This window comes from Mytilus edulis, chromosome 11, assembly GCF_963676685.1.
Source record: "Mytilus edulis chromosome 11, xbMytEdul2.2, whole genome shotgun sequence".
NCBI lineage: Eukaryota > Metazoa > Mollusca > Bivalvia > Mytilida > Mytilidae > Mytilus > Mytilus edulis.
In genome coordinates, this window is record NC_092354.1 from 64,242,002 (window position 1) to 64,386,180 (window position 144,179).

The 144,179-nt window shown below is 32.2% G+C and overlaps 3 protein-coding genes and 1 long non-coding RNA gene across 10 annotated transcripts; 3 read left to right on the forward strand and 1 right to left on the reverse strand.

Annotated features, from left to right (window-relative positions):
* Positions 1 to 14,848: 14,848 nt before the first annotated feature.
* On the forward strand, positions 14,849 to 25,758 carry LOC139496053 (uncharacterized). Its single transcript, XM_071284481.1, has 6 exons — positions 14,849 to 16,167; positions 16,917 to 17,115; positions 17,657 to 17,714; positions 21,794 to 21,853; positions 23,052 to 23,184; positions 25,401 to 25,758. The coding sequence occupies exons 1-6, from the start codon at positions 15,446 to 15,448 to the stop codon at positions 25,636 to 25,638; spliced, it is 1,410 nt and encodes a 469-aa protein (XP_071140582.1). The 5' UTR covers positions 14,849 to 15,445; the 3' UTR covers positions 25,639 to 25,758.
* Positions 25,759 to 29,064: 3,306 nt separating this feature from the next.
* On the forward strand, positions 29,065 to 36,874 carry LOC139494942 (uncharacterized). The gene is made up of 3 exons (XR_011657215.1): positions 29,065 to 29,224; positions 33,080 to 33,205; positions 36,653 to 36,874. It is a non-coding gene; the product is annotated as an uncharacterized lncRNA (long non-coding RNA).
* An 8,539-nt stretch (positions 36,875 to 45,413) lies between these two features.
* Positions 45,414 to 59,906, forward strand: LOC139496054 (uncharacterized). Of its 7 annotated transcripts, none has more exons than XM_071284485.1 (16): positions 45,414 to 45,537; positions 46,813 to 46,827; positions 48,549 to 48,608; positions 49,760 to 49,840; positions 50,337 to 50,384; positions 50,935 to 51,069; positions 51,372 to 51,405; positions 54,077 to 54,663; positions 55,081 to 55,422; positions 56,179 to 56,193; positions 56,534 to 56,584; positions 56,904 to 56,924; positions 58,179 to 58,232; positions 58,790 to 58,864; positions 58,901 to 59,116; positions 59,742 to 59,906. In XM_071284485.1, exons 1-16 carry the CDS (start codon positions 45,489 to 45,491, stop codon positions 59,750 to 59,752), a joined length of 1,794 nt encoding a protein of 597 aa, XP_071140586.1. In that variant the 5' UTR covers positions 45,414 to 45,488; the 3' UTR covers positions 59,753 to 59,906. The 7 variants fall into 7 exon arrangements, with proteins under 7 accessions (XP_071140586.1, XP_071140583.1, XP_071140584.1 ...); XM_071284488.1 differs by lacking the exons at positions 54,077 to 54,663; positions 55,081 to 55,422 and adding exons at positions 52,702 to 52,728; positions 53,275 to 53,328; positions 55,561 to 55,590 and having other exon boundaries at positions 45,418 to 45,537; positions 51,372 to 51,407; positions 58,790 to 59,116; XM_071284482.1 differs by having other exon boundaries at positions 45,415 to 45,537; positions 58,790 to 59,116.
* A 2,568-nt stretch (positions 59,907 to 62,474) lies between these two features.
* Positions 62,475 to 85,853, reverse strand: LOC139496056 (roundabout homolog 2-like). The gene is made up of 15 exons (XM_071284489.1): positions 85,763 to 85,853; positions 83,993 to 84,069; positions 82,246 to 82,314; positions 79,636 to 79,732; positions 78,039 to 78,211; positions 77,342 to 77,486; positions 76,442 to 76,560; positions 75,427 to 75,568; positions 73,011 to 73,180; positions 71,500 to 71,647; positions 70,153 to 70,295; positions 69,004 to 69,130; positions 68,137 to 68,255; positions 64,242 to 64,410; positions 62,475 to 62,560 (listed from the first exon to the last, which is right to left on the reverse strand). Exons 3-15 carry the CDS (start codon positions 82,312 to 82,314, stop codon positions 62,535 to 62,537), a joined length of 1,647 nt encoding a protein of 548 aa, XP_071140590.1. The 5' UTR covers positions 83,993 to 84,069; positions 85,763 to 85,853; the 3' UTR covers positions 62,475 to 62,534.
* Positions 85,854 to 144,179: the final 58,326 nt, after the last annotated feature.

The window sequence follows — 144,179 nt, forward strand, 5'->3', positions numbered from 1 at the left end:
TTTTTAGAGATTCAACCTGAAAAAATGATACATTTTTACATTTTTACTATCTTAAAGAAGAAGAGGGGGATTTCAGAAGGATTAGAAGTGTGCTTCAGCTAAACCCCCAACACCCTCCCCCCCCCCCCCCCCCCCCACCTAAAAAAACAAAACAAAAAAACAAAAAAAAACAAAAAAAACAAACACACATATACGGTGCATAGTAAGGAATGATTCATAATTAATACAATTATTTTATACATTATTTTGTGTTGATAATTTTTCCGGTATAGCATAATTATTTTACCGGATTATCATATCACTATCTTATAATATGTATCTATTCGTCTATCTCGGAGATCCTGAATTCCAATTGCAGAATAGTAGTACAACAAAGGAGTTATTAATGATATGCTAATAGCTATATATTAAATGGATTCCATATTACTGGACTTCTAATGTCAACGATTACCAATTGACTATCATTATTTTTTAAGTCCCCACCGACTTTTAAATATGTGTTCAATTAGTCTGTCCGTTTATCCGCCCGTCCATCACACTTCAGTTTCAGTTTATAGATGCTTTGACCAAATGATTATTTTTTTGGTTTGTAAATATAAAAAAGAAGATGTGGTATGATTGGCAATGAGACAACTGTCAAGAAGAGACCAAAATGACACAGACATTAACAACTATAGGTCACCGTACGGACTTCAACAATGAGCAAAGCCCATACTGCATAGTCAGATATAAAAGGCCCGGATATGACAATGTAAACAAATTCAAACGAGAAAACTAACGGCCTAATGAACGAAAAATAAATATGTAACACATAAACAAACGAAAACTACTGAATTACAGGCTCCTGACTTCGGACAGGCACATACATTAATAATGTGGCGGGGTTAAACATGTTAGCGGGATCCCAACCCTTCCCTTACCTGGGACAGGGGTATAACAGTACAACATAAGAACGAAGCTCATTATTATGTTACAGGTCAAGTTTGTGAAATATGCTGGTGGGATAACATCTCAGACTTGTGTGTGCTCCAATAAATTAAGAATTTGCTTACAACTGTTAAGGGCCATATTTATCTTGCCTTACCATAAGTCGGGTGCCCGGCTATTGCAATCATATGAAGTTCTAATGCAACAACGTTTGTAACGTTCATTTTGATTGGATAACGTCACTTATTTACATGGCATCAATTGACAATTGATGCTATGGGACGTACGTGCAAGCGCAGACGGCATATGACAGATTTTAAATACATGTTTTAACGTTGTTTTCTGTCAGTTTCATTAGAATGGAGATAACAATATTGTATTTTAAGCTCCGACGGCAGTAAACTTAATTTGCGACCATCAAATCCCCAATAAATGCCGTCGGAGCTTAAAATACAATACAATTATCTCCTAATTTATCATCTGTTAACTTTCAAAAATTGTTTATCAGATGATTAACTCGAATTTAAGTCCGACAATTATCTTTTCAAGGTTCAACTTGTATGAAACATTTGAAAAAAATTAACATATCCCTCTTTTTTCCCAACCCTCCAACCCCAATGTTACATTATATATTACATTTGTTGACCAGTCTGAAAAAAAACAGACAAGACTGCGAGTGAAGCTAAGAATAAGGTCATATTCCAATTTAAAAATAATCACCCTCAATTTATGTATTTTTTAACATAAATTCCATTTATGCAATTTTTAAATGGATGTTTCCATGGTAACAATTGAAGGCAACAACACTTGACGATAGTAATTTAAAGTTTTATGTATTTTCTTATCGGTTATGAAACAATTCAGGACATTAAAGCTCTTAAACTGCAATATTCTTCAAATAATAACTCCGTTTCCGAGGAAAAAATCGGTTGCTATGGTGATAAAAGTAAAAAAGGTCCCAAGCATTTTCTATTCAATTTGGTAAAGTAGTATCCAAACTTCATAACTACACTGCTAACTATGCTGTACACATTTGCAGTTTTCTGAAAAACACCAGAGAAAATTTGATAATTTCGCAAAAATCCCAAATTCAGAAAAGTTGAAAATATGCATTTTTTCACAAAATTTTTCAAAAAATTTACAAATTTGGTTTACATGCAATCTCAGCTAAAATGAAACTTAAACCAAGTTGTATCAACGTAACATATGAAAATTGATGAAATATACTTGATTCTATTCAATATCGGGATCTGAATTGTAGTGATTTAGATGATTTTTGAAAAAAAAATATCACGCTAAACAACCAAAAAATAGATTGTCCGTTACCATGGCAACCACTCATAATTCCCACTCTTATTTTTTTTTAACAGTATGTTGTTACTGCTTCTTCTAGGCCATTTATAAATAAAATCTGAAACCCTCATATATCACACTCTGCCTGGTTCTTACAAAGAGCTGTACTTAACATGCGACTCTCGTTATACATTATCATGTGGGAAATTAAACAAAAATGTATTTCTGTTTGGAGAATAAAAACCAACTGTTAACCAATGCGTTTCAGAAGGAGAAGAAGATTAAACACAAAACCTTAATGATTATATTCTATAAATGTATAATGACCATATGTAACATTAGCGTATATAATTTGTTTTAATTTGACTCTTAGTTGCATTACTATATATATTTATCATAATATATTTAACAGCCAGTTGGTTCTGAACATTGATAAAGAAGACATCTACATATGCTATTATACATGTACGGTCATTTGCTCATTAAATCTGCCAAAGTTGAGCAATATTTGACAGAATTTTAGAATTTTGAACAGACGGTTTGTCAAACAGACTGCACAAATGAGGAATCATAATTGTTTACTTACCTTTTTAGCTACAAACATATTTTTAATGGGAATTCGACGAGACAAAATGAAGTTGTACATGTCTTTATTATACAAACGTAATTAAGGCTTTTCCGTTTTGGCATGTTGATGTTGATTTGCGTTTATCGGTCTGAAAATGCATAAAATATTTGCCACTGGATATTAATCAACGATTAAACATTCAATACGTCTACAACTTTGAATACGTATTGAATGTTTAATCGTTGTTTAATATCCAGTTTACAACTTTGAAAATTGTTTAAAATCAAAGATACACGGACATTTTTCTATTCGCTTCAAATTTTGAGCTGATTTTTTATATGTGAGACTACCATCCTTTTTGTGTCCACATTTGTGTTTGAAATTGCAAATTTTCCAACTTTTTTGAGACGAGGCCATTCGTGTCGCTTTGACACATCTAGTTATTTAATAAAATATTTCCAAATCACAAAGGGATATTGTAACAATTAAAAAGAGCAAAATGAAAGAATGAATTTAAGGATGTTTACTTGATCCTTGCATGTTCGTAATGAAATTGATAAAGAAACATGCCAGTCTATTCTAAGAAGGAGAAGCATTGTTTATCCGTCCTTGTTTCTAGGTTCCTAGAAATACCAATATCTGAATAGAACGTTATTCATTTCGTTCTGACTTGAAAATATGAAATGCAAGTTATCTTTTTTTTTCTCTTAAATTCGTGTGTTCTAATACACCAGGATCCATGTACTAAATATGGAATTACGTTACTTTTTCCCGAACAAAATAAAATGTATTGTATATATAATATTTGTTCCAAAAGGAACAGATATTATAGGATCATTTCTAACATATTATCCAGGGGAACTTCTGTTAGGACGAACAAATATTAAAACAAGTGTGAGTACATGTACCACCTATGGACCTACCATATTGTTGCAAGGTTTCTTACAGATCTACACGATGCATCGATTTTGATGTCCTTTTTTCAGACCGAATGTGGCTGCGTATTTATACATCCAGCATAACAAACAAACAAACAAACAAACAAACAAAAGGCCCCACTTGGCAAAGGGTTTACTTGGGTATACCTTAGATATATCCATGGGGCGAGGAGAATTTGGAGTTTCAAGAACAGTGTCTCGTCGTAAAGGAAATATCCAGACTGCAATATACTCTTCGAAACTAAAAAAATTCCATTAACAAACAAATACTAGTAAAGAAAAACTTACTTTAATCAAACATGTTGGTTTCAATCTCCACCGAACTTGTATTTGAAAAATGAAACTTTATAAAAAAAAAAAAGTCCAAACAACCATAGTAAAATTGAACAATCGATTATATGTGATTCTTTATTGAAAGCTTTATTATGGTTGTTAAACTCAAATAAAACGGATGGCCTTTGACGTCCGAATGGACTTATCCCAGGTTAGGGGAGGGTTGGGATCCCGCTAACATGTTTAACCCCGCCACATTATGTATGTATGTGCCTGTCCGAAGTCAGGAGCGTGTAAATCGTTGGCTGTCCTTTGTTGCTGTGTTACATATTGGTTTTAAGTTAATGTTTTTGTACACAAAATTAGGACTTTAGTTTTCTCGTATGCATTGTTTTACATTTGTCATGTTGTGGCCATTTATTATAGCTGACTAAGCGGTACGGGCTTTTCTCATTGTTGAAGACCGAACGGCGACCTATGGTTGTTACTCTCTGTGTCATTTGTTCTCCTGTGAAGAGTTGTCTCATTGGCAATCACACCTGACCACATCTTCCTTTTTATACTTGAAGTGCATATTACAGCTCTTTACTGGATTTAGGGGGCCGCGATGGCCGAGTGGTTTAAGTAGTTTTTTCTGTAATCACTAGCCAGTCAACTCTGAGGTACCGGTATTGGTTTAGAACCCCGTTGTTTGTTTTGAAAAGGGGAGCTAAAAAGTAACAGTATTAGTATAATGCCATTAGTTGAAGAAGAACACCTGTTTAATTTGTATATATTTGCTACAATATGTAAGAAAGAGGGACATTAAGACAGAACACAGTCACTCTCTTTTAAACAATACTCTTTAGTTTGTTTGAACGCGTTCGCTTTATATCAGTATAAAAACGTTAAAAATTGAAATAAGAATGCAAAGTCATATGTTAAAGAATTAAAATGGTTTAGAAGAGTAATGCGCCATATTATGTGGTGAAGTATCACAGTGCTCGTCGCGTTACACTAGAGTTATCGTTCTTACTCCAAACAAACTTAACTATCTAAATCCCACACACACATAATTAGTCCATATTATTCAATATCTAATAAATCAATCTTTAGCGGCCGATGCGATATAATGATTTTCCTAGTAAAAAAGAAAATTGAAATTTATTAAAGATTAAGTATAAAAAACTGTTGCAAAAGAAACTCAATGCTAACATTGATATATATTACAATTATTAAAACAAAAGATTACTTGATTGTTGGTTGTTAAACGTCCAGTGGCATATATTTAATTCATGTTCTGAGAATAAATTAACAACATATACAATAGGTAGGTCCGTAAATAGAGACCGTCTGGGATGATGGTCGGTTAAATGTAAACTGCCGCTAGAAAATAAATGCATATTGGATAGGGACAGCCACCTAAGAACCCATAACAGAGTTGTTTATCATGCAGACAGACCATAGATCTCTATCTACGCGAGCTTAATTGTCCCTATTTGTAGGAATTATTTAAAGTTGTTATAACTTGTATCCAATTCTATTATATAGTTAGACAATAAAATATGTTTTTTAAAAACTAAACTAAACGTCCCTCGTCTCATCGAAAGTGGCTGCGTACTTGTACATCCCGCACAGCCAAACGGACGCGGCAAGGGTTTTACTGACATAACCATATTTTTATTACTCAGCCACCCTTATAGTACTAAAACAATAGATATGAGCCACAATATTAAGGTAAGAACATTTCCGTTGACCCCTTCAAGTTCTCGTCAGGGCCGATACAAGGAATTTTGAAGAGGGGCGTAATTGCCAAAAAATAGTTACATTTATAGATGGGGCGTAGCGTAAAAAAAGGAGAATGTTCATTTATAATTTTCATAAATTGTTTTCTAACCAGTTAAAATCTAAATCCAATCATTTTCATTTAGAATATTTTAACATTTTGATACATCCCTCTTTATTTTTGACATCATTTTATATAAATTCATTTTTTTACATACGTTAGTTTTCTCGTTTGATTGTTTTACATTGTCATTTCGGGGCCTTTTATAGCTAACTATGCGGTATGGGCTTTGCTCAATGGTGAAGGTCGTTAGGTGACCTATATATTTTTTTTAATTGCTGTGTCACTTTGGTCTCTTGTGGAGATTTGTCTCATTGGCAATCATACCACATCTTCTTTTTTATATTCAGATAGTGTCGCTATAAATATGTATACAATTGTATAAACGACTATATCTTGTTTAAAAAAACGTATGTTACTATCTACTGGCAACACATTACAAACTAGTATACAACCGCTAAAACTTGTAAACTTTAATGTAGAAAGGATCGACCATTCAATCTAAAGGGTGTTAGTATATTTTGCCTAAAAATATATATCCTGATTCCGAATTTTCAAAAAGTTGTAGAAAGAAGGAAATTGAATTCTTCGATTTCGATTTTATTGTCATTTAATTTAATGTAAAAGGTCTTGAAAAAAATTAAGTTATTGCTTTCATGGTACAAATAATTTACAGCTAAGAAACAAAACATACTAAATTAAATTTAAATATGTGCTCCTATAGTAAATTGATAGGTAACGCTTTTTTCGAAGGTAATTCAAAATCCTTTTGACAAAGTATAAAAGGTTGACGGTTTAATTCTACATGGCCTTGTCCATAACAAATCGACCTTTTCATTACCTTTGTTCGAACCGTTGGTATTAGGTTCTCGCTCGAGCTGATTATTCATTAATACACAGATGGACGGCGACCATGGAGGGTTTATGTCGGATTTAATTTGAAAAGTAAGTTTTTTTCATTTTTCTTTCAAATAACCACATGCATTTTCCAGGATACTTCTTTAAATCATTTATATTCATAACTTGGAAACAAGCTGGGTGACCGAATTTAAGATTTCAGTTGAGACGGCACTACATAGATAAATCTGGCAAAGCAGGAAAAAATTCTATATTTTTTGCTTAAATTCTCATATTTCAATGTACCTTAATATAAAATACGGAGTTGTGGTATGATTCCAAAATGAAGTGGATTTTGTCGTTTTGTTGTTTAAATCACATTTGTTTTTTTGTCATTGTTTTGTACATAAATTAGGCTGTTAGTTTCCTGGTTATTTGTTTTACACTTGTCATTTCGCAGCCTTTAGTTGTAAACTCCTACATTTGTATGACATTTGGTCTCTGATGGAGAGTTTTCTCATTGGCAACCATATCCCAATCTAACGGTTTCGGAAAAGATTAAACCCATACCATTTAGTCAAATAGAAAAAGGTACTGGCATATATATGTAACTCAAAAGAAAACACCTGCTTATGCTGTAATTGAGTAACGATTTGTTCTTTTTGTGGAAAAACTAGTGTTCTACTTTTTGATTTAATTCGATGACGGCTTACGGATGGTCGCTTCTTTATTTCAATTAAGAAATTTTTAAAATATGGTTAGAATTTGATAGTATATAAATAACAGAATTAAATAGGCAGACAAAAAATGAAAGGCCTGTTTCTTTCATTGAGAAGTTTGGCGGGAATCGATTCTCCCTAGATTTTCCATGCATAAAATAGGTCTTTTTTTATATAAAAAATAATATGAAAACATAAGGATTTTAAGTAATTTTCAAAAATGGCTTTTTAAACTATTTTGAATAAGATTGAGAATATAAATCGGTTAGCGGGCAAACCTGTTTGATGGCCAGGATGAATAAAACCAGGAGATTTATATATATGACAAACCGATAAAAACAAGAGCAGCAAATACTTTTTATTCATACGAGTATTTTTTTCCCCCATTCAAGTTAGCACAATAGCCTTATTCAGTAAAATTGGGGGTAATTTATTTGGTAACTTTGTCATTTAAATAGGGGTTCTAAATACATATTGATACAGACAAAATACACGAAACAAGAAGAGATAATTAGTAATAAAATTGAGAATGGAAATGGGGAATGTACCAAAGAGACAACAATCCGACCATAGAAAAAAAACAACAGCAGAAGGTCACCAACAGGTCTTCAATGTAGCGAAAAATTCCCGCACCCGGAGACGTCCTTCAGCTGGCCCCTAAACAAATATATATTAGTTCAGTTATAATGAACGCCATAAACATATGCATTCTTAAAAGAGTTTGACAAAAGAGGATAGTTGAAAAGGAATTTAACAATATTACACTAACCCTTAAAACTCGTATGGCTACATACATGAATGCATAGCCGTAGCCAGGGGGTCAGGGGTTCGGACGAACCCCCCCCCCCCCCCCTTGAAAACAAATAAGCACTGTTAAAGTCAATGTTCTGTTCGAATTGTGACTGTTAAAGTCGAGTTTGTGAGTCCAACGAACCCCCCCCCCCCCCCCCCCTTTGGAAATTCCTGGCTACGGGCCTGGAATGTGTATAACTGTAACTTTATATTGGCTGTTCCTATCGTATTCATATAATAACAAGTTTTCCTATCAAATTCAATCTGACCATCAATTCATTTCAATGTTTTATTAAAGTCTCATCTAACAAGTACAATCAATGATTATTTATTGTAAAACAATAAAACAATCATCTTCCTTTGATTTTAAATGGACGTTTTTCGACAATTTTAAATACACCTAACACTTAAGTTTATGGGTGGCATATATAAAATTCAAAAATAAGAAAGCAATAAATGAGGTTGTTAAACTTGATATATGCCTTTTTGTGCTCCTTTGTTAAATATTTGTTTGTTTTTATTGTGATAACTATAGTTGTGTTACTTGTTCATCCTGTCATTATTGTGTATGATATTCTCGTATTGTTGTCTTTCATTTTTGCTAATGTGCTTTCTCTATATGCTTTTTGGTTTTACTTAAATACATATAGCGTGGCTCTGTACTTATACATCCCTTTATTGTGCTATTGTTGCTTGTCTTTCATTTTTGCTGTGTGCTTTGTCTACAATGTATATGCCTTTTTATGTTTCTTTGTTACATAATAATATGACCTGGCTCTGAACTTATACATCCGGTCATTGTGTTATTGTACTATGGTAAATGTGTGTATTCTTGTCTTTAATTTTTGCTAATATGCTTGGTCTATGTGCCGTTTTGTTCTTCTTTGGGTTTTTTTAATGATTTAGATTATAACACAATGTTGACTGCTGTATTTTTGACAATTTTACCTATTATGTCTATTTGTTTGATTCACGCAACGTTATCAATATAATGGAAGTTGATGCGACTGTCATACAAGTGAGAGGTTTAGCTAGCTATAAAACCAGGTTCAATTTCTACATAAGAAAATGCTTTACCAAGTTAGGAATAAGACAGTTGTTATCCATACTTTTGATGTGTTTGAGCTTTTGATTTTGCCATTTGATTAGGGACTTTCCATTTTGAATTTTCCTCGGAGTGCAGTATTTTTGGTGATTTCACTTTTTAACACTTAACAATACTGCATTTTTTGATAGTTTGATCTTTGACTTTCACTTTTTATGAAAATTAAAATGTTTCTGATGTTTATTGAATGATACTTGATCAAATATTTTTAAACCAAAAAAAGTATTTTGCATCATATCCAGAAAGAATGATGAGAAGAAAAAAACTCAGCTCTATTCTAACGGCGCTTTTCTCACATTGTCTTTGAATCACTTGATATATAACTTATCAACCTAGTATTTTACGCAAGTAACTCGACGGGTGTTATACGTGGAGCAGTATCTGTCAAGTACACTTCCGGTGAAACCTTAGCTCATTCCCCAATTTTTGACTGGGTTCCTGTTGCTCAGTCTTGGTTTTCTGTGTTGTGTTTTGTTGACTGACAAATAATATAAAAGGGTCATCACACAAATGTGATAATCAGGGACAAGATCAAGTTCGAAGTTAAACCTCGCGATCTAAAATTGCGCTACGAATCGCCAATTATAAATCCTGCGAAAAATAGACATATTTTGGTTTAACCCCCATTTTCCCGTAATACATTATCCTTATTTCTTCTTATTTTATATATATATAATCGTATGATTGAAAACATGTAAAAAAAGAAATTTAGTATTATTTGATTTTAACAAATTATTCATTTATACATCATATCTTTAGTTTCACCAAAATGTCACAAAATGGCGGTTCGTTACGTCAAGTTACGATATGGAATGATTGATGAAAGAAAGAATTGCACTGAATCATTATTAGAGAGACTTGGCTTGACGTTGAACTTTGAAATTGAAACGACACATGTTACTGACGACGCGATAATGTCAATGAGCATGTAACTCTATACTATACTGTTTGTATTGAAAAGAAAAATTGTCCTTCTCTGTTTGTTTACTAAATTACCAGATTGTCATTTAAATTGTGGTCAGTCTACAATAGGTACTGCTGCGTGGTACTTACCCACTTAAATATAAACATAGTAATTATATAGTTTAGACGATTAACGTCTTTGTATGGAAACACATCATTTATGTTTAGTTGACTCCTGCCATGTGAACGAACCCTCATTAAAAATAACGGAATTTCTCTCATTAAACAAAAGGATACTTTTCACATTATATACACTTATAATTTGGCTTGATAGGTGTACTGCAATGTAAGTTTTTTTCATTATAGTAAGGCATATACTGCACTGTATACTTTTGTAAATTCACTACATCAATAAGTCTGGTATTGCATTTTTTTTCTATAATATTGTATGCTCTCGTTCTGACAAAGGCGTTTTTGTCCTTTATCGGGCGCACATCGACCTTTTTGCTGCAGGTGATATCAGCTTTTACATTGAGTACCCTCAACCTTTTCATATATTTTAACAAAAAACATAGCATGCGTACGAAATTTTATGGAAAATAACTTCAAAGATTAGGACAAATATCTGATACATTGGTGTAAAAAAGGGGGTCACAAAAATTGAAACCTGATTAGTTTCTGATACCCTGAGAGAGAGAGAGAGAAAGTGCATAATGTGTAAATATATATACAATACAGTGGTTTTTAAATAATATACATTTTATCCAGGAGGACCAACATGTTTATTTACACACTTTATGAACTTGCATAATCATTTTAGCTCTGACTTTTTGTAAATTTTGCTAATCACTTTTCTAGACTTTAGTCATACGGTTAACACGAGCAAAAAAGTATTTTTCAAGGTGTAATTTCCTACTGTCGTTAAAAAATGGACATTCTAGCGGACATTGAAATTCGTCTCCGATGCTAATAATACAAAATAATTATGTTCCAGACCATACGAGTATTTGGACCGTACGCGTACGGTCCGGACCGTATACGTATACTCGTACGGTCGGACCATACGCGTACGGTCGGACCGTATGAGTATACGCGTACGGTCCAGCTGACTATACATGTTTTGGGATCATATGGGTTAAATCAAACAAACATTTATCAAAATCTTTATTTTTCGTTATACAAATTGTTATAGTTACAGTTAGATGGATACAGTGAATAAGCGAACAATTAAAATTAAATATTTGTTTATCCGATAATTCTATTTTGTTACTCACGGTGACACTGGTTTCCACAAAGAACGTCATATTTTTTTTTACATTAATATGTTTTGTTCATGCATGTTCCTTTGCATATGCATTTTTTCAGTAAAGTTCCTAAATATTCTAAAACTATTGTTCTCCCACTCTATGTTTACTTCTGATAACTTTAATTTCAATGAGCATACTGGGCTGCTATTAATGAATTACTGATATGCTAAATACAGGAGGTTAACAGATTAAATAAGCGTGATATTTTTAAATAGTTATAATATGAAAAGTTTTGATTTCAATTACTATTGAACTTTTTATATTAATTTCAGATATTAGTTATGTTGATCTGCCATATATATTTGTATCTAATAAACTTGACCAACTTCTTAATATTAGTCAGACTGTACGCGTACGGTCCGACCGTATGCGTATTTGGAAAAAGTACGCATACGGTCCAGACCGTACGCGTACGGTCCAAATACTCATACGGTCTGGAACAATTATATATATATATATATATATAGATATATATGAGTGCCTATAAATAGCAGCACATGACATATAAATCTATGGGAGTGTGGATTAATCAATACAGAGATTAATTCAATTACACAAATAAAGTTATAGATTTCCTAACAATGTAATTTTAACACACTGGATAAAAAGGACGATGCTTTGTTTTAAATGGCGAGAAGGAGAAGAGAAAACTTTTGGATCCACCAACTCCACACTTTAGAACCTGATGGTCTTAACGAAAAAGACGACAAAAAATACAGGAAAGATAAAGAATAATTTAAAACAAAGCATCGTCCTTTTTATCCCGTAATATTGGTCAATGGACGTTGCTTACTTCAACTACCAATTATGTACTATTTTCAAGGCAGCTAAATCCAAGTGCAACATATACATTGAGCTGCAAAATTTTCTTATTTTCAAGGCAGCTAAATTCAAATGCAACATAGACATTGAGCTGCAAAATTTTCTTATTTTAAAGGCAGCTAAATTCAAATGCAACATAGACATTGAGCTGCAAAATTTTCTTATTTTCAAGGCAGCTAAGTGCAACATATACGTTGAGCTGCAAAAGTTTCTTATCATCTACATCCGATTTCACCTGGATAGATGCACGCTTGATAAAGCTAGTTGGTCTAGCGAAATATTGCGTTTATTTTCATCATTTTGTAAATATTTTAAACATTCTTATATTTACATACTAAATAGTGTGTTAAAATTACAATGTTAGGCAATCTATATATATATATATATATATATTAAAATATTTTTGGAACCGTTCAGTTTTCTTCTGTTCACGATTGTTTTTCTTTTAGAAATTTGTTTTATTGCTTTGATAAAAATTTGGAAGAAAAAAATGCTTTATAATAATAATCATGGGGACATGAGATGAATTGGCATAATTAATATCTTATTTTTTACTTCCAAAGAAAGAGTACGGTACATGTAACTCAATAATTAATTTTAATCCACTAAATATTTTTTTTCGAAAACATTGTAATAGGAGCTATTTTTAACTTTACCACAAGCGCTATTTTCCTGTATTTTTTTTTTCAAATATAATATTGTGGCTTTTAATCTAACACAAAAAGAAGTCCAATGACCTGTATCCCTGATTAAGTTTTTTTTATAAAAGCACGATATAATTGAACTTTTCAAGTGATAGAGTATTTATTATCATATCTATTTGTGTTCTTTACATCTTTAAATATTTTCCTAATGAAATTTTACACTTTTTCATTATGTTCTCCGGCAAAAAACTCAAATATCACACAATACACTATTTGTATTCATTCAATGAAAACAAACAGAACGAACTTTTGATAAGAGTAAATACGTGAATTTCAAGGTTTTTTCCGATTAAATTGAAACACAATCTAAAAATGATTTTAAAAGTGTTTGAATTTAATTCAAATTGTATTTACTTTTCATTAAACCATTTTCCTTTTAAAAAACATGATCGATTAGTGTAGTGTCATTTTGCATTTATTTTTTTTCTCAATAGCCACCCATATTTTCTGAACCTCTAAAAATATAAGTTCATTTAAGGTGTATGATCCAAACTTTGTTGATGCAATTAGCCAAAGAAAGAGCATTGTTAGTTTGAAATAATTCACACATTTGATCATATATATATAGAATTATATTAAATATGGAATTTGCTCATAGTTATTATAGATAGTTTATGGTGTTCGTCCGTATGGTGATCTATATAGTTGCTTACACCAACATTCATTCGTTCTTTGCTCTCCGGTGGTAAGTTGTCTCCTTAGAAGTCATAACACACCGCTTTATATTTTGATTTTTAACACCCTAAACCCTTATTTTGTATCTAAATCTTTTATACTTGGGGGTTGATCGAACATTGATGTAATATGGCTAGTTCTCATTGCTAATCTTTCATGTTGACTTATTTTCATATTTTAACAAATGGTTAAGGGAAGATATAAAATCATAGACAATGCTTTGATAAGTGGAAGAGTATTTTTATAATTTTATAATAATTTATGGAAACTGCTGGTGCATAAATGATTGTTCCGAATAGATATGTCGTGAAAATAACACGAGACACATTTTTTTTTTACAAATTCAAATCAAATCAAAGCATATGATCTCGGACCGTTCTCAGACCAATAGATTTATGTGTAGGTCCTGGATGTAATTTTTTTTTAAATATATAAACCTGCCGAAAACCAGTTTAAACGTACATGTACGCAGAAGTTGAAAATAAGAATAGTCATGGCCGTACTTTAACCTATAATGGTTTACTTTTTAAATTGTTATTTGTATGGAGAGTTGTCTCATTGGCACTCACACCACATCTTCCTATATCTATGATAATTATTGTTTATTTAGTTAGTACAATGTATGTGTAGTTTATAGTTACCAACGCATGAAGTATCTTACAAACGTTATGGTATTGTACGTCATCTCGTACAAATTATACACTCGTCTGACGTCGAATTACCATATGCAAAGATTGTTGCTCCTCTGTTTCAGAATAATGACCGTTTAAAAAAAACTATTATTAAATGATAGCACTAAAAAGCAGAAAAAATGAAGGTTCTGTGTGCCTGTTGTCTAGATATATAATTCATTGACAATTTGGCTGGAAATGATTCTCTTTTTAGATTTTTCGTAATTTTACATTTGCATAATTTTTCTTTCAAATACAATTAGTTAGAAAATAACAAGGAGTTTATGATATATATCGAATATAGCCATTAACCTTTATGTAATAAAATTTTGAAAAGAAAGTAGGGCTCAGTGGGCAAAATTTTATTGACACCTCAACGATAAAACCAGAGGATTCCGAATATCTGACAAACATTAAACGACAAGGGGAGAGAACATCCTCAAACTAACATCATAATGTTACATTTTTGCACAACCATTTATCAATTATTGTATAGCAGAATATTGATAATTTAAAGTGAAATATCCTCTTACATGTAGCTTTAACAGAATATTAAAAGAACAGTTTATTTTGGGTGGTATGATTATTTAAATGGCTTTATAATTTTGCAAATAATGTTGGGAGTCGAGCTTACTATAGCAATTGTATTATTTTGTAGTTTAAATTTATGAACTTCATATGTGTTATATCATTTCAGCTAAGAACTTTTGTCTAATCAATTCTATGGACAAAAAGCTGGATATATTATGCTTAACAATTCTACGGAAAATGAGCTGGGAATATTTTGCTTAACAATTCTACGGACAGAAAGCTTGGAATATTTTGCTTAAGAATTCTAAATACTAAAAGCTGGAAATAATTTCTTTATTAATTATACGGACTAAAAGCTGGAAATATTTTGTTTCAGAATTCTACTGATGAAAAGTGCGAGTTTTTTTCTTTTAAAATTATACAAACAAAAGAAAAGGAATATAGCTAGTTTGCTTAACAATTCTTCAGACAAAAGACTAAGAATATTTTACTTAAAAAATCTTCGGACAAAAGGCAAGGAATATTTTGCTTCAAGATTCTACGGAAAACAGTCACATGATGCAAACGGATAAAATGAATCTATTAATAGATGGTCAACAAGACCAAAGAGAAAATACGTTATTGTGCTCGTTTTGCTTTCGTATTTTTGATAACTTTAATGATTTGGAAGATCATCTCATATCACACGACCCGTTAAATCTATCAAATGGTCAACGTGAGGATTACGTAGGCTTCAACTGTGTTAGCGAAAATATAAACTTTGATTCACCGAATTCTATAAATACATGTGCGTCTAAATTAATTAAAACAAAACAAAACTATTTTAGCAAACAACAGCAACTATCGCCAGCGATACATTCATTACAACAGTTAAAAAACGTCATGTTTAAACGTAAACGTGATAATGATAATGACGAAGAGGCGGAGGATGTCAAAGACAATTACAAAGAGGAAGATTATGACGACACTGACGAGGAGACAGAGGTTGATTACGACTGTGATGAAAAAGACGGAGACGCAGACGACGAGTCAGGGGTCGATTCCGACGAGGAGGACGAGGACGACGACAGTGATGATGAAATGGATGATGATGATGACGACGAGGAGGAAGGAGACAGCCACGAGTCTCAGGATGAAGATAAAGAAGAGGAGATGGCGGCCATGAACAACGTGAAGGATTGCGACGACTGCGATCGGAACGAACAGAGGAAAGGAGTGAAACGAAAACCGTATAAAGTCAAAGAAGAAGAGGATAAAATCATAGATAAAAAGATCAGGTAAGTTTAAATTTACTATCGACAAACTATCATACAAATGAGGGTTTTTTTGCTGAAAGAAGTAAAAAAGAGCGAGGTGTTAAATTATGTAGTGACAACTTACCCCTTAGAATCATGACACATTTTTATGTATACCTGCTATGTGTGCTGTACTGTTGCCCCACTGTCCCAGGTGAAGGGAGGGTATGCGCCTTCAAACTGTTATAGTTTGTTGTTTATCTAAAAAGGAGATGTGGTATGATTACCAATTAGACAACTCTCCACCAGAAACCAAAATGACACAGAAATTATTAACTATAGGTCACCGTACGGCCTTCGCCAATGAGCAACGCCCATACCGCATAGTCAGCTATAAAAGACCCCAAAATGACAATGTAAAACAATTCAAACGAGAAAACAAACGACCTTATTTATGTAAAAATGAACGAAAAACAAATATGTAACACATTAACAAACGACAACCACTGAATTACAGGGTCATGAATCATATTTTTTCGTGATTATTTTGTACATAAATCAGGCCGTTAGTTTTCTCGTATGAGTTGTTTTACATTGGTCATTCCGTGGCCTTTCATAGCTTTTATTGCCCATTGTTGAAGGCCGTACGATGACGTATACATTTAACTTCTACGACATTTGTGCATTGGTGTCTCATTGGCAATCATATCATATCTTTTTATTTGTTTAGTCTGGACATTAACCTAACAGGAAAAAGCGATGTTCCAAAATGAATTGATTAATTTTTTCAGAAACATTGATCAAATGGCATACACTGAGACTGTTAAATACAAATTACTTATGCAGAGTGATACTATACGAAGATTAGAAACTATGGTAAAAACTATGAAGAAATCGCCTAGAACACATGAGAATTGCAAGTATTCACTTAGAAAACCCGAGAATAAGATGGAATCACCTAGAACACATAAGAATAACAACCGCCTCTTTGTGAGTAACACTATTGCAAATAATGATATATTAACACCAATTGTACATTGTAGTCGTTTTATGAGATACATACATTTTTGTGTACATGTACGATAACATTTTGACCTCGGAATTTGACTGCAAACATATTGACCTCGGACTTTGTTCGCAGTCAATATACTCCTTTCGGGTTGAAATTATCCTCGCATGGACTTATACAAAGGCTATGAGTGTAAATATATTGGTCTCTGTATCTAAATTGGGGTATGAATGCTGTTATATTCCCTGAATTTAATAACACAATCTGATCAATACTAATCGGGTTTTGCCCCTTTTTGTTCGTCAATTATTATGTCACACTTGATAAGATATGGTGCATTCATTCCCAAAATGCACCTTAATAAACAGCAACCAAAGGAATGTGATGTTGTTGATATTCTTTAGCTATGTCCTTAGAATGGACCAATAGCAGCTTGAATATGTTCGCCCTTCATAATATATAAGAGTTTACTACATTGTAAAGGGTCATTTGGTAAACCAAAAAATGTTATATATTTTTTAGGCACTAGATGGTGGAATGACAATCCATAAAAGTACTCAGACAGAAAGCATTAATGAAGGTAGAAACAAATGTTGAAATACTGAATATATACTTGGTAAAATATCAAAACATATGAATTAAACATCGCATTTTTTTTTAGTATTTGTAAAACAATAATATATGGTACGGTTTTGTTACTCAATAAACATTTTTATAAATATATGCCCTTCAAATTATGGTGAAATTTGATGAGTTTTTATTGTCTGCAAAATTGAGAATGTGTCAAAGAGACAACTAAGAAACACTCTGGCGCAAAAATGCAGCGGGGATTAACATGTTTTATAAGATCTCAAACCTCCCATTTACAATGTACCTCTAGCAAATGTAGAAAAACAGATATATACATGATAGCAATACGCACAGTAAAACTCAGTTTAAGGATGTTCGCTACTCTCTTAAAACATAACAAGCTTATTTATAAGATTGGTATAAATTGAATGTATATAAATAAAGAAACTAAAAAAGCAGAAAAATGAAGGGTCCGTTTGCTTGTTTTCGAGATATAAGCCATTTAAAATTTGAAGGGAAATAATTCTCTCTAGACTTTTCATAAACTTAACATGGGCACCTACATGTAATCAAATTATGAAAAGAAAAATAGAGTTAAGTAGGAAAATTTCGAAGAAGAGAATTAAAATCAGAATTAAGAAACTGAATGGGTCCATCAATGCCCATGCTACGTCAATCTTTAAAGACCCAAATGTTGCAAAACACCTATCCGACCTCCATGACAAATATGTTGTCCCCGCAGATAAAGACCCAAATAACATCGTTTTTGTGTGTAAAAGTCACTACATCAACTGCTTGATAAACGAATTAGGTATTGACAATTCACTTGGAAACTCAACATATACCCTCACGACACTTACCAAAGAGGAAATCCTGGATAATCATAGGTCTGTTCTATGTTCCTTTGGAATTTCAACAAAAGATGAAGAACTGGATCTTCCATCACTGTATTGGATACCTAAACTACATAAGTGTCCTTACAAACAACGGTATATTGCTGGGTCTTCCAAGTGCTCCACGAAACCTCTTTCTAAATTATTAACATCTATTTTATCAGCAATCAAAGACGGGCTTCAAAGTTATTGTGAAACTGCCTATTCTAGAGGTGGCGTGAATCAGATGTGGATACTTAAAAATTCAAAAGATCTTTTAGAGTACATAAAATCTAACTCTCTTTCATCTTGTAACAGTATTAAAACATTTGACTTTTCTACTCTGTACACAAGTATTCCACATTCCAAACTAAAAGACAAATTGAAAGAGTTGGTATTACTTTGCTTCATAAAAAAGAATGGCCAACGTAGATACAAGTATCTTGTCTTAGGGAGGGATAAATCCTACTTTGTAAAGAATCACTCTGATTCAAACAAAAAATTCTCTGAAACTGATATTATCAAGATGCTTGATTTCTTGATTGACAACATATATGTTACGTTCGGAGGACGTGTTTTTCAACAGACTGTCGGCATTCCAATGGGAACAAACTGTGCCCCTCTACTCGCCGACTTGTTTCTTTATTATTATGAGGCTGACTTCATGCAGGAACTTCTTAGGAAGAAAGATAAGAAGTTAGCAATATCCTTTAACTCTACTTTCCGCTATATAGATGATGTTCTTTCACTAAACAATTCAAAATTTGGTGACTATGTGGAACGCATCTATCCAATCGAACTAGAGATAAAGGATACTACAGATACAGTTAAGTCGGCTTCATATCTTGACTTACATCTAGAAATTGACAATGAGGGTCGGTTGAAAACAAAACTTTACGACAAAAGAGATGATTTCAGCTTTCCAATTGTGAACTTTCCATTTCTAAGTAGCAACATTCCAGCAGCACCTGCATACGGGGTATATATCTCCCAATTGATACGATATTCCCGTGCTTGCATTTCCTATCATGATTTTCTTGATAGAGGTTTGCTGCTCACAAGGAAGCTATTAAACCAAGAGTTCCAAATAGTGAAGTTGAAATCGTCCCTTCGTAAATTTTACGGACGCCATCACGAGTTGGTTGACCGTTATGGAATAACCGTTTCACAAATGATATCGGATATGTTCCTTACGTCGTAACTACAATCCCCTTCCCTTTCATGAATAAGACCTACCGAATTAGACTATTTACCGGATTTGTAATCACATAAGCAATACGACGGGTGCCACATGTGGAGCAGGATCTGCTTACCCTTCCGGAGCACCTGAGATCACCCCTAGTTTTTGGTGGGGTTCGTGTTGTTTATTCTTTAGTTTTCTATGTTGTGTCGTGTGTACTATTGTTTTTCTGTTTGTCTTTTTCATTTTTAGCCATTGCGTTGTCAGTTTGTTTTAGATTTATGAGTTTGACTGTCCCTTTGGTATCTTTCGTCCCTCTTTTACAAGGGGTACAATCAAAATCACGTGATGGATATACACACACCGGAAGTAACAGTCGAGCAGACCGCTTGAAAGGTAAGTAGTCGTATTTACTTGTTTATATCAATAAAATTTAATAAATAAGGTAGTGCACCGAATGTAGGATACTATCTAGTTTTGAAATACACAATTATCCTTGCTGGAAAGCGTGCAGTTAATGCGAACACTTCGACACAGTTCCAAAATTTCACCGTCGAAGTGTTTGCAATAACTGCACGCTTTCTAGCAAAAACAATTGTGTATTTTAAAACTACATACTATCCGACATTCGGTGTGCCAACTTATTAATCAAAATTTAATTGATATAAACAAGAAAATGCAACTACTAACCTTTCAAGCGGCGAGTTCTACTGTAACTTCCGGTGTGTGTATATCCATCACGTGATTTTGATTGTACCCCTTGTTTTATGTATCCAAATATCTGAAAAGGCATTAAAAATTTTAAGCAGACGATGTTGAGGTTTTAAATCTTACGTTCTTATATCTTTCTACTTTTGAAATTTTGGGAAAAAATCTAAAGATTTTTGAGAGAAAAAAATATCAATAAAAAGTTTCGCTTTTTTTTTTTTTAAATCAATGGTTTTGATAAAAAAAAAAATAACTATGTAAACATTAGAATAATCGGGAAATTATTTAGCATGGTACAGTGTAACCCTCAGGTGTAACCAATTTCATTATATATGGGAAAACATTGCCTTTAGCTTGTATTATGTCTTTTGTTAAGTATATTTACGTTGATCCACTACAGTTTAGTACGGTAAATTTTTTCAACAGTAAAAAAAAGTATGATTATTAAATTACATTTATCGTACTAAATTACGACCTAGTTTCTTTCATTGAAGTGTAATCATTTATCAGTGGAGAAACGTGCAGGTGAAATAAGTACAAATTTTGACAATTAAATACTTTAAAATAGACAAGATTGTACAGCGATTTATATTGCCGCACAAAAACTTTAAGATTTTATTCTAATCTTCACACCATCTTAACGTGTTAATATCTGCATTTGAACAGTTAGAGGTAATGACACTTTTCTGGTTTTATCATAACTGATCGCTCTTTAAAGAACACGAGAAAAGACTTAATATTTAGTTTTTTAATTCTATGTAGATCAGATGAAATCTTGTCACATCGTCGGGGCTTACGTAATCAGATAAAAAGTCAAAGTCAAAAATTTTATTGATATAAAATCCCAAATCTGGATTGTCATCAACACACAAACAAAGAACAGATATTAATCATTACAATCAATTATTTAAGGAATCACTGTAATGTTTTTTCTGTCTATGAAGAAATAATATAAAAATTTGGTGCACACTGAATAACGCGCGTAGTGGGTTATTTTTAACAGTGTGCACCACATTTTTATGTTATTTCGAATAGACAGAAAAAATATTACAGGCATTTCTTATAATTTAATTCTAAATTCCATTTTAAACCGTAGAAAACCTTGAAAAAAACGTTGATGACGTCACGGTCACATGACTAAATTATGTCTATGGGCTAATAACAAAATAACGTCAGCCAATCAGAAGACGCGTAACATCAAAAATTAAATTATTATAATATATCAATACAGAACATAACAAAAATATCGAGAGATATTTAAAGATAATCGAGTTGAGATGACCAACGATAATCTGTTTATCGCTTACATCTAAGTTTTTTTTTATCTAGATCAAGGATGCTGTCAGTGTAGAACGTGTACCTGCAAATGTCACACAAATTTAAGGAATGGTATGTATTCTAAGATATGTATTGTTTATGTTAACCCCCCCCCCCCCCCCCCCCCACCCCACCCCCCCTTTTACACCCATTTTTCTCTACTCTTTATTTTGTGTTTATTTATAAAAAAAATCGTAGAATTGGGTCATTATTCACTATTGTGTAATAAAAACATCTTCCAGACTAGCTATATAAATTTCTATGAATGTATGTGACTGTTACATTAAACATGTTAAAGGAGCACTAGCTAGTACGAGATATGAAAAAAACTAATGTTTGGTTTTTTTTGGCTCAATTAGTAATGAAATACAAATAGTGAAATAATAATTTCTTTTCAACAGCCAATAAGGTCTAATTTTGTCAAAATAAGCAAAACAACATTGATAATGAATTATTCACTTGCAAGTGAATAATTCGACCTCATTGAATCCGTATTCATGTGAACTTAAATTTAACCCCTTAGCTTGAGATGGATAACACGTGAATTGTATGTGTAAAGTTATTTAAAGGAAGAGAATGTCAATGTCAAAGGTAAATCATTTGATTGACTGATTCGATCCACAAATAAAACCATTCTAATACTGGTAAAAACGATGATAAACATTTATTTTTTATCTGTAATATGAAATTAAATAGACTTAGAATAATTCAACAGCACGTGTTTGCTTAATCTATTTAAATCTATATTTATGTTTACATCGCTTATATGGTCATCGGATGACTACATAGGTCAACTCAATAGATAATTAGCGTCTAGACTCAAATACACACGAAACGAAGCTACGTACAATGTATGTTCATGCCTGTGTCTTGTTCATTGTTTTATTTAAACTTTTAATAGTTTGGATAAATGTTTTACATTGTTATAAATTAAATATGAGAATTTGATTAGAATCGGTGAACATGAATTTGACAGCTAGTGCCCCTTTAAGGTACATGTATATGAATGAGGAAAGATTTGTTTTCAATTGCGGAGAATTTTAAACGAGTTGCATAGTTTCATAAACAGTTTCAATATGCATTGAATAAACTAGTAATTAGAAATCGGTTTGTGTGAGCGTCTTCTAGTACCAGATAAAAAAAAATACTTTTTGTCGTCAAAAGAATCAAACTAGAAGTCAACTATGATTTATATTAGTATATAATACCTAAAAGTTATGTCGATCGTTTACAATCTTAATTGAGTATGTTAACCCTTAACTTATTTTAGATATACAGAATGCCTTGAAATATAGCAAACTAATGTTCCAGACAAATATATTTCCAAAAGAGAAGGACAAGAAAAAACTTTTAACAAAAACACTGAAAATCAAAACAGTAAATAAATGGTTTATAAACTATAGGTAAGTATGTTAATATAATCTTAAATATTGAATCATGAAGACTCATATTCATAAATATCGGTCACTAAGCTTGGCTGAGGGGATCAAGTCACATTTATGAAAAATTTCAAAATGCTTATGAAAATTAATTTTCTGAAGGCTTGTTAAGTCTTGCTCATTGTCATTTTCACATACTAGTACAATATATAGAAGCCCTCGTAGTTTTGTTTGTCTATATGTAATTTGGACCTCTTGTCCTTTTTCTCTAACAACTTAACCTTGGTTGACACATCTGTGTCATCCCTGCTATCGTTCACTAAAATATCTTTATTCTAAGTTTGCTGGATTATGACTCGATCGTTTATACTATCAGAGGTCCTTCTTTCTCTCTACATCTACCCCTACATCTACAGTGTACCCCTACCCCCGAGCCCACGTGTTACGGTAGATTTTGGTGGCATGGCTGCTTCCGAAAAATCTACGTATTAATCAGAAATGTAAAGAATATACCAGTATTGATATGGCACACGGATGTTGACGTTATTGCTGAGAACGTAGTAAGATCACGGTATGAAAGTAGTATAATCGTGGTAAGAACTTGCTATAATCGCAGTAGAAGCGCGGCAAGATCGTGTTGCAATCGGATAACTCATGGTATGGTCGTAACGAGAACACGATGAATGTAGTAAGATCATGATAATCATAGAAAAAGCGTGGTTAGAACGTGGTATAATGAGGACATAGTATCATTGTGAACACAACGGAAAAAAAAAATCATGTCGTATATACGGGTACCGCGACCTCACAACGATCTGAATTAATTTAAGATCGCGGTGATCGTGGTGCGATCGCAGTCTAGTGGGACTGGACTTAAGTTATGTGGCATATCCTATTATATGTTGTGGATATTTCACGCACCTTCTTATCTAAAACAAAAAACCATCACATAATAGAAACTACCTTCTTCTAATATAAAAGCACCATCACATTACAAACAAGCCCTTACTTATAATAAGAAACGCACCTTCACATAATAAAAAAAAGGAACATCTTGTGATAAAAAAAGACGTGACTTTCTTATAATACAACCGCACTATCACATAATGAAAAGCACCTTCTTTTTATTATAAAAAAAAATCACCCTCACATAATGAAAATCAGAAATATCCACAGCATATAAAAGAGGATGCCACATAAGACGGCTATGGCGTTCCATTTAATTACATATAACGATTTGTTATTACGGGTGAAGGGCAATGTGTCGACTTAAGAAATAAATTTCAAAAATTTCTTAATGAAGTGTTACACAAGAAGTCACTGAAAAGTAACATAGTTTATTTAAGTTGTCTTGTGAATACGGTGTATTTCAGTCATGATACGATATTTGAGATCTAGAGCTTCTTAAAATCACCGTTGACATATCGGAATGGCCCAAGACATCGGTATCACTGTTCACAGCTGTAAAAAGGCTAGCTTTCACTCGCAAACAAAAGGTGTAAATGAAAAGGATCATGCACAACCAAGACTTGCAAATGCAAAAAAGCTATGATACCGTGTGGAAGTAAATGTCACCCTCAGCCTATATGCAAGAATGTAATTAGCGATGTAAACTAACTATGGCATCAATATTTAATTTTTACGTAGTATTTGAATTATAAAATAATACATTGTCGTGTAATCATTATTGTTTTTTTTAGATAAAGTTTTTGTATTATTGAAGTTTTTATAATGTAACTCCAAAAATATTCCTATATGGTCCAAATACTCATATGGTCTGGCCCGTTAATAACCAAACGAGTATTATACTCATTTGGTCCGACCATACGCAAACGGTCGGACCATACGCGTATGGTCGGACCATATGAGTATACGCATATGGTCATGACCATACGCGTATGGTCCAAATACTCATATGGTCCGGAACATATACACCTAACATACATTGTACATGTGTAGTGTATACGTCATTTTCACAAGCTTTAAACATAAAACAAACCAAACTTTATTCATATGTCATTGTTTAGAAACATGACTAAGTCTTATTCAATATGATGTGCACTAGATTGTTTTAAACAATAAGCACATTGTCATGATTATATATATGTATGTATGGGTTTAACTCATTGTTGAAGGTGGTACAGTAACCTATACGTTCTGTTTCCTTTGATCACCTGTGGGAAGTTATCTTATTGATAATCTTACCGCATCATCTGATTTTTTATGTTTTGTATTTTCAGATATCACTTTTTCCTCCATATAAAGAAGAATGCAGTTGATACCATCTCACCAAAATCAACAACACCAGAAATAAACAGATTGACAAACAAACATTATACTAAATGTTTTCAATGTGTTTCCAAAAAGCCTAAACACCATTCGAAACAACAAGTGAAACGGGCTTTCATGGCATGGAGATTTGCCTTGCAAAACAATCTTAATCCTGAAAAATACATGAGGCAGGCTTTAAAATCGTAACGAAAAATATAGTGCATAATCATTCAAACCAAGGAACGGGAATTAAGCCGCAGATCGTCAAGCACTGCAGTGACGACATAGAAACTACAGATGACGTTCCATACAAATGATCTTTTCCTTTTCCTTTGATTTTATTCATATCTATTCGTTAGTTTTTGGACCCTTTTACCACCAATTGAATGTGTTAAATGTGATCATGCAGAAATCAAAACGTGATTAGATAGACGGCACACTTCATTTTAATGCATGGTTTGGACAAGATGTTCGGAACACATTAATCATTAGACCTTTCAGTGTTGTTGACTCGTATGATGTATGTACTCTGTAATTTGCTATCATGGGTCAAAGATCTGTATGTACCAGTTCAAACATAGAATCATGTAATTTGACTGTTATGGTAGAGCTTGGTCGTACTCCATTGCGAATTAATGTTATTTGTCCAGTTCTGAAAATTGTACAAAGAATTAAAGGTTTAAGTAATAAGATATTATTTCATAAATTTTGTTTTAAAAAAAGATGAAATATGCTGATAATCGAAACCACAATTCATAATTTAAAACACGTCGTATTTCCCAAATAAAAGGTTTGTTTTTCCGTGGCTTTATGAAGGAGACCTTGTCGTATACGTTTCCCACTAAACGGTTGTTAAAGGTCATACGATGGCTTACAGTTGCTTGAGATAGTTGTCTCAATGGAAAGCCTTTCACATCAAGGAGGATAACTCAATAATTTTGTTCAAATATTGACCTAATTTGTTCCACTGCATAATGCATTGTAAAATAAAAGCAATATTTATCCTCATTGCTCAAACCGTATGATATCATAAAATTCTATAGGGTCAATATCATTACGATATTGAATTCGCAAAAGAGTCAATAATATTAGGATACATGCATTGAATTGTCCGGGTACTGGCGTATAAAGATTGATTCATGACTGCTTTAGGTTCAGTGGCAAGTATTACACGCTTAATTATGACGATAATATGTTAATATAATATCAATATATTACATGTAGTATCTTGTTTTGTACAAGACCGACTCGATAGGTCGGATGTTAACATGCTGACTCACATATGAAACTGCCTTACATAAAATCATATATTGACTCTGGTCGATCAAATCTGATCTAACTATTGAATGATGCCTGCAGTGCATGTGACCAGCACATACCAATGTTAAAGTCTTTGAGGCCAGCCGCTTATTTGAAATATAACATTCGCACCTGAGGATGGTACAAGAGACCGCAGTGACGGTTACATGCACTAATGATCCCTTTAGTATTTTTCAGTTATTATTTAGCGATTTTGATGTACGTAGAATGGCAAATTATAAACGTCGCGTTAAACATTTGATATTGATGAAAAAGAAAAGGTCTTCTTTTAGTTAAAAAAAATCTTGTTCAATAAATAACCACAGATTGTAATTTTAATCAGCACTTGTAACAAACATGATACGAGGGGCTGAAACTACTGGGCCAAATTCAAGAATGGTCAGTAAAGTAAGATCTACAAACACATCACCATCACCATAACAAAAAATTGTCATGAATCCATCTGTGTCCTTTGTTTAATATGCAAATAGACCAAGGTGACCGACACTGACTCTTTAGAGCCTTTAGTTTATATATATGATAACAGTCTGATAATTTGTACTGAATTATTCATCGAATGAACATGTTGAAGGAAACCGTTCTTAACGGAGACAAGTAATACAAAACATACTCCCGCTAACATGTCTAACCCCGCCACATTATTTATGTATGTGCCTGTCCCAAGTCAGGAGCCTGTAATTCAGTGGTTGTCGTTTGTTTATGTGTTACATATTTGTTTTTCGTTCATTTCTTTACATAAATAAGGCCGTTAGTTTTCTCGTTTGAATTGTTTTACATTGTCTTATCCGGGCCTATTATAGCTGACTATGCGGTATGGGCTTTGCTCATTGTTGAAGGCCGTATGGTGACCTATAGTTGTTAATGTCTGTGTTATTTTGGTCTTCTGTGGATAGTTGTATCATTGGCAATCATACCACATCTTCCTTTTAGCTCACCTGACTCGTAGGGTCAAGTGAGCTTTTTTCATCACTTAGCGTCCGTCATCGTCGCTACTTTTCACAAAAATCTTCTCCTCTGAAACTACTGGGCCAAATTCAAGAATGGTCAGTAAAAAAAGATTTTCAAACACATCACCATCACCATAACAAAAATTTGTCATGAATCCATCTGTGTCCTTTGTTTAATATGCAAATAGACCAATGTAACCGACACTGACTCTTTAGAGCCTTTAGTTTATATATATGGTAACAGTCTGATAATTTGTACTGAACTATTCATCGAATGAACATGTTGAAGGAGACCGTTCTTAACGGAGACAAGTAATACAAAACATGCTTCTTTTTTTGTTGGATTATCTTGCAATGCATTTTGAAATTAACGACATTTCTGTTGACTATTCGTGAGGGCTATGACAATTTTCCAAGCTCCAAACGAACTATTGTTTCCCGTGGGCAACGGAGATGTGTTATGTCTTGCACAAGAACAACATTTTACACGAAGTAATATAGGTAAAACAACACACAAGAATAAGATATCAACTTTCGTTATTTAGTTTCAATAATATAGTAATACTAGACTCGTCTTTTTAAAAGTAGCAACTCTCAAAGATAAGAACGTCTGCAATGTTCCATCTGCCGTATGTCAATTTTAACTTTTGCACACCAAATAAAAATTAAGAATATGCGTTTATTTTTTCTTCTATTGCAATATTGCTTGAACATATTCAAATCAACATTCTTGTACAAATATAATATGAATTATTTTATTAAATTTCAAAGAAAAGTGGGCGTTCAAAGTTAGCATATTGTTAATGAGTCGCGTATTTTGCGATTCAATTTATGACTAACTGCAGTGGCGGATCCAGAAGGGGGGGGGTCCGGGGGTTGGAACCCCCTTTTTTTTTGCCGATCAATGCATTTGAATGGGAGCATATAGTTGGAACCCCCCCCCCCTTTTTACCCTGGAGTGGGAACCCCCCCCCCCCCCCCCCTTTTTAAAATGGCTGGATCCGCCACTGCTAAGGCTCGTTTATTACTATTATATTATGATATTTCATTATTTTTTATAATTCCTACATCAGTCACGGCTAGCGAACTTAATAGCATATAATAAGTCATTTTAGAATTGATTTAATAATAATAATGAATTGTCCATTAATTTGCCTTTGCCTCCCTCTGATGGTTTGTTTGTTTTACGAATCTGCAATGCAAATCGCAATAAGTTAACATTTAATATGATGACAAATTGAGTAATTCGTACATTAATCATATACACAAGTGTTAATACAAAATGATGCTGACATTTTTAGTTCGTATTAAAAGGAAAAAGTCAAAGATATAAAATTACAAACACCGATTCATTTTACAGGGGTGAACCTTTACAGGGGTGAACCTTTACAGGATGTGAAATATTTAATGCTAAATGAAAACATAAACAAGGTTGGCAGTCATGACGCGAGTGGTTGTAGGAATTTGTCTGTTTTTAGTCATTATTTTGACATTAAGTGGATTAGTTACTGGAAAATCAATTAATGGTAAGAAAGTTAATTGTAACTATTTAAAACCTTTTACTTTCGTGTAGTTATTTGATTTATTACAACAAAATAGAAATGATTTCATTATAGAATATAAAGAAATATTTTGTAATTGTAAAAATAAAGAGATATGAATATATAAGTGCCTCTCATAGTCATTGATTTTTTACCACAAAACAGAAATGTTTTCAATATAGAATATAAAATTATGGTTGTAAATATAAAAATAAAGAAGATCTGGTATGCCAATGAGACAACTCTCTACGACCCAATGACATAGAATTATTAGAAATCAACAACCATATATGTCACAGTATGAGCAAAACACATATCGCATAGTGAACTATTAAAGGGCAAAGAATGACAAATGTAAAACAATTGAAACGAGAAAAGTAACTGTCTGATCTATGTACAAAAGGTTGAACGGTAAACAATCGATAGAAAGCAGAAATACATCTGTAGGACTCTAAAGTGAGATGGTCACGCTAAAGTGCGATGGTCTACGCTAAAGTACGATGGTGTATCACGCTAAAGTGCGACGGCTGTTTGTTCGCTAAAGTACGATGGACCAAAAGGGTAATGTTGAAGGGCTAAAAACTTTAAAGAACATGGATGTAATAAATAGTCTTTTTGCAAAAGCTAGTATGATAAGGTTTTATAACATATGTGATAGGCTTTACAATTACCGGTAGGCTTAAGTGATTGTTTCTAAATTAAGAAGAACGACCACGTAATAATTGCTAAAATCGTAGTTTAGGTGTGACAAAAATCTATATATCCTGTATATGATAAAAAAAATAAAAAAATTCGGGCGTATCAAATATTTGAATAATTGATGTAGCTTGCCGTTCACACAGTCTATCTCGTCACTGTAAACTACAAATACAAATCCTTTATTGTGAAACATTTATTTGTTTAAAACATTCTTAATTTAAATGAGAGAGAAATGCAATGTTCTCCTAGCTTTCTTCTTTTTTCGCAGCGAGGTTGTATTTTCCTACAATGTACAAACTAATTTTTTAGCAGACAATTTATGATTTACGCATGAAAACATGTACATTTTGTACCTTTATTTTTTACCGACTTTAATTTTCAATAAAATCGACAATATTTTAACGGGGACCGGAAAGTAAACTGCAACATAAACAATCATTTCAATGTATCCGTTATCTTCTAATAGAAACAGGATAAAGAATACTTATGCGTATACTTTTGTATCTGTATAGTAAGATGGTCGACTGCAGGACACAAGTCCTTCTTCCGGCACCCGAAAAAAAAACCACATTTGCCTCAGCCGACAAAGCACGGTTATGTTTAAATTGAGTAAGTCATGGACATTTGGTTTAAACTTGTTAATCAAATATTCTACATTTATCTTTCGGCATGTTCATTTTTTGTTTTGTATAAAAGACTGTTCACGTCATAATCCATAGATAATACTTTCGCGGACCATCGCACTTTAGCGTGTGTAGGCATCGAACTTTAGCGTAGACCATCGCACTTCAGCGTAACCATCGTACTTTAGCGTCCCCATCGCACTTTAGAGTCCTACAATCTAATAAAAACATAGACCGGACATGTAAGAATATAATTATTATCTGGTTGTGCAGTTTTCTTGACTATTGTTAGAATCTGATAGTTGTTTCGGAGTAGTCCGGTGCAGATAGTTGGTGTTGTGCTGACCAATAATCTAGTAGTCTTCTTTATTTGTTCATCCAACCAAGGAGGTTATATTAGATATAACCTCCTTGATCCAACCTAGAGACAAACAATATAATAACATAAGTAACGGTAATATGAAAGAACTGAAAAATATTTCAAAAGAGGAACATTGTTGTTCTACATCTATATTTATGAAGTCACGTGAAAAAATATCAATCATCCATACAAATCGATAAATGATCAAGTGAGAAGAAAATTAATATACCTGTATGTTAACGAAAATTGAAAATTCATCTTTTGTTTTTGTTTTTGTTTTTGTTTTTGTTTTTTTTTTTGTTATTTTACTTCTCTGACTGAATTTGCACTGTTACAAATTAAATCTATGCATGTCTCGTATAAATTTTTACTGCTGATCGACCGATCATATGTATTATCTTAACCCTTTCCCCCTAAATACATCGGCTATAATAAAACAAAACAATATATTGATTCATAGTGCCGATAACCCAGACAGCTTGAGGGACACCGTATTTTTTAAGTTGAAAATTCAATACATGTACTTAATTCTAATAAGCAAAAATAGATAAATCAATACAATTATAGATGATTACTGAATGCTGATATATGCTGTATATTTAAGTTAAATACCAAATAAAACAAATACTCTTTCATCGACGATCCCGCCGGCCAGAAAATACCAACTAAAACGAGATAACTTGGTCACACTACATATAAATACTAAATATGTAGTGGAAAAAAAGTTGGAAACCTGTGTCCAAACCCTATGCACGGAGAACCGTCTCCAGAGGTACACTTGGACAGTATAAAAAAAATGAAATATAGATAATTATTCGAAACAAAACACAACTAATCATGAGCAGAAACATGAATTAAAACTAACCAAAAATGTTACATATCTGAAATATGTAAAAATAAACTTGACACTACGACTGTTGGGTAGAAAGTGAAGGCTTTCAAAATATTTTCACGTGACTAAGTTAGAAAATTCATACGCATCGTTAATACAAAATTAATGTTTCCCGCTATTCGTTGAATCGCGGGAAAATGTTCTCGCTAAAAATTCGTAAACCATTAGTCTAAGATTAAATGATCTGCTGATGAAATTCATTACCATACCAAACGTATATATGCATGGTCATGGCGCAAAAAAAAACTGTTATACATATACATGTACAATATATTTATGTTGTCGGAAAATATCAAATGTATTTGTATGGGCTTTAGAATCAGTACGAAAAGCGAGGCTCTGCCGAGCTTTTCTCCTGTTTAGTAGCGAGTACAAATAAATTTTATATTTTCCGACAATATACATTATTGTGTTTATCCTGAAATTACTCCCAACACTTGAAAATTAAGTTATCAAAATCTAAATCATTGTCTCTAAATGTCTCAAAGAAATCGACTTAGTTGAAACGCGGACTGCGAAGAGGACCCCAAAATGAGCTGGTTAGGAAACAGAAATATTCGTATTACAGCTTGCTCAACATGGACGTGGCGTAGCAGGAGACTTTATTTGAACAAGTACCAATAAAGCAAAAAAACATTTGTATACCTGTTATTTGTACAATAGATGGCTAATTGCAGGATTTTTTTTTTTTTTGCTTTGAGCCGATTGCTACCTCGTTTTCGATGGTTTTATCATAGCCTGCTGTACTTATTATTTGCGGCGTCATAAAAAGTTATAAGACAGAAATCAATAGTTTGTATATATATCATGAAAAGTTTAATATTTGTTTTTAGATTTATTCAAATAGACTTTTTTTAAATGATTATACACAAGCAGCTTCTAAATCAAACCAAAACAAAATTAAGTCCAACCCCGCAACATCTGCGCCTGTAAGTCAAGATGTGAAGTTCATGTCCGTCAATTTTTGTTCGTAAATTATATTGGTTACATTAGTTCTTTTAATACGTTTTTTCGGATGAATAGTTTCACATTTTTTGAGTCGGGACTTTTTATAGCTGACTGACTAGTAGTATACGGTATTGGGTTTTCTCATTCTTATCGCTTGCATGCTTATATTTTCCCAATTTGAACTCTCGTTCATAGTTGTGTCATTTGGCAATCAGTACACATCTCCTTATTTCTTTAGATGATGCTAATTTCGATAAAATACATAAATTTTATAACGGTAAACTATTAATTTCATTCTTGTCTGTTTTTCTGTCAAGGCGTTTCGTGTGGATCTGACGAATTCCGTTGTAAGAATGGTAAATGTATAGCAAGTGACTGGAAGTGTGATGGTATGGTAGATTGTGGCGGGAACGACGAATCTGACGAAAAGAATTGTAAACGAGGTATATCATGACATACATTCATATTATTAAAAAATAGTATTTCCTATTTCACTGGATCTAGCTTTATTCGCAGAGCCAAAATCTGACAATGAATGAATCCTAGCGGATTTTTAATATATACTAGTAAGTATGTACACATAAACTAATATCTCGTTTAAATGCATACTATAAGGCCAACTAAAATTAATTAGTAGATTTTCATCCAAATTTTTGAAAAAAATAGGGCGGGTAGGAGGATTTTATTTTTTAAATTTTATTTCATATGAAACCTTCTTGTCATGTGTTATTCATATATGCAAGTGTAATAATAAGCTTATATCATGTAAATACATTCATAAGGTATCGTGTATAAGACAATAACAATCAAAACCAAGGAGTAACCAAAGACTCATAAAAAACCAAAAGACATTTACATCAACAGTTACAAATAATAAGCAGGAAACAACACTAACTCCACTATTAAAAAACCAGGAGTGAAATCAGGTGCTTCGGAAGGGTAAGCATTCCCTGCACCGTATACGGCACCCGTCATGTTATTTCTTTGTTCAGTTCGTTAATGATGAAAGGTTGTTATGGCTGAGGAAGAATATCACTGAGATATGATTTCTGACACACTTTTGTCATAATGGCCAATTAGCTCATGATGGCGACCATAAAATTGCTTGAGTGATGACCTTAATTTGATTGATTCATAGCCCTGTCTTAGCAACTTTTGAGAAAGCAGTATTCCTCGTTCAATAAAATCAACGTACTTTGAGCTATAGCTCTAGAGTAACATATCAATTGAGACACATATACTCCATATGCTGGTGCCGCTTTTCTCAAATTCATAAATATATATCTCTGATCTGTTCTACATGTAATTGCCGCTTTAGAAACATATTTTATAGTTAGCAGCAGAAGTGTGGAGAAATGTTCTCTTCAGTTGGACTACCTACATCAAATGTATTTTGCTTTCTTAGCAATGTTTTGTTGTCCTAATAAAATGAAGCAAATGCATTGGTATGCAACACAAGTACGATAAGTACAGAATAAAATGAAAACTCAAACAGTGTTTAAATAATAGGATTGGTCCTTAATATGCAAGATGCAAATATAATTACAGTGCAGAAAATAAAGTTGTTTATGACTCTATCGTGGGTATTGGGACAGAGGATGTTTTCTCTATTTCTGCAAAAAACGAAACTAAGGCTAAATCTAAGAGCTTGCTATCAATTAATAAATTAAAAATGCCTATGTTTGTCGATTTGTTTAACTCAATATACGGTCACCAATCTAAAAAGTTCATGTTTGTGCTAATTTCTTTATTCCAGTCAAATGTGTTCCACGATTCTAACGCTTTTGTGTTTCATTCACAGTCCAAACTTCTTGACACAAAGTCATTGGATAAATAAAATAAATCCAAGTTGTTTTACTCACAAACATTTGTGTCATTTGTGACATACGGCGATTTGCGTTCTTGGGCACAGCCTATTACTCGTAACCTGAATATGTCACGCCCTTCTCGTAACCAATCTCTATTTTGGTAAATGATGTTGTCATCAAAGATCAGCAGAATATATCGACTAAATCATTCAGTAAGAATACGCTATGAAATACGAAAACCGAAATCTGAAACAGGAAGTTTTAGATGAAACGAAATTATCGACGGTTACTGGTAACGGAAATGAACAAAATCCGGAATTCGTATTTTTTTCAAAAATAAAAAAAATCGGGGCGGGAAGATTTCAGAGGGGCGGGCGGGGATGAAAATCTACCATTTAATTTTAATTGGCCTAAATAAGAGACAAACACAGCTTTCTGATGTTCAACTCTCGAATATGCTAATTAATTTAGCCTGGTATCCTAGATCACTGGTCGACGTACTGACTTAAAGAAGAGGTTTGGTCAGGATGTTAGGCTTAAATTTATTGAGAAGATATAAATCAAGGGGATGAACTAAGTTATTTGATAGAGTACTCACCATTAACAATGGCTACCTTCAGGACTTACAGTATCCACGAGACTACCATCTTAAATGTATAACACGACAGGTCCTCACGCGGAGCAGGATTTGCTTACCTTTTTTTTTTTAGATCACCCCTAGATTTCGGTGGGGTTCGTGTTTCTCAGTCTTTGAGATCACCCCTAGATTTCGGTGGGGTTCGTGTTTCTTAATCTTTGAGATCACCCCTAGATTTCGGTGGGGTTCGTGTTTCTCAATCTTTGAGATCACCCCTAGATTTCAATGGGGTTCGTGTTTCTCAGTCTTTGACTCTTTTTGTTTTTGCCATGATATTGACAGATTGTTTATGACTTATGAGTTTGGATATCTCCTGTGTGTCTTTCGCCTTTCTTAAGTTTTTTTTCTTTAGACTAGACACTAGACAAATATGGTTATTTATTTGTACATGTATTTTTATTATAATTCAAAGCTTTTAATTTAATTGCATATTAATTTGTGGAATAGGATAAATGGTGAAAACATAACAAACGAAACCCTGCCAAGTTTACATTACTTTTTGTTTAAGATGTATAATGGTACACGAATCGCGGCGGCCCGATCATTTCTGTTCTAAAGTTATAATTTGGTTGAAATCACTTGCAATTAACATTACAAGGGAGGTAACTCAATAATTTGCTATCATTCTTTAGATTTTTAGATTTCTCAAATTACCAGAAACGTAGAGAGAAAAAAAAACCTTTTTCAGCTCAGGATAATTAATGGTCACTATAAACTAGGATAAAGGGTTTTTTCTGCCTTGTGTTGAGATTTTTCTAAATTGTCTTATTCTCATAAAGACTGGCTATCAAAATGAAAACGTCGTGTGTCTTTAATTGACGTTTGTGTAACTTTAGTACTGGACTTGCTTACATGTAATCTGGTTGTTGCATGATTTTCTTGAATATTAAAAAGTCGTGAATTGGTACCTATAAGTTTGTTTGGTTTGCAGTAGAGGAGGGTTTAAAAACATAGCTTTTGTTGAGAAATGAGATAGAGTTAAACAGCTCCCGAGTATATTAACCAATCAAAATCTGGCATTACACTTGAAGTATAATTATAATGCATTCTATCTACTACTGACAAAACAGCTACTATTATCGACAATTACTTTTTAATTCAAATTCAAAAACAGAAAAGATTCAACTTATTAATTTGTGTAAACTGTTTTTGTTGTAAACTTTATGGATATTAACACTTTTAATTTAATTGAATGCTTTGACATTATATGGTATTAATAAACTATCCACTAGAGACCAATTGACATACAAGCATAACTAAATATACATGTATATAGGTCACCATACGGCCGTATGCTAATTTTACTGTATATGTGTCGTACTGAAAAGACCGTGAATAATAAATCGGTTGTTTGGCATTTTTATCGACGCTGTACTCAAGAATTATCTACTCTGAGCTTGTTTTTTTGTGTAGATTTTAATCACATGTATTGTATATTTTTGCAGACGATAAGTGTGATCAGTATCCATGGTTCTACTTCCGGTGCACGATTACCCATCGATGTATACCAAAATCGTGGATGTGCAATGGGGTACCAGATTGCCTTTACAACGATCGATCTGATGAAAAGCATTGTCCACGAATAAAACATAAAAACTGAAATTTCAAAAATAAGCTGCGTAGACTTTAACAGTCACTGTGATAGACAACTTTAAATCTTACTTTCATGGTTCGATTGCCAATGAGACAACATTTTAATCTAGAATTACAACATAATCTAGAATTACAACAAAGAGGATAAAAAAAATAAAAGGCAGCTGTTAGAACTTCAACAATGACAAAAACCTAACACCGTATAGTCGGCTATAAAATAGCTCGACAAGAAAAATGTGACACAAATTAAAAACAACGGACTAGTTTATAACAAAACAATTAACGGAAACAAAATATGACTGGCAATCATGAAACAACGGCAACCACTGTAACACGGGTTCCTGATAAGGGACAAATACCTTAAAATGTTTCCGAATCAAACCGTGATATGTTGAGCGCTCAACCCGACCCATAACCTGGGACAGTGGTGTAAAGTATTATAACAAAATTACCGAACTCCGAGGTAAATTCTACACGGAATTTCTCTAAGAAAATGGCAAAATCAAAAGTTTAAACGCATCGAACGAATGGATAACAACTGTCATATTCCCGACTTGGTACATTTGTGTACAGGCATTTTAGAAAATGGTTTATTAATTAACCTGATTTATTTTTTCAACCAGCTAAACCTCTAACGTTTATGACAGTCGCATAAATTCCATTATATTGACAACGATGGTTGAGTAAAAATATCAAAAATTGGGGTACAGCAGGCAACAAAGTGTTATGATCTTTTTTTATTAACTATAAAAACAAACAAATATGTCAACAAAGAAAAACAAAAAGGCATCTAGACAAAGCACATTAGCAAAACGAAAGACAAGAATACGAAAATTTACCATAGCACAATAACACAACGCATAGCACAACGACGGGATGTATGACGTTACGCACGGTATTGCGTCGCAAGATGTAACATGAAAAATTGATAATTTTGACTCGATACACGTTGACGTTTACTTATCAAAAGCGAATTTGCGCTATTTTTCCCAAAAATATTGCAGAGTACATGTACCTTCTCGGCCGATTTTTATCAAATACCATAAAATGAAGGAATAATTCAAGTTTTATTGGTTCCAAGGCCATGAATTTCGAAGAATCGTTCTTTTTGTATGAGGTGAAAACAAATGCATTTTTTCCCATGTTATTTTGGTTAGAATGCATAGCAAACTGTTAAAAATAATCTTTGTGTTAATTCTTAAAGCGGGAGGGACACATAAGAAAATAAACACTCTAATAATTTCTACATCTTAAAGCATTTATTTTATTAAATAATTTAGAAAAATATAATTTTATATCGTTTTTAATTGAAATGATTTTTTTAGGATGAAATCACTTTTGTCCAATATCTGAATGTGCGAGTTTACAGACTATATATGCAAGGCTCTTTCTCTGTTTTTTTTAAGCACTTATGGTTTTATTTACAATTCACAATTACAGTATTTATATAATCGTTTAAAGTTTATAAGACCGTTGTACCTCGGATTCTAATCTGTAAAGGTGGTTTTAGATTTGTGTGAAAACTTTTGTACATAAGAAATGATCCCTAGTTCCTCACCCTTTTCTCACTGTGTCTATAAAGGGTATAATCCTGATGTGTGTGGTTTTTTTTTAAATTTCAAATCAGTGTTAATGGATTCAGCAGACTTTTTTGGAATGAACATTTTCCGGCAAAATTTTAACTGCCAAGACAGACTAATCTCATAAACATGTTTAACCCCGCCGTATTTTTGCGCCTGTCCCAAGTCAGGAGCCTCTGGCTTTTGTTAGTCTTGTATATTTTTTATTTAAGTTTCTTGTGTACAATTCGGAAATTAGTATGGCGTTCATTATCACTAAACTAGTATATATTTGTTTAGGGGCCAGCTGAAGGACACCTCCGGGTGCGTGAATGTCTCGCTACATTGAAGACCTGTTAGTGACCTTCTGCTGTTGTTTTTTCTATGGTCGGGTTGTTGTCTCTTTGACACATTCCCCATTTCCATTCTCAATTTTAGTGTGTATTCATATAAAAGACGCTACTGTGAAGAAACGTCTAAATAACGCCCTTGAACATAATGGCTAGACATAGGGAATGCTTTCTTAAACAAAATTATAAGGTCATGATGCTAGTGAAAACACCCGACTCATATAGCCAGGGGTGTGAACTTATAGTTTGTATCTTTTAGATATGTTAATTTAGTATTATAAATGCACATTTTCTATCTATATCACATATTTAAACTAAGGAATGGAAAAAAAAATAACGTTTGGACATAGTGGCTAGACATGCGATTTATTAAAATTCTGCTCCATAAAAAAGTTCGTTTTACATTTGAAACTTTGAAAATGCTTACGTTTTTTCAGAACTTTCTATTGAGTATACTTTTATTAGTTTTAATATGATTCAATTATATAATAATGATAAAAATGGAATCTGAAATTTTGAATAACTTTCCTCATGACACGTAAAGACGGGTTCCTCTGCTGAATATTTCGTTGAGGACTTGCTTTAAATTTCACCCAACGCCAAAAAAGCCGATGTCAGAAAACAAATCTAGTAGGAAGTTAAAATACCAAATTTCGTAGATTTTATGTGGAAAATTACAACAAAACATAGGAAAATTAATTTTATTCAATCGGAAAATGTTACGCCGGACAAAATTGCACTTTTTGTGATCAATAAAATAAATGTAAGCTATAAAAGTTTACAGAATTAAGTTAAAATAAGAAAAACATATTAATGCCTTTTTGTAGATATGTGGATGTGGATGGATTTATTTTTTATAGCCGAATGGTTGCTGTTCTAAAATCATATTGTAACGAAATTTTATACCGAACGCACTACCGAGCGCAACGTCTATAAGTACCAAGCCACGTCAGATGTCATTGGATATATTACCACAGTGAAGTGATAATTAAAAATGAAAGACAAATTAAAGAATAAAAGAATTCTTTAAACTGTATTAAGATGATAAACAACGGCAGTATTTTTGTTCTGTATGTTAAATGTCAAAACTTCAAGAATTTGTTCGAATTAATCATTCTAAAAGTATTGTCCTACGTTAACTTGCTATTCTGGTATAGGATAGATACATTTTTTGTAGGCATACATATATAGACAATAACTGTTTCGTGCCTTTAATTGTCAGCTGTATGTGTACGAAGCTAGTATAATAATTGCTTACATCTTCTCATTGGAACTTTAGTGGATAGTTGTCTCATTGGCAACCATACTATATCTCCTTATTTCTACACAATACCAAATACAGAAAATTCATTTCAGATGTGTATCTCAATTATCACCCTCGTTGGTAGGCAAAGTCGTTACCCCCCCCCCCTCCCCCCCAAAAAAAAACACTTTCCGTCCTCGTCTAAATGATTATTTACATGTATCAAGGTATGATATTACTTTTGTGAAGTTCGATATGAAACACTTTCCGTCCTCGTCTAAAGGATTATTTACATGTATCAAGGTATGATATTACTTTTTGTGAAGCTCGATATGAACATTGATGCAAGTTAATGACCCGATGTTAACCTTACATGACATACACAAACTGCCACGAGCATTAAATATTGCTTTTGTTTATGTATTTGTTCTTTACGTCAACAGTCGAATAACATATTATATATCTGTTAAACTACAAGTTACAGTGAAACCTGTTTAAACCGAACCTCTTCGGGACTTAAGATTTTGTTCGGTTTTATCAGGTTCACAACGCATACAATTTGATATGACGGTGCTTAAGAACATATTTGGTTTATACAGGATTACGGTTTATGCAGGATTCGGTTTAGCCAGGTTTCACTGTAATTAGATCATGTATATTGGACATTTGCGCAACAGGGACACAATTCTAGATTTATCAGGGCAGGGGCAGTTTGTTTTCTGCTATCCGGTCCCCCTACATTTTTTTATGAATAAATTTCTTCAATTGCAGTTAAATATCGGAATTTCAAGATGATTTCAAGATCAAATAAAAAAAGTCTTATTTCATTGAATACAAAATCATTAGTGTTAATTTCACCAACGTCATGCAACAAATGGCTTTGTAAAATAAGTTGTAACAAAATGAAGGCAGAACTCGAAGGAAAGATATAATAGTTCCTTGTATTTTCTAATTTATTTTCATCGAAATATGATTTTTTTTCTTCAAATTTATACAAAGAATGAAACATAAAAGAAAAAAAAAGGCTTGAAATATGAATAAAATCATCATAAGAATAGCTTTGTCTTTTCTCCCAAATTAATCATTGACTTATTCGTTTGACCTACTGCGCTAATACACTCTTGTAATGTTAGACCTTGACAAAGCAGATTCGTACATATATTACTATTATATATGGTAATATATTCAATATGCGAATATCATGAAAAAACCATAATATTTGCATATAATGTGTTTAAATTGTGCATTATGAGATAGTCCTAAATATATACATGAGAACATAAAGGTGTATGGTCAACCCTGGACTTCGTAAGATCCAGTAGTTAAACCCTGTCAAAGAGTGGTTTCCATGTGGCTGTCCCGGATGTATAAATACGCAGCCACGTCCGGTAGGAATAGAAAGTGCAATCCGGTGTCTCTTGCAGGGAAAAAGACAAACTTTCTACACGTTTAAAAACCATTGCAACATCCCTGAAAGAGGCTTGTAGATGACATGCTGTAAGACTAAATGTCCGCACATTTCCAACATATTTCCAGATGTAATTAATTGTGTCCGCTTTTCATCCTGGTCGGCCATCTTGCACTACCTACCTTTTGTATCAATAAATGAGTATTTTAACGTCCCTAATATAAATGAAACAATTGCCACTGGACGTTTTGCATATATATATTACTGAAGTCAGCTGAACTCATAAATAAAGATAAATAAAGAGATGTGGTATGATTACCAATGAGACAGCTATTCACCATAGTTCAAATGAAGTAGATGTAAGCTACATGCAGTATAGGCGACCTATACGTTTATACTTATTGTCTAATTTCAACCTAAATGCGACTGATAATGAATCATAATTATCTCGGGGCACCAGACTGCAAGGGTACAAACTTATAGATTTTTATTTTCCTGTTCATGATTTTTTCCTATAGCCTTTGTCTTTCGTCTGTTAACTCATAACCTCGCTCGTGGCAATCATCATTCGACTGCGGATATTCTGTGTTCCTCCATCAAAATCAACTGTCAGTCATTGTATGGTCCAGTGTACTGGAATAACGTTATGTGTATACATAAACTAACAATTTTGTCTTTTTAAAACAGTGAATATGTTTCGATGGCCGAATGGTCTAAGTAGTCGAACAGATGTATCACTAGCCAGTCAACACTGAGGTATCGAGTTCTAATCCCGTATGTGGCAGCACACGATCGACCCGAATCTTTATTGAACTTTATTGCCATTTTTCCTACCGAAGGTCAGTGGTTCTCTTCGGGAACTCCGACTTCCACCACATATAAAAACTGACCGCCACAAAATATCACAAAAGTGCTTAAAATGGTGTTTAGCGCTAATCTATATTCTTCGAAAGGACTGGTCCAATTCGGCCTAATCTTGGCAACGTAGTTCATTTTTAAAGTTATGGACTACCTGTCAGTAGCTGCGAGTACACTCCGATCTGAACTTCATGCTGTCTTTTATTGTTGGGATGTACCCGGCCACGTTCACTATGCATTTCTATTTGTATTCATCGGGTGCGTTCAGCACTTTTCATCTGATTTGTATTGTTCTTTCTTATGTTGCACTGTTACATCACTGTCCCAAGTTAGGGAAGGGTTGTAGTCCCACTAAAATGATTAACCCCTTTATATTCTGTATATTTGTGCCTGTCCCAAATCGGGAGCCTGTAATTCAGTGGTTGCCGTTTGATGCTGTGTTTTTGTTTTTCGTTCATATGTTTGTTCATTGATTTGGCCGTTAAACTCATTGGAATTGTTTTACATTTGTGATTTCGGGACCTTTTATATATGACTGTGGTACGTGCTTTGCTCATTGTTGAATGCCAAAAGTCGTCTTTTTTTGATATTTTGTACGATATTTCTGCGATTCAGTTTAACAACATGCATCTAGTTCTTGCCTATAATAAATGGACGTTTTTAAGGCTTTCCTTAGGTATATTTTTAGTTACTTCTTAGTTTATGGTTAGTTTTAAAACAAAAAAGTAGTTTAATACATGAAGTGGTAAAATATCCCTTAAATTTATTTACTCGAGAGCCATTTTCAAAAGGACTTTTATCTTTTTTATATATAAAAATTCACCAAGCTTGATGCGTATTCGTTAAGGTTTTAGTATTACATTGTAGACTCATTGTAAGATGATGACTTATTATCAAACATATGACCAAATTATGACGATCAAAAATAAACTCATCATAGATTCCAGGATTAAAATTTATACGCCAGACATGAGTTTTGTCTACAAAAGATTCACCATAGACGCTGGAATCAAACGAGTAAAAAAAACCACAAATAACTTACGAAGTTAGTCACATGTTGTACAATGAATATATAAAAAAGAAGATGTGGTATAATTACCAATGAGACAACACCTTACAAGAGACCAAAGGACACATTCGTTTTGCAAAATGTTGAGTATTTATCAAAGAAATGAATACACGGAGGCCTCTGAACTTTAAGCAAGTCTAGGTATAGCTTAACAGTATTCAGTTGGAAGTATTTTTTATTTCTTGTTTGTCAAATTCAAGTTTGGTTTTTTTTTTTTTCATTTTTGGTGTTGATGTCCTTCCATGCAAAATTTTACAAAACATATAGAATTTGCCGTTTTACTTCCAAATGCCTTCGACAGCTGAACAACATTTCTATTGTATGGACACACGTTGAAAAATATTATAGGTTGATGATTTCAGATCTTTTTTAATTCCCTTTTCTGTATGATTTTTTTTTCGGTCAGTTTTATAATATCAAATAGTCTAACTGGTCAACAAGTTTTATAATATCAAATAGTCTAACTGGTCAACAAGTTTTATAATATCAAATAGTCTAACTGGTCAACAAGTTTTATAATACCAAATAGTCTAACTGGTTAACAAATTTTATAATATCAAATAGTCTAACTGGTCAACAGGTTTTATAATATCAAATAGTCTAACTGGTTAACAAGTTTTATAATATCAAATAATCTAACTGGTCAACAAGTTTTATAATATCAAATAGTCTAACTGGTTAACAAATTTTATAATATCAAATAGTCTAACTGGTTAACAAATTTTATAATATCAAATAGTCTAACTGGTTAACAAATTTTATAATATCAAATAGTCTAACTGGTTAACAAATTTTATAATATCAAATAGTCTAACTGGTTAACAAATTTTATAATATCAGATAGTCTAACTGGTTAACAACACTGTAAATTGTTAGCTTTAAAGTTAAAGGAACCTAGCTTTCATAAATCACAGAATTGTTCTCGTGACTTTTTTTATTGGGTATTTGAATCCATCACTTCATCGAAAAGATTTCAGAGACAGTTGCAAGTGTTTTATATTTATATGTTTATAATGTTCTACTCGATTCGTTTGCTATTCATAAACTTCGATGCATTTTATTTCATATATGCTGCACAGTTACTGCACCTGCGCTGTATTTTGAAACAAAAGTTTTAGTTCATATAATAAAGTTTCATTGTGTATTAATTTCATTTCCATTTTTATTTTTATTGTATTTCATTCTGCAAGATCTACTTATTTATAGAATATTAAATTAAGTTTGATTTATTTCGCAATACAATATAGCAACTATGAGGTTTTTTGTGAAACTATAGAAGCTAGATATAAGAAGATGAGATATAAGTCACAATGAGACAACTCTCCATCCAAGTCATAATTTATAAAAGTAAACCGTTATAGATCAAAGTACGGTCTTCAACACGGAGACTTGGCTCACACCGAATAACAAGCTATAAAGGTCCCCCCAAAAAAGCTAGTGTAAAACCAAGGAGGTTATAATAGATCTAATATAACCTCCTTGTGTAAAACCATTGAAAATGGGAAACCAACGGTCTAATCTATATAAAAAACGAAAAACGAGAAGCACTAATGAACCACATTTACAAACAACAACTACTAAACATCAGATTCCAGACTTAGGACAGGTGCAAACAATTGCAGCGGGATATAGTAGTCTTTGTTTTAAATTAATGTTAACTTGTTTGAAACCTATTTGTCTGAAGGGGTATAATAACAATTGTACCAGACTACGTTTGTCTGCACATTATGTAAACATTTCAAATTTAAACAATACATAATTATATACACACAGACTTGTGACAGCTGATTTACATGTTGTACATGCATGCAACTGTTCATTTACATGCTTTATGGTGATAAATTGAGAAAATGACCATGCACAGTACCCATCCCGAATAGGGGCCTCGGATAAATAAAGGGGAAAGTGTGCAACAGAGTTATGAAAACCAATAAAAAGTCAAAAAAATTTATTTTAATTGAATAAATTTCCATAATCGTAAATTATTACAAATTTTGAGAAAAAGAAACATTTGTTTAATAATATAAATTGATGTTTATTGTCCAAGGTGTCCCCTAAGATGGCCTCTGATCTTTAGAGTTGACAGTAGATAGTAATAAATCATTATTTTATAGTAAATATGTATAAATATATGTTTTCAGCTTATGTAGATTCGCTCATTACCAGGAAAGATCCACCAGTGATTCAGTCGACTTGCCAAAATGAACAAACTTATCTTGTTAGCGCTTGTTGTCGTAGCATTGGAATGTGGTAAGATTGAAATTTTCATGTGCATTCTATAGTTTACTAATTTTTTTTTAATTTTCAAAATGTTTTTTTTTTTTTACTATTTTTCTGTTTATTCATTTAATTTGTTATATGCATTCTATATGAATATGGATTTAGCATTTTCTAGTCTACTCAATTTTCTCATTTTTTAAACTAGTTTACTGTTTATTAAAAATAAACTTTGCCTCCGTGCAGATTTCCTAAATATTGAGATTTTCTGTTTCATATGCATTCTATATTAATATGGATTTAGCATTTACTCATTTACTAATTTTTTTTTATATATATATTTTGTGTAACAGTTTTATTGTTTATTAAAAATAAACCCTATACGTGCAGATTTCCTAAATATGGATATTTGAATTTGGATTTCGTTGATAATCTTTTCCCGCTAAAAATTCAAATTTTTAACTGCATGTACTTCAAAAACAAAACTTAAAGCCAAAATGGTCTACCACCATCTTAAATGTGTTATACACAAACTATCAAAGAACGTCATTTGTTGCTATTATAACTTAGCATCAGACATTATTAACTGATAGAGGTACTATTTTTGGAACACTGAAATAAATCCTCTGATCTTTAATGAAAACTTGAATTGAAAAAATGCTAGTACGGACCGTTTATACATTGGTTAAAGTTGGCTTTATAAGATTAAGTTTTTCGATAATTTAAAGAGGCAAATTTTACCGCATGGAACGTGCGAAGGCTGTTTAGCCAGTCAAGGTCGTTTCATACTTCCATCATCAGTATGGAACGTTTACATAATTTGCGTTATTTTTAAAGTAAAGTTTTATTCCGTGAAACGATTTTTTTGTACAAGTTCATGAAAGGTTCATTTAGGACGGAATTTAAGTGGTGTTGTTTTTATAATTTTTGTAAAATATAATGGGTAGCAAGGAGATTAGAAAAGCTTAAAAACGTTAATTTACCATACGTTTCATATTTTGTAACTAAAGGATCGTGCGTAGTATTTTTTTATCTCGTTATATTGTTTCTCAATTAAATTATTTATTATACGAAGCTTAATGAAGCCCAACAATATTGTCAGCACAGAAATTTTGCTAATTAAATTCACGACAGAGTGACATTAGCTGCAGCCCTGCCTGCCTGCGCAGTGTCCCAAACCTTCGATAATTCCACCATCTAGGTTTTACAATTATTTTGCTTTTATAACTAAAATAATTGAATTGAAAATATATTTATACATGTACATTCTGTGAGTACAATGTTATTAAAATTATTGTTACATTTCAGCATCTGCCTATAAGAGTGAGTAAAGATTTGGTTTAATCTTAAACTTCATACTTTAATCTTAAACTTCATACTTTAATCTTCATCTTCAATCTTAAAATGCTCATTTCTTCTAAAGCATGAGTTATCTTTTTTCCTGACTTTCTTCTTTCAGTTTCGAGTCACAGATGTAAGTATTCAATAGCTGTCTGTCTGTCTGTCCATCTATCTGTTGCATGTTTTTTTTTTTTTTTTTTTTTTTAAATACAATTTACCAAAAGATTGGATATAGCCACGTTATCGATCACACCTTCAAAGATACGAAACAGTTTACATTTTATGAATTACTATTTTCTAAGTTTAATTATCTATTAAAAAGAGAATTATCAGTTAAAACGCAAGATAATAATGGAGTAAATTTGGTTGGTTTAATTTTTTCTTATTTTTTTTTTTAGGGGGGGGGGTGTATTATACTATGGGGAGCTCAAATATAAAAAAAAAAACTAGGGTACAATGCGCAAATAAATTGAAATATAGAGAGAAATTGACCTTTAGTTATATATACAGTACTGTACTTAAGGCGCTACCTAGATTGTAAGTTACTTAAAAACAAGTCCTTTTAAGGGAAAGAGGTTAAAGAAATATATTTTCTGTGAAATTTTGTTTGTGGTCAAAAGTAAGAAGAACAGATATCTATTATCAACAGAGATTAATTGAATAGATCTTCCGTTCTCATCCATCACCCTGTCACAATGTTACAACGAAGACAAGTTGAATGTAAAAAAAAGAAAAACTTTGATAGATATAAAATATTTTCTCATGGCATAATGTGAAATATATTTATTAATGGCGATTCTTATAGGTCTGTATGAAGACCATAAAAGGCATTAAAATCACGAACCATGACGTTTCGATAAATTCACACGTACAATAACGTTACTGTCAATCATTTGTCAGCATTTGTCTTTGTCGGACCATTGTTAAGATATGTCCTCGCAGACCCTCAGGCTTTACATTCTAGTTGAGGATTTATTTGATGCTCCATAGCTTTATTATGATGCAATAAATGTACGGATAATTGTACTTTTTCTTGTCTAACTATTAATTTAATTTAAAGACGTTTTAATAATCATATATATAAGAAATTCGCGGGAACTTTTTTGTTATAGTAGAATTTCAATTATGGTCTATCCCGCCCTCGTTTTCAGTTTTAAGTCAAGAATTTCTGGAAAACCTCCGATTTCAGCCACTGGATAGAACTCGGTATAATGTGGTTTGTGAATTGTTATTGTGTTTTCTTATTACCAGTTTTAAGTTCTAACCAAATGTTTAGTCTCCTTTTCATACAAGTTGATACAGTCAGCTGTATATATTTGAGCTAAAGCTTGTAATGGTTTTTTTTTTTAATTTTCTTGTCCTATGCATTATACATAAAGGATAATTTTGGGTTTCATATTTGGAGAATAAGTGATTAGTTCGGTAATGAAATTGTTTACATGTATATAATACATTGTATGCCCAAAATGCACCCCAAACATAATCAATTTTCTTTCTTTTTCATTTTTGATAATTTGTCTTCGATTTTGTTGACCTATATTCCTCAGAGATTTCTATTTGTTTTTGCCTTTAAATTAAATATAAAGTTTATGCACCCCACAAATTACATCGTCCTAAATATCAATGCAATATTTGCCACTGGACGTTGATCAATTTACAATCAACCAATCACTTAAGTTAAAACAAAGTTTGAATTCATTTAGATCCATACAGACGGCGATACTTGCCTAGATCAAAACTTGGTTTAAGATATGCTAAAAAGTGTAAGTACGGGAACGGACATGTGTAGTATACGTATGCGGTAACGGACCTGTATTGTCCATATACAACAGCGCATTTATGTATGTCAATAACACGTCGATGTAAATCTATGTATGTCAAAAATGCAACATTTTACGCGCGCATAGCAATAACCATGTCATTTGTGCGTTACTAGTAGTATATATATAGTCTGAATGATTTGTATATAATCTTTTGAAAATTATATGCATTTAAAATTATAATACCATATCTCGTCAAAATATTTATTTATATCTAATTCAATTTTTTAAGCATATTTGAATTGGTGGAAGCAATCAATTATATGTATTGTAGCATATATATAATATTACTTTGTCAGCCAAGACTGTGCTTACTCTACTTCCGATCTCGCTCTTATCGGGATTTATACAGATAAATGGCTTCATTAATAAAGAATAAGGAAATGAACGGCGTCAACCAGTCCCTTATATAGTACGAAAATCATTACTTTGAATCACTAATACACCTGTTTATCGTACATTTTAGTGTTAAATACGACTTTTCTCCTCCCTCCCCTCTTTATTTTGATAGTTTCTGTACGCATTCACTCACTCATCCTCTTCGTGCTTGTCAGCAAATAAGGCCTCGTTGCACTTGTTATTTAATGATTCAGCATTCTTTTTATTTTCAACCCAAATTATTTTGTCAAAGCGCAGTTGCTTATCTATAAATTTAACACTGTATTCCTCTAACTGTGTTCGTAATAATGCTGTGTATTAAATTGTAGCTAAGTGCATCTACTAATGCATGTACACCATCATATGCTTCTGATTGTTGAATTTTTTTGTAGAATACTTTTTTATGGAACTTTGGATAGTAGACTTTTATTGTTAACTTCATTTAGCGATTGTGAAAAAAACTAAACTTTATTGAATACATTTTTATTTTTGTTACTTTTATAAATATGACAAAATATATACTTTAGATCAAGTGATGCATTTTAAATAATATATTTGTTCACGTTTTGTTTTAAAGTCTGATTAAATCATTAAGTTTTTATATCTGTATTATCGTTTTTTGTATACTATCAAGAATATATTAAACGAGGTTTATCGACTCACCACGAAGTATTCCGATGTTAATAATAATTAACTTGTATATTATTTTTTTACAGTGCCAGTAAAGTATGTGCCAATTGTAAAGCATGTCCCAGTCTATAAAACGGTTCCAAAATATATTCCAAGATATATCCGAGGTAAGTTCATTTATAGGAGGACAATAATCAATACAAATATGTTATACCCCAATCGTCACAACTCGGCTGATTCCGTACCTCCTTCTAACGGGAGAGAAGCGGTTCACCCGAGGTTTGCCGATTGGTTTTTACCCTTAACGACTTTACCAAAGGGAGCGAATAAATGATATCTATTGTTTGTCACACTGTAAAGATGGGTTATTTTTCTTCTGATAACTAATGCGTTAAAGGATTGATGGCTTTTATTTTTATTTTTACACTGAATGATAACATACTTTAAATTGTGAAAAATAATTAAGACATTTAATTTAACTTTTTTTTATTGTTTTTAATTTATCTGTTACTAACTTATCTTGTTCAAAATAAAATTAATTTTTAATAACAAATCTAAGACAATATATATGTAGCTCTTCAGTCGCAGATAAAAAAAAAAGGAAGACAATATATCTGCTGTTTTTCAGCCTCATTTTAAATAGGCTTGATTTTTATCTTTCAGTTCCAGTTATAAAAAAGATCAAGGTACCCCACACAGTTATCCAAAAAGGTAATTATTCATATATCATACACATGTGTTTTAAATTCAGTCTTCCATACATGTTTAACCCCGCCGCAATTTTGCGGTTTTTATATTGTATACCTTACCGCAAAAATATTTTCGTAACGACACAACAGATGCTTCGGTTGTGACATTCAGTCAACAAAAGATAAGGAATATAATATTTCGGTCAAGGAATTTGATATATCACAGAAGCAATTTTCTCAGTAGACGAAATATACACGTAGTAAAAATAACAGTCATGTAGCTATCGTAATATGTTTCCTTTTTTTAATCAGAGGAACATTCACACGAACAATTTTGGATTGTTATAAATTCATGTAGCAGTATACATAATACCATATATATACACATAACCCGACGTTAGATAAAGATAGATTTCACTCATATGTTTATTCTAAGTGTCTTCAATATACATATGCGCTCACAGCATGTCGCATACTCCGTCCATTCATTTATTGTTTACACAATTTTCATTGGTCAATTGTTTTTTTTTTAATTCTTCTTCAAAAATTAATACTGTTGTTTTATCTTCCAGTACCCGTTTACAATACCATCGTGAAGTACGTACCTAAAGCAGTTAAGGTTTACGTGCCAAAGGAAAAAATCGTAGAGGTACCAGTACATCACCACACAGAAAAAGTTATTGAAGTACCAGTTCCGGGACCAGCAAGTAAGTCCAGTCATTTATTTTCGTGGGATTCGGGGTTTAGGGGGAGCCTTTTGTGAATTTTAAGATAAATGATTATCTAGTAATACGTTAATGAATTAAAACATATGTTCTCCTTGGCGCTTTTTCACAATTCTGGCATAAATAGAACCTGTATAAAGATGTTCGAATGTTATTGTAATAACATTCTCTTTTGCTAATTTCTAAGTTTGTTTTTTTAAATGGCAGCACAATGAAAAAAAAACCAAAATTTAAAAAAAAAATTTTAGTATTATATTTTAATTTGTTGTGATTATTATTTGTAGTTCACCACAAACCAGATGTTATTGTTGCTGGCGGTGGTAAGTACCTTCTTAGATAAGCTGTGTACTCATGAATTTTTCAAAATAAGGGATATTAGATATGAAGTACATATTGTAATAAAATATATAATTCCTTTATTTCTTTTATTTTCTCGTACACAAAACAGTGTAAAATTCTTGCATTATTATATTGGATTATATTCTCATAAAAAAGAATGAAAAAATGACATATCGCAACCACTGAAAAACTCGTATATATACAACACTTTTGTACAAAGAGGAATACGGTATGGTCCATGTGAATACCACTGACAACTCTTACAAAAAGTGGAATACTATAGTCTCGGTGAATAATTTACCATCTCATGATAAAGTTTATAATATTTAAAGAAATTATCACACTTTTATATAATTATGTAAGAAAGAAGATTTGGGCTATATGTCAAAAAGACCGGGACAAAACAACGCAACAATACACATGTCATCTAGATAAAGTTTTAAGATTAGTCAAATGTTTACCATACAAAATACAATAAAAATCCATAATATTCAAATTCAATTTTGCAATGATATCGTTTATTTCTGTTTGCGCCAAGCGTTGCTTGCTTAGTCGCTGCATTCACGCAAGACTATATGGCTGCTGTCTTTCCATTAGGCTAGTTAAATAGCTTCATTCAAGCAAAATGCATTCCTGCTAGAATATAAGGCGTCTTTCAATCAGAATGTATAAAATAGCTTTAATAGTATTGCATGCGATTAGATTTTCTGAATTATTTTTTTTAATTTTTTTTTTTTTTTTTTTTTTTCTTTTCACGAACAATACGAAATATTATTCTACTAATCTAAACCCGGATGTTGAACTGCTATTGTGTCCGGATCTTAACTGGTTAATTTAAAAAAAAAAAAGATCCCCCACAAGGGAAACATTTCATTTGTCAAATTTTGATTAATCTAAAGCACCGGACAATAGATTCTTCTTTTATACTTGAGGCTTATGGTGAGCATTACTATTTATCATAATCATCTGCTTATCCCGCCTACAGATAACATGACAGGCTTCAATCATATTTTTATACTCAGTGTATTTTAATCTGCATTGCTATCAGTCAAAATGGGATTGTATAATCACTCCTTATCCCTGCTTTTTAAACAGTGTCTGTCTAAGTATAACCCGATTAATTCAGTCGGTATATTCTGCTGATCTACGATTACTACATTAACAAAGAGATCGATTACGGGGAGGGACTGAATTATGCGGGTTATTCTAATAATGATATGCTAACATACATAAATATATATATAGCTATACTAACATGTGATATCTTGCTTGCAGACAACATCCAGATTGGAGGCGGCAACGGTAAGATTGGCTTTGCATCGCTTAAAATTTGATTAACTTAGTTTAGACCAAATTTGCGTGCTTTTTCGTGTTGATCGCAAAATAAAACATGAAATAAAATAAGCTAAAGATTTACATGTAGTTTAGTGTGGAATTAATTTAAATGTTTGTTCTTGAATAATGTTATCTATCAAATTCCATGTCTGTTTTTGAATATTTTTAACCAAATTAAGATAACTAAATTTAAATGAGATATCAAAAAGTTTGATTTTTTGCTAAACAAAAAATAGAACAAAATGTGTTTTGATTCAGACTATCAAAAACCTACAACGTACAACATACAAAAGACTTCACAACTTTGGCTTAATGAAAGGAAAACGCCTTTTCCCTGAAATTTCCAAATAAGAGATTATACTCATGCTATTAAATGATTAAAAGATAATTTATTTAGATTTCTATAAACTTTGCAACAAAATAATTGTCTTTTTTTTGGTAAAACTTTTTCATTCGTATAATTTGGATGTTTAGTTAAACAACAATACTAACCTAAATTTAAAACTATTTTAGATTTTGGCTTTGACGCAGCATGGGAAAACGATTTCCAGTTTAACGGTGGAGCCGGTAAGATATTGTTGCGCACAGACGCACTGCGCATTATCATTATTAACATCGGTCAGACATGTTTGTTGTGATTGATAAGATAAACTTGTTGGTTTATCCAAACTTTAATCTTTGATTTATTAAAGCATTGAAATATTAAAAAGTCACATTAAGTGTTGATAATGATAATTTCCATCTTCATATTTGACTTGACAAGCCGACTTGTTTAATGCGCATGCTATTTTGTTTACTTAGAAAGACATACAGTGACATTAACGTTTCAAAAACCTCATTTCGATATATAAATTCAATTATAAGATATTTCTATTTTCTTTCTTTACGTTGTCATTTTCTCTTTAAAACATTCTTTCGATATATAAATTCAATTATAAGATATTTCTATATTCTTTCTTTACGTTGTCATTTTCTCTATAAAACATTCTTTTCCACTAACAACCTGCATGCGCATGCGTTTATAATCTGCTGTGCGTACGCACCGATTTCATTTACAGTTCCAACTCAGCAAACAGAAATATGCGACTTGCAAAAGAATCAAATACAAGAGGATGATTTGTTTGCTATTTTAGGTTTTTAGATAAACATCCTTATAAGTATACTTTATAGAATTAAAACAACAAATGTAACATTTAGCAAATATATACTTTGAAAAAGAAATAACTGCATACTTTACAAGGATGTTTATTTAAAGAAACTGTAACTATGATCTTAATATGTAACAATCAGTTATTTCGTCCTATTTTTTTTCCTCTGGTGGCGGAGGAGTTTTTTCCTCTGGTGGCGGAGGCGGAGGCGGACCATTATCTTTAGCCGCCAATGGTGCTGGAGGAGCCAATGTTATGAAACTAGGCAATGGAATAGAAGTTATTGATACCGGTGCAGCTAAAATATTCGACCTTGGTTTCGGCCCTGAAAACCTTGAAAAGATTCTTCAAACTCAAGCGGTCCAGGCTATACTAAATGATGCCACTGGTACTGGTGGTGGCCATGGTGGCGCTGGCGGCCATGGTGCTGGCGGTCACGGTGGCGTTGGAGGTCATGTTGGTGGCGGCGGCCACGGTGGTGCCAACGGAGGTCATGGGGGTGGTAATGGCGGCCATGGAGGTCCAAAAGACATTTTCATTGACCAAGCAGGACATGCAGGTGGGGCTGGAGTTGATTTTCTAGGTGGGGGACAACAACTTGTCTTCGATCAAGGAGCTCCAATTGGCGGGGCAGTTGGCATAAACGCAGGTCAATTTGTCGACTTTGGTATTGGGGGTCATGGTGGACAAGCAGGGGGCGGGGGCCATGGTGGAATTGTAGATATGGGACATGGAGGTGCCGGAGGACATGGAGGTGTAGGAGGCCATGGCGGACTAGGAGGAGGAGGTCACGGTGGATTCGTAGATGTTGGACATGGCGGTGCTGGAGGCCATGGCGGAGGAGGAGGAGGAGGCCATGGTGGACATGTAGATTTTGGACACGGAGGAGGCGGGGGTCACGGTGGGGGAGGCAATGGTGGGCAAGGCAGTGGGAAAGGAGATATAAATATTGGAATCGGATTAGGCTCTGGAGGCGGTATGGGTCAAGGAATTGCCGGTGGAGGAAAAGCTGTCGGAATAGGAATGGGAGGTGGCGGTGGACACCATGGCGGCGCCGGTGTACATGGAGGCAGTGGTCATGGTGGCTCCGGGGGACATGGAGGCGGTGGTCATGGTGGTGCTGGTGGACATGGCGGCGCTGGTGGTCACGGAGGCGCTGGTGGACATGGAGGCGGTGGTCACGGCGGCGCTGGTGGACATGGAAGCGCTGGAGGTCACGGAGGTGCTGGTGGACATGGATTAGGAGCCGATTTCGGATTTTTGCCTCAAGATATAGGAATGGGTTTCGGAACTAAAGATCTAGCACTCGGTGTTGGAGTGGGTCCTGGAAGTATTGGAGCAGGAATATCTGGAGGTCAAGGAGGAGCTGGGATGGGAATGACCCATGACTCAGTCGGCATTGGTGGAGGAACCCATGGCGGAGGTGGAGCAGCAATGGGAGCTGCAGATGCCCAAGTTGGCCTGGGCTTTTCGGCTGGTGATGGCTTGGGTCTTGGTATGAGTAAACCAGGAGGTAACAGAAATGTTAAATGTGTTCTGTGTAGCATGTGACTTAACGAAAATTTACTAACTTCTGACCTTTCGTACTTTTCTCTCCCTACTCTATATGTATGTATTCATGTATTAACCTTGCAATCGTTACTATTTACAGAACAACACGCACCTCGATCTATTGTTATTTGTAAGTATTAAAGGACCGTTTTGGATACTGGTTTATCTTTGGTGATGATGTTGGTTTTTGTTCCTATCAGATAATAAGTTCAAGTTGGCGCATGCCCATTGAAGGATAAATGGGAAAAAAATATATCAAAATACTTGAAATGCAAAGAATATGTTCATATATTTAAAAGACAAAAATGTTGGTTTGCCTTGTTGTATTTATTCATTTCTAGTTGTTTGTTTTTATTTTAAAAGTTGCATTGTATTTAAGTTTTTCAAATTTTGGATATGGTCTCGAATTTATAGTTGTGGTGATTGTTGAATTGCAAATTTTATAGCACTTTTGTCGTAAAGTTCATTTTAAGCCTTTTGAAAACGATTATTAATATAAAACATCATCAGTATTACTTTCCTACAACACTTAAATAAACGATGAATTATTCAAAAATAATCTTGAAAAATCCATTGCTCTTTTAATATAATCTAGTTATAAACATCAAATTATATGTATGTGTGTGAATGTGTTGTTTTGTTCTCGTACTATATTAACACATGTTTATATGTTGTGTATTAATATATCTGTTTTTATCTTTTTTCGTCACGTGATCAGCTGATGCTGACAATGGTAAGTCTTCCTCGCACTATTTTTTCTTTTTTTTTTTTAATTTGATCTAAAAATATAAGTTTTTAATAAGAAATTTATGAGATATAAAAAAAATAATAATAATTGAAAAATAATACAGAAAGTAATTCGCCATTTTTAATTACATTTATTCATTTCGATTTTTTTTTTAAATTTTATATTCAAAAATATAAACAAAACACCCTTTCTCATATTGGCATTTCCTGCTTCAATGAATTACGAATAAAACAATAAAAATATTACAAACTTCATAAGAGGAACAATGATTTTGATTGGGCGCTAGAATTTACTATTTTACTAACATTTATATAACTACTTGTAGTTCAAGTGAACGCTGCTCCCGGCGGTGGTGCACAAGCTGATCTTGTTATAAGTAAGTCTATATTTTTACATTATTGCATAGTTCGCTATTAATGTATAAATAAAGTAGCATTGTGTTTGCTTGTTTATTCCCATGTTTTTAATATGGAAAAGTTAATATTTATTTTTTTGCAAATTGATAAAAAAAAAAAAAAAAAAAATACAAGCTGTTTAAATAAAGCATTGAAAAATAAATCATTGAATTAAAGTCAAAAGTCAAAGAAATAAAAAAAAAAAAAAAGGAACTAATGAGATGCCGTTTATTGTGATTTAGTATGTGTTGTACTGCTTTTTCTGCCCATTGTAACCATGCCTATATTATCTGCTTTCAGACGGCGCTGACAATGTCAATGGTAATGTAAAAAACAACAAAACAGCGCGCTTGCAAACATTGAAAGCGCTCTACATTAACTTCTAACCAAACAAAATGATCAAACACTGTTTACTTTGCATTTATGATTGATGGAGATTTTATCATTCTATTTAATGTAATATTTAAACAGTTTTTGATCATCTTCTTATCTAACATATCCAGAATTCATGACTGACAAAATACCGTTTCTCCTTTTTCACTAATTTTTTGTTTGTTTGTGTTTTTGATCATCTGGTTTATCTAACATATCCAGAATCTTATGACTGTAACTGACTAAATATCGTTTCTACTTCTCTTCCCAGAATTCTTATTTATAATAGGGCTGGAATTTTACTTCTTATGTTACTGCTCTTTTTATATACACGTTTTTGTTTGTGTTTTAAGGAAGTTAACTTTGGTTTAGGGAGATAACTCTTAAAAATCAGTAACGCGTTTGAAAAAGTCAAATTACAAGTTTCATCAATGTATTTTTAGCATTTACCTGAAACAGATTGCAAATAATCTATGTCACCTAAAAGTTTAGAATATATTTATGAAAATGGTTGACACAAACGTATTAAGAACATTAACTCTTTAAATCGGTAGTGCGTTTGTAACAGACAGCTGCTTCGATGCTTTTTAAGCATCTGTGTGAGACAGAATTTAAAAACAAATCTGAATTTAAGTTATGAAAAAATTATTGAAACATTTATAAGAGTTGTGTCCCTTACCAAAGTAAAAATATTTTTCCATTGATGATCGATATCGTTCGAAATACATAACCACAAAGATTAATACTTATTTTTTTTTTATTTATTTTTTTTGTATTCGTTATACTATTTGGCTTGACATTTGTTTTGCGATTACATAAGAAATAATAGATAATTTCTATTTCATCTCATTCAAAAAACTTAAACAGAACAATACTGTTTATAAGAAAAGAATATTACATTTCCTAAGCAAAGGTTGTTGAAAGTGTTCGATCTTTAGACTCATGAATGTTAAATATGACTTTGCACGTGTTTATGGAATTCATGCATATGAATTTGGACAGCATCTGTAAAATTTATTTGCGTTGGGTTTTTTGTTTTGCCGAATAAGATAAAAATTAATCAAATATTACCAGAAGCTTTTAGCGAATATCTACTCAATGAAGGACCAACCAAATTCTGAAAATATTAAAAAAAAGTTCAAATGTTGCTTATAAACGGGAGTTTTAGATTTTTCATTTGATTTATGTATTCGTCTTTTTCAGTGGACGGTGGTATTAATTTCGGACATTTAGGCGGAAACGGAGGTCACTTTGCAGGTAGGAATATATTAAAGTTTCTTATTTGCAAATGAATGAGAAAACATAACATATTTGAAATAAAAGATTTTTTAAAGAAAATGAAAACAAAGAACTTAAAAAAGCAGTTAATAAACAGATTTGTTTTTCATCTTTAAACAGTTTTTGAAATCTACTCTGTATCTTTCTTTTAAAAAAAAACCATTGTGTTTCCGGTTAAATGCTTAGTTTGATATTAAAATATTATTAAGATATCAAGCACACATATTTAAATTTAGTTCATGTTACATTTATTTAGCTGTTTAGTAATAAAAATATGCACGAATCTCGTTTATCGTGTAGAAACCTCGTTTAACTTGCTGAAATCTCGTTTAACATGCTGAAATCTCGTTTAAGGATAGCCTGGGGTCCTGGCTAATCTTGTCAGTACGACGCGCAGCTAGATTGGGCCGGATCCCAGGCTAGTTTAAGGATTGTCTACAGGTACTTAAGCTGCAGTTGACAAAACCTTTCCGAATTTGGTATCCACAAAAAAGTATACAGGTATTAATGATAAGTTTATTTTTACCTATTTATAGCTGATGCCGGACACCACGGTTCTCAACACCCAGTAGCAATCATTGGAATCGACAAACACGGTCAAGGCGGACACGGTGGACAAGGTGGACACGGTGGACAAGGTGGACAAGGTGGACAAGGTGGACAAGGTGGACATGGTGGTCAAGGAGGTGTTATTGATAACGGAGCTCAATGGGACCAAGGATTCGGACATTTCGATCAGGGAGCAAATGGAGCTTGGGACCAAGGATTTAACGGACATATCGATGCTGGTCATGGTGTCGTAGACCTCGGAATCGGACAAGGATCTGGACATGTTTCCGGCCATGGAAAATCTGGTGGCAAAGGTCAGTATATAGTTTTTCCGCAATAGATTTATGATACGACACCTTTACTAATACTATTTAAAGCCTTTACATTTTATCTCGCCCTTTCACGGCACTTGGTCAATCAGTTCGGATTTCATGCGTGTCCGTTTGGTATTGTTTTATATCTTAACTTGAGTGATTGTACTTACACAGTGGTATATGACGGCTATAAAAGTCAAAGTTATTGTTCCTTCCAGCAGATATAAAACATGACGCGTGTTATAGACTTATAATATAGTTTATTGAGCAATTTCCTTAATGGTTATAACAATAAATAAGAATATTTATTCGATGTGCATGTTGACCAAATGACCTCTGTTTTGTTTGGGTTTTTTTAATCATAATTATGATTATAACATAATGCAGAACACATTATAATCCATGCATTAAGGTGGAACAAGTAGTTAATTTTTAATAAAAAAAAAATCTCGCTTTGATATGACCATACAGGTACAATTTATGTGATACTTTTTATAGATTAAAAAAAAGTGAAATTGAAATTAATTTCAAATCAAGTTAAATGTTATTTCATGTTAATGAATGCATGAATATTTATATTAATTATATATGTCAAAACCAATTAATATTTTTCTTTTTCTTACAGTTCTTCATTAAGAATCATTGACGAATATCCATTCATATCGCCTGAGAAGCACGCGCATCACCCAAGGACAGTCATTCCATTCATCAATCACCCTAACTTATGTAAAATTCATTCATTTGTACAATAAATGGTGTTTTAATAAAAAGTTATTTTTATAAATAATAATGTGTTCTTATCCTAATCAACCCTTTATGAATTACGGCTGTTGGTACATATGTGCACTTTTGATCAAATTTAACTGCAATATTCCTGACTTGGTCCAGACATTTTCCTAAGTAGATAATGGTGGGTTAAACCTGGTTTTATAGCTAGCTAAACCTCTCACGTGAATTACATTCGCGTAAACTACTTTGAGCTTACTTCAAGTAAATGCGTCTGTACAGTCTCTTATCAAGCATGACGTTGTAACGCTGCTATTCTTTGGTTTATTTTGTGTTTCCGGTGCACAATTTATTTGGAGTTTATTTTTCTGAACTGTTTCCTTTATGGTCCTACTTTGTTGGTGTTGCAATGTTGAATTAAATCGGGTTACTTTATTTAGAGAGTATATTTTGCTGACAGATTTTTGAAAGTGCATTATAGTGTTTTTTATTCAGAATTGGTGTCTTGATTTAGATCTTTTTACACTGGTACGACAAATGTCAATCACTGAAATATGTGCATTTCCCTATAAAAGAGGTGCGAAAGATACCAGAGGGACAGTCAAACTCATAAATAGAAAACAAACTGACAACGCCATGGCTAAAAATGAAAAGGACAAACAGACAAACAATAGTACACATGACACAATATAGAAAACGAAAGAATAAACAACACGAACCCTAACAAAAACTAGATGTGATCTAGGAAGGTTAAGCAGCTCCTGTTCCACATATCCTGCTCTAAATGTCTCAAGCTATTTTGCGTCTTTGGTTGTTGTTACATAAATCGTATCTTGATAAAAGTTTTGATTAGCTGAATCAACGTAAAAGAAACAAAATGTACACCAAATCATTACTGTGGATCACAGGCTTTGCATGCAGAAAACAATACGTTCTGAATACAATTTTCGTTTTATCAATGCAAACTTCCAAACTATTACTGTAAAACTACCATCAAATATAGGAGTAAGAAGATGTGGTTAGATTGCCAGCGAGACAAGTTGAAGGACAACTCTCCACAAGAGACCAAATTACATAAAAACTAACTAGTACAGAATATCTCCCCGTACGTCCTTCCACAATGAGAAAAGTAAAAAAAAAAACGCATAGGTTACTATAAAAGGTCACCCAAATGACATATTCAAAACAATTCAAACGTAAAAACAAACAGCGTAATTCATGTACAAAATATTGAACAAACAAATATGTTTCACAGCAACAACCGACAACCACTAAAGTACAGGCTTCTAACATTAACAGGTATGTGGCGGGGTTAGACTAGTTATATGGCGCCAATTTGTCCCCCTAACCTGGGACATAGCAAATATTCATTCATTATATCTAAGACGATTCGTGACGTAGGACAGGTGTAAACAATTGCAGCGGTGTTAAACGTTGTAATGGTACCATACCTTCACCCGTATCTGAACCTATAGTGTTATATCACAACATAGAAAGGCACACCATAAAATATAAATTCAAACGGCTTAACTCAATCAAAAGACATATTGACACAAGTGAACAATGCATTCTGTGCGACTGTCATACATGTGAGAGGATCAGCTGGCTATATAACCAGGTGCAATCCACCATTTTCTACATAATAAAATTCCTGTACCAAGTCTGTTGTTAACCATTCGTTTGAGGTTTTGATTTTGCCTGACAGATGCCCACAGCCAGAACTTTAATTCAGTGGTTGTCGTAATTTGCTGTCTGTTATATTGGTTTTTTTATTATTGTTGTTGGAATTATATGTAAAAGTGGACTTTGTGTCTTTTTATCCTAGTACCCTAAATTGCTATAGGCGTCATGCATATATGTCCATTTTATTCTAAAACCCGTGTCCTTAACTTCAGGTTATACACTGATGTGTATTGTGTCACATATATAGGAACAAATTCACCTAGTTGTGTGGATTTCAGTGCTGCCCTGCTCCTTTTTATAAGGAAAGTTTATAATAAATAAAACAAAGTATGAACAAAACACTTTACAACCAACGCAAGTTAATAAAAAAGAAAGTCCAATAAATCTGACTCAATCAACGTTCGATCATATCAACCAACGGAACTAACGAAAACCAACCGTCTTAAACAATCGGCAATCATCGGGTGAATCCACTACTCCAGATGAAGGTACGGAATCGACCGAGATGTGACGAATGAAGGTACGGAATCGACCGAGCTGTGACGAATGAAGGTACGGAATCGACCGAGTTGTGACGAATTATTCCAAACTTCTACAGGCATTTTCCAAAGATTCTGGTTTTATAGCTAGAGAAACAATGGTTGGACAATTGCTTAGTTCTTTGATATTGAAAAGGGTGGGAGCGGGATATTCTCGATGTGTTAAAGATTGTAAAGGGGTAGTTATACATTAAAAATTATATATATATATAAAGACTCATTGGGGGTCGTGGGCTGTTTCCTGCTCTTTGGTCGGGTTGTTGTCTCTTTTACACATTTCCTGTTTCCATTCTTAATTTTAAAAGTGGGTGAGCAACCCAAACATACATTATTGGCTATAGTGGCAATGAGAGGTTAAGATTTTGTCTCTCTCCCAATTTCTATGAACTATAAATGAATTCACCAAACCATGTGTTTAACATCATATTCATTTCATGAATGTCTTTCAATTTTAATATCGTCAGTCCATCTCATCGTCCTACGACTGGATCGTTCCCTGTAAAAAGACGAAAAAAATAATTCATTATTGAGGAACAGTTGGTTGTACCCAATATTTAATATTTGCAATTATATTGGAATAAAATTTTAACAAACAAAAAATTGAGGAAGAACACAATTCCATGATAAACATATTAATTTTACTTGAAAAGGGAGGATGGTATACACAGAACAGCAGCGAGTATTTACATTTATATAAATTCATATTGATAAATAGGCTCAGGCAGTTAGTTTCGATTAATTGATAAGGGTAAATTGATAAGGGTAAATAATTTTAAATTTGTATGTTTGGGGATTATTTTCTTTCTTTATAAAGGTATGATATGGGTCACACTTTTAAATGCCAAATATATGTCGAATGGTTTTAATTTCAAGGAGGACATATAACACTGCGTAGGAATATATATGTCAATGGGTCGTGCATAGTCATCTTATGGTGAGTAGTCAGTCAAAAAACTAAGCACTTATTTTTTTATATAGTTATTGTGAATAATTCATGTCGTTTACATTTTATTAAGATGTTAGTTGTAAGGTTGATAGCTGGGAATATATATGAATGAGGGGGGGGGGGGGGGTTCCTATGCAAGATAATTATGTATAATTGGTAGGGATGATATAATAATTCAAAACATGAATTGTGTGCAATTGCTTTTAAATAAAAACCAGACGTCCCTACTTAAAAAAACAACATAAAATATGAAACCAAAATTGACGTTGATTTAATATTGCGAAATGTTAAACTTGGATCACTAAGACCGTAAATTGTGATTTGATTTTGATTTTTGGTTTTTTAACGCCACTTTTAAGCACCGCATTTAGGCTATTTTGTAGAGGTCAGTTTTTTATTGGTGAAGGAAGCCGGAGTGCCCGGAGAAAACCACCGACCTTCGATAGGAAAACTGACAATCCTAGTCAATTAATATTGGTGTCGAGTGCACCCGCACGAGCGGGGTTCGAACTCACAACCTCAGTGGTGACTGGCTAGTGATTACAGTAGTTACTACTTAGACCACTCGGCCACCGAGGCCCCTCTGTAAATTGTGAGGACCAATGCTGCATAAGATACTCTTTAAGTAAAGAGAGCTAACTGACCAACACTGGAGTAAAAACAGCCATACTGATTTATTTTTAACTTTTCTTGCGGGAGTTAGAGCCTTAGTTTCTAAATAATTTCTTAACGTAATTAGTTACCAAAGGTACAAGGCTTACAATTTAATACGCTAGACGCACGTTTCGTCTTCATAAGACGCCTGAGTGACACTCAGATAAAAAAAAGGTTAGAAAGCTAAAAAAGTACAAAATTAAAGAGCATTTATGACCCAAAATTCCAAAAAAATGTGCCAAATACGGCCAATCCCGCCGCATTTTTGCTCTTGTCCCAAGTCAGTAGCCTCTGGCCTTTGTTAGTCTTGTATGAATTTTAATTTTAGTTTCTTGTGTATAATTCGGATTTTAGTATGACGTCCATTATCACTGAACTAGTATATACATTTGTTAAGGGGCCAGCTAAAGGACGCATCCGGGTGCGGGAGTTTTTCGCTGCATTGAAGACATATTGGTGACTTTCTACTGTTGTCTTTTCTAAGGTCGGATTGTTGTCTCTTTGACACATTCCCTATTTCCTTTCTCAATTTTAAGGTTATAATATCTTGGCATAAGAAAATAAGTTATCCACTTACTATTAGACATTAATATATTTGCATGAGCCGATACTGTTCCATAAGGATTTGTAGCTGTACATTGAAGTATACCAGAATCATGGATGTGAGTAAGCTGAATTCTCCCGCCATCTGAGCTGGTCACGTGAGACGGCATGGTGTGGCTATCACGGCTACTAGTATGCAGATACTTGAAAAAGAAAATATATTGTTTGTGAAAACAAGTATAATCCCAAAAATACTGAACTCCGAGGAAAATTCAAAACGGAAAGTACCTAATAAAATGGCAAATCAAAAGCTAAAACACATCAAACGATTCGAAAACAATTGTCATATTCCTGACTTTGTTTATGTGTTACATATTTGTTTTTCGTTCATTTTTTCCTATAAATAAATAAGGCCGTTAGTTTTCTCGTTTGAATTGTTTTGCATTGTCATATCGGGGCCCTTTATAGCTGACTATGCAGTATGGGCTATGCTCATTGTTGAAGGCCTACAATTGTTAATGTGTGTGTCATTTTGGTCTCTTGTGGACAGTTGTTTCATTTGCAATCATACCACATCTTCTTTTTTATATTTGGTACAGACATTTTCTTAGGTACATTTATTAAAATGATTGCACCCAAAGAGCTTTTTTGGTGACCTTCACCGAAGATTTCCAATAGCCGTTCTTAAAAAAACTTTTTACGCTTAACGTGCAAGAGCAGTTTTGTTTTGTTGAGGATGTTTTATAGCTGTCCGTACATACATAGCTTTTAACTCTCTGAAGTGAAAGAACAGGTTTATTTTGGTTGGGGATTTCTAGACTAGTAGCCGTCCTTATAAAACCAGGAGGATTTGGTCAATTGTGAATCAGATATAAAGCCAATATAGACAATATATTTTAAGTGCTATAGTGACAATTTGTTAATCCGTTTATCTAACCTTTTATATTCATTGTTAAATTAATTCTGTTGTTAAATATATTTTTGTCGTAATGGAAATCACTTTAACGATGACTAGTTAATCCGTTGGACACTAATCCCTTTCTATAGATACTATTCTTTATATATACTTGTGTATGATATTTTGAAGACAGTTTAGGTCTGGTACTGTCCGGACCTTGCTAATAAAGTTTAAAGTATTGGTATTCCGTTTTTGAATCACTATATCACGGAAAAATCCCGGTTATACTTACATACACAGTTTTTTACTTACTGAGGTGTAAGCCCAGGTAATGGTTGGCTGGGCTGAGGATTAGGAGATAACTGTATTGTATTTTAAGCTCCGACGGCATCAATTGGGGATTTGATGGTCGCAAATTAAGTTGACTGGCGACGCGTTAGCGGAGACAGTAAACGGGTATTTGCGACCATCAAATCCCAAATTGATGCCGTCGGAGCTTAAAATACAATATTGTTATCTCCATTCTAATGAAACTGACAGAAAACAACGTTAAAACATGTATTTAAAATCTGTCATATGCCGTCTGCGCTTGCGCGTACGTCCCATAGCATCAATTGTCAATTGATGCCATGTAAGAAAGTGACGTTATCCAATCAAAATGAACGTTACAAACGTTGTTGCATTAGAATTTCTAGTAGCCGTCCTTACATATATAGTTTTTACATCGATGACCTTGAGGTCATTTCGATGTATTGCTATCGCCTAAATTTCTATTTATGCATAAATTATGAAAATTAGTTTTGGGATTTTAACCGATCTAAAAACATGACAAATACTCGCACATAAACAATTGCAAAATAAATTCCTTATCGTTTGATATAAATATATCTCTTCAATGAATACTGATAAAAATATTTTTTTAATTAATAATATCAAAATGTTTTGTGGTATATAGATGTATATAAGTAAAAAAATCATTGATTAGATCAATGCACACGTACCGATAGTCTGGGAACCTGACACTATATTATCAATGTCGTAAGCCGACTTCCGGTTTGAATAAATATAATTTGCAGGAAAATATGAATGGTTATTCGTATCCAAACTTTTACAAAAAAAATTACAGAAAAAGTGTCCGCCATGCACTTGCATTGCACTATCATAAGTAGAATATAAGAATAGAATAATATACAAATGGATAGAAATCATATATACATGTTACTGTTATTTTAATATAATATATAACAACACATTAGTGTATACTGATATGTATCACATCAGTGTATACTGATATGTATCACATCAGTGTATACTGATATGTATCACATCAGTGTATACTGATATGTATCACATCAGTGTATACTGATATGTATCACATCAGTGTATACTGATATGTATCACATCAGTGTATACTGATATGTATCACATCAGTGTATACTGATATGTATCACTACAACATAATAATTATTATGGGAAAGTTGAATTTCCTGTCATTTATTCGTCATCCACGAAGTTGTCTCCGATTTTTTCCCTTTGTACATTAATGAGGGGCGTAAAAGTGAGGTGTCTGCACCGAAGAACGCGAAATAAAATTGCCATTTCACAATGAACGAACAATTAAAAGTGTCTTGCACGTTGATCTTTTTACCGACTTCTTGAAACACGGTGAATAACCAACCTTTTTCACGGCTGCACGTGAAAAAAAAATTGGTAAAACACGTTGCCTGAAAATAACCGATTAACACACTCATTAATTTCAGTTTCAGGTAAAGAGATATGTGAATTTTTTTTTCCGAGAAAAGTGCTTTTGACCATCCACAAGAACTTGTGGTCATCCGATGTTCAGTATTTCAGTACTTTGTTTTTACTTACTGAGGTGTAAGACCAGGCAATGGTTGTTTGGGGATGTCCAGCAGCCTTCCTTACATACATAGTTTGTTTACATACTGAGGTGTAAGACCAGGTAATGGTCGGTTGATGATTTCCAGCAGCAGTTTTACTTACTGAGGCGTAAGACAAGGTAATAAATGGTTGACCGATTATTTCCAGTAGCCGTCCTTACATACATAATTTGTTTACTTACTGAGGTGGAAGACCAAGTAATGCTTGGCTGAGGATTTCCAGTAGCCTTCCTTACATACATAGTTTTACTTACTGAGGTGTAAGACCAGGCAATGGTTGTTTGGGGATGTCCAGCAGCCTTCCTTACATACATAGTTTGTTTACCTACTGAGGTGCAAGACCAGGAAATGGTCGGCTGAGGATTTCCAGTAGCCTTCCTTACATACATAGTTTTACTTACTGAGGTGTAAGACCAGGTAATGGTTGACTGATGATTTCCGGTAGCCGTCCTTACATACATAGTTTGTTTATTTACTGAGGTGTAAGACCAGGTAATGGTCGGCTGAGGATTTCTAGTAGCCGTCCTTACATACATAGATTAACTTACTGAGGTGTAAGACCAGGTAATGGTTGGCTGGGAATTTCCAAGAGCCGTCCTTACATACATAGTTTTACTTACTGAGGTGGAAGACCAGGTAATGGTTGGTTGGGGATTTCCAGTAGCCGTCCTTACATACATAGTTTTACTTACTGAGGCGTCAGACCAGGTAATGGTTGGCTGAGGATTTCTAGTAGCCGTCCTTACATACATAGTTTTACTTACTGAGGTATAAGACCAGGTAATGGTCGGCTGAGGATTTCTAGTAGCCGTCCTTACATACATAGTTTTACTTACTGAGGTGTAAGACCAGGTAATGGTTGTTTGGGGATTTCCAGTAGCCTTCCTTACATACATAGTTTGTTTACTTACTGAGGTGTAAGACCAGGTAATGGTTGGCTCAGGATTTCCAGTAGCCGTCCTTACATACATAGTTTTACTTACTGAGGCGTAAGACCAGGTAATGGTTGGCTGAGGATTTCTAGTAGCCGTCCTTACATACATAGTTTTACTTACTGAGGTGTAAGACCAGGTAATGGTTGGCTGATGATTTCCAGTAGCCGTCCTTACATACATAGTTTGTTTACTTACTGAGGTGTAAGACCAGGTAATGGTCGGCTGAGGATTTCCAGTAGCTTCACACAGGAAGCTTTGTATTTCTCCTGTATGTTTAACTGCAGATGAAGGTGGAACAGTGATCTGTGGTGCATCTAAAAGTTAGCAATACGATACTGTATTACATATGTTTTGTTCAGGCTATGATTAATACTGTCTTATAATTACATTACATATATATTTTTTTAGGATACGTTGTTTTGATTGGCTAACAACAACCTTGCGTCCTTCTGAAATTAACATTCGTTACACCCTTATAAAATTACAAAAGGAAGAATTCAATTCTTAAATGCATAACAATTAATAAATTAATGAGATATCCTGTTACAATATATCCCTTGATTTTATTGAACCAGATTAACCAATTCATCAGTTTGATTTCTTCATCCTAAACTATTTCTCTGTCACTAATAAAAAGCAGATGTGGCATCATTGCCAATGAGACATCTTACCTAAAACAAATTACGCAGGAATTAACAATAAGTAATAGGTCACCGTACGTCCTTAAATAATGGAGAACACCAATTCCGCATAATCAGTTAACTTAATTTTTAATTAATAGAATTTAACATATTTGCAGTGTAAAAAGGGTCCTTCATTTATTTAATCCTTTGATATTTGATATCATTTCTGTCTGTTCTTTATATTTGAGGTTCTGTATCTGTCATTATAATCTATTATTTATATTTCAGCACCCCACTATTTTCTAACTTTTTTTTTTTATTTGTCCATTCTATTATCCTCTTTCTTTTTTGTTTTGCCCATTATTCTGCAAATTTTGCTCATTATTGTCACATCTGTAAACCCCACCCAGATCCCCATGAATTAGTTATGAACTCTCACCTCCTGTTACAGATACCACTGTGTTGGCTTGGGTTTGTCCAGCATCATTAATGGCTATACACAAATACATTCCATTATCATCTAAAGTGGCGTGGGAAATCGGAAGTGTTTTGTGATGAATAGTTTTCTGTAAACATGGTAAATTTGTTATCAAACTACATTAAAACAACTGCTTGTACTCTCAGATATACATATGAAGTGTCTTGTTTGCTGTTGTAATGTGGAGTGGATAAATACCCGGCCACGTCGGGGCTATGGTTTTGTTTGATATTTTTCTGCTTTGTTTCGAACAGATGATATTATTCTTTTTCAACTGATTTTCATAGTTCATTCTTATATGTTGTGTTGTCACATCACCGTATAAGATAGGTATGCTTGAGCGCTGACAACATGTTTATCATCGGTAGATTTGTTCTATGCTTTTCCAACTGAGGAGTCTGTAGCAGATGATATTTTTTTCTTTTCAACTGATTTTCATAGTTCTTTCTAATGTGTTGTGTTGTTACATCACTGTATCAGATTAGGTTAAGATTGAGCGCTGACAACAGGTTTATAACACCGCCATACTCGTTATGCGCTTGTTCCAAATCAGGAGTCTGTAGTGTAGTGATTGTTCTTGCCTGTCATGTTTGTTTTTAGTAAATTGTTTTGTTAAACGTTTGGCCATCTGATTTATCAATTGATTTAAATCATGTTTTGACTGATGGTTGCTTTTATAGCCGCGAGAGACGTTAAGTTGCCTAACATTTAAAGTTGGATATATTTTTCTCTCACTGGCACCCATACCAAATCTTCTTATTTTTATTCAAGCATTAAATATTAAACTGTTATGTTCATTTGTTTAGTCCTATAATACATGCATTTAATTGTTTTCATCTTTATTCCGCATTTTTGTTCTACTTATAAATTGTACAATGTTGTATTGCGATATTTTTTGTCTCAAACATAAAATCAAAAATCATTGTGAACAATTTGAAAGAAACCCTGTGTCTAATATAAAAAAAAACCTGTTATATGGTAAAAGGTTTCGGAACAATATTGAATCACAGGGTTTATTCAAGACAGCTTTTTAAAAATTCTTTTTTTTGGCGCTGTTTATGGAGTTTAGTGAGACAAGAACATATACATATAAACATATATTTTACATACGTGATGTGCGTGCCACGTGATTTGTGGTTCTGGATATCCGGTTGCATTGCAGTTCAATGTTACAGATGATCCATATCTTACTTCGACAATTTGTGTTGAACTGATCGCAGGAGGTATATGTGGACGCAACGTAGTTGGTTTTACTACAAATCAGTAATGTCATGGGGATGAGAGATGCTTAATATGAACGTCTAATGAGTTATTGATGAATTTGCAATAACTGAACATGTATGGGATTAATGTGTCAATAACAAAGCAAGGTCGTCTGATGCCATCAAACCGACTGTCAAAAATAAGGACAGAAGTTTCAAAATTCCAGCATCATCAAGTGATTACCGGATAATTGTTTTTCTTCCCTTAAAGCATCAGAAATTAGCATTTTCAGAATCTAAAGAATCATGGGTAATTTCATTGTTCGTACCACAAAATGTAAATAATGTCACGTCATTGGTTGAATTACCATAGTTTATGACATTTTTAACCAATCACGACGTTTTGGTGTACATTTTTGAAAATATTACCCAGAATGCATTATATTCTGAAACGGCGAATTGGAACACCTATCTTCTGGGGTTGCATCAGCACCGTCAGTCAAGGCCTTCAAAGCCTCGATGACAAAGTTAAACTTAACAATATGTGTAAGGGGTCCGTTTACGCACCAATGTCTTAAAAGCATGTTTTTTTAATAGTAGTATTTACAATCATATTAAACATGTTAAATTCAAAAACATATACTTGTCTATTTAATGAGCATGGATAGGTATAGCAACGAAAAGTAAACTAAACCTTGCAAAAGTTATTCGTGGTTGTTATTTGTAAAAATTATTCAATCTTACTGAAGCTTGGTAGGAATTCAATTTTACTGGCATCACGACCCGTGCCAATGTCTGTCTGGTTTGCTATGTTTATGTAATATTTGTAATTTTGTATATAAAGTCTCTTTCGACGACATATTTTTAAGTTGACGCATGCTAAATGACAATTAACCAGAAGAGTAACAAACCGATTCTTCAAATAATTTGTCTGAAACTATATGTATCTTCCCAGATTAGAAATTGAAAACGTTTTTTAGACAAAGCTTCGGCCATAAAGCTGAACTAAACAGTATTTGGAAGATGTCGGTACGCACATACATGAGATAGCAGTATATGTTTATTGTGACTAGAGAACTTTATTCAGTTCCTCCATTGGGGTCAAAACGGGTCAAATTAATGAACAAGTCAATAGCAATCCCGGTGAAAGGGGTAGAACAATGTGGTAAAAAAACTGTATGAGTTTGGTTTTTTCAAATGTTTTTGTTACTTTACTTTTCACTGAGGTATAGTGTAGATATGATAAAGTTTTTACCTGTATGGTTTACTATGACGTGAACAAATTTGATATCAGTTCCAGCAGGATTCGTTGCCTTGCAGAAATACGTGTTACTATCGTATACACCAGCGTTATGAATTATTAGATACGGACCATGAATCTGGACATTGGATGGAAACTTGTGCTACAACGAAACGCAAGTTTATATAAAAAAGGAAGATGTGGTATGATTGCCAATGAGACAACTTTCCACAAGAGACTAAATGACCCAGAAATAAATAACTATTTGTCACCGTCTTCTTTTTTAAAGTTGAGCCTTTTAGTTTTAGTTTATTTTTATTATTATTAAGAAATTTAAAAGGGACCAAACTTTAATTACAGCATAGATAAGCAGCATAACCTGGAATGGCAAACAATATTACATTGCTTGAAATGAATTACCCTGATTTCACAGTGAAATAAAAAACGATTATAACTCACTGACGTCGTACAATAAAAGTATTTGTCAAGACGTGAATAACGTCGTATCAAAGCATTCCTTAATTAAGGTAGATGGGGCGTCTAAATTATAATCCATAGAATCTTTTAATAATTTGCCAAAATGTAGTTTATATCCTGCTATTTTAAAATCATTAATAAAAAGAATGGGTCACCGGACTTATTTTCACACTACAGGTTGTGCAAAATTGTCAAGATTTTGTATAGATTATGCATGAAAACCTAATTTTCCGCCATAAAACGCAAATCACACCATAGAATTTTGAGATAAAATATGAGAAGATAGCTCCAATATTATGCTTTCAGATAAAAAAAAAAAAAGAAGAAAAAATGGGGTCACCGGACTCGTTTTCTTGCTACATGTAAAAATGTATAAATTCCTAACACATTCTATTGTAAATGTAACACTATCTGAATTATCTGCCCTTGCATTTGGGTTGCCTCCCCTTATTTAACAAAGTTGGGAAATAAATGAATATAACAAAAGAATTCTTTTTTTTGTAAAATACAATCATAAATATGATCAAACATGGCATTTTCTATATTAGAAGGAAGATTCTCACACATGAATTACCTACTACTATAAAAATCTGCACATTTCATCAAAGATCTAGACCATTGGTTTTTAGTATTTTAAAATCCAAGATGGATGAAGACACCATATCTACCTTAAATAAACTCATCATAGATAAAAGGACTAAATTTGTATATACGTCAGACGCGCGTTTCGTCTACAAAAGACTCATCAGTGACGCTCGAATCCAAAAAAGTTAAAAAAAAGCAAAATAAAGTACAAAGTTGAAGAGCATTGAAATCCAAAATTCCTAAAAGTGTTGCCAAATACAGCTAAGGTAATCTATGCCTGAAGTAGAAAAGCCTTATTATTTCAAAAAATTTAAAATTTTGTGTTAATTAATGTGTAATTAGGTCACTCGTTGAATGTTGTTTTTTTTTCTATTAGAATAGTTCGATTATTTATTCTGTAATTAATATTAGAAGTGCCCATTGTTAAACAATCACAATAATAAATTTACGCTAAAATGTCATACATCGAAAGTGTCCCAGGTTACAGTAGGTGTGGGAAAGCCTTGTACTTGACAGGCTACAACTGATGATGGCTTTCCTTCTGGTATGACTAACTTCTGTTGGAGGGTGATTATGGGTGGAATCATAAAGGCTGTTGTTGTTGCAAGAGTGGTCGCAGAAGCTGTTGTAGTTTCTGTAAGCATACATAAAATAGAATCAATACCAATAGACACATTGTGGAATGTGCCACATGCGGAGCAGGATATAACTACCCTTCCGGAGCACCTGAGATGACCCCCAGTTTTGCTTCGGTTCGTGTTGCTTTATCTTGAGATTTACTGTGTTGTATCTTTTGTACTATTATGTGTCTGTTTGGTGTGGTTTTTTTTTTCATTTTTAGCCATGGGGTTGTCAGTCTATTTTTGATTTATGAGTTTGACTGTTTCTCTGGTATCTTTTGCCCCTCTTTAATCTTTCTCTATCTTCCCATAAAATCATCTTTGAAACATCCCACCGTTGCTTGGAAAGTGCTAGCGAAAATGGTAATTATTATTGTGAAAAGACATTTTGGTATTATGCAGTTTGACAAAAATATTTTGTCGGGATGCAAAGGGAGTATTACGAGTTCAGAAATTTACAATAATAAGTAGTGAAGCAACTGTGCATGTATTGGAACTTTTGATTCTAATATGACGTTTTTCTTATGTTTCAAGTATACACCCGTGGTATAATTCAAATATATTCATAGGTCAGCTAATAGAAAACTTCATGATTTATTTTACCTATTCCCCCACATCAGAATGATTTACTTCCATTTCATATGGTGTAAACGACGTCACTGAACGATGACGTAATAATGAAATGATTATACGGGAAAATGTATTTGTTTTTACAACGGGTTGGCTCTTTATGCTGATGTTTGACCCCTAGCTTTTACTCATGTAGCCATACTTTACACAAAGGGTTTACCCGTGGTAAAATCACGATAAATTCAAGCCCCAGTCAATTATTCCCTAAACAGAAGAGAAATGGGGTGCATTAATGGTAAACTGACAAAAAATACCAAACTCCGAGGAAATTCAAAATGGAAAGTAAAAACATCAAGCGAGTTAAATAACTGTCGAATTACTTTTGTTTTGATTTCTTTTGTATTGTCCTTGGTTTTGTTGTTCTTTAACTTAGCATTACACAATTCAAAGGATTTAACCCATTTAGAAGTACAAGTTACAGTATAAGATTAAACCAAACTATAAAGGTCATTTGAAAAGGGTTTTACTCATCAGATAGACACAAAGGCATTCACAAACGGCATTGTTTCCAAGCCTTTTAGTATGAGATTATTAAGGTATTGGGTATTGTTTTATATGTTTTTTTAAAGATATTTGATTAGCATGTTTAATCTGAGTCCGTGTATATAAACAATATAAATATTGCATTGTTCGACATCCAAATACACATCAGCATCTAGATTTCAGTCAGTCATTCAATTTCAACGAATTGTTTGTAATCGCTTATTAATATTTTGAATATAATTTTAACGTTCATTAATAAAAAAAAGTCTTATTTTTAACATAAGGCGCAAGTACTTGACGTCAACAGTATGCTTGTTCGAAAAAAATATATATTTTCCAAAATTGTTATATATTTTGTATATATAGATTGTCGTATGTTTTATTGCAAATATTTTTTCTTTATTATATTTGACATGAACCAAACAACAGAATATAATGGTATTATGAGGCTCATTAAATGATACACACTGAAATGAGAAAAAAAAAAATGGTAGACATAAACGAACGATTTCTTTAGTGCATCATATACGTTGTACTTTGAGTTTGATCTGTTCATGATACATTGTCACATCAACAGCTATAATGTGTGCTCTTCAACTTCATACTTTACTTGGCCTTTTAAAAAAATTTTGATTCGAGCGTCACTGATGAGTCTTTAGTAGACAAAAAGCGCGTCTGACGTAAATATAAAATTTAAATACTGGTATCTATGTTGAGTTTATTTACAACCACTTGGTCAATGCCACTGCCGGTGAAGATTTATTTCCCCGAGGGTATCACAAGCCCAGTAGTCAGTACTTCTGTGTTGACTAGAGTTATCATTGATATGTTTATAAATATGAATAAACCGTTAACAAATCTTTGAATTTTTCAAATACTAAGGATGTTCTACCTCACGAATAGATTACCGTAGCTGTATTTGGCAAAACTTTTAGGAATTTTTGGTCCTCAATGCTCTTCAACTTCTCCTTTATTTGACCTATTAAACATTTTTTGATTCGATCGTCACTGATGAGTCTTTAGTAGACGAAACACGCGTCTGGCGTAAATATAAAATTGTAATCCTGGTATCTATGATAAGTATTTTTTAAAATGATTCCATTGATTTTAACATAACATTAACTTATAATTATTATAGTGTTCTCACCTGGAGGAATATACTGAATGATATACTCGGTTGACGTCGACCCAAAGTAATTATGAGCCGTGCACGTGTATTTGCCCGCCATTTCGCTATTCATTTTATAAATATGCAGGTTGTGTGCGATAGTACGCATATGTCCTGCGAGCTTTAAAAAAAAAGAATGTATGTTTCTATATATCTAACAAAATATCTTGTTTGTTTCTATCGAACAACATATCTACAGGGATATATATGTTTAATCAATATATTCAACGTCCTTATTTGACTTAATTCATTATATTTGAAACATGTTTTTGCATCTCGTATTATAATTATTGTATTTCTGTCAACCTATTATTGGGTCAATTTGAAGGACTATTGCTGCCACGAAATAAGCTACACATCAAAGGTGCCAATTATAAGTTTACGTCATGTCATTAAAATTTTCCGAATTACACTTTGGTTGGGTCAAATGTATTAGAATATCTATAGTGCAACTTTGACAAATAACAACGAATATCTGTCAATTTACATAAACATAATCTATCGAATGCAGTTTATCATAAAAATATTTGACTGATGCCACGAAAATAAAATCTATTGATACACTTGAGTTCACCACAATCAACTGTTTGTGTGTTATAAATAAAAAGTATTGAAAATGTCATACAATTACGTGTAAGTTCTATTTTTGATATTTAAAATATGTCTGTTTGTTTTGTTAGCACATCGCTGTCAATTTAATGGAATTTTATGCGACTGACAAACTAGTGAAAGGTTAAACTAGCTATTGAACCAGATTTAATCTGCCATCCATAAAGAAAATGCATGTAGAAAGTTAGGAATATGACAGTTGTTGCCCATTCGTTTGATGTCTTTGAATTTTTGCTTTTGCAATTTGATAAGGGACGTTCCGTTTTGAATTTTCCGCGAGCTCAAAGATCAGTTTGTGATTTTACTTTTTTATAATATACCGTGTTATTAGTTAACACATTTAAGTTAGAGCAGTATACAATTACGTGTGTAATTTGATAATAACCCGTGCATAATGCCAGGTGACTACAGGTGTCGGGAATCCTTGTGGTGAACACGCTAGTGTGTGATCTTCTCCTTCGTGTAGGGATATCACCTGTCTTGCATGAGCGAAATGTGGTTTATCTGAAAAGCAAGTAAAACAAAGACACAATACTCAAGTCAGCATCGTCATATTAAAAGCTTAAAGTCATAAATTGTTTACGAAGAAAGGTTCAGAAATAAACAATGAGAGGATTTTTTTTTTAAAAGAGGCCTTTCATAAAAAAGGAAGTTACAACTGTTACTACTTACACAATTGATGATTTAGCACAACGAACGAGTTCAAAAATGGATTTTAGTGTTCGTAGAGGCTGATATTTATCAAGAATATAGACACACAGCCAAATAAAGACAATTTGAAGTTCCAGAGACCAGGTTGATTTGGCATAGAACTTAATGGTTTCATTTAAATTGAATTACAACATATATATAAACACAATGTAAACCAATGAAGACATATGTTGTACTTTCTATACTTTTTTTTTGCATGTTTTTAGATATTTTCATGTTGATATCTATATTCAATCTGATATCGATATTTTATTTTGATATCTATATTCAATCTGATATCGATATTTCATTTTGATACTGATATTTCATTTTGATATTGATATTTCATTTTGATATCAATTTTTCAATCTGTTAACGATTTTTCATTATTATATCGATATTTCATCTTAAAGCCGGTTTTGATTTTGTGTATCTGAGTAGTGATATTACATTTGAATGTCAAGATTTGATTTGTAAATCAAGATTAAGGAAAGTACATAATCATGCATATAAGAAATTTACGCTAAACTTAATTAAAACACAATCGTGGCTGAAATGGCTAATTCTTCATATACTCGAAAATATATATATTTACCACCCGTTACAGTAATTGCTATATTTGTTGTTGTAACAGCTTTTTGGTGTATAAATCCTGTGCAAATAATGTACATATTACTCTGTGGTGTTATATAGGCATGTGGCGTCGAAGAATTATTTGTGGGTATTGCACTTTTATGACCCTGAAACATGTAAATCATTATCAAAACCTACTCTAAAATACAGAATATAAAATCAATTGAATTGAATGTTTAAATACGTATGATTTTGTTTCTTGTTTTGTTTTCCCACATAATTTAAAACAAATATAATTAATAAAGTAATTTAATTTGTAATTTATCCAACCAGTTGGTAGCGAGTTGATATAATTACATCGTGAAGGTTAACAGACTATTTACTGGGTTTGTTATAACATGAGGAACACGACAGGTGCCATATGTGGAGCAGGATCTGCTTACCCTGCCAGAGCACCTAAGATTACCCCAAGCTTTTGGTGGAGTTCGTGTTGCTCAGTCCTTAGTATGCTTTTTTGCGTTTTGAGTATTGTCAAATTAGAAAATCCGGAATCCAAAAATGAAACTATAAATCAGAAGAGTATTAGTTAAGGAAGAAAATAGGCGAAAAATATTGATATGTTATGAAACTCCATTTTGAAATACTTGATTAAAAAAAAGGAATATAAAGGCATATAAAAGGCTGACTCACACTTGTACCTTAAATCAAGCAATGCTTACATGTAGTGAACCAATTCGCTTCTGCATTTTCACCTGCTCCACATTATGTCCATAACAGAATATTTTCAACCTTGTGCCCCATCTTGTGGTGATACTAGAATGATTCGTTGATATATAGGGACGTTGTGTTGGTTTTATTGTGGTCGTCGTAGGTAACATTGTGGTTGTCGGAGCTACATTACAAAATTTAACTGTACGTTATATCTAGATATCAGTTTATCAAGTACGAATAAACTCTTTTAAGATACCAGGATTACAATTATGTACGACAGATGGGTGTTTGTTAAAAATAACTCTTTTTTTATTATTCAACAACAATATATCACATCCTGTTCAAAGACTTCTTCACTGGTACAGCTATGGACATCCCAGTATGCTAAAAATAACTCACCAGCGACGCTCAAATAAAAACACTTTAAAGGGCACTTTAAAGGGACCAATAAATGAATAAGTCGAGAGAGCATTGGAAACTACAATTTGCATAGTTGAAGAGTCTTGAGGACACACAATCCGATTTTGTTCATACTGTATTAACGTTTCCTTTTTCTGTTATTTCTGCTGGTATTGCATTGTATTGAAAAGTTATCACAGTAAATGTAATGTAAAAAGCAAAACGTTTCCTGACAAAGAAACAAATTCAAGGAATACAAATATTTTTGTTAAATTGTTATTGAAACATAAGCTTATTATAATCGTTACGACAGATACTACCTTGCTCCAATAAGACAATTTTGGAATTAAGATAAGTTCGAACGCTCTTGTCAGAGTAAAGCATTTTCAAATACACTTTCCGATTATAGCGAAAGTGCATGATTCAATGACCTATCTGTTCAAACTGAACGTAGTGTTTGAAATGTCTTTTTGTTTATACACAATATACAATGCACTTTAATGCTCATCTAGATACTTGTAATAAACAGGCACTGCCTGCTGCATGTCAGGATCCTGCAATTTAATTAAGCTGTATCATAGAAATTAAGAATGGAAATGGGAAATGTGTCAAAAAGACAAAAACCCAGTCATTTGCCGATGGAAGATAAAAAAAAACAACATCTGAAGCCCACTAATGGGTCTTCAGCACAAGGCGAATGCGTGCTTCATCTGACCTCTTAACTAAAAAAAACATTTGTTTTTACATAAATAAGAAGATGTGGTATGATTGCCAATAAGACAACTCACCACTAGAGACCAAATGAAACAGAAAGAAACAAATATAGTCACCGTACAGCCTTCAACAGTGGGCAAAGCCCATACCGCATAATCAGCGATAAAAGGCCCCGAAATGACAAATTTATAACAATTCAAAAAGAGAAAACTTTTTTAGTTCATGATTATGTTAAATGTTATCCCGTTATTTTTCTTGTTTGAATTGTTTTAAATTTGTCATTTTGAAGACTTTTATAACTCACTATGCGTTAGAAGTTTTGCCAATTGTTTGAACAGCGGTATACTACTGTTGCCTTTATTTATAGGGACCGTATAGTGAAATATAATGAAATATAACGTCCATGTCATTTGGTGTCTTGTGGCGAGTTATTAGTACATTTACAATCATACCACTTCTAATTTTCAGAACTATCATAACTCTTAGACTCACCTGTTGAACATAGTTGATTGTTACATTTATTTGAATCACAGCAATCCATACAAAATGTAAAGCTTAATCCAGAACTGCCCATGATAGCATTACATTGCTGAAATTAGAAACAAATGTGTGTCAGTACACACATTCTTTTTTCCATCTTACAAATCAAATTTAGTCGGTTCAATGATAGTCCCTACTTAGATAAAATACAAAATGTTCAGATTTAATGCAGAATAGAATCATTATCAAATCACAAATTTCGTTTTGCTGTTTCTTATGGTATCGGTATTTCACCAATTACTAATTTTTCAGACAAATATATATACACCCTAGCACTATCTGGCCTTTGAATTTCATTTCTCTAAACTTTTGGTCTTCAGAACGTTCTGTATGAATTTATCATCTTGTTCATACATACCTTACATTGGCGGATAAATAAAGGCTACAGTAGTACACCTCTGTTCAAATTCATTCTTCGATGAGGCAAATTTAATAAAGGTAACAAACTTAAACCAAAGGAAAAGCATCAGCTTTTAAATTTGAAAAAAAAAATCTTTCATGAAACCTGCTATTCATAATGTATCCCTGTTTTATCCTATCTGATTACGGTATATTAAATCACATTTGTTGTCGTTCGTTGCGGTATATGATATTTATATTTCGTTCATTTGTGTTTACGAAATTGGTCCCTAATTTTTTTCTCGTTTGAATTATTTAACATTTGTCATTTCGGATTCGGGGGCTTTTATTGCTTACTTTGCTGTATGTTTTGGCTCATTGTTAAAGACCGTTCGATGATAAATAATTGTTGGCCTCGATGTCATTTGGTTTCTAGTGGAGATTTGTCTCATTAATTTTATACCTTCTTATTTCTAATTTTAGTCTCAGTAACATGCATTATATTTGACATATCATGATGACGCAGGATATTTATTTTAATGTCGCTTTAACCCTTTGAATATATATCTGCATGTAAAAAAAAGAATTTAAAACGGGACTTTTAAGGCAGAAGACCTTGGTTAAGGGAAACAACTCTATAAATCATCAGTACGTTTGTGTCAACCATTTTAAAAAATATATTCTAAGCTTCTAGGTTACACAGATTATTTTCAATCTGTTTCAGGTAAATGCTTAAAATATGTTGATGAACTTGACTGTTGCAAACGCATAACTGATGTAAAGAGTTATCTCCCTGAACCAAGGTCTACCCCCTTAAGTAGTTTTGATTTTTGTCGTCTAATTTAGCTTTGTTAGGTAGATTTCAAATATGTAATACGATATGGCAAGGTTTTTTTTTTTCTATAAAAAGTAAAATAACAAACAAACTCAACTCTAAGGAAAACTCAAAACGGAAAGTATCTTATATCAAATGGCAAAAGTTCAAACACATCAAACGAATGGATAAAAATTGTCTTATTTCTGACTTGATATATAGATAATAACAACCAATAACAATTTATAAAAGTAAACCATTATAGGTCAATTTACGGCCTTCAACACGGAGCCTTGGCTCACACCGAACCACAAGCTATAAAGGGTCCCAAAATTACTAGTGTAAAACCATTCAATTGGGGAAATATGCATTTTGTTATGTAGAAAACGATGTATCAAACCTCGTTTTATTACTAGCTAAACCTCTCACTTATGATGAAACAAATCTGGTCTCATAGCTAGCTAACCCTCTCAATTGTAAAAGTTGTTGATGGATAAAAGTTACTATCAGTTTTCGAATTATTTATGTAATTCAAGAAGCTTAATCATACCTCTTACATTGTATAATGGATATTTTAAATGTATAAATCATTAACTGTACGTATTTACCCTCTTTGAGTAACAGCTTATTTGGTCATACCTCTTTCCTTGTATAATGGATATTTGAAATGTATAAATCATTAATTGTACGTATTTACCCTCTTTGAGTAACAGCTTATTTGGTCATACCTCTTTCCTTGTATAATGGATATTTGAAATGTATAAATCATTAATTGTACGTATTTACCCTCTTTGAGTAACAGCTTATTTAGTCATACCTCTTTCCTTGTATAATGGATATTTGAAATGTATAAATCATTAATTGTACGTATTTACCCTCTTTGAGTAACAGCTTATTTGGTCATACCTCTTTCCTTGTATAATGGATATTTGAAATGTATAAATCATTAATTGTACGTATTTACCCTCTTTGAGTAACAGCTTATTTAGTCATACCGCTTTCCTTGTATAATGGATATTTGAAATGTATAAATCATTAATTGTACGTATTTACCCTCTTTGAGTGACAGCTTATTTGGTCATACCTCTTTCCTTGTATAATGGATATTTGAAATGTATAGATCATTAACTGTACGTATTTACCCTCTTTGAGTAACAGCTTATTTAGTCATACCTCTTTCCTTGTATAATGGATATTTTAAATGTATAGATCATTAACTGTACGTATTTACCCTCTTTGAGTAACAGCTTATTTAGTCATACCTCTTTCCTTGTATAATGGATATTTTAAATGTATAAATCATTAATTGTACGTATTTACCCTCTTTGAGTAACAGCTTATTTAGTCATACCTCTTTCCTTGTATAATGGATATTTTAAATGTATAAATCATTAATTGTACGTATTTACCCTCTTTGAATGACAGCTGAGTTTGAATCTTCTTTCACCACCCATATTTATTTCTTGTGTCATACACATCTGTTTGAATAAAAAATCATATAACCTTCTTTGTGATGAGTTTGTTATAATCATCTTATATGATCATTTATACTGAACTTGGCTTTCTGATTTGTGTGGTTTTGTCTATTCCGTGAGTTTATTCTTTTTGTTTTAAATGTTCTATTAAATGTTCTGTTTTATTATAATTGTCAACATTGTTGATGGTATCTTTTCTATTGGTTCATTTGAATGCCGTGGATAAGTCGTATATTACAATATGCGTAGTCTATTCTTATGTAAAAATGATGAGTTTCAAGTTTGTTCGATGCCAGTGCTACTGAATATATTGGTTATCAGTGTATAATTGGTGCAGTAGTGAGAACTACTATTTGGAATTGCTATGTAATGGACGCAAAATCTTTTACATCAAGTGTTCCTAAAAAGTACAAGAAAAAATATAAACACTCATCTAGAGAATTTTATTCCAAGCGCCAATATTGCCTTGTCTCATACGGTTTGAAAATTTTCTTTTTGTGATTCTCTATAACTCCATTATTTGTTTGGACTACTAACATTTTTGATTCCATGTTTCGGTGGCGAATTATATTTAACTGAAACAAGCGACTTTCGTACGTAATTCTAGTTCTAGTCCTTTATGTGTTTTTTTTTTATTATTAAATCTTAAAGTTAAAGTGTCTAAAGATTTCCTAAAACAATTGTAATCTCTTCTAAATTGAAATTTATTTGTTCAAAATCTTAATATATGTTTAGGAAATGTCATGTAATTCGGTCTGGTGGAATTCAGATGGACATCATCGACACTACACGTTGTTGATGTAGTGTTTACGGACATCAAACTTATAGAATATACCTATATAGTTTACCTGTTTCATCTATATTATTTAGTAAATCTTACAGTATCCACACTACACATGGTTGAAGTAGTATTTATGGACATCAAAGTGATAGATTATAAACTGAGAGTTTACATGTATCATCTCCTATATTATCTATTAAATTTTACATTCTTGACTATACATGCTGTTGAGGTAGTATTATGGACATCAAAGTTATAAGATATACCATGATATTTTTCATGTTTCATCTCCTATGTTATTTTGTAATTTTTACAGTATTCACACTACAAGCGGTTGAAGAAGTATGAATTGACATCAAAGTAATAGAATAAACCTTGAAGGTACACATGTTATTTATGTCCTGTATTTATAAGTAAATCTTACATTATCGACAAAACATGTTGTTCAGGTATATACCTCAAATCAAAGGTACCAGTATTATAATTTAGTACGCCAGACGCGCGTTTCGTGTACATAAGATTCATCAGTGACGCTCATATCAAAATATTTATAAAGCCAAACAAGTAAAAAGTTGAAGAGCATTGAAGATCCAAAATTCCAAAAAGTTGTGCCAAATACATCTAAGGTAATCTATGCATCAAAGCTATATAATAAACCTAGAGGGTTTACATGTTCCATCTCCTAAATTATTTTGTATTCTTATTAATCGTTGGATATCTATTTTTGAGGATTTTGTTGGTACAGGGGAACCACACATTCAATGTTCAACGAATTACACATTATATGAAGGAATGTATGCAAACTTAGTCAAAAACATAAAATTAGATATCCATATGCAAGTTTTCCAAAAAATGGTACCCACGTAAACACATGAATAAATAGTAGTTAGGAAAACTTACATCATCTTCACTACACGTTGTTGAGGTGGAACAGTCTGATGGATGAATTACATCCTCACAATGTAAACATTCCAAAGCTGGTAAATATTATATTTTAGAATATAGACAACACATATAGTATAAAGCTAATTGAAACTGTACGGTACCATTTCATTTAACCAGATGCGCAAGTCGACTTATAATGTTTTTTGAATGACACATGCATGATGCTCGATGATAAGTATATAAGCTATAATCAAAATAATATTGATATAAATAAGCTCATCATAGATACCAGGACTAAATTTAATATATACGCCAGACGCGCGTTTCGTCTACAAAAAACTCATCAGTGACGCTCGAATCCCAAAAATTTTAAAAAGCCAAATAAAGTACGAAGCTGAAGAGCATTGAGGACCAAAATACCTAAAAGTTTTGCCAAATACAGCTATGGTAATCAATACCTGAGGTAGAGAAGCCTTAGTGTTTCAATAAATTCAATATTTTTTAAACAGTAAATTTATAAATATAACCAAAAGAGAGTCCGAAATCTATACTACAGTTTTTAATATCAAACTGTAACATTTTTAACCAATAGAGAGTCCGAAATCTACATTTTTTAGTAAAACCTTAAACGTTCTAACAATTACTGGCAAACAGTTAATTAAACTAAACAGCTTTTAAAACGAATACTTAAGGATTAAGAGAGAACTGATTTCATTTTAAAATTAAAACTAAATCACAATTTTTATGTTGAGCTACTTCGTGATATTCAGATTTTATAAATTAAAAGTTTGTGTGTCGAAGAAAGAAAACAAATTCATTTTACACCCTCCTTGGTTGTGTAAAATCAACTTCCTCGGCAGAAATATACTTAATTTGTTTTTATAGGCTTGGGCAGTATCTTGATGTGTGTTGTTTTTTTTATCTGATTGCACTGGTATTCCAAACTTTATTTATTTCATTGCTTTTGATGTCAATTCGTTAAAGTATCGTCTAATTGATTTCAATGTTAGTCCATATTTACAAAGTTATTCCAGAGTCTTGAACTTATAATAATTTTGTGTTTTGTATGTCATTCTTCAAAGAAACATTTGATGTGACTGATTGAAGGAAGTATCGGATATAAGTATACAAATCTCTTGGGTGAATTTTTCTTTTATCTTGAACTGTTTAGAAAAAATAATGAAATTGATTATCTTTTTTATATAACATAGTGGGGTTGATGTGATGACTATTCAAATAGTCTCAACAGACTTTTGACTGCATTGTTATCTTTCCCGACCAGTTATTTTTTTAAGCGGCGTGTCCTTGTAAACTCCTATTAATGAAGGCCTGTTGCAGGTTTGATTGCCTCAATAAAACATGCATGTCAAAATAAACTTTAATGTTATTTGATATGCTTTTTTTTGGGTACACGTCCGTAAATGAAAAATTGAGGGATTTGACATTACATTTTGTCATCGGTTTATCAATCAAGATTTTTATAATGACCTTCATATGCCATTTTTCGTCATTTAAAATGTTTCGTTCATATATCGCCAATAGTTTTTGGTGGAAGACACGTTATCCAATCTTTGGGTTTTCTATATTTCGTTTTACGTACTCTTGTGTGTTTTTCTTTTTCTTTTTCGTGTTTTTTAAGTCATGGCGTTGTCTGTTTATTTTCGACTTATGAGTTTGAAGGTTCACACATGTCACACGTTATTCTTCGCTTCTTTACATATATCGTTCACACACAGTCTATTTACTTAATATGATCAGTTCATGATCAACTTACACATTACTTACAGTTTGCTGGTAGTAAACATGATAACAACACGGTTAGTATCAGCCAGACTAAAACAGACGATTCAAAAAATTAAAACTTTGTAGATGCTTCATATTGTAATCATGTGTGTTCGGTTTCCATACATCAACACGTTAAAACCATTATAATGCAAACTAATCAGTTTCAAAACTTTTATCACAGTGATGATACAAATATATATTAACAAAGACTACAAAAATATTCTCCTTTTTTTTTTTTTTTTATACTGTTTTTTTTTTTAATATCAAAATGTAAGTATCTCCTAAGGAAGAGTTCACTTTGCAACAATAAAGTTCTATATTAACAAAGACTACAAAAATATTTTCCTTTGCTTTGTTTTTTTTTTTTTTTTTTTTTCATACTGTTTTTTTTTTAATATCAAAATGTAAGTATCTCCTAAGGAAGAGTTCACTTTGCAACAATAAAGTTATATGTTAACAAAGACTACAAAAATATTTTCCTTTGCTTTGTTTTTTTTTTATACTGTTTTTTTTTAATATCAAAATGTAAGTATCTCCTAAGGAAGAGTTCACTTTGCAACAGAAACTTTATATGATCAAATGCTTCATCATTAATTTAATACTACAATAAAATGTTATATGGGCGTATCTATTATGAATTGAGGCCAGTGTATTCAATCGTCTTACAAAGTTACAACAATTCATAATCACGTCGTAATGCACTTGCACTAATTCATTGCATTATTTCATGCAACAACGAGAAGTTCACGTGAACTCAAACCATTTCGTTTATCTTTAAACGTGGACCGAAGAACTTATTATATATATCAGCTACATAATAAATCAGAAATTCTATAGTGTAAACAAAGATACTTAGTCTATTGGTTAAATGGTTAACGTTAACATGCATCAACAACATAGTTATGTAAATATCCAGTCATTTATATCTATAAAAAATATTGAATGGGTTCGTATTTGAGATTGACAATTCATATAAATTCGGATCTGTTTTAATACAATTAAGTTAAAAATGTGATTTGGACATATACGTTTAAAGGATAAACAATTGAGATAAAATTAAAGAAATTTATTTATACCAATAATGCATCTACTTAATGTAGGTTTTCAAACTGAGATCAATAAACGATTTGATTTCTTACCTAGCATGTTAATTTCGTTATCTATAAGACAGGTTAAAAGAGTGTATCCTTCTATTTCAGAAGGACACGAATTTGTTATCAATTCAACAGATCGAAGATTATACTGTTCACACTTTGATAGAAATATTACTATCATTATTATTAGTATCAAAGTTTGTACCAAGAAACAATTGCTGACCAATGTTGATTTTTTTCGGAACCTGTCTGTACTCTGTGTGACTGAAGCGATGTATTGTGTAAACTCATTTCGAGTTGTCTATAGAGACATTTCATTAACATTTAGTTTTTGTTCTGCTAAAGTTTTACTATATTTTATTTTATAAAAAGTCATATTTCTGACTTGGTACAGGGATTTTCAAATGTAGAAAATGGTGGATTGAACCTGGTTTTCATAGGTTAAATCGTTACAAAGGGTTGCAGCAGTTATCACCGTGTCACAATCTAAAAAAAAAACAGTTGTTGGCATGACACGGGTTATGTTTTTCTCATATATATATTATGATAGCATGATTCAAAACCCCTAACGGGAGGGATTGTGCCTGATATTCATATGATGAAGAATCTTTCAATCTGTTGATGTCTGGAGCTGGCATGTCAGTTAACCGCTAGAAGTATGTTGTTATTTATGTATTATTATCCTTTTATTTATTTTATTTTGTTACATCTTCTGACATCGAACTCGGACTTCTCATGAACTGAATTTTAATGTGCGTATTGTAATGCGTTTACTTTTCTATATTGGCTAGATGTATAGGAAAGGGTTGAGATCTCATAAATATGTTTATCCCCGGCGCCTGTCCCAAGTCAGGAGACTCTGGCCTTTGTTAGTCTTGTATGATTTTTAATTTTAGTTTCTTGTGTATAATTCGGAGTTTAGTATGACGCCCATTATCACTGTACTAGTATACATATTTTTAAGGGGCCAGCTGAAGGACGCCTCCGAGTGCGGGAGTTTCTCGCTACATTGAAGACCCATTGGTGGCCTTCGGTTGTTGTCTGCTCTATGGTCGGGTTGTTGTAGCTTTCACACATTCTGCATTCCCTTTCTCAATCTTAAATATTTTACAAAGAAAGACGAAAAAGCATCTTCAAAAATTTAACAACCACATTGCTTACTTATATAAGCATTTTAAATCTTCCCATTAAGGTAGTACCTAACACTTTAACTAAATTAATTTGGATCGTTTAATTTTCTCAAAATTTTGACAAAGTATTTACTTTGACTCTTTTACAAAAAATTCAAAATTTCAAAAAAATTGAACCAACCGTTTTATCAGAAAAATTACACTGGTTATATAGCAGTTTGACAAACACTTATTTTGATCATTGAGAAGCTTAATATTCCCTTAACAACACAACGTAATTAAAACGTTTAGCTGATTTTACAGAGTTATCTCCCTGTAGTTTTAGGTACCACCTTAGGCCACACCAATTTAATTCCTTGTTCGACGGACCCGCCCGGACCTATTTTTTTCAAAGCAGACTTTTTTTTTTTAAATTCCCGCTTCCCGCATCCGGAAATGTAATCGTGTCCATTTCCTGCACCGTTTTTTTTTTTGTAAATATTATAAACAGATATTTGCACTTGCTTTTATAATCACAATCTAACATGTATTTATAACGATTTTAAACATATAAGCACCCAAGTACACAGTGTCAATGTCTGTGATAATATTTGATTCAGCATGAAACCCATTTACCCAAATGGGAGTGCTCCGAAATAAATAGAAAACAGAAGAAAATACCTGTACAGAACAAAACATTGGTTTCCTTCCCCCTTACTTAGATTCCCTATCAAAATATGTTCGTTGTTAGAAATAAACTTCAAAGAACTTCGGAAAGAAATGCCTTCAACTGCAATATGCTGGCGATACAAAACTATCCATACCCCCTGCATGTTTATGCACCTGTCCTGATTGATTCAGGGGCCTGTCGTTCAGCAGTTAGATATCGTTCGTTGATGTTCATAAATATAATTTGGTATTTTCCCGTTTGTATATATATAAATTAGATCGTTGGTTTTTCTGTTCGAATTGTGTACCCTTATAATTTTGGGGTCCCTTATAGCTTGCTGTTTGGTCTGGGTCAAAGCTCCGCCGTACGTACTATGACCTGTATTTGCTATTATCCCTCAGAAGGGCACATATGGGGTCATTTTACTGTTGTAAAAAAGAAACTTGAAGAAATACCAAGGAGTTGCATAGTGTTACTATACAAATCCTTTGAAGAACTTAAAAAAAATAACTAAAAGAGAGGAGAAATACATCATATTTAAATAATTTTTAACAACATTACTATATTCTAAAGAGAATTATTTATGATATTATTTATTTTGAATAATATTAAAGTAAATGTGTTAACATTGCCTAAGTCCAGGAATATTACAAAATTCTTGGGCATGTTTTGACCATTTAATACCAGATAGATATATAGCTCTTTGGGAAAATATGAGCTCTAAGTCAAAAAAGTTTTATTTACAAAAAAATATATTGTAACTTCGGGGTCCCTTATAGCTTGCTGTTTGGTCTGGGTCAAAGCTCCGCGTAAAAAGGATATTTATAAAATTAAGGGGGTTGTTCCTAACCTGATTATGACTTGGATGGAGAATTGTCTCATTAATTGGCACACATACATATACCAAATCTAATTATTCAATTATTTATTGGTGAACAGGGAAAAATACTTCATAAATTAAAGAAATGTCAAAGTACAAGTGATAAATCAAGTTTTAATACTGTCAAAACCTACTATTTTATGTTTACAAAAAAAAAATATAATCGCTCGCCTTTACATTTCAAGCTTCGCCTCAAAAATTTGCAAAATAAATATTATTTTATTAAAATTTTCAAATCGCTCGCTCGCCCCAATTTATGGAGTCCAAAAATCCGTAGAACAAGAAATTAAATTGGTGTGGCCTTAAGGATTGAAATATTTGAAGTCATGTGACTGAATGGCACGATTCACATCAACTCTAATGTAGAGTCGCGTATTTGACTTCAGAATGTATACACGTCACACAGGAAGAGATATGAAATAATTTTGATGTTCAGAGTATTTTCAACATTATATTGTTAAATATAATGAATATATTGTATTGTTGAATATGATGAATATATTGTATTGTTAAATATGATGAATATATTGTTTTGTTAAATATGATGAATATATTGTATTTTTAATGTGATGAATATATTGTATTGTTAAATATGATGAATATATTGTACTGTTAAATATGATGAATATATTGTACTGTTAAATATAATGAATATATTGTATTGTTAAATATGATGAATATATTGTTTTGTTAAATATGATGAATATATTGTATTGTTAAATATGATGAATATATTGTTTTGTTAAATATGATGAATATATTGTATTGTTAAATATGATGAATATATTGTATTGTTAAATATGATGAATATATTGTATTGTTAAATATGATGAATATATTGTATTGTTAAATATGATGAATATATTGTATTGTTAAATATGATGAATATATTGTACTGTTAAATATGATGAATATATTGTATTGTTAAATATGATGAATATATTGTATTGTTTAATATGATGAATATATTGTATTGTTTAATATGATGAATATATTGTACTGTTAAATATGATGAATATATTGTATTGTTTAATATGATGAATATATTGTTTTGTTAAATATGATGAATATATTGTATTGTTTAATATGATGAATATATTGTTTTGTTAAATATGATGAATATATTGTATTGTTAAATATGATGAATATATTGTACTGTTAAATATGATGAATATATTGTATTGTTAAATATGATGAATATATTGTACTGTTAAATATGATGAATATATTGTACTGTTAAATATGATGAATATATTGTATTGTTAAATATGATGAATATATTGTACTGTTAAATATGATGAATATATTGTATTGTTAAATATGATGAATATATTGTATTGTTAATTATGATGAATATATTGAATCTTTAAATATGCGAAATGTTTAAGAATTCATAAGTCTGTTTGACTGGTGTACCATCCAATTTGTGTTTATGCAAATACATGTAAAATATGTTTTACCTAACCAAAATGTATCCAATATTTCACATTTGAAGAAAGAAACAGAAATGAGGTCATTAGAAGAAGACCAAACGTATGTAACATTGCCATATTGGAGATTATGAGGATACCTTATGTAGTTATGTAGCATTAAACAAAAATGTCACTTGCAGTCAATTTGAGTTTGTCTAAATTATTTTATAAAAGAAGAACAAAGACAAAATCACAGCAAGAATATATACTGCAATATAAATTACAATTGGTATAAATGCATTCTCCAGGACACTATTCTATTATATTCATAAAGTTTATTGACATTTATTACAGGTTTTGTTACATGTATTATAGCAACAATACATGGAAGATAAGAATAATCCAAAACTAAATATAATAGATAACACTCTTGTCAAAAACTAAACACCCACAAAAGACGAAAAGGTACCAACAATAACATTCACACAGAGTTCCAGCTTGCCTGTTTGGACTCCTATCCTAACCTGATAACTTTTAATTTAAAACATCTATCCTAACCTGATAACTTTTAATTTAAAATAATGAAAATGTTATTTCTATTCCTATTTCTACTTTTTTCTGAAACTTAATATGATTTAGTAGTTGTGTATAATGTATCTTTATAATGATACCCCTATTTATAACATTTAAAGAATTTAAAAATAAGGAATAATGATTACTAGGTTTAACATTACATTTTCACTGACGTTAGTTCAATTGCTTAACATTTGTGGGAGGAGTTGTCAATTTATAATAAATATGTTTATAACAGCAGCTTGTAATTGATCAAACAAAAAACATAAAGCATATATAATTAAGGGCCTTAAATGCCGACCGGCATGAAGAGGATAGGTGAGGTGAGGTGATAATTATATATTTTATTTCGAATGCCATGTTGGTAACTTTATCACAAAGTAACTATTAATTTATTGCAAGTTGTCATAGCACTGACAACGAAACATACATTTATATCTTCTCAAATTTTAATATATAATTACAGTTTTTTTCAATGTGTTTGATTAAGAAGGTAACACTGATGTTAAACAATTTAATTGTATCATACATGTCATTATTGACAATTTATTTACCAGAATAATACTGAATTCTCATGTCATATAATCAAATTGAATATTACACAGAAAAAATTACCCTTGTTCATAGATTACATTATCCTTTAGAGTCTTACGAGTTTTAATTTACGGAAATTGTCAGTCTGAAAAACAACGTCGAATATGAACCAATTTACCTTAACGGCTGTATTTATATATCTGATACTTTCTTCCTGTAGTTGTGATATCGAGATTGGAAGTTTAAGTGGAAACCGCTATCGAGAATCACATGTCACCAAATCCTACAACATCATGGGATTAAAGATATGCGGTCGTCGCTGTCTACATCAGAAATCGTGCACAGGTATCAATTACAATTATGCATTGTTATCTTGTGAGTTATTAGCTGAAACACCAGGGGACACAAATTTATGAGCTCCAGACAGTTAATACTCAACAATTGACTCATTGTCTCCGGTATGCTGATTTACTACAATATTACACAGGCAAAAGTTGCTTACATGAATTTCACATGAATCTCACATGAAATTCACATGAATCTCACATGAAATTCACATGAAAAATTTCACGTGAGATTCACCTCATTCGAGCTTTTACATGAAACTCACGTGAAAATTTTTATGTGAATTTCATGTGAATTGAGATTCACATGAATCTGATGTGAAATTTTTCACATGAATTTCACGTGAAATTTACAACAAAAAATGGATATTTTTCATGATTTTAATTGCATTTTAAAATTATATGTTATTTGAAATACTCTATTTTAAAAATTCATGTGAATTTCACATGAAAAAAATTTACGTGATTTTCATGTGAAATTCACATGAGTTTTACATGAGATTCACATGAAACTCACAAAAACTGATTTCACGTGAGTTTCACGTATAAGCTCGTTTGAGGTGAAATTCATGTGAATTTCACGTGAGATTCACATGAATTTGAATTCACGTTAAATGGATGTGAGTGAAATTTGCCTGTGTAGTACATTTTAATTGACCAGTTTGTTTTAATTGGTTCATGTTTTCCTCTCTATTTTTATGTTTTATGCGAATATTGAAACTATTCTTTATGATACTGAACGATTGTTAAAGAAAACACAACAGAACTTACAGTAGCATTAATTTGGTGAAAGTAGATGTTTAATTTTCATGGGAACATACTTGTGTTATATTTCGATTTTGACTCTTCTGGTTATCGGGACTGCCTAACACAAGTTATACTATTATGTCAGAAAACGTGGAACATGTTTTAGCTATTAACGTTATGTTTAGTTGTCGTCTGCCAATGCAAGAGCATGGTCATCATATAATAAACAATTGATTTGAACAACGTACAATTTATTAGTCTCTCGATACTTGCGCTTACCATAGTCCCCCAAGCCAAGTACACGATACTTAAATAAAGAGATGTCATAACGATTGCAAAATGAGATGCATATGCACCGTTCTGGTCCATACTGTATAACTAGTTATCTATGTTGAATTGGGAAACAACAACACAGGGAGCACTTACGTCCTGGTATGGTCTGCTTAAAAAAAATGAACGATTAACAAATTTGACATTTTAAATCCATCGACAACTATTATAAAATATTATTGAATTGGGATAATACGTTTGGTATGATGTTGAACCATACACATGTTAACATGTTACAAGACATGCAAGATCCTGAATTAGGTGTGCGTGCGTGTTAAACCATAAACGTCACATTTCCAAAGAATTATATCATCATGTGTCCTTTAATGGACCCATTTCTAGTTTACTCGTCGAGATTGTAAAATGTACTTGGAATTCTTAACGAGACGTGATATAATTTGTCTCTACAAAAATAGTCTTCATCCACCGCATTTGAAAAACCTCGTCAATTCGGTTTTAGTTATATCTTAAAGTCATAAGAAACCTCAAATGAAAAAAAATAATGCATATGTTTTTTTTATAACTCAAAGGATTGTTTACATCATAAAACTTGAAGAAATTTACTTTATTTTAATTGCTTCCTTTCAGGAAGCAATTCCCCCGAAATATTTTCCGTATGCAAAGTGACCTCAGTGTGACCCATCTCGTAAAAATCCGGTGATCGCAATACGCATGGATGTCCTTAAAATAAACTATTATCTGAATTTTCATGTTAAAAACACGTGCTCAATTTCCATGCTTTTTTGTTGATTTTTTGTTGATTGTTGACAAACAGGTGACAATCGTTAAACTCCTGCTTCAAAACACGAACTTTAATTACCTGCCATATTTTCACAACAACACTGACGATTATACGGAATTTATGAGAAAAAAATGAAAAATTCTTGAACAGAAGACTAAGTTTATGATGTTTGTATGCATTGGTTCAAGAATTGGAAGAACATTATTTTTCACCGGTCACTCGTTTCTTATGACTTTAATGAATTCGGTCTATTTTACTAGTATTTATTAAAACTATGTAATAAGTGTACGCACAGTTGTCAGAGGATCAATCAAATATAACCAATTTATAATGGTAAATTTTAAAATGTAGCCTAGGAATTGGTTTAAGTCGAAATTCGCCTGCGGTAATTTGATATTTGTTTGTTCTTGTGGTAATGAGATGATGTGTCATGTACGTCTACTTCTACTTCTACCATATTGTGACCGAAGTAGATGTATACTTTAGTATCATTGATATGGTTATATTTATAAATTAACTGTTTACAAAATTTAGAATTTTTGAAATATTAAGGCTTTTCTACCTCAGGCATAGATTACCTTAGCTGGATTTGGCAAAACTTTTAGGAATTTTAGTCCTCAATGCTCTTCAACTTCGTACTTTATTTGGCTTTTAAAAAATTTTGGGATTCGAGCGTCACTGATTAGTCTTTTGTAGACGAAACGCGCGTCTGGCGTATATACAAAATTTTGTCCTGATATCTATGATGAGTTTATTTACATGACATACAACACATTGTATCAACACATTGCCACAATACCAAAAAAAATTATTATTCTGTTATATATTTACAAGTAATGAATTGAAACCTTTATTATCTTTAATTAATTTTCTAATATGTTACCAGCATACGGATTCTACTTAACTTTTTTTATATATGTATGTATATGTTTGATTTTATTTTCGTCAGAATAACGATCCATGCTACCCGAATCAATGTTCAGGATACGAACAATGTGTCAATACAAAAAAAAGTGAATATTATAAGAGCCCTCCTAAAATATGAATATTCTTGGGTGAATAAATCTTCATATCACCCTCAGGCACGGGAAATAATTGTTTTATTCCACTGCCTAAGCTTTGTATACTATCTAATATCAAATATTAGTTTGCATACCGGCATTTTTTCTTATCCGCTTATTTTTATTACTAAACACGACATACATATTGATAAACAGTACGGATAAACAATAATTATTCAATTAGTCTTTTTGTTTTAAGATCTGAATAAATTCGAACACGAAAATGATATTTGCTAATGCTATTTAGAAAATAAGAAGTTCAAGACTTCATGTTCATAAACCGCGCGTATCGTCGCACGATTTAGTCCGACATTTCAGAGGGGAATATGATACTCAGAGGTGAATATGAAGTTTTGTTCGACGTCACGTGTGAAAGTTGCAACCAATCGAATGTTGATTTCGCTATCAAAATCAACATACAGTGGAATGATACTGCTTGGGTTAGAGGAAATTATACGTTGAATAAAAAAAAACAATTATCAAAAATAAAGAACTTCAAAGCTCAAGTATATGCTTATTATCTTAGAATAATTTATCTGACTTTAAAATATCTTTTTAATATAAGAAAATAGTATATACTTGAACATGTCTTTTAATTTGTATTCTATAGAAATAAATGTTTTAGGTTTGATTTCAGCGCAATCTTATATGAATATGACTGGTTAGTCATTAAATGATTGATTTCGTTACTATAAACTTATATAAAAACATCTTTACTACATGCTGTCATAGACAACAAAAGATATGCTTTTAAATTTTGTTTTACCGGAAGAATTATGATATCTTATTCTTTTTAACGGCAATATTTATTATACAACATTTTTATTTTATAGCGATCCATTTAAGCCTATTTCTTTTTAAACAAAGTTATTCTTAAATAATATCACTGAACAGCGTAGTTATATCATTTACTATGTTTTGTTTGCTATGATATTGATCAAGTTATTATAAATTGTAACTTAACTTTTAACCTTATTTTTTCAGAGTAACAAATATATTTTCAGCTGGACCTTTTTCATCTTAACCTTGTCTCAATGGAGATACCTGTTTGGAATCAAATCTATCTTATTCCTGTACATGTCGACGTAGCTTTTATGGCATTAATTGTCAAAGTAAGTTATCAAAATAACAGATATTTATTAGATAATAAAAAGATATGGTATGTTTGCTAAAGAGACAACTAACCACCAGAGATAAAGTTATGCAGAAACACGGAATTAGATTATCAGAAAGTAATTCACTTATATTCTTAAAACTCTCATCGATTTTTCTCCATAGATTTAAAGCATTTAATGCGTAGTACATTCAAATTAATGGAAACATGGAAGGCGGACCAAATATTGTCATGCCTTTAATGAAAATCTAATTTTTTCGTGTTTTATGTGTAGATCTAATCATTCATTTTCAACCTATATCTTTACATTTTAACTATTAAGTGCTGTTACATCAATGGCACAGGTGAGATGAGTCGAGTGTTCATAAAAATGTTCTATTTTATGTGTCAGTACCCATTCAGAAATTATTGCGTGCATTTATTGTTGCGATTTTGTCATTTTTGGACTTAAATGCGATTTTAATTTTTTTGATTTTGGTATGAATTCATATTTATCTTATCTCCTATACATTACTATGAATATAGTTGCTTAAAGGCAACCGCATGGAGACCATGTGTATTTCATATAAGGTAAGTAGGGTTCAATATTAGGGTAGAAGGCGGAGCTTATTTCAATACACAGTACGTAGTTGTAATACATCCCTTTATACACACAACATGGTGTTGAGGAAAAATCGAAAAGGTTCCAACAGACGAATAAATCATGATGCACAATTAAAATAAATTAATAAACACCTGTACATGAAAAAACTAACAAGTTGTTATTCTTGGCATTTGTTCTTGTATAGACTAACACGCAATAAAAACACCTTTCGTACACTATAGGCCAAATGCATCCACCATTTCGTACCTCATGGACCAAATACATATGTTTGCCATTTCGTATCATATATTTGTAAAAAATCTTTAAAAGATAAAAAACATTTGAGAGGATTTCTTTTTTTAATATAACACAAATAAAATGTTGATCACTTTGATAGCACACTAGTCTAAATACTTGTTAAGATAGGCGGTAAGAAAATCTCGTTACATAGTGTGCTGGTCACCTAACACAATATATATGGGATCCATAGACCATCCCCTTACATGGGACAGTGGTGTAACAGAACAGCATGAGAAAGAACTATAAAAATCAAATCGTTATCATTGTTTTTGTTGTGTTATTTTTTTTTTACTTGGGGGATACCTATGATGCTACACAGTTGTCAAATAGTATCTGTATAATAAACAGTTTTGTTATCAATTTTATTATCAATTTAGAAGACGAAAACGCATAGTTACAAGGAGTTTTAAGACGACACTTTAACGACTAGAATTGAATTGATACTAAAGTGTTAAGACATTTGTTGTATAACTATGTTTTCAAATAAAAAGCATACCATCATAGATGTATACGTGATTTTTTTCAATACGACATAGACAAAAACTATCCTTTAAAATTATTGGCCAGAGTAAATTCCAGAGTTTCAAAACTTCTCAATCTATTTGGAAACACACATCAAGGTAAAACAAAAACACGGTCTACACTTGTTAAAACATATTGCACTTGATAAAAGGATTGCACTTGATAGAAAGATAGTTTTCATCGCTAGGGTATTCGTCTTCATCTACAATAAATGTATGTCTGTCATGTAAATCTACAATTGGTCAAACTAGCGAAATCAAGTATATATGACATCAAACTAAATTCACAGATCAGATGACTGTTTTTGTATATTAATAATTCAGATACCGAAAGCATTTTGTTAGTGAATTAATGCACCGACACATCGTATCGGTCAACCAATACGTTGGCGACCGTCAAACTTACGCAGTGTACAATTTGGTCGTTTGTTATCGTTTGTCTGTTTTATTTATCTGTAGACAACAAAGCTAATGAAATCCGTTCTAGTTTGAAAATACATTAAAGTAATGTAAAAGTTAAAAAAATGGAGAAGGTAGTATGTTTCTTGGGAGAGTTGGGAGGTTGACAATTCGAAAGTTAAAATCACCACGTTCTTCATATACATTTTGTACCTTGTTTATAGGTGTTTGTCAGTGTCAACATCTAGAAGAGGGTCGTTAGAAACTTTGAGGTGTTTTCTATTTTACCTGAAAATTAGAAATGCCCAGTCAAAATATGAATGAACAGAGATATGTTATAGATCACAAAAACACCTAATTGTCGTATCCTTCTGGCTTACAGTACCCTCCGACCATAAAATGGAAAATGCTAGCATAAAGATCTCTGAGTGCAAGACAGATGTTCTTGTCGTCAATTTGGCTATGTTGTAAAAACGAATTCATGTTTGGCGCAGGTGTTATCTTCATGTCGAGCATGGTATAGCACAACTTGGGCAGGACTAAATAAAATTGAGAATGGAAATGGGGAATGTGCCAAAGAGACAACAACCCGACCATAGAAAAAAAAAACAACAGCAGAAGGTCACCAACAGGTCTTCAATGTAGCGAGAAATTCCCGCACCCGGAGGCGTCCTTCAGCTGGCCCCTAAACAAAATATACTAGTTTAAGTCTGATTTATATTCCATATCATCTCGTCATGTACCGCACTGAACAGATATACAACGTAACATGTACTATTTTAAGAAAGAAATATAGAAACATTTTCAAACTAATTTGGAGAATAATTTTATTCAATCAAAATTGAACCACATAACTGCAGTAGCAGCTTATGGTATCCTTTGTTAAGGGGGATATTCCTCACCGACAGTCTATAATAGGATGCGTAATTACAAAAAGTCCTACTGTGAACCTGTATTGACCAAAGTACAAAGTCATGTATTTGTCTTTTGGTGTCATACACTGATTCTCTTGATTGTATGGAAATGACACCTAATTCGGTTAAACTTTTCATGAGTCCTGATTTTCGTCAAAATATATGCCTATATAAAATAAATATAAGGTGACAAAATGAGCATTTTACAAATGCCCTATTAGAGATATGACAGAGCTTGTTAACCAAGAGCCATGACGTAGGTAACAATATATTGCAACCACAGACGAAACTAAGTAGGACATTTAACGGATGAAAATTATTGTGACGATAGTGTACAGTCCCATGTGCTCAAATATCTTCACTACAGATGGACAATACCCTATCCCATAAAAAATGGTCAATCGTGCATGGTTTTTAAATATTTTTAAACAGCCGCTCATGTATTGGAACAACGACAAAAGTACCCGGATTTTAACAAAAAAGTCTTTGGACGAGCTTGACAGATGTGTCTGCAACGCTAACCTTAACCCCGCGGATTTGATCAACTCAGTCAAGCGTGTGTCTGTAAATACCACAGAACCGAATATAAATAAAAGCAACAGTAGTATACCGCTGTTCGAAATTCATAAATCGAAATTCATCAATCGATTGGGTTACAAACTGAAACTGAGGGAAACACATTAAATATAATACGGTTTATCTCATTTATAAGATAAACCAATTTAATGAAAGAGAAATGTTTAAGCATCATTCGGATCCGGTTCTTGTTTCTCGCCAATCAACGTCACATGACTATTCAGCATTACATTGAACTAGCCACTCTTGTAGATATGTAAAAGTTTCAACAAATGTAATCGTAAAAAATCATTGACATCCGCATGTCATATTCCAATATTTTGATATGAAACTATCGAAGAGACAAGGTAATTCTCCAAGAAAGGATTTTCATTTGCAAGGGCCAGAAAATGACGGAATTAATGGGTAAACCGAACTATCACCATACGATCCGATGCCATCAACACGAGGAACACCTCCAGCTTCTTTCGACATGTATGGATGTGTAAAGATCATAGAACAATTTAAATAATGTATCTTCGCCATAAAAGTTATACAATGCGCCAATGACAGGGACAGCTTCCAATTTGTCAGTGGCTCATGGACCGGTGATCAATTTAGTGACAGAACAATATATTTACACCAGGAGCCCCCATTTATAATTTCACACGGCAGCCGCACAACATGCAAAAGGAAAACACGATTGAAAAGAATAGGAGAACCACTGATCCAAAGAATTCATAACCTGGTTCCAGCGGTTTGAGAAATTTCGTCAAATATTAATCTTGGTATGTTGAATTTATTTTAAAAAAAGTTGATGTTTTGTGGCGTAAATAAAAAAGATAAGACTACTGAAAGGATTATTTATTACTATTGTTTGATGTCATATATATTTAATTTGAATTTCACATGAGCACTATGATCGCACTGTGACTTTAATCAGAGACATAAAATGTCTCTGCTTTTATAAATGTACACTTTTTTTATATCACCATGCAGTCGTTTGAAAGACGCACCTAGCGCTATTACACACAAGATACACAAGAGGGCAATAAGTGCAAATCCTCAACCTTAATCTCAATTAATAACATTATACCACTTATTATACACAATTATACACTGTGTTGGATGGTTCAGCTGACGTAGTATATGAAATACACTATATAAGATTTAGAAGACAAATGACAAATTTTGTGGTTTTAGAATAAATCCAATCAGAGTCGATGTCTTCGATTAAAGTATTCACACGTGCAAACAGTCTTAAATATTTTTTAATACTGTTTGATACACTCAAATCGGCATTACCATAAATAAAATGTACATAATTTATGCCTCCACTTTCTCGTTTGACGTGTTTAACATTTTTCTTTTCTTTCAATTACTCATTAATGCGGTATGGGCTCTCCTCATTGTTGAAGGCAGTACAATGAATTATTGTTATTAATGCGGTATGGGCTCTGCTCATTGTTGAAGGCAGTACAGTGAATTATTGTTATTAATGCGGTATGGGCTCTGCTCATTTTTGAAGGCAGTACAGTGAATAATTGTTATTAATGCGGTCTGGGCTCTGCTCATTGTTGAAGGCAGGACAGTGAATTATTGTTATTAATGCGGTATGGGCTCTGCTCATTGTTGAAGGCAGTAAAATTACTTATTGTTATTAATGCGGTATGGGCCCTGCTCATTGTTGAAGGCAATTCGATGACTTATTGTTATTGATTTTTTTACCATTAATTGCATTTGGTCTACTGTGAAGAGTTGTCTCATTGGCAATCATACCAATTCTTTTTTACATGAGTGAGTTACTCAATCACATGTATACTGAGCCAAAAAAGTTTAGCAACAAAAATATGAAATTTTGTTTTATTACAAAATCATAACAACATATAATTTTGATAATAAATAAATGGAATTATACATGTCAGAAGCAACATTTTTATAGGATATTTTTTATATGGAGCGCGGGAGGGTCAAAATGCGTAAATGAGTATATTGTTATTCAAAATCAATTTCTCAGCCATGCTCTAAGATAATCAATGAATGATTGACAGGCACACCAGCAGTTGCCCTTAGTCAATGCACTACTATTATGGCCGGAAAAAACTTGTCACGTGTTGACATAAAGCGAAGGTAGCGCTCCTCCCTTGACGATGTTTTTTTTTTTAGGTCTACGACATATCGACCTATCATGAACTGTTGTAATTTGTTGATATCTGTTTGTTAGTCCCTAAACTTTTGACTTATGCACATTAAATTGAGCCACGACGTCAGCAACACTCATGCTGGCATCAACCATTCAAATAGCCATCCGACGGTCATTTTCGAAGAGGCCTGGTTGACACCCCATGCAATTTTTTCAAACTTTTATATGTTTTTCTTACTAATGGTATGTTTCTGAACGTTAATGCAAACACAATCTAAATTTGGTTTTAACAGTACATGTACAGAAGGTAAAGCATCAATTACACGTGCAAAGCTGAAATGGCACGAAATCAATCACCTGTAAAAAAAAATACAGGTAAAACTAAGGATTATATCAATGATGTTTAATAAAAAAAAAATCGAGAAACAACAAAACAAAATTCTGAAAAAAAAGTGTGGCTAAACTTTTTTGGCCTAGTATATATATATACTCTTAAATTTGCGTTTCTTTTCTTGTTAGCTTGCTTGCTTTAATTTATGTATGTTTGCCTAGCTATTTACATTATGCATGTGTTCTTGTTGTATAATATGCTTATAATTTGATATTTGATTTTTATATTAAATATCAAGTCAGTTGAGAGATCTACAGAGCTCATGTTTACGTTGTTGAATCATACATTTCATGCCCGACCCTACATTTTCTTACTTTCGCAAATAGAGTTAATATAGTTACAAGCAAATATAGCTATACAAGCAAAGCTGAATTGATATTTTCAAAAAACACCTCAGCATATGATATGTTATTACTATTGGTATATGTTATTCAGATAGCTCACTAAAACTCATTTACCGTTGTTCTTGATAATATATGTATACACAACAGACACGGGACTTCCAGAACAACAGCATAACATGCTACGAATGAATTTAATACGATCAGAACATCAACCATTATTTATAAATGACAAAACCATCACTAAAGAAATTATTTAACTACGACATCACATATAAATTACTTCAACAACATTGCCAGAATACGACTTGGACGACTCTATATACCTTGCCCAAATTCACACTTCAATCAGTTCACGAAGATAAACTATGTCTTTTTCAAACCAGTAGTTAATAGGAAACTATGGACAGGACAATTAATCTATCAACAAGTCAACTTTGAGCAAATATAGGAATTATGTGCACTTTTGACACAATTATTAAATTACTTTATGAACTCACGAATCAGCAGACAGAGCATGGTCCACAATATCCCCTTTACTTTGAAGTGCGATAATGTTATTGTATATACACATGTATTGTTTATAATATTTTTGATTGTCATCTTCATCTTACACGGATATGTGAACATTGAGGATACTTTTACTATCACTTTTTTTTTACATGTCAGCATGGCCTTCGCACAACTATTTTTAGAAAAAAAAACAAATAAGTGGTATATAAGTTAAGGAATTTTATAGACAGACACGTATATTATCCAGACGGGAGCATCAATGAATTTTTAAATTTATTTCAAATACTCTTGATATATTTCCTTAAAAGGAACATTTAGCATTCCTAACTATATACAGAGCCGATGGACTCATTCTTTTTAATTGTAGTCGGAATTAATCAACTGTGCATCTATATAAACCCATTACTTTAAGTAATACATGGAATCTTAACTCTAGCTCCTAGTTCTTTTAGGTCCCAAACTATATTCGACGTAAAACTATTCAAGTTTGAACTTTCAAAAAGCTGTGCGGACTGCTTAGCTGTATTCGAACTTTAGGTACTAGTAGGAATGCACGTGGTTGCCGATTTAGTACTGGAAGTGTGGTACTTTCTATATTTATTTATTGATACGAATACATTAATTTTTAAAAGTGTACGTTATACACCCTGGTTTTGAAATATTGGTCAAAATATATACAAATGTACACGACTGCGAAGGGGTGCCTAGAATAGCATGAATTATATATACAGGTAATGCATTTTCGTAAACTTTGTAGAGGAACATAGATTTGCAAAACTAATAGTGCATATTGCAGATTAACAAAGCAATTAGTTAGATTCATGGTATACTAGCATCTTCGATTGTACTTTTGCAGTGAACAATCAGTTAAGTTGTTACCCAAATATCCGAATTCGTAGACAGTTGTTCAATTTTATTGATTAGACTGTTATATCTATGAAGAAAACTTCCTGATTTATCGCATTATTAACAATATTTTTACAAGTACCAAACATATGTGTTTTAGAATAAAATTGTTCAACTCTTTTAGTAAACCTATTGATAATTCATGATCGGTTTATCAGTGGATGTATTACTGCTAAAATATTGCTTTTGCATGATGATATCAAATATATATATAACATGCATAATACAACAAAAGAAGTGGTATCGTCCAAAACAAATCTGGCTCCATCATGACAAAGCGATTACAAAAGGAAAAATATGATTGTCCAAGATTCAAACGTATTAACAAAGAGTAATGCCTTCTTAGCTAGTTCACTTAAATGGACTTTTAGGTTGTGGGAAAAGGGGGGGTCTTCTGATGAGTGTGTATAGACACACTCAAGTTGCAAGATTAAGGGGTTAATATCGTTTCCCGTAATTGTACGTCGGATCATATTAGGTTTTTACTTTCCTGCTGTACCGCAGGAAGTTCTGTTGATAACATCTGATGTCTACCCTGAGTGGCCGGTTCTGAATTGGTACCAGTTCGAGCTTGACTGTTTTATGATACATAGTATGAACTATGTATTCAGCTTGCATATAGAGTTTTAAGATATAGAAACTTAATCTTTACTCCCCTGAAACCAGGGGGTGATGCGAATAAGACCCGACGTATTTGGGGATCACAACCCTCGTTCTCTTTAGGCTGAACCTTGAGGAACTTGAGCATCCATTGCTACCAATGGTGCACATGTTTGTGAGTTAAATCAATCATGTCGGCATTCTGTTTTCATGTCAGACCTCATTCAAAGTGAACTGTGGCCGTTATTTCCACATTAATTATTTGTTTGTTATGATTTGCCTGAAATTGGATTCTTTGATTAAGAGGAGAACTACTACACAACAGAAAACAACATAAAAATGTAACACACAAGAAAATTCTGTGGGTTTAACCAGGTTTTGTGACTACCCAAACCTCCTGCTTTTATGGCAATGTTAAATATAACATTAAAATGACAACATTACATGACAGGACAGGATTTGTAGAGAAAAGCTCAACGCACATAATGCTCACAAATAGTGATTATCTTGACCATGAGTTTATCAGACATAACTGTCTTTAAAGTATTTGCATTGTTCAGTACTATTTAAGATATTTGTTTGTGAAATTCCAGCTCAGTGTAACAAAGATCAACTGTAGAAAATCTTTTGGAAAACATATAGTTAAAAGTTTAAAAACATTTTGAATTTTGTGTTTTGCAGGTTATGTTTTAAGTACCGCAAAGAAAATTATTTAATCATTACATCGTTTACACTTCTGTCGGTTTTACATGTCTTTAATAGATTAGAAACATTAGAATGCATATAATTATAATTAATTGCTTGTTTGTAGAAATACGACTAGGCGGTATTCAAATGCATTTCAATCAATTTGAACTGTGGTCTTATTATCTTTTTAAACAATTCTGATATATATTTAATTCAGGTATCAATTTTAATGGTTTTCAATAGATAATCATATGTACCCATGTTATATAAGGAACAACATTGTTAAATGTCACAAGTTAAAAGGTATGCATTTTTTAAAGGATTTCGTTTGATATACAAATACAATAGAACTTATTGATTGACAACATGGTTTTCTAATTATACCTTTAGCAACACAACCAAAGCATACTACAAAGAAACATAAATTTGTTTTAATAAGAAATGTGTCTTGTAATTACAGGATATCAGCTGTTAGTTTTAAGTGGTTTTCGAGAAAATAAGCCAATGAAAAACTTCAATTATACTTATTCAATTTTGAAGATAGTAAAACAAAGCCGTGACAAGTGAGTTTCATATGATTCTACTGTAACCTTCGTTAAGAGTCCAGAATATTGTTTTTAAAGATTACTATCAAGTATATAGCTTTACGAGTCTTCAGACTAGATATAATCACAGCAATTATGAATCAACTTAATTTGGTTTATACCTTTATATATCTTTTAAAACTTTCTATCTGTCGTTGTGATATCCAGATTGGACATTTAAATGAAAACCGTTATCAAGATGCACATGTCATAAAGGTCTACAACAACATGGGATTAAAGATGTGTGGTCTTCGATGTTTGCATCAGAAATTATGCAGTGCTATCAATTATAATCCTGTACAGTTGTATTGTGAGCTATTACATGAAACAGATAAGGACAAGCAACTATCATCAGTTCCAGACTTTCAATATTCAACAATAAATACATGGTCGTCGGTAGGTTGTTTTAAAACATTTAGCAAACCGTTTACAACTTAGATGCTGTTGGTTTGGTTCTGTGCGGCTTTTGTTTCACAATAATAGTTAATCGTTAATCAGATTGTTTCTTTTATCGTAGACCACACTGTTAAAGGTTTATATTTTTTAATTGAATTAGTCATGTATGAGGGAAATTAAATTATTTTGTTTTGTAATTGTTGCTTTTATCTACAAACAAATATTACTATAAAAACCTAGCAATATTGAATTGAAGTATAAGCAGTCAATTTGACGCATTTATTATACACCTAATTTAACGGTTCTTTAAAAAAAAAATAATGTCAATGACAATTAAGTATTAGTTCAGAGAAACAAAAACCGACTGAACAATTTTTCTTTCGTTTTTCTTCATTTAACGTATTTTGACACGGCGTTGTCAGACTTCAGAGTTTTGATAATCACCCGACTTTTGACAATTTTTAAAAAAACATGATCCTCAACAATGTATAAATGAAACAGTATTTGATAGAAATGTGTATAGATGCTTGGGTATGTGTCCTTATGTAGTATATGCATTGTTTAGTACATCCTAAACATGTTTAAGTCGGGATGAAAGAAGACATATCCGGGGCTCCATATGGTACTTTAATTTTGACAAATCTTTAGGCATACAAACTACAACCAATATCGTTGAGTACCCTTCAGTTAAATGATAATTATTCGGTCAAGGACAAGAGGGACGAAAGATACCAGAGGGACAGTCAAGTATGGATTTTAATGTATATATATTTGTTGTTTACATTTGAATATATTTGTTGTTTACTGCATGGTACTAATTTTCTGGTAAAAAGAAAAACATTCAAAATGTTCTCACTTCTATTAATCGAAGTTATTGATAGTCATTAGCCCGCATCAAACATGCGGTGTCTGGTCCTGGTTTCTTAAAATATTTTGAATAGAAACAAAATGTAAACAACAAAACTAAAATATATAAAAGTTATCATTGTTGGTTGTGTTGTGTCGTTGTTGTCTTATTGGAGTTATAAAAAAACACATTATTAAACCATTGAAATATTTTCTATTCTCTTTTCATCAGAGTAACGATCCATGCTACCCGAACCCATGTCCGGGATACGAAAGATGTGTCAAAACACAAACTGATGGATATTACTGCCAGAATGTGGGTAAGCGAAAATCAAAAAATAAAATACAATCATACATGACTACCAACATCTCTTATAAAACATGAAAGAACTCATACATGTACGATGTGATACAGGGAAGAAAATAAAAGATGTTATCAAAGAGGGTCGAAAGATGCATACATATATCAATTTACGCGTTTCAAGTGTCTGACTCTTGTTTTTCGTACTAATTTGATTTTTTTTAGCTATTATTATATGGAAAATTAACTTAAGGACTGATACAAGGTTACATTAATATTGGTGTAGCTGTAAAAGACCTTCCATTTCGCTGCTATAAATTATTTTTACTTTTAATTGTGGTCACACCGAATGTAATTTACAGAAAAAATATCCAAATATATTTTGAAATATTTGTATATAATATTCAAGAAATTGTTTAATGAAAGTTTATAATGAGTTATATGTTCATAAAATATGCTTAAATGAACTAATAATGGGTGATGCACACATTTACACACACCTAGAATGAATTTATTGAGCACCTGATGATCTGTTGATTTTCAAACTTCAAGTTGCTAGAATAATATATTATATACAGATTCATAGCTTCACAATGTAACATGTTAAAAAAAAGTTGAAGACATTAATGTCACATGTTAAAGAAGCTAACAAATTACTCATTCCGTAGCTCCACGCCCACAAGATTGTACTGACCTTCAAACAGCTGGTGTTCCTAGCGGTGTTTACACTATTTACATCAATGGTGGAATGAATGTGTCAGTTTACTGTGATATGGTGGTAGACAATGGAGGGTGGCTTGTACGTATATATATGCACTAAAAGACCTACCCCTGACTTTTTAAAAAAAACATGGTGATCGGGTATATTAATGACAATTTATAGCAGACATTTACCCAAGGCAAAACTTTTAGTTTATGTCTTGATATTACCTTCATCGCTAAAAGTAAAAGCCAAACTGTAATCAGTTTTCATGACTTAAAGACATCATAATTTAGATTAACAATATGAAAAACATACAACACCAAAATAGTTATCGACGAAACTGATGTATACCTCAAATTTCCATGTATTCATATTAAACACACTAACTTTTATAATTTATTTAGAATGATATTTTTTTTAAAGTCCAAACTTGGTCTGTTAATTGATAATCTTATCTGTAATAAAACTGTCTATATTAATATTTTCCTGTCATGTTAGACTACAAAATAAATAAGCCAACTGCGTTGATGATGAACTCTGAGACTGATACAATGTACTCCACCAGCAGCGGTATATACCACGATCTGTACAAAAAGCAAAGTAACTTTTTATTACTTAGCATTCACATAATTTGTTTATTCCAGGTTGTCTACTACTTTACGAGGTTGTCATTTGTTGAATTCATATACATAGATTCGAAACAATAATTGAGCGTTGCATATGCTCAAGACACTTGTCTACTATTGAATTATATAGCTATATGTTGATATTTTGATTTGATTTTTCTTTTAAAGTAGTGGTTTTATTGTTTTACAGTTACATATAATTTGTTTAAGTTTATTCATGTTTAATACCCGTACGTTGTACAGGTGTTTCAAAATAGGTATGATGGGAGTATTGAATTCCTAGTTAATCGAACATGGTCAGATTACAGAAATGGATTCGGCTTATTTTCATCAGAGTATTGGCTAGGTAAGTCAGACTTGACAATATAGTATCTCCAATAATTTTTTTTAAATAGAATGAATTAAAATAAAAGCGAATGATACCAACAACAAAAACAAAAACTTTTTAATGTGAAACACTCAGACATACTCAATATTTGAAGGCACTCTTTGAATGTTGCTATATACAAATTTAAAGTTAACAGTCCGTCTTCTGAAATCTACTCTCTATTTGTAAAGTTTTGTTCAAATCTGACCTTCATTGTCAATCTCTACATTTTAGTGGACTAAGTTCAGATATTAGTCCAACGTTCATTTATCTGGTTTATTCTATATTTCAAATTCGAATGGATAGATACGTTCGAAAGAATCAGCAAAATTTGATATTTATTGAAAGGTAATCATCCGCTTTCTGGAACGTGAAGTTAAATGATAACGCTAGCTTCTTTTAATTATTTATAAGACGATTATATATGCAGTCATCTAGCTTTAAACATTCCAAATAGTTTGTCAATTAAGAATGATGCATCTTAATAATGTCAGTTTTAGCGAATGTTTTGTTTGGTTCAGTGCAATTTAAAATTTAACAAAGTACGAATAGTGCTGGCCTAAAATAAGAAACCTGTATCTACATTGGTCATTCTTTTTTCTGAAAAAAAGCAGGACCATCTTTTAAATTATCTCTTAAGGATGTTCGCTTGCCATGTTTTGGAATTTTTGTCAAATTTTCGAAATCCTCTGGTTTTATCTATATGAATGCTTTAAAACATTTGCCCATTGACCCCCAAGATTCCAATCTTATACGCTAGACGAGCAATTCCAAAACACAAGACTAATCAGTGACGCTCGAATCAAAATTGTGTGTTTGCCATCTCAAATACTAAGTTGAAGAGCGTTAACGTGAATGGACAAAAACTTAATATAATTGCTTCATGATTAGCGCTTTTGTTCTTTGGAACGGATAATTATTTGTTATACTGAGGACACTTGTTATCTGGTTTAACAAATTGTTATACAATCCTTTTTGTATTTAGATGATGTTAATTATTTCAAATATTAAAAGAACATTGAGCCATTTCAATTGATTTTATATAGTTTGTCTTTCTATGTTATTTCAGATTAGAGTGGAGGTTTGGGTACCTTTAAAATTTTCAAACCCGCTGTTTTTTCCTGATTTAAGTAAGGAATCTGATGTTCAGTAGTTGTCGTTTGTTGATGTGGTTCATTAGTGTTTATCATTTCTCGTTTTTTAAATTGATTAGACCGTTGATTTTGCCGTTTGAATGGTTATAGTGATTTTTGGCGCCCTTTATAGCTGGCTGTTTGGTGTGAGACAAGACTCCGTGTTGAAGACCGTACTTTGACCTATAATGGTTTACTTTTATAAATTGTGATTTTGATGGAGAGTTGTCTCATTGGCACTCATAACACATCTTCTTATATCTATTTGCTAACTATAAAACGTTCAGAAATTGAAAGATATGAAAAAGCTCATACCACAATTCATTACTTTACATTTTGTGGCATTAATTGTTTGATCTGGCCATTTGATAAGGGACTTTTGGCTTTAAAAATTACTTGGAGACAGATGTTGTCATTTTCCTTTTTCTTAAACAAACAGGTCTTGAATACATCTACTTACTAACCAGATTTGACATGTACATGCTACGAGTTGACCTAGAAACTAGTGTTGGAGTGTCGCGTTATGCGACGTATACAACTTTTACTCTCAGTAATGAAACTGACCAATACAGGCTGACTATCAATGGGTACAAAGGAACTACAGGTAAACATTGCAAACATTTGAGGCAGTACAAAAAGTCCAAGAAAGCAGACAACACAATGAATATCAGACCTAAAACAATCTATAAAAAGTATAAAATAGTTAGGCTTTTAATTTTAGTACGCCATATGTCCGTTTCGTCATCAGAAGACACATCAGTGACACTCAGATCAAAATAGATAAAAAGAGAACAATTATAACATGTATAAATAAACTCATCATAGATACCAGGACTAAATTTAGTATATACGCCAGACACACGTTTCTTCTACAAAAGACTCATCAGTGACGCTCGAATCCAAAAAACTTAATAAGGACAAATAAAGAAAAAAGATGAAGAGCATAAAACACTACACATTAAAGTGAAATATGTTTAATGAGAACTACCAACAAAATGTTTTAATGACGTTTTCGGGAAAGTCTCGTCTACATTTTATTTCTATTTTTCTGTACTTGAAGCGATTAAAAGGCATGACATAAGGTATAGACATTTGTTTTTATTGTTAATATGGTAGAATACTGTAAACTACGGAAGCGTAATGGCAGTTAATATTTTTTTCAAAGTCTAAATTTTGGCATTTATTTCTACTTTTCTGTACTTATTACAAGGCACGCCGTAATGTGTACACATCTTTTTATTGTTAATGTGGTAGAATAAAACATATGTCGTACTTTAACAAGTTAATGATGCTATTTCCATTAAAAAAATAAACATTTAAATGCAATTACTCATACTGCGTAATTCAAATTTTAAAGCGTGTAATCGCATTATTCCAATTTGGAAGAGTCTTCAGTTAAACTTTAAAGGCATATTAACAAAAACAATTGAACTTGCTAAAGTGAACTTTGCATTTTCGAGTTTGTTTTAAAATTGGTCATTACAGAAAACAATAATTTTTTGAATATTACAAATAACAATATTTTGGACCATTTGTTTTCCTTTTTTTTCACATTTTATATTTCGAGTAAGTTTGGCTTTGTGGTTGATCTGCACGACATTCGTATGTATTAGGATCTAATTATGACCAAAATAGTATATCGAAGGTGAATCGAAACCAATTAGTGATTGAAACCGTATCTTTTGTGTGATATTCATTTCATTGGTTCTTCCTCGTAACTTTACCACAGTAGTGTTATTGTAGGATAGTCTGGTAATGACATGATTTATAACACACGTTTTAAAAATGTCAGTGTTTATATTACCTATTCAAAAGTTTCGGTTAGCATACATCATTGGCTTTTAAATATTTGGCATTAAGTCTTCCTGTAAATACAGAAAATCGCTTCGGGCGCATAAAATTTATAAAATATTGTCTTCATTTTTACAGCACTGGGTCGATACCATACTACAGAACTTATGTAATGTCATGATTTATAAGAAATCTTTATAAAATTGTCCATTGATAAAATTTTGAAATCATTTAGAAAATAAGGTTTCAACTTCCTCAGACAAATTTGACCATAGAAGTATTTGGCTGTTTAATTTCATTTTGGTCGAATAGCTCTTAAAAATATACAGTTCTCAATCATCCGTCAAATATTTATATAATAGTTCTTGTAATAGTAAGCGTTTCTGGTGAAGGTAAATCCGAAAGTTAAAACGGGCTTCGGACGCATAAAAATTTATCATGTTTTGTTTTCATTTGTTAATTCAGTTCATATTATATCTTTTAGAAACAAGAATGTGTCCCCAGTACACGGATGCCCCACTCGCACTATCATTTTCTATGTTCAATGGACCGTGAAATTTTGGTCAAAACTCTTATTTGGCATTAAATTAGAAAGATCATACCATAAGGAACTTGTGTACTAAGTTTCAAGTTGATTGGACTTCAACAATCAAAACTACCTTGACCAAAAACTTTAACCTGAAGCGGGACGAACGGACGTACGGATGGACGAATCAACTGACAGACAGACGAAAGGATTTACAGACAAGAAAACATAATGCCCCTTACTTTCGTAGGTGGGGCATAAAAATAGATCGCGTTACGAGTAAATATGAGTTTTCGACCTTGACTTGTCCTGGTTCGGCTATATGTAGAATTTCTGAAACCAAAGGATTGTTTTCAGATTTTTAAAAGTTTCAGAAACAGTTTGAGTTCGCTTTATTAATTCTAAATATAGTATGAATAAACAGAAATGTGAATAGCCTAACATAAAAAGGGCACAGTTGTTCTGATAAAATAAATCATACCAAACAATATTGAGAGATGTCTATAAATGCATTCGCTGAGTCTTACAAAATTGCAAGTTACCAAGATGTATTATGCCAACATCACCAAAATTAAACCAAAATGAAGTTACATTTGTATGTCTATGTACAATCACTTGAAAGTAAGATCCCTGTCTTTGTCGGAGTTTAACATGTGTGAGTATCAATCTATCGAGTTCATAGAGTAGACAGAGCATCGTTAAATTTAGTGGAAGCACTCTAACAGATGACACTGTTATAATAGACAGAAACGGATTCAAGTAATCTAATGCTACACGATACCATAACAAGCTTGTGGGGGGATAACAAATAAACTCAAAGTTTTTCAACTTTTCATATACAGTCCGAATAGGTACCAGTTATGTTCTTATTAAGGAATCATTTAGAATAACTAGAATATTTGTTTAAATGATACCAAAACAATTATAACCTTCATCAGGTTAGGTCACACCAAATAGAAGTCGACGTTTTTTTTAACTTTATCATTGTAGGAGATCTAGAAGGCAAAACTGGTATGATGTTCACAAATGGACATGCATTCAGATCTCCGGAAGATCATGAAGTTGATATCTTTGTTATTGGGCAGACGGGAGGATGGTGGTACAATAGTTATACTAGAGTGTACTTAAATGGTAATTATATGCCTGGTGTCAAGGACTGGAGTTCAATGATATGGTATGACTATCAGAATAACACAGTTGGGATGAAGACAACTTCGATGAAAATCAAAAGGAAATAAATGACATTGTTAAGCAACGATTTCATCTTTGAACATTGCAGAACACATTTTTTCATTATTTTTTAAAACCTTTTAATCCTTTCAATTGATTATAGTATTCGTATGATATCATTATTATATTTGAAACCAGTAAACACATTTTCTTTTAAATCTTTTTCATCAAACGTTCGATAGTTGTGTCGCAATTTGGAAACAACAAAAGCAGTGAATAGAAACGGTACAGGATGAATGCGCTTTTTACCTGTATCACAAAAGGACACATTTGGTTCCCAGATACTGTGACATTTAGGCTTTAACGATTTATACAACTGTGTTAAACTTAACTATAACATCATAACACGTTTATTATCATTTCACAAATACAAATAAGCTTATAGTTGTACCATTAATAGGTCAATTATCATCAGGAAATGAAGTCATTTCTGTTCATTATATTGCCTGGAAATTCCGGAAAAATCTCTAATCTTTGTATATTACAGTCCTTGGATGTTGTAAACCTCCCACTAACACTATACATCATTACACTACTCACTATACACCATTACACCATACAACATTACACCGTACACCATTACACCGTGGACCATTACACCATACAACCTATGCCTTTACACCATACACGTTACAACTTTGCACCCTACACCTTACACATGCTATCTACACCATCCGAAATTACCCATACTGCAATTTAATTTCAAAGTAAGTGTGCGACTACAAAATTAAAATTAAAGTTTTTAATAAACGAATTTTGAACACAATATTGTAAATTAATGTATAAAATTAAATATCAGTTCAATATTTTGCATAGTTTCAGTCTTTGATAACTACACTTTATATACACATTACACAATCACACCATTCATCATACACCATAACACCATTCCCCTTACACCATACACGATAGCACCATACACCTTCTGCCATTGCACTATATGCCATACACTATTACACCATATACGTTTTGTTTTTTTTTTGAAATTTACACCATCCAATGGCTGTAAGTATGAATAATATATGGTACGAGTGCCAATGAGACAACTCCCGATCAAAGTCACAATGTACACAGAGGTAACAATTATATGTCAAAGTACGGCCTTCAACACTGAACCTTGGCTCACAACGAACATCAATCCAAAGGTTCCCAAATGACAAGTATACAAACATATCAAACATGAACACCAATTTATATAACAAAAAAGAAACGAGAAACACATATGAACCACAACCAACAAACGACAACCCTTGAACACCAGGCTCCTGACTAAAGACATGAGCAAACAAATGAAACGGGTTTAAAAGATTTAACAGGTATGCTTATTCTAACTTGTAGAGATAAATATTCATGTTCAAACCAACAGGGTTTTTTTCTAATTTATACATACCTGGCTTTTTATATGTATCCCTGGCTCTCTCAGATGTGTACACCACTGGCTAGCAAATGTTTGGTTTTGAGAATTCCTGATGATTCGTAATTTGTATTTTTAACAGCAGGTTAAAAAAAATCCATTTTGTAAATTAAAAAAAGTCACTAGGTATTTATAAGCAGGTAGTAACCACTAAGTCTAAAGAAAAACAATATGAACCGGGGTTAAAAGATAAAATAACAAAAAAGCCGAACTCTGAGGAAAATTCAAAATGGAAATTCTATTTTCAAATGTCAGAATAAAAATCTAAAACACATCAAACGAATGGATAACACCTGTCATATTCCTGATATGGTACAGACACTTCCTGATGTAACGCATGTACTCTAAAAAGATGAGCAGTTCAAAATCCACTTGCGGCAAGTAAAATTTTGGTTTGAAGTTTGAACCGAAGATGTTACAATTGATGACAAATACAGAGTCATAGCTAATACACACTGGTCATATGCATGGTCATATATAGTACAGGCATCATGACACGGTTAACAAGTTTTGTTGGCGTCCGTAAAATTTTCAAAGGGATCACGTTGCCTGTACTATAAGGAATAATTGGTATTTACCCTCCCAAATAAAAAATTATCAAGGAAAGAATATTTTCCGCGGAATTTGGTAGTTTCAGTATTTCAATCTTCCTTTAGATTGTTCTAAGACTGCTTGTTGTTTGCTTGTTCCCTTGGTGTCATTTACTTGTTGTTTTATTATCTTAAAAATAAAATCATGTATAATTTTAACTCCATAAGCAAATGTAGAATACAAAATAAATAAATACGCTGAACTATATGTATTGTCGGTAACTATACTGAATCAACCTTTTTGTGTACTGCTTCATTTAGTGAAGGTTGTAGTCATACAACATGTACAATGTGCTGCAGTTAATGATTTCTTTACTTATCAACAGAACTTTTAAAACGGTAACTTCTTATGTTTCATTGACTACTGGGCTAATCGTCCTCACGCCATTTGAATTAAGCTTTATACATTTGGTTCCTCCAAGGCTCTTTTTCTGAATTTCCTTTCATTATAATTAGGAACAGTTAATCCTTCAAAACAGACTAAGATATATAAATTTAATATTTCTAAATGAACTTTGTAACAAAAGGAACAACAAAATACCCAGCTATGGTCAATTTTGCTGAGATCAGAAACGTTCAAAGCAAAACAAATTTGAAAGCCAATGATGCATAATTACCAAAACCCGTGAAAAGCTAAATGACCAAACGAGACCTCAAAGAATATTGCCAAACTCATCTTAGGTCAATTGTATATGAGGTAGTTGAACTGTTTAAATAATTTATAAAATTACAAATGTTGTTTAAAAAAATATATTCATCATTCAAGTACCGAAAACCTGACTACTGGCTTGTAGATACAATTAAGATTTCTAGTCCAACAGCAGCGGTGGATGTAATTATTACAGAAAGGACTTTTAGATACTTAAGCTATCTTTTTGGTAAACAGGAAAATGATGATATGGCATCCAAACTGTATTTTTTTAGCACCATTTGTGTATCAAATTCATACAAATTAAGAAGTCTACTCTTGTATTTTAGAATGAAATGGAAATGACGTGGTTTTGTTTGTATTTTTGTTTTATTACGTTCTTCAAAACACTGAAGTTTTCTCGGAAATAGAGTTCATCAACGTATCAAATAAAGACAACAGAAGTTTACAATTTTAACGACTTCACAATTTCCCATTGATGTTATTTTGTTTTAAGTTTAACCGCAGTTCAAATGCATAAATTCGATTAAGAAAGCTACTTAAGGTAGTAAATTTTTTTTGATATTAACCACAACAGTAGTGAGCTATACAGGTTCAGCATCACCTGCTATGTATGCATCACCTGTTATGCGAACACATTGAGAAGACAGAAACGGTAAATAAAAGCCACAGTGGTATACCATTGTTAAAAAGTCATAAATCGATTGAGAAAAAACAAATCCGGACCACAAACTAAAATCCAGAAAAACACATCGACTATAGGAGAAAAATGGGAAATAAGACGACTTTTCATTATCTAATGATTTAGGACTGTGAAAACCGAATAAATCGAGACTCATATCTTAGAACTTGAATAATTTGTAAAGGTGACCGCACAACTGGTCAAGTTCCGGTTTCAGTCGTTCTTCCTCACAACACTGTCGAAACAGTGTTCCTGTAAGGAACACACCCTGCCTATAAAGTTCTTATTGTGTGAACATGCATGAACGCGATTTGTCCATTGAGATATCAACGCCACACCATGTGACAGAAGATATATACATTTGAAACTGCTTAAAATTGAGGAGTCTGGCAAGTAATATTTGGTTTTTGAGAGGTCATTGCGAAGCTTGATCCATAAAAAGCAATTACACGCATTGAAATGATAAAGTGTTACCTCATTCATTTCATTTATCATCACGTTTGTCATATGCAATAGGAAGTTGTCCGTCTGTGTAAATTATGAGGATGAGTCAATAATTATATACCTATATAGAGTTATTTTCTGTCGGAACGACAGGTCATTCTTTTTCAGAATCAACGCGGACGATACCATGTTTCAATGAAATATGCTCAAAGGCATACAATAATGACCTGTGTAAGGTCATTATTTTCCTTGATAAAAATACAATCTATAATTTACTTCAAAATTTTATTCGTCTGATAGTTTTTTGTTGCCGATTTGGAATTTATTTTTTAAAGTTCAATCGATAATAGATGTAAAAGAAACCTTCATTGCCCTCATTTTAATTTTAGAAACAAATAACGTGAAGTTTTGTTAATTTATCGCTATAATGAAGAAACATTATCATATATGTGAGATGAATTTTAATATAAACTTTCATAAATAAAAAGCCAGATTTATCATATTCGTGTGTTAGATTTTGAAAATTTTATTGAGTCACACTGAATAGGTTGATTGATTTTTGGTTGCGTGCTTAACGTCTAGTGCGATCGGTCTTTCATTTGATCAATCCTGACCCCCCTCGGTGTATTCTACAAGAAAAACCTTAAAAAATGCATTATCTATAACTGAAACAGATCAAGTCGTTTCGGTTAATATCCTGAATTGCATGTTCCCTTTGATAAGTGAGATTCTACAGTTACATCATCAATATATTTGACAAACTTCAAATTATGTATAAAATAAAATTGAGAAAGGAAATGGGGAATGTGTCAAAGCAACAACAACAATACTTTTTTTAAGTATTAGCTATAGCATAAAGTCGGCTTTAGATTTGTACAAAAATAACAGGAAGACCAGTAATGGTTCACCACTAGTACCATTTGGATTGCAGACTATTCATTCATATGCAAATCAAACAAACCCAACAAAACAGTTGACAATAAAAAAAAAAAGTACACATAATTTATGCTCTGATGCATTAGATTTCTTTACGAATTCAAAATACAATACTGTAACTGTTAAAATGGTTCTTTTTTAAGTCCGTTTCTGTGTGTGTTACATTTTAATGTTGTGTCGTTGTTCTCCTCTTTTATTTAATGCGTTTCCCTCAGTTTTGGTTTGTTACCCCGATTTTGTTTTGTTGTCCATAGATTTACGAGTTCTTAACAGCAGTATACTACTGTTGTATTTATTTAATGGTTTGAACAAAATCATTTCAGTTCTTTGTGTCCTTGTTGAATGACCATTTAAAAGTACCAAAAGTTTTGTCAAACAAGATCAAGAAGTCACAGCTTTGCCTGAAAAATATACTTTCTTAATAGCAAGGCATTACAAAGTACACATCTTTTGTTTTCGATCAAAATAGAATCATAGTAAAATCATTATACTACGACTCGGTAAACTTATAGAAAAATTATATATATATAATTTATTGATCTACTAATAAAAGTGAAGTTGAAAATGATAACGGTAATAATATCAAATAGCAATGCACTAAATGCAGTTTAATTAGGCACAATAGATTAGTGTATAACAATTACCATATGTTGAAAGTATTTACATTACGTTCTATGAGTAAAGAAACAAAACAACAAAACTTAGAAGGCAGTTCATATTACACATCATAGGTCAGTCTATAGTGAATATATATTACAAATTTGTTATTAATAACATCTTAGTTCGGTGCTTCTTATATCGAAAATTTCTGACTATTCCTTTTAATATAAGTGATGAGTTTGAGCAGTATTATATGAATTCTTTGTGACTATTTTTATTTTAAATACATTTTAAAACATGCAAAGTTAGAAGAATTTCGTTTATGCACTTTGTCGGGCATCTTCTTTTCTTTTGTTCATGAACAGTTTACAAGTTTTATTTATCAATGACATGATTTTTATTTTTTTTTGTTAAAAAACATTGACATTTCCACATTTTATCTTCGTATATGTCTCCTCCTTGTTTAATCATGGAGGTTTATTTACATATAAATAGTATATCATGTTTCAATTTGCTTTGTCAAATTAAAAAAAAATCCACTAGTTATATTTCCTACAAGATAAATAACATCAACTCGAGATATGTCATTTCAAACTCTAGCTAGTGTTGAAGTTTTATATGAAATTGACTGCTTTGTAGATATGAGAAATCTTATTGTGAAACATTTCCGCTACATTTTCCGAATGACAATACTCCTATGTTTATTGATATTCGTGTGGTATGGTATTGCAACTAACAACGTCTTCGTCACCTTATTTGATACAAACCTTTTGGACCTGGATGAAAATCCCGAATCAACTGACTCTAGTATCAATATAATTGGAAGACAAAGGTCACATGACAAAACAACAAATCCAACTGAACCAGATGATTACCTTTTTTGGAAATTTAATGAATATCAACCTATATACAAACCTGACATATATTTGTACTCGGCAATTTCGATAGAGGAAGGAATAAATAAATTCATATTGATAAATGGTTGGGAAAGAAAAAGTTTGTTACATGTTAAGAACTTCACTTGTTGTCTCCATTGTAGAGATGGCACAAAACTTTTCATCAATTCAACTCTGAAATCAACGTTTGATTTGTTTGACAATGTAACATTGCATTCTGTACAGTACGCATGCCCAGTTCGATCATCTCCAATACAAAGTGTATCTGTTTCCATAGGAACACATTCGTGCGACGAAAGTGAACAGCACTATATTGAGGTGGAATCATCCATGCGAAACGAATCTGGTTTGGCTATTTGTGGCAAAATCAGTTACGGAAACGTGGATGCCGAACTGATATTAGAGTGGTTTGAAGTTCAGAGGTTACTTGGTGTTGATAAAGTACTGACGTACACCTATGAACTAAATGATCAAGCTATGGCTGTCTTAGAATATTATGAATCAATCGGCTATGCTGTTATAATGCGTGATTTTGAGTATCCAGAACAAGGTAAAGTATTTCTTTAATAAGTATATATATGCCACAAAATCGGATACAGAAAAGTGAAAATTTAAAGAGAGAAAGAAATATTAAAACTCACCGTTTGAAAATAAAGTGACAATTCCATAACGAAAAAAAAAAGAAAATTAAAAAAAAGACAACAATACAAAAATACAAAACAAAACTTCAAGCCCTAATCAACACGAAATTAACGGGAAAATAAAATCATAAATTGAAAAGAAACCGCCAATATCACGAAAAAAGACAATTCACCACAGGAAACTGCTAAACATTCTATCAAACCTACCAAATTTCCTACCAAAACAATAAACAAGTTTTCTCGTTGTCTTGCGCTTGACAATTAGAAATTATGTCAAGCTTTGTTTTTTACTGTAACAATCAATCCGCAACAGTAAGTATTAGAATTAGATTGTTTTAAAAAAATATTTAAAAGACTGTTATAAATTGTATGTATATACATGAAGATAACAGAACTAAAAAAAAGCAGAAAAATGAAAGTTTCGAGATAAAAGCTATCGAAAATTTGGCGGAAACGATTCTCTGTAGAATGTTACATACATTTAATTTTCTCACCTGTTTTCATCCAAAATATATTATAAGGTTTTCAAATATTGCTTTTTAAACTGTATTTCAAACAATTACAAAGAGAAAAGAAGGGTTTAGCGGCCAAAATGTTAATGGCACTACATAGATAGATCAGAGGATTCCCTATTATGACAACAATTAACAAACATACCGTATAGCGGGTGTAAAATTTCGCAATTTTCATTTGATAAGGTATACCAAATTTTTTTGCGTATTAAAAACTTTCTCATACCTTTGCATGTGCACTTTTAAATTGGCGTGATTTATTTTGGCAATTTTTTTTTTCTTTCTATTTGCGAAAATAAGCGAAAATTTACGCCTCGCAAAAATAACCCGCTATATGGTAATAAGCGAACAGCCGTATAGAAAGAGTATAGAAGTACAAGGAGTATATGAAGTGGTATTTATATATGACACACAAGAAGTCATAGTTATATTAGCGGTATAATGAAGAATTATCATTAATAGTTATACTTGCAAAAGTGATAGTAGTGTGAGTGGTGATGAGAAGTTGCTGTTGTTGAAAATAAAAGATAGTTGTCTCATTGGCAATGATACCACATCTCCTTATTTTAATATACTAGAAAATTAATGATCCCCTCTACAAGTCACACATTGTATTCTGTTGATAGATAAATCTACTGATAGTCAACAAATTCTCCTCTCGTGTTGTTACAGCATACAAGGTATACAGAATTTGGAGGGTATATAAATGACGATAAGGTAACATTCACCTGCTGTATGAAATGAGGAGATGTTGTATGATTACTAGTGAGACAACTATTAATCAGAGACGTTGCAGTTATGACATACATGGTATATACTCTAGAGGGTACATAGGACGATACATATACTTGCTATATCAAAAACGAAGATGTGGAAGGCTTTCCATTGGAAAACAATCCACCAGATACCAATTGAAGTGTATGCTAGCAGTTTAAAATTACCGTACGGTCTGAAAACTATAGGATGGTAAATAGAAGACGTACAGTCTTACTATTTATCTTCATATTGCCAACAGCAAATAATTTATGAAACAATTTTCTCACCATCTTACAAAAAAGTATAATAATACTCATTTTATGTATTTTTGTATTTTTCTGGTAGAGGAAATTAAACGATCTGTCGGCGAGAAGGCTGAAAGTGCTTGGAGCGACTTACAAGTACTAATACATGACTGTGAATCACGTCTCCATGGATACAAATATGTTGCTGTACTAGATAAGGACGAATTTTATATACCAAATATTACAAAACATGGATTCTCATTAAAATCAGCATTAGTGAGTATGTGTGAGAAATACATTTATTTGGGGTTTTTTTTCAAGAGAATACGCTATTTAACCAAATATAAAATGAAATACAGTCTATCAGAAATCTCCTATCTAATTCACCAAAAAGTACATGTACATTTTCGTCTATAAAAGAGAGGCGAAAGATACCAAAGAACAATTCAAACTCCTAAGTCGAAAATAAACAAACAATGTCAATGCAAAAAAAAAACGGAAAAAAATAAAAAGGCAAGCAACAGTACACAAAACACAACACAGAAAATTAAATACTGAACAACTCAAAACCCCACCAAAGAGCGAGGTGATCTCAGGTGCTCCTCTTATAAGGCTCAGATATAGGTAAGGATAGGAAATAAGTTGTTATCAGATAAATTAGCAATGACATTGGATTTGCTCTCAATTTAAAAAAACAAAATCTATCAAATTACCACACAGTACAGTCTATTGGAAAGGAGAATGGGCAACTTTTTAAAGAACCAATTGAAACTGATATTGTTATATTTAGATATCAAGTGGAATTTGTTTTCCCTTTTGATTATTATAGCTAAAAGGTAATTTATGTGCATATCAATTTTAAGAGAAAATGAATTACAGCTAGCCGATTTCATTGAGTGTGTAGGCAAAGGTAATTTCTTTGGTTAGTGTGCTTGCTAGCAGAACCGTGAAGACATTATTAGTTAATGTATACTACCCTCCTTTCGAAGTATCCTAGTCCTACAGACAGATATATTGGTTATATGTGCCACACTGGGACTAGTTTACTCTTAGAGGAGGATACTGTACCTAACATAATAATGACTTCACGGTTCAGATAGCAAGCAAGATAACAAAATAAATTACATATGCTTACACATTGAATAAAATCGGATGTAAAATATTTTATTATGATCGGTTTCAGTTTGTATTCTTATTGCCGCATGTTTCAAACGCGTATACTCAATATGTTTAGGTCAGCTACTTTTCTAATTATTCGAATTTGTAAATAGTTAAATTTTAAAGATAAAAAAAAAGACAGGACCTATGATAGTGATAGTTATTATTGTTATAGGTCACGTCAGAATTTGATCGTTATTCTGCGGAGTATAGGCCATAAATTCGGTAAAATTAGGGTATTCTAATTTGTAGTAATTTTTCTATTTAAGTTCAGTAGATATGTCATTTTTCTTTTGTTTGTTTGGTTTATCTCCGTGTTTTGTAGTCATTTACAGAACTGACATCTAACAAAACGTAAGAAGTAATCAGAAGCTTTCTTTTTTTCAGGATAAATTTTTCGGGAACAATAATGCAGGAATATCTGCCTTAGTCAAAATGCATATGACATCGTGGAAACCTTCCAATGAATCAAATGATCTTATCATTGGGAAATATTTGTTGAGCACAGCCCCAGTCTACGATAATGTTAAGTATATATACATGCCAAGTAGGACAAAGATTGGCTCAGTATCCGTTCATTCGATGCTACCAAATAGAAACTATGACAGGTATATATATATATATATATAAACAAACATATAGAAATACATTAATAAGGAGGTGATATATGATTGGCAATGAAACAACTATATATCAGAAACATTATTTCGTGAATAAAAGCAACTAAATTTCTCCCTGCGGCCTTAAACAATGAGCAAAGTCCATACCGTACTGTAACTATAAACAGACCCGAAATTACAAAGTGCATACAATTCAAACGATTAAACCGTCGGCAGGATTTATGCTGAAATGAAACACGAAAGGAAGTTTTGCAGACAACAACTGAACTGCTAGATCATGACTTTTAACAGGCAAACAACGAATGAAGTGAAGCATTTCATGTTTTTGAGAGCTCAGCCTGGGACGATGGTGTAACAAAAGTACCAATCTATGTTACTGTAATTTAATTAATTTATAATCGAATTATGAGCAATACTAATGGAATGTAAAACAAATCAACTGTCTTTTGATTTGATTTTTTTTTCCTTTTACGTGTTTGTCCTATATAACCACTGAACAAAGAACATCGTACTTAGTTAAGGAGAGGGTTAAGCTACTCTATAACTATACCTACTGCAATCTTCTTAATTTTTATAATATACAGTCAAACCTGTTTTACGAGACCACTTAAGGGAGAGCAAAAAAGTGGTCTCTTGAAACAGCTGGTCTTTTAATACAGGTTCAATTTATATGAAATGAACTACAGAGGAATCTAAAATTGGTGGTCCTTAAACACAGGTTTTTGCTTAATACAGGTGGTCTCTTAAGTAGGTTTGACTGTATTTCCCAAAATAATGCGCAATTGAAAATATGAGTTAATACTCTTACAATGTATTGTTTTACTTTCTTCAGCATCATTTTACCTGATTCGGAGATAGTTCTACATCACTATAGAAAATGTAGAACCGATTACTGGTTTGACAGATGGAGTTTTTCCGCTAAAGAAAGAAAAGTTGTGTATGACAACAAATCTAAAGATGACTTGTGTTTTGGTTTCAGAAAATATTATCAGAAAGATATGGAAAGAATCATGGAAAGAATCAGAGATAATGTTTTAAAAATACGAACGAAACTTAATGTGACAATGTAAATAAAATAACATTGGTCAGACGTACAATGTATTCAATCTTTTTTTGCAATTATATCATGTTTAAATTGAATAACGTTCCATTTGAGAGAATTCTGGCAATAAGATGTGAACTTATAAATGCCTCTTGCAATCATATAATAATATGTTCAGGGGTGCAATACATAAAACCACTTAAGTTAAGATTTCGAATCGTAGTAGTGATTTATCGCACGACATACATAGAGCAAATCTTTTAACTCTAGTACCTTTTTGCATACGGGCCCTGTCTTTTTAAAAGGTCATTGTTGAGCGCAATAAACTTAATACTGCTCGCCTAGCTACGCTCGTCAAATCATGGTCTTACTCGCCACTGCCATTTTCGATGATGTCAGAGGTTGATGAAGGTTACATACATACAGAATGTGGCAGGGTTGAAAATGATAACGGGTTCCCAAACCACCACCTAACCTGTGACAGTGGTGTAACTGTACAACATAAGAAAGAACTATAAAAATCAGTTGAAAAGGGCTTAACTCATCAGAATGATACAAATAGAAATATATACATATAACACATGCGCGTGACCGGGTATGTAAATCCAAACAACAAAAAGACACCACGTACAGATCTGGAACAAGTCGTCGTTACTGTCAGCTAATTCAAAGCCAATAAAATCTAATCTAAAAAAATCATGCATATAAAACTAGATGATCAATCATTACGCATCCAATGGATTAAATGAACAGACGTCATACATAAACAGTCAGAGAAAAACATGACCTTGTGCAATGTCATGATACAGGAGTCGAAAGATTGTAGATCCATGCAAGTGGATTTGTATATAACAACAATATCTAGTTTGCCTTTATTACTCAATTTATTTCACTTGACTGGGCGGAGTTAAACCGGTTCGCTCATAATAAACCAGTCCATCTATAGATAGGTGTTTTAGAATCAAAAGGACCTGTCCGTCAAAAGCACGTAATTTATCTATAACATCCGAAAAAAAAAAGGCTCCACTCCAAAAATAATAAATTTTACTAATTCCATATATTTCATTACGTTGAAAAGTTTATAAATTCTTTTGAATTCTTTGATAGTAGTTAAGGAACCACTAAAAGATAAGTTGTAGAACACATTAATACTAGAGCCAAAGATGAAACTGTTTAGAGTAGTTTAGATAACCACATGCTCGGGAGGAGGGGGGCTACTTCAGTACTATATATATTAAGTTGATAGAGGCTGCCGCTGGGGTTCTGCCTGCTACCCACCCTTTTCATCATATAATTTAGATTATGGAAATGTATATACCTTTTCATATATTGCGTAGGTAATTAAAGATGTATATTTTCCCATTTTCGATTTCTTGTTGTGTGTAATGATCTAATATGTAAGAATTGATCAGAATTGAATACCAAAATGCCAAAAGAGAAAAATTGGAATGATAAAAATAACATGGAACACCAAGAAAGATGACAGACAAGCCTGATCATATATTTCTGATACTAAGTTTTCCCGAACTATTCACATATTTTCAAGCTTGAAAAGGTGACCTATTCCAGCGGCACGTCCTATCATCTTGTATAGAGGAAGTCCCCCCCTCCCGGAGAGTACATATCAAATGTTTGTTTTACTGTATGACTCCCTGTGAAGCGCACGGACTTAAATGAAGATAAATTCAAAATTAAAGTTAAATACTGTGTAATAATTATCACTATTGTTTCGGCTTTAAAAAAAACCGTCATGACTAAAAGTGTAATCACTTCATAAAGGTAAATAAATGAAAATATATACAACAAAATTCTCTTTTAATATAAAACAAGAATTTAATTGCTAATTTTGTATAGTAATACACATCAAATGGAAGTTTTTAACGACCTTGACTGGATATACAGCCCTTGTACGGTCGGTAATGTATAAAATAAAAGTACAGAGCTGCCCCCTTTTTTGGTTGATCAATGCATTTGCAACAGCATTGGGACAAATAGTTGGACCCTCTCCCCCCTGTGTCCTGGGTGGAACCCTCTTTAAAAATGACTGGATCCACCCCAGTGTTATTCTAATTTCATTTGCATATTAAAACCTGGGATCAATATACATATATTATATCATGCAGTCCCACATAAAGGTGGCACGGTAGTATTTCCTGGCCCATAAGGGATAATGATAGCCTTTTTAGAATTTTCACCACTTTCTAACACTGCAAAAAATTCTACATTCACAGTTAACTGAAGTACTTTCATTTTACTATTCAGAAATGAATTTGAATATGTATCATGACCGTTTACTTTTTTTGCTATTTTTAAAAACCTAAGACCACTAGTACTTTTAGGTATTTTATGGTGCAGTGAATACAAAATTCTCAAAAATTCTCAAAAATTCATTTTCATCTGTATGTAAAATTATTTCATATTTTTCTACACCTGATTCATCCCTCAGTTTGGGAAAGTATGTTCAGTTAATACTGTAGTTTTTGTCCAATCACACTGTTCACCAATTCATCTCCAGAAGCCAGAAGGAAAAAAAACCACACAGGATGCAGAACACGTGCTATTCCTAGGTTGATACTCTAAAAAGCCTTTGTCGTGAGTTAATACTGTAGCTCCATTATACAAATATCTACTGGTAAATGGTTATAAGTCTACTGAATTCCAGGTTTGTTTGATTAGTTTATAAAAAGGGGGGTGTACAAATGAGTGGTGTTGATGTGAATAGTTTTTTTTATGTTTAAGGGAACTACAATTTGATTTTAGGGGGGGGGGGGGGGGGGGCTAGGATGAAATGTGAAAAAAAATAGGCAGGACAGGAGTTTTGAGTAAAAAAAAAAGGCAGGATGAGACACTTGCAAAAAAAAAAAGTCAGGACGACAATTTAGGTAAAAAAAAGTCAGGATAAACTAAAAAAAAAGGCAGGACCGAACAGAGTGAAAAATAAAAAGGCAGGACAGAGATTACAGCTAAAAAAAAATGCAGGACAAAATTTTTCATCCTAGCCCCCCATAAAAATCAAATGGTAGCTCCCTAAGGTTACAAAAAAGGATATTTTTGAAGGAATTTAATTTATTTTTTTGGAAAGGGAAAGGGGGGGCGGTGGCCAGAATATTGAATTTACATAAATATTTTGTTTATTTTATAACTTTATTTATCATGTTTATACCATGTATACTGACAAGGAAAAGATCATTAAAAAAATGTTGATAAAAAAGTTCTGATTCACGTTGTACTTTGTTCCCTTCATAATAAGATTTAACTATACATGTAATTACATTCATTCATAATTATTAATTTGAAATTTAATTCAAATAGATTTTGAAATTTTATTAAAAAAGTTTGGAAATATTATTAAAAAAAATTTGGAAATTTAATTAAAAAAATTTGGAAATTTAATTAAAAAAATTTAGAAATTTAATAAATTTTGAAAATTATAACAGACTGAGTGATTGATGTAATAAGTATCATACATGCATATATAAGCAAAGATGAAGTAACAAAACCAAATGCATGATAAGAAAGAATCATTTAGTGTATTATAAACGTGACAAATTAAATCAGTGGTGGAAGGGGGAGGGGGTTCTGGCGGTGGGAACCACCTCTTTTATTTTGTTGATAAATGCATTTCAAATGGGACGTGTAGTAAGTTGGAACCCCCTTTTATGAATGGCTGGATGCGCTCCTGGAAAAAGAATAAATATGGTTACTTGATGAAAATCATGTGGAATTCCATGTACACTAATAAATTAATATAATATTCTGTAAAATGAGCATGGCCCATCCTCCTATAAATAAAGAGTCTGTAAAAGTACATGTACTAGTCTGGTAATACAATCTGAAGGGGTTAGACCTATAATCTGACATAATGTGGCTTGACATAAGCTGCCAGATTATGAGTCCATTACAGCCCCATAGTCAGACTGTCCTACATGTATAATCAGTCAGCCACAATAGTTCAAGTCCTATAAAAAGATATGCCTATATCATGTATATAGACATGGAGAGTTTGTAAATTAGTATATTTTTTCACACAGAAAATTATCAGTCAGTACGTACATGACATCTTGTACACTTCTTCAATAATCCCATATGAACTGCAAATGAACAGAATTGGTTATAAATAAAGTAACATTCTGATACCGTTTTTTGTGTTAATATAAATCTAAGTCATGTTTTGGGTAGTGCACATGTATTTGTATTGCTATTTGAAAAAAAATCATTTCTTTTTAATAAAGGCTTTTTTTTGTATTGTCATTTTTAAGCAGTTAACCAGCTGCCTTTAATGCTAGCACTATAAGATTTGTGTTCCTCTGATGGATAAACAGGGCTAGTGTCCAGTTTAAGTCGGACCTGTTTATGTTTTTTGAATGTTCATATGCCAGTCAGGGATACTACTTATACAAGTTATCTTTATTTACTTGAAGAAGTAAGTAAAAACACTTTAATAAATTAATTATAATGTTTGAATAATCTCCCCTTAATTTCCTCAAAAATTTGCTTGTATGAGATTTTCATTATCATGATTATCCATGAAATTACACTTAAATGATTAGTAAAGACGTCTGCAAAGGACAGACAACCAAAAAATCTATTAGAGCAAAGAAGTAAGAATTCAAGAAAAGAAGATGGGATGACTTTTTTACTTGTATTATACATGTTATATAAAGTAAAGAAATCTGAATGTCTAAGGGACATAACTAAGCCCAATTTTTTTTTACCTATACAAGTAAATAGAATACACTTGTCATGCTTGTATAAGTATCCTACGAATTTACTTATTAAAGTAAATTAATATTTACATCTTCAAGTAAATAAAAATTACTTGTACAAGTAGAACCCCTGAATGTATGCTGCTGTGCTAAATTCTGATACCAAATTGTTGCCAGGCATCATGATAGATTCAATGTGCAATTTTGAGCATGCATCATTTTCCCTGTGAAAGGCTTTATTTTTGTTTAGTATGTAAACCTAGTCTTTGTATATCTGATTCATGATTTGTAGGTTGTTGACCATGTTGACAGAGTTAATACCAATAATTTTTCTTGTCAGTCAGAGCTCAGACATGAACAGGTCAATTTAAATTTCTGTATTTGACTTAAAGAAGTCAAAACATGTATTTATAATTTTATTATAAAAATGTGTTTTCAATTTTAGACTTATCTAAGTCAGAAAATGACAGACTTGTTTAGGTCTATTTCTGTTGATGAAAAAACTTAATTTTAATTGGTGGCCAAAGTACACCACCTATGACAGCAAAAACCTGTCTGAGAGTTCACAAGAACTTCAGCTATCTATATTCAATTATCTAATTGAACATTCTTACTAAATACAGACGTTTTACCTCATTAAGTGTGGTTCCAGGTGGTTGCATTGTAAAGTTAATTAACATTATCTCTGATTTGTTAGACTCTCATTCATATTTTTCTTTAGAAGACAAAGCATTGTCTTTCAATGTTGTCATTATTTGATTTAGATGCATGACCTTTTTATAAATATGCGTGGGTCTTGAAGTTAACCAATTTTGATAACTTATCGACTTGTAGGAGTCGTAATTTTCAACTTTTTGATTCTGCTCAATCATTTCTTGCATGCTTAACAATATTTGACTTATTAAAGTCGTATTTTGTCTTACATAAAGAGAGACAAATCCTAAAACTTACAAATTTAGATTTAGCAGGTTCAGACTTATTTGTGTCTTAGCTCTGACCGCTTGTTGGGACATTTGATGCAACTCTATTTAACTGACTGTCAGTACGATCCAAATACAAAGGTGAGGAATGGTGTGCATTAGAATGTTTCTTTAATCAATGATTATATGACGAAAATAGTTATGATTCAATAATGGTTGAATCAATGGTAACATGATACAAGCATGTATGAGGCGGTTACACATATGTTATATATCATGTATACATGGTATAGCCTAGAGACTGTATGTTGGTTAGGCTGTCAGTAATATACTATAGGCAGATTATAGGTTGATTATGTAAAGCAGGTAGATGAGACGCACGTTTTCAAGTTATGGAATAAGTTGGTATGATGGTGGCAAATGGCCAGTAGAGCCAACACTTTGGGATATACCCACCGCTGGAAGGCCCTGCTGGTTGAATTGGGGTGGGGAGGCTGAGTCGGGGAACATGTCATGAATATTCCCACCGTTGGAAGGCTCTGCTGGTGTAATTTGGTTGGGAAGGCTGAGTCGGGGAAAAGATCATCGATATTCCCACCTGTGGCTATGATATCAGCCCCAGCACTGTTTTTTGCACTATTGAAATTTGTAAAGTTCGCTTTGGTGTATTTGAATAAATTTGTAGGCCCTGCCTAAATTGGTAAAGTTTGCAATGAGGAATTAAATTAAATCAAATAGGAATAGGCCACACGTAAATTTGAATAGTGTATTTATATATAATTTCATAGGCCCTGTCTAAATTGGAATTAAAAGTTGACTAGGGTGTATTTAAATAAATTCAAAAGCCCTATCTAAATTGGTAAAGTTTGCAATGGTGAATTAAATGAATTCAACATGCATGTTCAAATAGTATTGGGGCCATAAAAAAGAATAGTTTTTTTTGCCCAAACCCTACCTACCTAGAAAAAAGCTGCCTACTCAAAATATTTTATTTTCCTGATTTGAAGAGTTTTTTTTAATCAGATAGGCATGAAGACTAATAAACACCTGATACTTCAATTCCCCTTTTTGAAAAAAAAAAGAAAATGCCTACCTACCTACCCACTGTCTCAACCTTTGGGTAGGGTTTGGGCAAACAATTTTTTTTTTAATTGTGGCCTGGCCCTACCTAATTGGTCTGATTTTCATTGGATTGATTAATAATTTGCCTTTATCCTTAATATGCATGAAATGTTTGCCACTGAACATTTATCAAACAATAAACTCAATTTCTAAACGGTGTATATACATATATGTGGTAAGGCCAAATAAAAATATATGTGTGGTTCCAGTAACCCTACCGTCCCTACTTTTTCGGCTTGAAAATAGCCTACCCTAAAGATTTTATTGTCATTTTTCATTAAGCACTGTTAAAGTCAGAATGTTGCTCCCATAGACTCAATGTAAAAAAAAACATAAAACAAAAAAAAATCCCTACCTACCTACCCTAACTTATTTTCAGATGTAACTGGAACCACACATACTTTTTTATTTGGCCTAACTTGCAATTTTTTTATAATGTTTTTTTTTTTGTAATAGATTTTAATATAATTTATTATATACCTGACAAGTTTGATATCTTTATAATTCTTAGTATTTTTGAGTAGTTTCTAGTCATGCATCAGTGGTTATATTTATTGTTGGACTTTTCATGGCTCAGTGAGTTTTGATAGATTGGTTATAACTCTCTAGATTTTACTAGTTTGTGTTATGAAAACTCTGTTCTGTATGATAATTGGTTAATTAAGTCAGATGTCTATTTTGGAGGGAAAATCTATTGTTTGGTTAGAATCAGAATTTATTTTGAACTGGATAGTGTATGCTGTTCTATGATATAATTTGTATTCATATTTGGTGGACAGCTTAATTTAATTCTTAACATAAGGTCAGTTTTCTCAACTTATTGATAGGGATCTCTAGAAGCATGCAAATGGTAAAGAGTTGTTCATATAGAGCAAAAACTTACATGTACAGCAGCCATATTTGAACTATTTTTAATTCTGATTAGCATGATTAGAAATAGTCCAGTTACTTATTTTAATCAATAATGGAATTCTTAAATATTTGCAGTTTTCCTATAGCATGTATAGTTGTGTTATGAAATAGAAGCTTTAAGTCATGTAACATGTGTATAACTCTCATGTTTGAATTAAAGAAAATGTTATCAATTTTTGTTTCTAATCACAAAGGAGTAGGTCCAGTAAGACCCCTTTTTGGCCCCAAAATATAGCAGTTTTACAAAATTGTTAAAATGTAAACGTTTAGTTATTTATTGGACAGTAGAATGCTTCTGCTACATAAATATGGGCTGTTTTTGACAATACAATGCACATATATCGGGTACTAGCACCATTAAGTCATGCTAAATTACTGAAATCTTCACAATTCTAGCATTTTAGTTAAATTTTAGACGGTTTTCATGTTAAACGAAAGTGTTCATCCTTAATATTAAAATGTAAGTTGTAATTTATGATAAAACATAAAAATTATAAAGGTTGAAGATGAACACGGATGTGGTCTGACACTTTCATTTTTGACAAAAAAACATCTGAAAAGTGACATTTTTCGGCATATTTGGTAGATTTTTCATATTTAAGCTTGAATCGGATCGTTTTTAATGACTAAATCATTTAAAATCTTTCACATAAACTAATTGATTCAAATGAAATAGACACTTAAGTGTTTAAAAAGTGGTCAAAATCTTTCGTCAGATGAACCTGAAATTTGAGGCCAAAATCGGTCCTTACCGGACCTACTCCTTTGTTAATTTTCACTGTGAGTGTGACTATGTCTTCACAAAGCAATGCAGAGCAGTAAAGGGACATAAACTTCAATGTGTTGATGGCAGTCATTACATAGTAGAAGTAGAAGTACAAGAGAAAATGTACTTTTTGAAGTCAGAATGATTGTGCATGAAATTGATAGATATATTATTTCAAAGAAGTATTTCCATGAACTCAGAGAAATAATATATGATGTAGATATAACACGTTACAATGTACATGACGTATTGGTACAATTGGAGCTATATTATTATAGCAAAAGGTCCAAAATAAAGTCTGACTTCTTAAAAAATTCTTTATTGAAAATAAAAATAATATTTTTACTAAATGCTATGCAAATGTAATTTAGTTCATTAGAATTATGTATGTTATATTTGTATTTTGTACAGGACCAGAAAGTTGATGTATTAATGATCTGGTGATGTTTATACTGAATAATAGGAGATGAACCTTTGTCATGTTTGTACAATATTAATGGTAAGAATAGTGTTTTTATTTTATTTTAGTTAGTCTTGTGTTTTTATAGAAAATTTACAGTTCAAGGGGAAAAAATGAACAGATACATTTAATATAAAAAAGAAGATGTGGTATGATTGCCAACTAAACACCTGTCTACAAGAGACCAAAATGACACAGACATTATCAACTATAGGTCACGGTATGACCATCAACAATGAGCAAAGCCCATACCACATAGTCGGCTATAAAAGGCCCCGATATGACAATGTAAAACAATTCAAACGAGAAAACTAACAGCCTTATTTGTATAAAAAAATGAATGAAAAACAAACATGTAACACATAAACAAACGACAACCACTGAATAAATGGCTCCTGACTTGGGACAGGCACATACATAAATAATGTGGCGGGGTTAAACATGTAAGCAGGATCCCAACCCTCCCACTAACCTGGGACAGTGGTATAAAAGTGACATAAAATCGAACTATAAAAATCAGTTGATAAAGGCTTAACTCATCAGATGGACAAAAATTTACTTTTAGAATGATTTTATTTAAATTCCTATCGAGCAACATTAATAACACCAACAAGAATGTCTTATACTGCATGCAATATGTCTACTATATTTGATGTATGGAATGATTGTAAGGTGTACATGTCTGGCTGGTAGATGTCATCTGACCATGACCTCATTTTCATGGTTCAGTGGTTAAAGTTAAGTTTTTGAGTTTTGGTCTTATTCTAATACTATATGCAATAGGTCAACTATATTTGGCGTATGGAAATATTTTATGATCTTTATGTCAGTCGTGCAGGTTTTATTTGACCTTGACCTTATCTTCACAGTTCTTTGCTCAGTGTTAAATTTTGTGTTTTGGTCTGTTTTTCTTAAACTAGAAGCAATTGGTCAACTATATTTGTTGTATTGAAGAATTGTTAGCTGTACATGCCTGTCTTGCATGGTTTATGTGACAGTTGTAATAAAGCTTTATATTTAGAACTTATTATAAAATAATATCAATGTTTAGCAAAGAAGGCAAGACATTCCAGTGTGTGCACTCTTGTTGACCTAAAGTGTTATTTTTATCATACAACCAACAGGATCTGGCTTCATATAAATATTAATTTTTTTACATAAATAAGGCAGTTAGTTTTCTTGTTTGAATTGTTTTACATTGTCTTATCAGGGCCTTTTATAGCTCACTATGCGGTATGGGCTTTGCTATCCAAAAAAGACCAAAATGACACAGACATTAACAACTATAGGTCACCGTACGGCCTTCAACAATGAGCAAAGCCCATACCGCATAGTGAGCTATAAAAGGCCCCGATAAGACAATGTAAAACAATTCAAACGAGAAAACTAACGGCCTTATTTATGTAAAAAAATGAACGAAAAACAAATATGTAACATATAAACAAACAACAACATAGGTCATCATACTGCTTCAACAATAATCACAACCAATACTGTATATTCAGCTATCCAGATTTAAAGAGCTGGTACACACATGAAACAGCGGAGTCGCCTTATTAAATTGAAATAGAAATACATAGGTAGATGTTAACCTCGAATCAAAAAAGGTACTAAAACATAATTATTAGTTTTTCGATTACCAATAATCGTAGAAAACAGAGAAAATGTTGTATTTAAAACATTAAGAGACCTTTTCATTTGTAACAAACAGGGAATTTTACTTTTAGACAAAACTATCCGTTGGTTAGAATTTGAACAGATCGAGTTCTGAAGCAAGGTTGAATCTACATCATTAAATTAAGGATTAAACAAAGGGTATGGCAAGCCGTTTTGCTATTGATTCAAACTTCAAGATGTCTTATAAAGTATATAGTGTATCTTAAATGCATGTACCAAGTCAGGAATATGAGATATAATATATCTTATAAAGTATAAAGTACATGTACATAGTAAATGCCTGTACTAAGTCAGGAATATGACAGTTGTTATCCATTCGTTTGATGTGTTTTATCATTTGATTTTGCCATTTGATTAGGGATTTTCTGTTATGAATTTTCCTCAGAGTTCAGTATTTTGTGATTTTACTTTTTTTTATATAAAATATATTTAAGAAATATTATTAGGGCCCCAACTTTCGGCGGGTCGCCCTATAGTGATCAGTTCGTCCGTCCGTCTGCCCGTCCGTCCATCCATAACGCTTTAACTTTGTGTCCGCTCCATATCTAGAGAACCATTATGATTTCATACTTTATACTTTACATGTTTATTAACCACCACCAGAGGGCGTGTCATGATATATGTACAACTTCCTAGGTCAAAGGTCAAGGTAAAAAAACTTTGGTTTCAGTTGACAACCCTGTGTCCTGTGGTGAAGATCGTGTCCGCTCTACATCTTGAGAACCGTTATGATTTCAAAGTTTATACTTGACATGTATATGAACCAACACCAGAGGGTGTGTCATAATTTATGAACGACTGCCTAGGGCAAAGTTCAAGGTCAAAAACTTTGGTTTCAGTTGACAACCCCATGTCCTATGGAAAAGATCGTGTCCGCTCTATATCTTGAGAACCTTTATCATTTCAAAGTATATACTTGACATGCTTATAAACCAACACCAAAGGGTGTGTCATAATTTATTTACAACTTCCTAGGTCAAAGGTCAAGGTCAAAAACTTTGATTTCAGTTGACAAACCCATGTCCTATGGTAAAGATACAATTTTTTAATGCAATTATTCACAGCGGGACCCACAGAGATGGCTCCCATCTCAATGATATCTAGTTAACTATACAAGATATTTTTTATATTATATAAGATATAAAAAACAGATTATATAAGATATCTAATTTATTATATAAGATATTATATATATTATATGATATCTTTTTATATTATACAATATATTTTATATAGATTATAAAATATCTTATAATGTTTATAATAAAATATCTAATATAGTCATGATAGTTTTTAAGATATCTGAAAATTTTTATAAGATATTTCATATAGTTTATAAGATAGCTTATATAGTTATAAGATATCTATTATAAATAAACTCAACCTTCTGCTGTTGTCTTCTCTATGGTCGGGTTGTTGTCTCTTTGAAACATTCCCCATTTCCATTCTCAATTTTATCATCATAGATACCAGGATTGAAATTTCATATTTACGCTAGATGCGCATTTCATATTCAAAAGACTCATTAGTGACGCTCGAATCAAAAATATTTTCTTAATAAGATACCTTCTAAACTATATCCGATATCTTCTAAACTACATAAGATTTATTATAATCTATATAAGATATCGTATATAAAAAATATTTAGAAGACATCTCATATACTTGATAAGATATCTTATAAAGTATATATGATATCTTATAAAGTATATATGATATCTTATAAAGTATATATGATATCTTATAAAGTATATAAGATATCTTATAAAGTATATATGATATCTTATAAACTATATGAGATATCTCATATAATATATAAGATATCTTATAATATGAAATTATATAAGATGTCTTATATCTTATATGTTATATGAAATATCTTGAAATTGGAATAAATAGTAAAAGAGCTTGCCATAATAGGGTAAGAGTTATCCACAGGATGGACAGAAAATAACCTTGGGTTAAACTTTAGGGGGAAAAAACCAAATAAGGCAGACATGAACATGATGAACCAATGACAATTATGTTCATTTACCAATTTAAATATTCAACTGAATTTTGCATATGAATATTTTGTTTTAGGATGATTTAACTCCAACCAGCATCATTATTTAGGATTAAAAATCTTGTTTTTACTTTACAGTATTTAGAGAAGTTCAGAACAAGCTATTGTTTGAAGAGGAAAGAGTTCACCTTAAAATAAATGGTCTCAGTACAGCACCGAATCATGAGACAATACAATTGATTGTTATTACCAAGAGTGGATGTATCTGACTAGCATTTGTATGACATTTATGATATGAAGACTTACAAGGCAAAGAATTAGCTGTAACAAACAAATATGTGTGTATTTAAAGACATGAATATTTTAATTTTACTTTCTTCTTTTGAAGAAAATTTATTTTAGACGCTAACTTATGTGTATAAAAGTGAAGAATGTTCTTAATACTTTTTATAGTTACATGATTGTAACCTTTAATCTATTAAAGAAAAAACAGAAATGTTAGAAAAGTTTTTTTTTTTTTCATGCCACTTATAAACTAATTCTTGATAGATGTGCTTAGGGTCACATGCCACACAAATAGACCTCTGGATAATGTATATATATATATGTATTCTTCCTTTATCTTTATTTCATAGATTCTATAAGATGTTTTTGTATGACACATTGTATATGTGTTCATAGAATCATTTACTGGAGTTAATGCCACACTTTGATTTGTAAGCAACACAAAATACTACAGTTGACCTCTCAGCCAATAATAAGATGTGATAGGATTTGTCAATGAGACATTACTATCGCTAAGGACCACAGATCAAAGATAATGAATTAATAATAAATTATCATGGATTTCAATACAAAAGACAGTTCACCATATAACATTTCAATACCATTAATACTATAAGTTATGATAGTTTACTGTTAAAAACTGTTTTGACATCTTCCTGTATTTCTGGTTGAGCTGTATTGTTGAGTTTCTGTCACATTGTGTTTACCCTATGGCCACAACTTTAAAGTTTCCAATACTTTCGAAAACCTTTATGAATAAAATTGAGAAAGGAAATGGGTAATGTGTCAAAGAGAGAACAACAGGACCAAAGAACAGAAAGCCACCAATGGGTCTTCAAAATAGCGAGAAAATCACGCACCCAGAGGCTGGCCCCTTAACAAAGATATGTACTAGTTCAGTGACAATGGACTGGTTAGTAAAACTTTTATTATACCAAGAAAAAAACTGATTATTGAATTGCAGTAGGTTCGTCAGTTGTTACATTTAAAATTATTTCCGGTGATGGACATGAAAAACATGACAACATTATGTATCAGTAAGCATTGGATGCTTGTGTACACGTATGGGAAGTTAAGTCGCCTTCTGTGTTTAGGGTTCACAGATATTATACCTCCCATTTAGGTATAGTAACGTCCCCTACCATACAGTCCACAATGCATCCACAAACTTGAGAGTGAGGAGGCTCAGTTTGACCAAGTGAGGTTGCTCACTTAAAAAAAACAAAATATCTATATAATTAAAATGTTTAATTGTTTTTGTAACTTTTTTAAATGGGAATTTTTTACTGTTTTACAAAAGATTTAAATGGGGATTGTTAACGTTTTTTTGGTAAAAAGTTTTTAAATTGGAAAGTTTAATTGGTTTTGTAAAATCTTTGAATGAGGATGTTAAACTGTTTTTAAAAATTCTTGAATGGGGATGTTTAACTGTATTTGTAAAGATTTTAAAATTAAGATGTTTAACTGTTTTTGTAAATTTTTTAGATGGGATGTTTAACTGTTAATGCAAAGTTTTTAAAATGGGGATGTTTAACTGTTTTTATAAAGTTTTTAAAAAATTGGGATGTTTAACTGTTTTTGTAAAGTTTATAAAATGGGGATGTTTAACTGTTTTTGGAAAATTTTTAAAAATGGAATGTTTAACTGTTTTTGTAAAGTTTTTCAAAATTGGGATATTTGACTGTTTTTGTAAAGTTTTTAAAATGGGGATGTTCAACTGTTTTTGTAAAGTTTTTAAAATGGAAATGTTTAACTGTTTTTGTAAAGTTTTTAAAATGGGGATGTTTAACTGTTTTTGTAAAGTTTTTAAAAATTGGGATGTTTAACTGTTTTTGTAAAGTTTTTCAAAATTGGGATGTTTAACTGTTTTTGGATGTTTAACTGTTTTTGTAAAGTTTTTAAAAATGGGATGTTTAACTGTTTTTGTAAAGTTTTTCAAAATTGGGATGTTTAACTGTTTTTGTAAAATTTTTAAAATGGAGATGTTTAACTGTTTTTGTAAAGTTTTTAAAATGGAGATGTTTAACTGTTTTTGTAAAGTTTTTAAAATGGGGATGTTTAACTGTTTTTGTAAAGTTTTTTTCAAAATTAGGATGTTTAACTGTTTTTGTAAAGTTTTTCAAAATTGGGATGTTTAACTGTTTTTGTAAAGTTTTTAAAATGGAGATGTTCAACTGTTTTTGTAAAGTTTTTAAAATGGGGATGTTTAACTGGTTTTTTTTAAGATTTTAAAAATGGAATGTTTAACTGTTTTTGTAAAGTTTTTCAAAATTGGGATGTTTAACTGTTTTTGTAAAGTTTTTAAAATGGAGATGTTTAATTGTTAATGCAAAGTTTTTAAAATGGGGATGTAACTGTTTTTGTAAAGTTTTTCAAAATTGGGATGTTTGACTGTTTTTGTAAAGCTTTTAAAATTGGGATGTTTAACTGTTTTGTAAATGTTTTAGATGGGATGTTTAACTGTTAATGCAAAGTTTTTAAAATGGGGATGTTTAACTGTTTTTATAAAGTTTTTAAAAATTGGTACATTTAACTGTTTTTGTAAAGTTTTTAAAATTGGGATGTTTAACTGTTTTTGTAAAGTTTTTAAAATGGGGATGTTTAACTGTTTTTGTAAAGTTTTTAAAAATGGGATGTTTAACTGTTTTTGTAAAGTTTTTTAAAATGGAGATGTTTAACTGTTTTTGTAAACTTTTTCAAAATTGGGATGTTTAACTGTTTTTGTAAACTTTTTAAAAAGGGGATGTTAACTGTTTTTGTAAAGCTTTTAAAATGGGGATGTTGAACTGTTTTTGTAAAGTTTTAAATTAAGATGTTTAATTGTTTTTGTAAAGTTTTTAAATGGGGATGTTAAACTGTTCTTGAAAATTAAGTTGTTTAATTGTTTTTGTAAAGTTTTAAATGGGGATGTTAACTGTTTTTATAAAGTTTTCAAATGGGGATGTTTAATTGTTATTTTAAAGTTTTTGAATGGGATGTTTAACTGTTTTTGTAAAATTTGTGAATGTGGTTGTAAAACGGTTTTTGTAAAGTATTTAAATTAGGTTTTATCAACATTTTAATAACATTTTTTTATTCTTTAAACAAAAATAACTTGGGTGGATACGTCATGCCAAAACAGAGACTTGAAACTGGTACTTCAAAAGGAAGAGGAAGGTATCTTACAGTTGGCATTTGTCTTGGTCTACAGGCACCTTTTAGTCCAGATAATCCACATTTCAGCTTGCTAGTACAAGAAAACAGGTTAGTTTATAACATTTGACTTTTTTCACACTTTTTTTACATTTTGAATTACTTAATTTTGTTGAGCTTGATTAGCTGTGTTTCTTGTTTCCAGGATGCTTCATATCTTATATGCAGATTTCTCATGTTATAAAGTTTCCCTGTGTTATATGTCCAATGCCCCTTGACCTCATTGTCATGGTTCAGCAACTCTAGGAACAGTATATCTAACATCTATACATATGCTTTGGAGCAACTACTTAAAACAAATTGAATATTTTGTCATGTGAACTTGTCACTTATTATGAGTAATAGGATAGCATGTTTGATATATGGATACATGTCTGACCTGACAGATTGGGTTCACCTCAACTTGACCTTATTTCATGGATTAGTGAATAATGTTTAAGATAAGTGATTAGGTCCATTTCTCAAATACTATAAGTAGTAGGTCAACTATGTGTGATTTATTGAAAGACTCTTATGGGTACATGTCAGTCTTGCAGGTTTCATCTGACCTTGATATCATTGTCATGGATCATTGGTTAATGCCAAGTTATGTTTTGGTCTGTGTTTCCAGTACTATTATCAACAGGTCAACGTAATTTGGCTTAAGGAATGATTATAAGGTGTATATGATTGCCTGTCATGTATCATCTGACCTTGACTTCATTTTCATAGAGCATTGGTCAATGTTCAGTATTGTGTTTTGGTCTTTATTTTTCAACAACTTCAAGCAATATAACAACTATATTTGGTGTATAGAATGATTTTAAGGTGTATATGAATGTCGGGTATCATCTAATTATGATCTTGTTTAATGGTTTATTGTCGAGCCTTCGACTTTAGTCGAAAAAGCGAGACTAAGCGATCCTACGTTCCGTCGTCGTCGTCGGAGGCGGCGTCCACAAATATTCACTCTGTGGTTAAAGTTTTTGAAATTTTAATAACTTTCTTAAACTATAGTGGATTTCTACCAAACTTGGAGACAGAAGCTTGTTTATGATGATAAGATAGTATCCAGATGTAAATTTTGTAAAAATAAAATTCCATTTTTTCCGTATTTTACTTATAAATGGACTTAGTTTTTACTGCGGGGAAACATTACATTCACTCTGTGGTTAAAGTTTTTAAAGTTTTAATAACTTTCTTAAAATATCCTTGGTTTGTACCAAACTTGGACAGAAGCTTGTTTATGATCATAAGATAGTATCCAGAAGTAAATTTTGTAAATAAATAAATCCATTTTTTCCGTATTTTACTTTTAAATGGACTTAGTTTTTCTGCGGGGAAACATTACATTCACTATGTGGTTAAAGTTTTTAAATTTTAATAACTTTCTTAAACTATCCTGGGTTTGTATCAAACTTGGACAGAAGCTTATTTATGATCATAAGATAGTATCCAGAAGTACATTTTGTAAAAAGATAACTCCATTTTTTTTCTGTATTTTACTTTTAAATGGACTTAGATTTTCTTCCAGTTAACATTACATACAGTCTGCAGTTAAATTTTTCAAAACATTTATTAGATTCATTAACTATCCTAAATTTTTACCAAACTTGGACAGAAGCTTCTTACAATCATAAGATAGTATCAAGAGGAATATTTTTATTGCCGTATTTGGCACAACTTTTTGGAATTTTGGCTCCTCAATGCTCTTCAACTTTGTACTTGTTTGGCTTTATAATATTTTGATATGAGCGTCACTGATGAGTCCTATGTAGACGAAACGCGCGTCTGGCGTACTAAATTATAATCCTGGTACCTTTGATAACTATTTATTGATTTGTTTTCCTCATTTTTGTTGAGCCTGCGATTTACAGCAAAAGTAGGCGTCTGAGACACTGGGTTCCGCGGAACCCTTACACATTTTTGGTCAATGTTAATTTTTGGGTTTTTTTTATGTCTGTTTTTCGGTTATCATAAGTAATAGGTCAATTGTATTTTGTGTATACATATTTATTGGAAGGTGTATATATCTAAAAAAAGAAGATGTAGTATAATTGCCTATAAGACAACTCTCCACAAGAGACAGAACGGCACAGAATAAACAAGTATAGGTTACCGTACTGCCTTCAACAATGAGCAAATCCCATATAGCAAAGTCAGCTATAAAAGGCCTTGAAATGACAAATGTAACACATTGTAAATGAAACAATACCTTGAAATTCCAGAACAGGAAAAAGAAATGAAAGTTACATTTATGCACCATTGTTCATTTTAAAACTTAAGGGTGTTTTTGCTTGTAATGTTACACCACTGTCTGTACTGATCATAATGATCATAAACTTAATTTTACTTCTCTAGGTTACTCTTCCTAAAGCGAGTATCAGGATGTCCTTCCACAGCAAAGGTAACCTGTTTTACAAGGTGTCAAAAGTCAGTAATATGAAAATAGACTATTGGACTCTTGTTGGTACAATTCTAAATTATGATCACAACAAAATATTATACTAATTACCAAAACCTTCTACTGTATTCATAATCTGTTAAAAGAAAATAGGTCTGTCAGTATGAAGACCAACATCTTCATTTGTAGGATGAGTTTATTTTAGTTATGCATTTTATTTGTTATTGTACATCAAAATTATAGATATTGTACTGAATTTCTTATCAGTTTTTCTCTTTTAAATGTCAGAGTTTAGATAATCCTAGGAAATATGTTTTTTTTATAATAATTATGTTACCATAAAAGATTTAGATAATATTCATTCCAAGGTTACATACTAGAAAGCACATTTTACAAAGGAAAACTTTCCCATCACACACGCATTCCAAAGTGGGCCAAGTCCACCCTTAACCTTTTGACTACACTGTTTCAAAACACAACATTAGCAAAATAGAGATGAAGGAGAGGTGAGTAGGACCTGTGCGTTAAGATGGTAAGTATAAAGCTGTGCAAAGGACATTGGATAGTCTAGTACTGATCTAGAAAACAGAGGGGATATAAACTTGTTTGAATTTGAGAATTCACTTCCACTTTAGCCTTATGAGTTTTGAACCTACCATTTTAACACAAGACTTCTATAGGGGGATCATATTTTTATAGATAGATCCAATGGAACTAAAGTTCTAAACATTGTTTAATAAGGAAAATGGATTAACCTACCTCCTGAAATTTGATATGCAGAACCATAGCTAATTTGCTCTTCCCTTTCACCACTTTTGCTTTTTTTGCCATTGAATGA

Bases quoted from the DNA above. Each gene is read 5' to 3' on its own strand.
- LOC139496053 (XM_071284481.1), top strand. From the start codon at position 15,446: ATGATGCAAACGGATAAAATGAATCTATTAATAGATGGTCAACAAGAC. The intron at 16,168-16,916 runs GTAAGTTTAAAT...TAATTTTTTCAG, and splicing joins ATCATAGATAAAAAGATCAG to AAACATTGATCAAATGGCAT. The intron at 17,116-17,656 runs GTGAGTAACACT...TATATTTTTTAG, and splicing joins AGAATAACAACCGCCTCTTT to GCACTAGATGGTGGAATGAC.
- LOC139496054 (XM_071284482.1), top strand. From the start codon at position 45,489: ATGAACAAACTTATCTTGTTAGCGCTTGTTGTCGTAGCATTGGAATGT. The intron at 48,609-49,759 runs GTAAGTACGGGA...ATTTTTTTACAG, and splicing joins TTTAAGATATGCTAAAAAGT to TGCCAGTAAAGTATGTGCCA. The intron at 51,406-54,076 runs TGGTAAGTACCT...TTTTTTTTCCTC, and splicing joins GATGTTATTGTTGCTGGCGG to TGGTGGCGGAGGAGTTTTTT.
- LOC139496056 (XM_071284489.1), bottom strand. From the start codon at position 82,314: ATGTGTATGACACAAGAAATAAATATGGGTGGTGAAAGAAGATTCAAA. The intron at 73,181-75,426 runs GTGAGAACACTA...GTATGCTTACAG, and splicing joins CATTCAGTATATTCCTCCAG to AAACTACAACAGCTTCTGCG. The intron at 71,648-73,010 runs GTATGACATTTT...GTTTCGTTGTAG, and splicing joins TAACCTGGGACACTTTCGAT to CACAAGTTTCCATCCAATGT.